The sequence below is a fragment of the Equus caballus genome, chromosome 18, assembly GCF_041296265.1.
Source record: "Equus caballus isolate H_3958 breed thoroughbred chromosome 18, TB-T2T, whole genome shotgun sequence".
Taxonomy (NCBI): domain Eukaryota; kingdom Metazoa; phylum Chordata; class Mammalia; order Perissodactyla; family Equidae; genus Equus; species Equus caballus.
This window is the reverse complement of record NC_091701.1, coordinates 28,948,083-29,092,261: the sequence shown is the minus strand read 5'-3', so window position 1 is coordinate 29,092,261 and position 144,179 is coordinate 28,948,083. Positions and strand designations below refer to the sequence as shown.

The window sequence follows — 144,179 nt, the reverse complement described above, 5'->3', positions numbered from 1 at the left end:
ATCACAAAATTCTTTTATAATTATTTGTAATTTTGTATAATTCTTTTGTAAATATAAATTATGTAACAAATTATTCATTTATAATTTGACCACGTGATTCCCAAGCACTTTTGTACTGCTTTTTCTGAGGATCTGATTGATTCTGATGAATCAGGTTGAAACTCAAGGAGTGTGAATTCTAACATGTCCCCAAAGTCCTACATTCACTTTCTTCTTGCACCAAATACTCGCATCCCTAAAATAGCATAGACAGGTGACTGGAGTAGTTCTTATTTTGGTTACATGGATCTGCTGTCAGATGTGTTGGTACATGGGGAATGATGGCTAAAAGGAGGTGCCCAGGTAATAACCACTACTGCCTTAGCTGAAAAAGGAGGGGAAAAAGTATAGTGGAGAAAAATGTACGGGGGTGGTGAAAGGAAGGCCCTTATTGGCGCTCATATTGTTTTTTTCTCTTCTGGAAATTTAATGGGAAGAATTTCCTTCCCCATACTCAAATAACTTGAGATGTTTTGGGGTTGGCAAGTATTTCTTGAACAAAAAGTTGTTTATGTTACATGTCTCTCTATAAATTTCTTTAATTAGAATATCTAAACTCTACAATTTGAAAGAACAGGAATTTTTACTGGAAATTTAGAGAGAAGAAATGGGGAAAACTGTAGAAATGTTACACATACATGAAGAAGGTTACCCTAGGTTAAACACTTCTTTATGTTCCAACTTGGGAGTAAATGAGTCAGAGTAAATAGAGACCATAAGATTGAGTATTCCAAATGTATGGTTGAAGGTCAACTGAGATGACCTAGAGACAGAAAAGAAAAATTAAAACGTTAAGTCAACACAGAAAATAAATGAAATGGTGGAACCATGAATAGCTCAGTTCTTGCCCTCTTACTTCTTACTCTGTCCTCTCACTCCATGAAATCACTTTTATGCCCATAAGTTTTTCAATCGACATGCCAATGTCGATTATATTTCTTAAACAGAAATCTCTTATAATCTCTGTGCCTGTTTATTGATTTGAATATGTCATTTTTAAATGTCACAAAAACATCACAAACTTACTGAATCATTAATTGAAATGCTGATCTTCACAGCCACGTTGGATTATCTTCCAGTTTTCTTTGTTGCTGGATGACTCTGGCATCTATGCAGTCCTGTGAGTCAGAAATCCAGGTGTTATTTGTGACACTTGGCTTTGCCTCACTCCAGATAGAATATTTTATTACAACCTATCAATTTCATTCCCTAAAACCTCTGAAACACATTCACTTCTCTCCATCTCCACCGCCATTTCCCTAGCCTAGCTACAATCATTTTGTCTGGATTACTTCCATGGCCTCCAACTTTTCTCTCCACGTCTACTCATATTGCTCTAATCCTCCCTCTCCACTGCAGCTGGAGCGATTTTGTAAAAACACAAATATGATCATTTTTTTGCTTAAAAATCTTCAACAGGTTTTCCTTTTTCTTTTTTTACCAAGACAAAAATGTTTATTATAGTCTGAACTCTGCCTCCTTCCCTAGCCTATTTGAACCCCTTGAATTCAGGTGTTAAAGTGATTCAGGCAAAGTGGAGGGTGAAATTAGCCCGCAATGTACTCAGTGATATCTTTGATTCTAGGTACGGGGCACTCCCCTTTCCTCATTGTTTTGCAAGTCTTCCTCGCTTTGCTTCCACCCATCCCCATTGCCCTCCCCGAGTTAATTCCTACTGATTTTTCAGATCTTAATGAGATGTGACTTCTGCAGGAAACCCTTCACTACCATCACATCCCAGGCTAGTAAGCTCCTTCTGCTTAAGTTTGTTGGTCATATTTCTTTTCCTTCAGAACAACTGTCATAATTTGCAATTATAAATTTTCTTAATTATTAGATTAATATCTTCCTAGATTTATGCTGACCAGTATGGTAGTCACTAGTCACACATGGCTATATAAATTTAATTTAACTAAAAATTTTGAAAGAAATAATTTCCTCAGTCACAGTGGCTATATTATAAGGGCTCAATAGTGTTGAGTGTATCACACCTGGACGGTAAAGCGGTAAGATTTTAATCAGGACTATTGTAATAATCAGGAAAAGAAATCTAAATATAGAACAGGGCTCAATTCTGAATACCGCATGGGCAAACGGGAATTTACAGCCAAGGAGTTGTCGGGGGGGATGGCGGCAGTGGATAGAAAATTTCTAAAGGAAACCTCAGGAGTGTGGGGGGATTCTGGCTAAACTGCCCTCGCAGGATTCTTGTGGAAAGCAGACCAGGGTGAGCAGACATCGCTCACCCTGATGATGAAGGGTCGGGGGAGTGATGAAGGATGAGGAACCTGATTAGATATTGAGACTGGTCAGATATGGAAGATGGGGGATTCTAGCTAAATCAATTTAGCAGAATTCTTGCTAAAATTGGACAATGCAGCGACGAACACAGAGGTTCAGAAGTTGAGGACTATTTGAAAATTTGAAGGAGCCTGAGTAGAGTTTGATCAAGGAGAGAATCTTTGTCAACAGCCACATATCGCCAGCTGCTACAGTACTGTATAGTGCAGTTAAAAAGTATTTCTGTCACTGTAGGAATTTCTATTGGACAACAGAAGTTTAGACTGTAAGCTCTGTGAGAGTATAGTTAACACCTATTTGCTCAACATTAAAATTTGGTCCCTAGTAGAAGCCCCGTAAATACTGGTTGCTTGTTATTGAATGAAAATCTTCCCCAGGATTCAAGTTTTTTTATTCTATCTTATGAAAAAATTCAATTAAAATTCTTCTTATTGGGTTGATTCAGTTCCTAAAAGATTAACGTATTTTCTCATACTTTCATGTCATCATGGTTTAGTATAACTCACATTGATAGTCTCATCTTCAATTTAGCATTGTCCTATAGTTCACAGCTAAAATTTTCTTAATTCTAACTCTAGGTGCTAATGATTTAGTAACATCTCAGGATTAAGAACCTCTGTGGTTTAAGGGCAAACAATTCTCTTCAAGGGTTCCTAAATCACATCTGCCTTTCCTTCTAAACTGCAGTATCACCTTTTTTCTTGTGTAGATTGATTGTGGGCCAGTTGGCTTTCATCCATAGCTTTAAATCAACCATGCACAGCTAAAGCTGGCAGGTTGCAGGAGGAATTAGAAACAAGGCCAATGAAGCTGTTCTTAAGTCATTCTACGTCTAACCTTGAGCAGATACCTTTCAGCCTGTGACCTCTGCAGGAGGGATTGGAGGGCTGGCTTCACCTGGAACTCTCATTTCTCTTTGATTTTACTTCTACTTTCACCACCATATCAAGAAGTTTTCAGCAAAATATGAAGGACTTAAAACAAAAATCTGAAAAGAAAGGCAATTATTTGTATGAGTGTGGGATCCGGATTCCTGATCACTTTGAGATAAACTGAACTGTCAAGGAGACTCTGGAGGGTTTATGGCTGATCCACCACCTAAGACTAAACATAGTCTGGCACCTTCCATGGATTGATGTTAGAGCCATGGTAAACATTCTGAAGGAAATCAAGATTTTTTGGGATGACACAGAAATCTAAACAATTAGAGTATATAAGATGCCAATAGAAAAAAGATGAACTTTAGCGTATAAAACCCTACATCTCAGTGCCAACAGAGGGGGAAAAAGTTCTCAAAGGAATGTTAGGAGCATCTGTTACTTCTGTGTAACGTAGAAGATCTTTTGGGATCAGCCACAAATAAGAGGTGTTTGTTCCCAGCACATGCTAAATTAGCTTGAAATTATCCTTCCATTATTGTCAGATGGCAAAACAACAAGATGAACCAGAAAATAGACAGGAGACTTAAGGAACTTTAGGGCCTCAAATAGAGAAAAGTCAGTCACATTGAATTAATAACTCTGAATGCGTATTTTTACCTAGTCTATTGGGAGGAAGAAATTTAGTACGTAGGAAATGAAGAACTTTAGACAATCACAATTTAAGAAATATCTAATTCTTTCCAACTAACACTGACTATTTTATTTAAGAAAATTAGTGTCGTGATAAGATCAGAGTGCTTACAAAGTGTAAAAGGAGCAAAATAGAGATCATTAAACTTTAGAATTCTGAGTCTAAATAGAGAAAATGGTCTGGGTTTTGTTTTTGTATGTTTGTTTTTTTGTTTTGGTACATCCTTAGTTAAAAGGATTAAAAGTTAATATCAAAAGCTGGCTCTCTGAAACTTTTGGATTGTTGTTCATAATTATACATAGTATAAATGTATAATTTTTCTATATAGATGTTATTCTATAGTCTTAGTTCATTCATTCTCAATTAGCTTTGTAAAGTCAAATTAACCAACATTGATAACAAAATAAATTTTAGATAAACATTAAATATTAACTATACTAAATATTGTCTAGATCAGGCAGAGACTGGAGAAAGAAAGAGGAGGTTGAACCAATGCACCATAGTCTAAAGTCTATTACTATCAGTTAATCACCACTCTGACAGTATGGCGTCCTAAGAAGCTGATTTATTTGTTAATGTCTTGCACAAACTTTCAAGGTAGTATAGAAAATCAAGAATATGGAATTTTGAATCAGCCAGTACCATATTTAAACTTTCATTCTGCACCTAACTAGACATATTACACAATCTTTATCACTGTTCATATCTATAAAATAAGTCTGCTCGTTTTCCAGCATAATTGTCAAGACTTAAGAAGATGTATGAAAAAGCACCTCTCACATGATTGGTTCATAATGGGCATGCACTAAATGAAAATATTATGTCTAAGAAACAGAATTATGTTTTCTTATTGGAAAATTTTTAGATAATATGAGTGTGACATGATAAGGTGACTACTGCAAAAGTGTCAACATACTTACATACTTTAAGATTGGAGGAAATGCACCAGATTCACCAGGCCCCTCATAGCCAACAAATTTGGTCACTGTTTGGATATTTCCAAAGGTATAGACCAAATATGTGCTTATTTAAAGTTGATTTTATTCTAATTGTTATCTAAGTATTTGAAATCATGGAGAAATAATTTAGTAGCATGGATATGATACATAAAATATGAATGGGAATTAGTACAATTTTAAGACTACGAAGGATTTTCCAATTTTGATGAAAATGATTCTGGACTCAGTTTACTTTTTTGAAACCTGAAATCATTGTTTCAGATTAAAATCTATGCATTTAGGAAGGGCTAGAGAGAAATGAAGTGAAGATTTTGTGCAGGGATATCTTCATTAGCTTTTTAAAATTACTGAAGAACAGGTGTCATATTTATCATTTTTCTGGACTGCCCAAATTTTTATATGTACTCAGAGTGATGACGATAATGAATATTCAGCAAAGAGTTGAGAACAGCTTCAAAGCAGATGAATTTTCATATACATGTCTAAATACTTTAAAAATATACATATTCTAAACGCAATTAGTCTTTGCACACTGTCCTGGTATATTGAGTAAATTAGTATTTTGGAAATTTCTTGATAGAGGCATATTATGTCTCCAATAGTTTAGAACCTACCATTCATACATTACATAAAAAGTGAATTACAATGGACCTTATCTGTGCTGGGAAAACCATCATGTCCCACTATCTGATTTCACAAAAGTGTACTGTGTGCTATATTGCTGAGAAAATAATTTTGCATGAAGCACACAAATTAATCTTGGTACCAAAAATGGCTCTTTAAGAACATTCCCCTCACCAAGGCCCCAACTCAAAGAGGACAAGGTTTTGACAGAACAATAATTTGTGTTTTCCAAATGAAGCTTCTTTGTGCCAATTAAGTTTTCCTTCTTTCTTCCTCTTTTCTTGATAAATAGTGATGGTCAGGTGCATTTTATGGTTTAAAAAGAAACACTGGTACTGGCTTGAGACTTAGCTCACCAGTATTGGCTTATATTTCCTTTGGTCAGTCATTAATATACCTAGAAAATGAGACAACTCTATGACAATTCTAATCTATCTGCCTCGACTATTTTCTTTTGTATCTATTAGCCTTTAAATGATCTAACTCTGTTTTCTTCTGGCTGTCAGTCTCCACATATTCACCTTTGCTGCCAATGCAGTGTCATCCATCTATGACTCCAGTTTTTTTGGTTCCTTGCTCTCAGTCTCTAATTTGTAGAGCCAATTTTCCACTTCTCCAAGACTCCCACACCCAGCACTCTGCCATTTACTGCTGATGTGGAACCCTGTCGAAATGCTTTCAGAATGCAAGTGTTTCATGGGAAATCGTGCAGTTTATTACAGAAACGTTTCTACATTTTATCAACAACGTAATTATTTTTTATGTCTTCACATACAGTTATAGGCCTTAAAGGAACAGAGTAAGTATGCATTCTATTTTAAAGATGAACAGAATAAATATAAAGTCTAGAAGTTAGATCCTAAAATAAAAAGAATAACAATTGTATTTCTTTATACTTGAGATGAATAAATAGCTAATATCATTAGAAAACATATTTTAAGGATTGTAACATTTCACAATTCATAAAATAATAGAACTGGAAAGGCTTGACATTTAATAAGTTTTTCTATGCAGAGGAAAAATATTGTATTACTTATTTTTTTAATGACACCAGGTAGAAATTTTCCATATGTTAAATGCTCAACCAACTTCAGAAACATAAGTTTAGGCTCTCAAGAATAAGTCCTCACTAAATATTTCATCTAAACACAAATTAAAGATATAGAAACTAAAATCATTTTGAATTGAACTGATCTAATGTTAAGCATGATAACATGCTGGATGTGGCAAGGCAGGATCCAAACAGGACAATGAAAACTATCATTTAGGGGCCTATATAATTAATAGTCAATATGTAATCTCTTTTTTGTTTTCCATTGGAACATTAGCTGGAACCAAAAGCCCTGAAAATTTAGTAAGGCAAACAAAATCATTAGACAAAGAATCAATTCAGTTGCAAGATTGATACGATATTTTAAAAAATCTTACATTTGATCTCACAGTTTAACTTCTGCTTTATCTATTACTATCTGAAAAAAATGTTCCACAAATTTTGTTCTACAGAGCACCCAAGAGTGCTACACAATAGAAAAAGTTACCACATTTAAGCATGTTTTGGAAATGTTGCATGTTATATCCCTGTCTTAGACACGCAGATTAGCATATTAGTATAAATATATTTAAGAGTGTTACGAGTGATATTCTTCACACACTTGAGCACAGAAGGCTTCTGATAGAGTTTCTTATAGCATTTGACCAGACCATCTTCTGAAGAATGCACACTGGGAAATATTGGCTGGTCCTAAGTCTCCACATATTAGGATGTAATTTGTCACTCATTTTAATTTTAAGAAAATTTTCTTTTCCTGTTTTGTGTGTGCCATATAACAACAGTTACCCAGAAATTTTTTGGTTTGAACAGGTAAAAACAGAGAATAGAAATGGCAGAGCATTAAACCATAGCTTATTTTTTCCCTAAAAGTTATATAGACTTTTTCTTTCCCTATTGCCTTTCCGTGGAAATTTTCTATACCAATTTTTTTTATAATTGTTTATAATGTATGAATAGATCATATTACAGAAAGACAAAGGAGGAATATTGAGCCTGTACAGGTGATTTACTATTTAAATAAAATAAAACTTACAACAAAGTTAATCTGAAATTTGAGTAATGCGTAATTATTCTTCTTCTACAGGGTTCAGCATAAATTACAAACAGTTAAACTAAATTATTGGAATTGAAATTAGTGTTATGTTGCATAATCACACAAATTTTGAAGTTTTCTTTTTCTTATCTGCTATATACAAAAATATTGCTAATACACTTTTCTAACCATTATTAAAATTTAACTGTTCGCATTTGTAAATTTACTCACATTTGTGGTAAGAAAGTAAAACAGTCTAATCAGTAATCAGAGTTTCCTAAGCGTTCATTTGTTATTTCCCCAGGATCCCCCATACTTAATGAGTGCTCAGCTCTACTTTACCTACTTGCTTCTGTATGAAAGATTTAGGACTCAGGAACAAAGCTATTGTTTGGGCAACAGCAAGGATGTAATTGGAAGAGATGGAGACTATTTTTTACTTTTAATAAGATGTCTGTCTTTATCTTTAATAGAGATGCTTAAACCCTCTGATATAATCCAATTCAACAACCCATAGAGAGTGCCTGTTCTGTGCAATACTTTTTGCTAAAAATTTACAACTCTGGTCAAACTGCTCCAAGAATCCTCCTTCTTCCCCATTTCCAGACTATGTCCATGTTTTGTCGATATCTTGGCAGGACTATAACTCACTCCACGTTACTTTTCTCTCATGATGTCGCTGGCATCTATTTCTATATGTGGACCTCTTGGGTGTCCACATCCAGTACATGACATGAAGCAACTCTGTTTTCTTTAATGGAGGGGTGAGAAATAAAGTAGAAAAGTATAGGGAAATGCATGACTAATGGAAACAGTGAAGAGATCCAGAATCTTCCTTATCTTCTGTCATAAAGTTACCCCCCATCAGGAAGAGGACAAAAGTCAAAAACAACATTTTGAAAGAAGATTTCATAAATCAAGCACCAAGTTTTATAAAGTGATTGCAAGACAGGGAAAGATCAAGAAGGAATGATTATGCAAAGCCAATCTATGAAATATTGATATTATCAATTCAAATAAAAGTGAATGAAATAAGTTCTTTCCCCTATTTTGTTACTTCCTAGCTAATTTTAAATCTGGTGAATCTCTTATAAACATGTTCTAAATTTAACATTTTATTTCTGCACCATTATTTGAATAAAGATTCCAAGACTTTAATCTTGCTGGCTTGAAAACAAAATTATTTTGTAGAAGCTTTTTAAGCAGGAGCACTGTAACTCTCTTTCATGAAAAACATGATGCAGCAGAAAAGATCAAAGATTTGCAGGGAAATTCTTTTTCTTCTTTTTGAAAGCTGATGCCCATGGCTTTCACTAATTGAAAATTTTCTTTACAAAAACAGACCTGTAGGCAGTCTATTTGCAGCCGGCAGCATTAACTGTACATCACTTTAACCTCCTGCTTTTAGAAAGTTACTAAGAGATCAATGGAACTGGATGCTGACAATTTAAGGTAGACTTCACTAATTTGTAATGACATGGGTGTGCAGAAAAACAAGTAATTATCTAGCCACTATCTTTCATAGTTTCAAGTGATACAACTGACACTATCATTATCCATGAATAAGGATGAGAAAAAAATTCAGTGGTCATTAACATTGGAAACACTTATGGTTCATTTTTACTGAAGCTTTTGAACACAGTAACTTTCACAAATTAACTATGTATGCATGTGTGCGCGTGTGTGTGTGTAAAATTATTGCTATTGACATTCCAATGCTAAACCTAGAAAGTGTCCTTGTTAGAAATATCAAAAACGTCATTAGATTAAATGTTTAATAATATCATCTCCAAATATTCTATCTATTATAGTCTTCCTGAGTCTGCCTAAGATACCAACAATACAATAAAAGGGCTGTGCTATTGTGCTTGTGCTTGGGGAAAGGATTTTTTTTTATTTTTACTTTTATTACCTGGATTAGAGCTTTAGGATTTGTGAATGACCAAGGTAAGGTAGAGTTAAATTTGTTCTCTGTTCAGGTCTATATAATTTTAAGCCTTGTATTACTGATAGATTTCAAAACCTTCAAAATAAAACTATATAACAACCGTTTCTTTGCTCATATAGGCAAATTGATTTTTTGTTGTTTTTAAGTCCAAATTGTCCTTTTTCATTATATTCAGGTGAATGGACTCTGAATTCCAGATCAAAGACCGGAGTGTGGCCTCTAGGAAAAAAGTGTGTATAAGGGAGGATGTCATTTCACTCTCTTCAGTTGGCTAAAGTAAAGGATAAACTTTGATAAAAAGTTACATTTTATTAGACTTACGTTTCATTGAATGGGAATTTGTTCTTTCATCATCCTTTTCTCTCTTTCTTTAGATCATATCACAAAGCTTATTTTTTAAAATAAAATTAAGTATTTTGTTTAAAATAGTAATGAATGTCAAGGTTAATTCAAAAAAGTAATATTAAAAAGAAAAACAAAATTTTCACCACTCAAAAATAGCCATAGAATGTTTTGGTGCAGTTCCTCCCAATCTGTTGTCTAGGAAGAAGGAGGTATCTCTATTCTCTCCGTGACAGCTGGAAAAATTCTTTATACCACATGGAAGAACATGAGTCACTCCCTCCTCCAAAATGCCCGCTGGCGGCCATTCACACTTGAAGCAAACTCCGATATTCTTTCCTCATCCCACAAGGCCCTGCCTGATTTAACTGTCTACTCACCCTCTGACCCCAAGACTACAGGGAGTTATGAGACTATCTGTTGATAGTCTCACAAACTAGCCCATCAGTTCTTCACACCGCGACCCCCAATACTCTACTTTACCATCATTTAGGATGACCACATTGCCCCAGTTTTCCTGGGATTGCCCCAGGTTTAAATCTGACAGTCCCACATTCTAGGAACACTCAGCTCTTGGCAAACAAGATGTTTCTAGAATAAGGGTATTAATTACGCTCTTAACATGTTAGCCATTTTAGACATATTAACCATTGAGTAATAATAGCTCTTAAGTCCATAAGTTTGTGCTTCACAGTACAATTTATCGATGTTATATATTCCCCACTGATTTGGACTACCATCTTTACTCACAAAATCAAAATGAGAAATTATTTACATTGGTTTTTGGCTATACATTCTCATCCATTAACCTATACTTCTATATTAGCAATAAGACCACACTTTTTAAGTAACTGTGGCTTTATGATATAATATGTAGAAATAGAAGTGTACCTCTCATTATTTTTATTTTCAGTATACTGTTTTTGTTCATTTTTCAGACAAATTTCAAAATAATTTTGTCAAGTTAAAAAAATATAAAAATATATTGGAATATAAATTTGAATTACTTAGAATGTGCAACTTAATTTGAGAAAAATGCCTATAGTTGTAATATTGAAATTCTCCATTCAGGAACACATGCATACCCATGTAATTTTTCAAATTACCTTTACGATTTTTAATAATGTGTTGAGGAACTTTTATGTACAGATTCAGAGAATTTTTACATTGAATTTAGTTTTAACTGATTTTCCCTTGATCATTTTGAGCTGTTTTAGTGGATAGTTATGTTAAATAAGATATTTTATTTTTACTTCCAATACTTTTTTTTCTTATCTTATTTCTTTGACTAGAATTCTGAAATCATTTTGTTACACAATGACTATAATAGTTTTTCTTATAAAGTGTCTCTTTATTATCATAAGTAATTTTAAATAAATTAAATCACATACTAAGACTAAGGAAGTCAAACAGTTGTGATTTTCCACTTAATGACTATAATTTTTTTGAACTATCTAATCGTTTCAAAAGATGTTCACTGTTTTTATGTATCCCTGCTTTTGTACAAACAAGGCACACATTTATTCAGCATATTAAGAAATGCTATGAGATGAGGCTTTTGCTACACTCAAGAAAGTCTCTGCTGATTTATGTTAAAAGCCCTGCTCATTGGTATAGCTGCCCACATCCTAGCCTCGCCACTTTCAAATCCATTTATTGTCCCCATGAATGCTTCTACTTGCTATGGCATGCAATAGTGTTGCTCCTTCAGGAAAAAGCTCCTTTTTTATTGTTCCCCTTTTCCTCATTTCCTTCATTGATTGTCCATTCATGACAGTGGATCCCGAACCATCTCATCTGCCTTTGAATTCCATTTGGTCTTTCTTCAGGAGAAGGAACCTCCCCCAAAACCTCCTTAATAAATTTCTGGACCTTCTAATCTCATCTTAGTGTCTGTTTCTTGGAGAACCCAAACTAATACAGGCAGTGCTGGGAGTAAGGACATCGTGATGGGGCTCTGCAATAGGCTTACCCACCACCCGGCTGGAAGGACGCTGTTCTGAGTGTATGTGGTACGTGGTAACAGTCTAATTGCTAAAGACTTTACTTGAGGTGACACGGGAAAACATCCTAGTGGAGGGGAAAGCTCTCCTAGATGTGATGATTCAAGTATTTTAAAATTATGACGAAACAATGCCTACCAAGACAGCATTGTTGGCTACTTTCTACTAAGTTCTATTGATGCCATTCAGAGGAATAATAAGAAACTGAGGGCTGTCAACGGCTAAAGACTAAGTAGAAGAGCAAACAGAAAATCCAATGTTTAAAAATAGAGAGCCCTAATGACGTTTGAATACTCAGTCAAAGCAGATCCGCTATGCTAAAGTCGGGTCCATGGTTGGTAAAACCTAGAAACATGAAAAATGGAATGGGTACAGCTAGATGGATGCCTTGATGATGTTGGCTTTTGAGACCTCCAAAAAGCCTCAGAATTTGCAGAAATTGTCCATAATTCCCTAGTCAGAGTTAGCACTTACCATTTGCTGGGAAATGTTCTGAAGCCCCTCCACTGCAAGGCATTGGGTGCTCCCCTCAGGAGCTAGCTCTGCCTCCTCTCCTGGCCACTAGGTAGAAACTAGGGCTAATTCCCATCTTTGGGAAGTCATAAACCTCACAAGGCAAGAAAGAAATAAACACTGAAGGAGCTGCAAAAATCAGCTAGCACATTCTGGGAGAAGCCAGAGAAAGAATACTGGGATTAGATTTTGAGGGTGCTTATTAAAGTAATGTAAGACTTCACAAGCATAACTTCAATAATTTAGGTGCACTGTCTCAGGACATGGGATTTAATACCCTGACAGGGACCTCAAAGGATGGCGGAAGCTCTGTGCTAGGATGTCTTTTAGAGGTCTGGAGACATTGATGGCCAATGATGAATGAAGTAGAAATGCCCAAGCTGCCCTAGCAGATGGTAGAGGAAGGAGGAAATAGGCCTGCTGGAATAAATGTATTTTATGGGGCCAGAAAACCAACCAGAGGATTATGTTCCATAGGAGGACAGATCATTAGCCAAAGCTGATGGGAATGCACTAGTGAGAGGGCCACCAGAATTTGTTTGGTGGCTCTGTTCCACAAGCCAGGGCTGGAGATAGGAGAGGCAGTCATGGAGCTAGGTTCATTAATATCCGTACTCTTGATGTGGCATCAGAGTGAGGGAGGCCAGGTGACTGTGCTTAACTTTCAGGAGTCAAGGGACCACAATTACCATAACAATTGACAAGGTAGGAAGTATGACCAAGGGCTGCAAGGAGTTTTGAAGATAGTTAATAGAGCTTGGTGTCCTTAGGACCAAAATTGCCAAGGGAGTAGCCAGCATGCTTGCTGCCTAACATCTATAACCAAACAATTAGAAGAGTAGGAGTCTGAGGACCATCGCCTGAATAAAAAGTCATGATTCCTGTTCAGTTTCCATATCTGAACCATTTTTCAGATCTAGAACCAATTAACTGAAGTGATAACCTTAGGACACCCACTGGTATGTATATATAATGATGATTCCCCCCAGTACTTTTCCAGAGGGTCCTAAAGCTGTTTATTCAGGTGACTGTACACTGGGGAAAGGGGATAACAGACATTAGGAGAACTATCAGACACAGTGTCTGAGTTGACATTAATACCTAGAGAAAAAAATGTCATCGTGGCTCTCCCTGTTAGAGTGGAGGCTCATTGGGGTCAGTAATATATCCTGGAGTCCTGGCTAAAATTCAGCTCATGGTGGGCCCCAGTGGTCTTTTCTCCAATAAACTCAGGATTATCATACTTGGCAACTGACAAAATTTCATCCTGGAGCCTTCCTGTGGAGAAGGCTAAGTGGAAACCTCTAAATTGCATCCCACTCCTGGCCAAGATAGTAATTCAAAACCAATATTGCATCCCCAGGGTCCAGGAGTAGGGGAGGACAGAGATTAGAAACAAAGTAAAGACAAAACGGATGCAGGGGTGGTGGTCCTACCATATTCCCACTTAATTTTCTATTCCAACTCCTGTAGAAACTAGAGAATATCTATAGACAACCTCAGGCTTAGCCAGGTAGGAGCCCCTCACATCTACCAGCTGGAGGTGTTATCATTGCTAGAGCAGATTAATAAAGCCTCAGGTTTCTGGCGTGAGGTCTTTGATCTGGTAAATACATTCTTTTCAATCCCAATCAAAAAGAAGGATCAGAAACAATTAACATTCACATGACGAAAGTATTCATTTACAGTTTTACCTCAGAGATGCATTCATTCTCTTCTCTCTCTCATAATATAGTCTGACGAGTTTGGGACACCCTGCTCATCCTTTCACGTATCACACTGATCCATTACGTTAATAGCATCAAGCCGATTGGACAAAGCAAGCAAAAGATGGCTGGTACAGTGGCAGACTTGATAAGACATATTCACTCCAGAGAGTTGGAGAGAAACCCTAGGGAGATTCAGGAATCTATGGGTTCAGTAAAGATTTTAAAGCCCTGGTGGCCAGAAGATGTACTGGGATAGCCTGTCCAGAGTAAAAGAAAAATTCCCGCACCTTGCATCCTCTACTACAAGGAGGCACAGTGCCTGGTAGGCCTTTCGACGTGCTGATGGCAGCACATTCTACCCTTTACTTATCACCAGATGAAATTATCTCCTGTATCTGATTATTTACTTGTTTATCATCTGAGTCTCCCACTTGACTGTAAGCTCCATGAAGGAAGGAAACTGCTGTGTCTCTAGTATCTAAAACTGTATCTGGCTTATTGGGGTCCAAGACAGCATATCCTGGGTGCAGGCAAGGAAAGACATTTAGTTCTAAAAACAAAAATATAACCAACTACAAGTTGCTTTGCTTTTCATTATACTTATGCATGAGCAATACTAAACAATATAAGTGATAAGATGCATCTCCCTTTAAAAAATATTTTGGTTTATGGTCTAAATGATTGCTGTGGTTCCGGTTAAGTATTGTGCGTATATATAAACTTATTTTATTACTTTAAGTATTTTTCCTTTAATAAACGTGGTATTCTACATGGAAGGCAATTCTAAGTTCTCCAGGGTACAGTTGGTCCATGACAAAAAAGAGAGGCCCAGCTGCCTGTGCTTCCCCAGGAGAGTAAGCTAGCAGATTTGGAATTATTTAAGCTTCCTTCAGGTTCAGTTTCTGGCTTCAACTCCAGCAGTACAACATTCCTGTTTGAACTGTGGTTACAAAAGACAATGAAATAGGACTTGAGTTGCTTTAATTCTACCATTGTATATGACCACTTGGAATTTTTATTTGTGTTCAAATTTAAGACAGTGAATCAGTGTGAACAGCAAAGTGAAATATTTTTGTTTGCTAAGTGCAAATTTTAATTTATCCATGAAATATATTATTGAATTTGAATAATATCATTGACGTGAAATTTCAACTTTTTCTTAATAAACTTTGTTTAGAACCGTTTTAGATTTAAAGAAAAATTCCCAAGATAGTGTAGAGTTCCTGAATCAGTTTCTCTTATTATTAATGTCTTAGTATAGTACATTTGTCACAATTAATTAATCAATATTCATATCTTATTATTAACTAAAGACCGTAGTTTATTCAGATTGCCTTACTTTTTACCTAATCTTCTTTTTGTTTCAGGATATCATCCAATTTCCTATGTTACATTAAATCATCTCTCTCCCTGCCTGTGACAACTAGGAAAAGTTACTTTTGAAAATTTTCACAAATGTGCCACATGGGTTAATTGTGGTCTGCTGACCAAGGAGTGTTTCAAACTATTTCCAAGGGTGTTGGGAAAACCTATCAGAAAATTATTTTTTAAAAATTCTTTTTAATATTGGAAATGTTAAACATATAAAAAGTTGACAAGAGTGTAATAAACTTCCATCCACTCATCATGTACAGAGTCTTTTTATTGCCCTTAAATTTAAAAATAAATATGTAAACTACAGCATATTCTGTAGAAAGTCTGTTGCAAAATCAAATTATAAGATTTTACAGCTCTCAAACAATCAAATTCCCCCACATTTTTTCCCTCCTGCCATGAGGAGGTTTAGATCTTTAGTTTACTTTTCTTTTCTAATTTACTTCCTTTGCTGTCATTCATATGTAGAGTTCTTCTACTGTACGTGAAAGGTGGACATTTTGATTTCCAAAAAAAGGGGTAGTTATGGTCTATCAACTTGACTGTTCAGCCATCAATAATAATAATTATGAAAACTATATAACAGGGAAAAGAGGTTATTGATTAATGTTAAACAAAGTAAACACAGTATGAAATTGTAGACGAGGATGGCAATTGAGTAATCATATACTGTATATACGCATATACAAACTAGAGGGAATGGGAAAAAATGAAATCGCTGTTCTTGTTACATGGTGTATTTGTAGTTGATTGATTGACTTTTTTAATTAAACAGTTTATTTTGAGATAATTACAGACTCACATACCATAATAAATAATATGGTGAGATCCCATGTACCTTCACCAAGTTCCCCCAAAGATAACATCTTACAAAACTACACTATCACAACCAAGATAAGGACGTTGGTACAATCAATATACATTTTCCTTTAAATGCCAACTGTTTCAAAACTAAAGATGAACAAAGGAAATGATGATTAGTACTGATTTTTCCATAAGTATTACTGAAGTCAATTTTGTTACAGAGAGGAAGGAGCTGTATCTCTCTGGGGGTATGAGGAATGCTAAGTATGCAATGATCTGGCCTTTTTAGACAGTTATAGACACCCAGGAAATAGGATATTATACTAATAAGTCGATCAGAATGCATATTTATTACTTTTCTCTTTTCAAATTGAGTTAACAGTTCTTAATTTCTCATGAAAAATAGTCACTTGATGTTCATGCTCTCAAGTGCTTTCCCTCTGGCTTTTTTTTTCTGAAGATTTTATTTTTCCTTTTTCTCCCCAAAGCCACCCAGTACATAGTTGTGTATTTTTAGTTGTGAGGTCTTTCTAGTTGCGGCATGTGGGATGTTGCCTCAGCATGGCCTGATGAGCCAGGACTCAAACTGGTGAAACCCTGGGCTGCTAAAGCAGAGCACACGAACTTAACCACTCAGCCATGGGGCCTGCCCCTGCCCTGGGTTTTTAACTCAGTGGTGAATGTTCCATGTCTGATCCATAGCATTCTGTGTTGGCAATGAAGACACTGGATATTTTCTCTGTCTCTTCATTCATGTCTCACTCTACTTCTCTTTCACTTGAAACAAGAAAGTGAAACAAATCAGTTCTCAAAATAAAACTCAAAGACAACTTGCTCCTTATATACATTTAAGGAATCATGTGAAGATTCAATTAATCTGATTCTTAGCAGTCTGAAAACAGATGGGCACTAAATAAAAACAGGATATTGCTATATTGTCAATCACATCAATGGAACTTGAAGTTGTTGATTTGCTTCCCACTTTAAAAAAAATGAATACAAATTAAAATGCAAATGAAATGACAAATGCAAGCCCATCTGTAAATTAAAATACTACCCATAGAAAAGTGAAATAAGACACTGAGCCTGTAGGGAAAGGTAAGACATCAGTAGCTGCTTACTTTGGCTCATTTGGTCCTCAAACTGTGATCAGGGTGATAAGGCTTGAGTTCCCCAGTTGGAGACTCTAAGATATTTTTAAAAATGATTCTCAGAAGAAATACAGCATAATAAAAAGTATCATCATCTTGCACATTGGGTGAGCTACATGCAAATTAGTCAACAATTATGGTTGACTAAGAATTATATTTAACAATTGAATGTCATTTCATACATGAATTATCATAAGGCAATTGAAAAGTAGTATCATGAGGCAATTGAAAAGCAGGACTTAAAGGAGTCATGTTTAGAGAGGTCAGTTCTAAAAATGCAAATGTGAAGTCAAAGTTGAATAGGAAGAGGGTCAAAATCTTTCCTTTTGGAAATGATTTGGAGAGATTGGAGTGACTACATCATAGATAGACTCTGGGGCTAGAGAGAAGAAATAAAAAATACCAGAACTTCAACAAATTTAACTACAGTTTCTTAAGAACTTAATAAATTTTTTTTTCTTCAAATAAAACTCTACAGAGTACAATTTGGATATTCAGTAGTATCTTGTCAGTCTCTTAGCCAAATGACCCAGAAGTAATTTCATATTTGTAATTTTTTATCTCTGCTTTTTTATGTCCATATACATTATTATTGTTCCCCCATCACCTTTAACTTCTTATATTTATAATCAAACCATACTTTTGAAAAGAAACACCTGTCATTGGAAACATCTGTCTGAAGCTTTTTACTTTTCATTAAGTGGAATTTGGAGATAGTGTTTTATTTTTCTTCTAGATCTATTTCATAGCTAATAACATCAGAAACATTTTAATTTTAAAGCTTCTATCTTTAAACGAAAAGTTCTTTCAAACCTTTTAACGCTATAGTTAATCCATGTTTGGACTGAAGGCTAATACTAGGTATTTTCAGAAATACGAGTCCTTAAAGATATCTAATTGTTAACAACACAGAAAACACATATTTTATATGATCAAGAATTTATCTGTACAAAATATAAATAACTAGGAAAAAGATTTAACCAATGAGGCAAAAGACCTGTATATTGAAAACTACAAGACATTAATGAAAGAAATTGAAGAAGACACAAATAATTGGACAGATATTCTGTGTTCATGGATTGGAAGAATCAATATTGTTAAAATGTTCATACCACCCAAAGCAATCGACGGATTCAATGCAAACCTATTAAAATTCCAATGGCATTTTTCAATGAAATAGAACAAATAATCCTAAAATTTGTATGGAACCACAAAAAGCCCTGAATAGCCAAAGCAATCTTGAGAAAGAACAAAGCTGAAGGCATCATGAGCCCTGACTTCAAACTGTATTACAAAGCTATAGTAATTAAAACAATGGTATTGGAATAAAAACAGATACATAGATCAATGGAACAGAATAGAGAGTGCAGAAATAAATCTATACATATATGGTTAATTAATTTATGACAAAGGAGCCAAAAATATACAATGAGGAAAGGGCAGTCTCTTCCATAAATAGTGCTGGGAAAACTGGACAGCCACATGCAAAAGAATAAACCTCAACCACTATCTTACACAAAACACAAAAATTAACTTGAAATAGATTGAAGACTTGAACTTAAGACCTGAAAGAGTAAAACTTCTAGAAGAAAACATAGGCTGTAATCTCCCTGACATAGGTCTTGACAAAGATTTTTTGAATTTGACACCAAAAGCAAAAGTAGCAAAAGCAAAAAAAAACAAATACATCAAACGAAAGAACTTCTGCACAGCAAAGGAAGCCATCAAAAAAATGAAATGGCAACATGCTGAATAGAAGAACATATTTGCAAATCGTACATCTGATATGGGGCTAATATCCAAAATATGTAAGTAACTCATACAACTCAATAAAAAAAATAAACAATCTGATTAAAAAAAAAGTAAGAAATTCTGAATAGACATTTTTCCAAAAAAGACATATAGATGGCCAACAGGTACATAAAAAGAGACTCAACAGCATTAATTACCAGGGAAATGCAAATTAAAAGCATAATGAAATATCACTTCACACCTGTTCAAATGGCTGTTATCAAAAAGGCAAGAAATGTCAAGTGTTGGAGAGGATGTGAAGAAAAGAGAACCCTTGTGCACTGTTGTTGGGAATTTAAATTGGTACAGCCACTATGGAAAATAGTGCGGGCTTTCTGCAAAAAATTAAAAATAAATCTACCACACAATTCAGCAATTCCACTTCCAGGTTTATGTGAAGAAAATGAAAACACTAACTCATAAAGATACGTGGCCCCCATGTTCATTGCAGCATTGTTTACAATAGCCAAGATGTGGAAACAACCTGAGTGTCCATTGATAGATGAATGGATAAAGAAATTGTGATACAGATAGATAGAAAGATACATAGATAGCAAAATATTACTCAGCCATGAAGAAGAACTAAATCTTGCAATTTGTGACAACATAGATAGACATTGAAGGCATTGTGCCAAGTGAAATAAATTAGACAGAGGAAGACAAATATCATTTGATTTCTCTTATATGTGGATTCTAAAAAAAGAACCCAACCTTATAGACAGAAAATAAATTGGTGATTGCCAGACATGAGGGATTTGGGGATGGGAGAAATATAATTTTTAAAAAGTGCAGTCTAAGTATATTTTTTGATGTGGTATATATCCATAGCTATATCTATAAAAATCCTGGATTCCTTCTTTTATTAATCATGACAATTTTTGAAGATCTACCTAGGATGTTCCCAACACTAAGCTAAGCACTATAAAGTATTGAAGGAGAATGACCAAGGCTGAATCTTACAGTATCAGGCTAGAAAAGATGCTAACCAAAAAAACCAAAAACAGAAACTGTAGGGAACCTGGAAGCCATTAGGGTGAATCAGTGTTTTAGGTATCAAGCAACTTTGAATCCTGGAAACAGCAGTGAACAAACAGGCAAATACAAAATATTTCTCAAAAAGACCCCTCCATTTTCTGAAAGAAGTTTCAATATCTAAATGCATAGCTTTAATTGTAATTGAAAAGAACTCAAAAATGTCTTAACAACTAGTCTATATATAAGCTTGTGTCCCTAACAATATTTGTTGTTCTGATTTACAGCATATTGACACGACGTAGGTTAAATAATATCCATTGATACATTCCCATGGGTTGGCTTGTCAGAGCAGCTGGTCTTTATCAGGTAAAGGTGAATGAGACCCAGGCCTGGAATCCTTTGCTACTGGAAGGAGTGCAGACTTATTAGGAACATGAGGACTTCCTGGAGATATCAAGTGAGCAGGCCGTGGGATACAAAGGAAATCATGAGGGCCTTGGAATGATAGGCTAGGGGTCAGGACAAAAAAGTTATTATAAAGTGGATATTGAAAGACTCTGAAACTTCACCTACTTCATGGATGTGTCCAAGGCCAGCACTAACCATTAACATGTTTCCCAAAAGAAAGGAAGTCTGCTGAGCCAGCAGTTAGAATGACTCCCCACTCCCCAAATAAGATTGGTCTGAATCAGGTAAGAAAAGTCCACCCCTTACACCAAGGCACTCCCTGGCATGAGATGTGAGAAAATCCTTCCACTTCATAAAACATTAACCTTCACAAAACTCTTCCTATTTCTTTCTTTAGAGAGAGAGAGAATATCTTCCATAAGTTTGGAACTTCTTTTGCACAGGGATTGCTTTTTATTTATATTTTATATTTCCAATATTTAGCAAACTTCCTGGCAAAGAGTAGACATTTGATCATAGTTGGTGGTGAATAAATAATGGACAAATGATAGCTTTATTCAATAAGGCCAAGAGTCAAAATCTTAAGACTGGATTAGGACTACAGAAGCTATCCTGAGTTTTCCCTTTGCGTTAATAATTACAGATACCCAATTTAGCATAGCCTAAATGAAAAGGTGATTTATCATAAGGATCTTGAGATATTTCTAAAAAATAAAATAAAATTTAGAGCAGGAATTCTGCTGGAATTCACTAACAACTGAAATCAGCCTTCTCTTACAGTATGTGGTCCTCTGGCTACTTTTTCAGTCCATGTGGACATGGACCAATTTTGCATAATAGATATATATTCAAGCATCAAAGAGATACTGCTCTTTTCTTCTCCAAAATTCCTTGGAAAGATATGTATTGGTCAGTCTTGAAGCAGGTATTCACCCTGTGTCCAAAAGGCAAGACTATAAGAACAGTGGAATCGTGTTCACAGAGGTGTTGAAGGGCAATTTATAGTAAATAAGGTGCTGGACAGACAAGACAAGGATGGTCACTACCCTATTATTTTTTAACCCTAATATTTCCTCAAGTAAAAAATAAAATCAACAAACAAACAGGAAAGTGTTTGGGATCGCTGAGTTGGGAATTTGAGGGGGATTTGAGGAATAACAAACTGAGAAACGGCTAGCAGAGGTGTCAGATTCTGGGAGCAGAGATGAATTTTCAAATCCATGGTCAGCCTCTTACTAATTGTGCAACTTGAGTGAGTAACTTGATCTCTCTGAGCCTTAGTTTCCTCACATGTTACATGTGGCAAAAATATGTACACATAGGTGTGACTTTAATAAAACGATTAACGTGCCAGACATAATAAACATCTTATAAATATTAGTTGTTATATTCACAATCATTATTATTATCATTGTAATATCCTGTGAAGAGGCTACAAGACACAGTTACCATGTTCTCACTCCTTTATCGAACAGCTACCCTCTTATGTCAGGGCCTGCCTGCTGTACTCAAACATTTCCTCTGAATACATTAGATCTCAGGAAGAAATGTTTGTTTATATTCTTGGTGCCATAAGATAGTTATTAAGAGGATAATAGTTTCTGTGCTTCTGATCAGTTAAATTTTTATATATATATATATATATATATCAAACTTAGAATACAGTATATATATATCTCACATTTGATATACATCACATGTGAGATATATATATATATATCACATTTAGAATACTTTGGCACACTATTGAGAAATGCATATTTTTATATTTTTGTATATACAAACACACATATGGAGGCAAAGTGAACTAATATGTAGGTTATTCCAAATATAAGAAAATGTATAACCTTTCTACTCCTTTCATTTTATGTGTCACTGTGCTTCAGATACCTTATTCCAAACCTGATTAATGGGAGGGGAGTGAAGAGAAGAAAGGAGAGAGCAGAGAAAATTCAATTCAGATTGCAATAAAGTTGCCAGATTGTACTCATAATATATGTTCAAAACGTAATTTGTAAAGTCATTTCAAACATACATCATAATCTAATTGTGATGGTCATATTGTATTAAATTGTAATTAATAAAATACCCCATTAACATTCATTAATTCAATTCATTCCTTGTTAAGCTTCTTAAAACACATCAGTTTTATTCTCCTTTATTTTTCTGTGACTGTTAAACTGATCTGTAAACAATTATAGATAAGGTGTAACTACAGTTGCTCAGCAATACCTGAGAGCTTGCCTCACAATGAATGAGTGTAGAGAAGTTACTAACCCTAATGGAAGGCACCACTAAAGTTAGTTAGAAGATCGAGTTGTCTTTGTTAGGAAGAAACACCAGAGAAGACACAGTACAGAAGTGAAGCGGTCACTCATACAATGGGGGTGGAAGAAGTGCCCTGGCGTAGCTCCACATTTTCTAGATTTTTAAAACTGAATAAATTAATTTATAACCCAAGGCATCCATTACTTTATCTCGAAAGAATAGGTTTGGCCCAAACAATCCCTTAGATTTCATCCATATTCAGTATACTGAGTGTCTGTATCCTTACTTTAGAAGAGTAGTTTCTTTATTTGAAGTATAACAGAAGTCCATTCACTCACTCAGTCATCCACTAAATTCTTACTGAGCACCTACTATACATGAGGTATCAGGAAAACAAAGAATACAATACAAGCCTTGAAAGTTCATAAAGTTCATAAGTGTGGTAGTTCAGTAATAGGTTATAGATAAATATTTGTGGCAGCAGCACAGGGAAGGCATGTTTAAGTTTCCTCTGTGAAAGTCAAGGAAGAATTCATGTAGGAAATAAAATTTAAGCTGGGCTTGAATAAAAGATACTACTACAGTGAATGGATCTACTAGCTACACAAGTCAGAAACTGGAGTTGTCCTTGATTCCATCCTCTTCCTCTTCCTGTCTATTTTTTCCTCAATTATCTGATGACTCTGCACACTTTTTTTCTATTTCCACTATCCTTATGCAAGTTCAACCTACTGTCCTCTCTCACCGGACTGGGGAAAGAACCTCCTAACGAATTGGCTTGCTTCCATTCTGACCCTTCTCCAGTTTTATCTGCAGCCCAAGTGATAAAGTACAAACTCAATTACACCACCTACCTGCCTTCCACAGACAATGACCCTACATGGGTATTTGCACAAGGCAAAAACGTCCTCACCAGAGTCTGCAATGCCTTGTATGGTCTAGTGCTTGTCTATCTCTACTCTTTATTTAAATCTTGCACTCCTTCCTTCCAGCTATCTCTGTTTTAGAAAAAAAGTAATTATCCCCCTTTGTTTCCTGTTCTTCTCAAACATGTCAACTTCTCTCCCACTACAAAGATTTTGCACATGCATTCTCTCTGTTTGGTATGTTTTTCTTTCTTCTTCCCATTTTAGCCAAGTACTCTCCTTCTCATCTTCACATCTCAGCTTAAGCATCACTTTCTCAGGAGAGATTTCTCTCATGGGCCCCTCTTCACTACCATCCCCAGTCAAAGGTAGATTGCCTTGTTAAGCATTTTCACAGAAATGTCTTGCTTTCCTTTGTAACAAAAGTTATCTTTGTTATTACACTTGTGAGTTTGTTGAATAAATATCTATTTCCATCACAAGACCGAACCTCATGCTGGCAAGAGATATCTGTTTCTGCTCACAACTGAATCTCCAGCTCCTAGCATATTACCTGACCCCAAGCAGAGGCTAACCCAATCATGACATCGGATGAATAAGTAAACTAATAGGGGATTAAGTGGATAAGTAGATAGATGGACGGAGGGATGGGTGGATGGATAGATGGACAGACGAATGGATAGATAAAGTTTGCCAAACAGATAAAGGAAAAAAAGAGACATCCAGGCACCTCATGAACAAAAGTAGAAGAAAATAGCACCCTGTGACTTTGCTTTCGATAAGCATAGAGTGCATAGGATGCAAAACTGGAAAAGATGAAGCTGGAAAAGTGGGTTGGAGCCAGACTGCAAATTTGTTCTTTGCCAAGTTAAGAAGCTTAGATTTTTCATCCAGTGGGCATTTGACAGACAGAGGAGGCTATTAGGAGGACAAACAGTATAATTATATTTGCTTTTTTATTAAGATAAGCCTGGCAGGAGTGGGGGAGACAGTACTAAATATAGGAAGACTATTTACAGGGAAACTAGTTGCAAGGCAGCTCTGATTATGCAGAATTGGCACTCAAGCTAGAGCAATCAGGGGCAGCAAAAGCACAGAATACACATCACATGGGCTCTGTACAGGAGGGAGCCCAGGCAGGCTGACACGTGGGATGAGTGACGAGCCTAAATGATGGAGGTGGAACCGAAGGCTGGGATGTGAGTGTGAAAAGTTGGGAATGGCAGGTTAAGACATCTCTAATTGTTCTTCATCTCTGCCTAAATTGATGATGGTTTCTCAGTAGCACTAGAAATGCCAGTACCTAGATCAAGGATATGGAAATATTTTAAAAGGTGATCAATGAAAAGGAAGTTCCAAGTTATTAGTTTTTCAAAAAGATAAAGAAATAACAAAAGGTATCCATATACATATTTTAACAGGTGAATAGGTTTAAAAATTACTTCTTGGGCTACATCAACGTAATTTGTACTTTTAAAACATACTTTTAGACATAAAACATCAAAGTATCTAGGAAAATTTTAAGTTAAACACTAAAGAAAACAAGTCATATAATATATAACCAGTTCATTTACTGGAAGAAGTAAAAAGTACCCTGTAAACTGGGAAGAATGCATATGAAAAAAGTTTATATTTTTTTTTATGTGCTTTGCCAAATGTTTGATGTGGACGTTGCCTTTCTTTGCAAGATGGATTACTTCCTAGAAATGGACCATGGCAGGCAAAGGCTGAGCTGCCATTTGAAAGCTGGGATATTCTCGCTATGCAGATAACCAATTGGTTGGTGTGTGTGCTTGTTTTTTGCCCCTGCAACCTACCCCATCCTTTATTCTCTGCCCCTCTTTGCCCTGTTCTGAGATCTGAAATGCTGACACCTAAAGACTGTATCACCCAGGCTCCCTTGTTGGCTGGCTTCTAGTAGGGTTCAGCCGACGGGGAGCACAGGCAGAAGATGGATCAGAGGGTAGAAAAATAGAGAAGTCTTGATGCCACATCTCTGTCTCTGGTGTGGATCATTCTGGATGTCTTTTGTCCTAGCCCTTTCCCTCACTATGTTCCAGTAACTATGCTTTTTGTCCCTCTTGCCAGGTCAGCCCTATGGATGCTGAAGACTTACAGTCTTGCTAATATCTGGGTCCCTCCATTTCTTTGTGGTGCCTTTAAATCTGGCCACATGTCTGTAGGTTGTCCTTTTGTTAAAGTCTCTTTCTGAGATGAATTCTGTTTCCTTATGAGACTCAGTATGTTCCAAAGTCAGACAGACTTGGCTCCAATAGTTGTTTTACTCTTATTACTTGTGGAACTACAGAAAGATATGATTTTGAGTGCCCTTGCCTATAAAATATGCATAAGAATAACATATACTTTATAGAGACCCTATGAAGACTAGCTAGACTAGATGAGCAAATGTCTGTAAAGTGCCTTGCAAGGGGCCCAGCACTTATTAATCATTGAAATACATGCTAGGAAGTAAATTGATATAAATTAAGGTATATTTCCATGAAGTCTGCCAAAGAAGATTCTTACATTCTCTTTTGGGTGTCTTGTGGGGAGGTGGAGATCCAGTGGTCACATTATTCTCCATCTGTAAATTAATGCTTTTCTTTTTTAGAGAAAAGAATGTTAGCCCAGGGTAGTTTAAGTCTAAAATTCCAGACGGGGTGTAGCCACCTTCTCTCATCACACAGGACGTACAAAACTAATTATTTCCACCAGAAATTTTGCAAATCAGGTTTTAAAAAATTACATCATTTAATATCTGTATTGGGTTATTTGCAGATTTTCAAATTAGTATTTTAAATAATAGCTTAAATTCTTAATTTTTATTGCTGTACTAGCATCTTGAGAGAAATACTGTACGTTCCTTTTTCTAAAATCATTAGGAAGACCCATTGGAAATATCACTTAACCTCAGTGCCTAGACTTGCTATGGCAAGTTGTAAAAGGGACTGAGAATAACCAACTCCTAAGTTAATAGACAAGTCATCTAAAGTGAAATGGAGCCAAACTACATGAGGACAAAGCTTACATGAAAACAATGATGTAAAAATGGAGTATATTCCAGAGGCCAGAATCAAAGCTTGTAAATGACAACAAACTCCAAGACAGACTACATTATATAGTGGCCAGGGAAGGCAAGGAAAAAAAAGAAAACGCTGTAAGGAATGTATCAGTTCCTCTTGAGCCGTCCATCTACGGCGGATCAATAGCTCTTCCAACCATGGGACATGCAAGCTTTCAACTTGAGAAATTGAAGTTCTCAAAATAAGTCAGGGTTGCAACACAAGTCCATCATGGTGTGTCAGAGAAATGAAATGAGTTGTCTCCTGCTCGATTGATGACTGACATCAAACCAGAAGGAAAAAAGAAGAAAATAAACGAGATGTGGGTTTTGAAAAGTTGTTTCAGAGACTTGTGTGGGAAAGTTTATACTAAGAGGTCTGTGCTCTGCTTGAAGCACGTGTGTAACTCCCATTGTAGTAATGAGAGCTCCACAGCATGCCCAAGAAGGGAGACGGGAGGGCGTCAGGAGAATCGTCTACCGCTATGATGTTTTTATACAAGCTCTAAATAAGAAAGCCAGAACTTCTCAGACTAGGGTGAGGAATAACCATAAAATGCTCAAGGATTGGCAGAAGATGAGAAAGGCGAGTGTGGGAACAGGTGATTTTTAAATACAAAGTGATGATATGGATCTTATATAATGACCAGAGCAACACATGCTGGCAATGGCTTCTCCTGTAAAACAAACTTGTAAGAAAAAAATCAAAGGCTGTTCAGCATATGTCTGTGTTGCACAGCTAAAAAGACCCCTGTAGTGCGTACAAACAGGCCAGCGAAATCAATGTTTGGTGCAACTGCTAACTGAGCTTCATGTTGATAAAAGGAGAAAGAACTTTGTTATCCGTGTTACGAGTGCTCCTGCTCCTCTGTTATCCAGGCTTTCAAAGTGATTGAACTGAAAATACTTTCCATTGCGTCTGCAGATGCCCCAAATACGTTAGAGACCTGTGAACTGCAATGCCTTACATGCATCGGCTCTTCTTTCCTTAGCCATTGCCTGGAGCAAAGAAAACAGAGTGGGAAGCAGTCAGCATCCCTGCCACTGAAGGTGAAGAATGTTGTCCTCAGAGGTGATACGGCTGTGTTGCCTCATGCAATCTCAGTCAATGCCTTCCAGTTAGTAGTCATTTTCTCTAGGAGATTCTATACCTTTGACACCTACCGAGAAGGCTGGGTTGAAGGTAGTGAAATCAATAGGCCATGATCTATCTTCTTTTCCTCTTTATGCTCTTGATTTGATGCTATCTTAATAAATAATATTTATTTATCCATACCTCAGTCAATTCATCTTGAAAATGGACCTTTCTCCCCCTACACATTATTGGAGATTCAGCGGCTTCTTCAATCAGTAGATGAAATGACTAACAGGGAATTCAAAGATTTGACTTCCAAATATTAATGTATACGAATTCCCCCCTTTCGTGTGCCTGCTGTGCAGAGATCATGCGGCACCACGGTGAATACAATGCAGCTATGCAATGTTCACTGAATCGGCAGTCACTGTGTTATCAAATATATAATTTTGTACAGAATTACTGACATATATACAGTATTTACTTCAGTGTAACAAGGCTAAGCTTGAAGTAGAGCTGTAAATTAGTATTCAGAAAATTGCAGTTGGAATATAATGGAACACACTTGGAAACATATACTAGTAACTCTATCCCCCTAATGTGTTCAAAGATGCGATTATATACCTGAAAACATGATTTTTTTAAAAAAAGCATATAACAAAATCTTCTGGTATTTTGCTTAACAATGGATATTAGAACTAGATGCTTTATGAATACCTTTGACTGACGTAAAATGGATGAGTAGCTATCTCTTCATTACATTTCTCTCTCTCTCTGCTTCTCTCTTCCCTCCTTCCTCTCTCTTCCTTCTAAGAGACAGAAACAAATTTTATTATCCTCACATTTCTTCACAAATCAGTACACTTTCAATGTTATAGAGAATTTGTAGTATTTCAGGTACTAAGTTTATACCCATAAGTTCATAAATTTGAGAATTTTACTTTAAAACAGTGATCTCTGCTGATATTTAAGCCCCTTCCATCTACTAGTTTTTACTTGATTTGTTGATTTACATCTTTTTTTTATTCATTTGCAAACTTCTGTGCCATTGAACATATTAGCTTATGATCTTCACAGTTTTTAAATTGTTTAATTGCTTGATTGGCTAAAATTCTGACCATGCCTTTTCCCCAAAGAAACAGTTGCAAATTGTCTGTAGGTTTTTGTTAATTGCAAAATACGTGTTCTATCTTTCAGTTCATGAGGGAAATCTAGGACTATGTTCTAACTTCAGTGTTTCTCTTCATTTTTCCCCATTTGAGCATTGCCAAGCAGCACCTAGGACAGAGCCCCGTAAGAATACACTTGGATATTTCTCATTTGTTGAGTTGGGGAAGGGTGGCCAGTTCTGGGAGGAGGCTCAAGCTCTGTGAGTGGCATATTAGACTTGTGCCCCCTTGGCCCAGAAACAGGGATAATTAGGCTAAAACTGAGAAGAGAAATCAGTTTTAGGCGAGTAAACTCTTGCTATTGTAGTCTATTTAACCAAAGTGGTCACTCTCTTCTAAAGGTAGCCTATGAAATGTTAGAGGTTTGTCATCACATTCAGTAAACAGCATATCTTTAGCTGAATCTGTACCATCTGAAGAGGAAATTCTGCACCTTCCTGGATACTCTTTAGATCCCCTCAGAATTTGGGTTTGCAAGACTTAGCGTATTCTTTGATCTGTTTTTCCAATTCCCTTGGCAGATCTGATTATATACAGGGGACCCTCAACACCTGATGATAATTAGTACCTGAAAAGTGTCACTTAGAATGAATTCATGCAACACGAGAAACAAGATTTCATAAGTAAAATTCACAATTATACTTTAAAACAGTCTGAAAAATTGTACTTCTCAAAACAGGTCTATTTAAACTTTACAGATAGGATCTTTTGGTTTTTGTCTTTGTATTTCTAATAGTTCCAGAAGAAACTACCTGAAAGTTGTCCAGCTCAAGGTGATTTTTTTCTATTAATCATCTCAATTACCACCATTTGTTGCTGTCTTAATCTTCCTTAGGGCAAGGAATCATCTCACTAACGTGTTATTAATAATTTTGTATAACTTCTACCTTGCCAGCTTCCAACAGGAATTTCAGTTTGTTGTACTGCTCCTTCACGTGCCCCCCCAACCACCCTTAGTAAGCGGTGTTTACTTTTGGTTCCAGGAAGCCACACCGAACTTTTTCTATGTCCCTGAATGAGCCCTGCATTCTTTACCTGTGCTGCTGCTGCTCTGAATGCTCTCCTCCGTACCCCGTCCTCCATCCTTTTTCCTTCTTAACTCTGCCAGGTCTTACTTTTGCGTACTATAATCTCTTCCAGAAAAACTTCCGCATTTTTTAATTGCTTATCTCTCTCAAACAAACTGTGATTTCCTTAAGGAAAGGAACAAAGTATTTAAGGCTGATATGCCATCATGTGCCATTGAGCCTTGCTTAGGGTATTTGTTCAATAAATGTTTGCTAACTAAATAAATGAAGACATTACTCAGGGACCCCCTACTCCATCCCCACTGAAATCTAGTCGGTTTTAATGAAGTGAAATAATCAGTTTGAAAGACACCTTTTGAAGACAGCAATTTTCTAAATAAACATATAAGAGCAGGCAGGCACATAGCAGAGGCTCAAAAATATTTGCTGAATTAATTCAAAATGGTGCTTGTGCAATAGGCTGATTTTCTACCCATGTATAAGTTTTCCAGATGTAATAATCACGACAATTACTTAATAGTGCTTGCTATACTCTTCAGACCTAAAAAAGATAATTAATGTAGTGGTTGTATAGAATCATAAGTTAAGTGAGGAGGAGTTATTTGTCTTTCAAAATTGCTTGTGTTAAAGTTAGAATTTGAGCTTTGCATAGGTATTCGCTTGTTCAATAGATTCTTTCAGACTGAAATGGTGTGAAGCAGAAAGTTACAGAGAGATAGGATAGTTAAAGGATAAAGGGTTAAAAAATTGGTTAGTGTGAATTACTTAATTTTTTTGCACTTGTCTCTTTTTCTGAAAGATCCTTGTCCAGTGGATCGATTTGTCATCAAGAAGGTAATCTATATTTACTTTGCGGCAGGTACTGTAGCTCGTAACTCTGCATTTAGCTGATTCAGCTCCTACCCAGACTACTTTGACCTCAGAAATATTCCCTGCTAACTGTCCTCCTGTTCACTCCAATTTGTACTGCCTAAACGCTTACTGCTGAGTGTCCCTCTGGCCATTTTGAAAGGTGTTTCATCACACTACAATAAACGTGAAATACTGATGCACTCAAAATGGCACACACACACTCACACACAAGAGGCAGCTGAATATCGACATGGGACTGGACAGGGGCATTTATTACACTTTACTCTTATACCATTGTCTACCTTTGGCAAAGGAAGATTGTAAGTGTCCCTGGTGGTCTATGTCGATCAATACTACATGGGAGTTAAATTAGACCTCAAGTCAAGCACACAACTACGTTGGCTGAGATACCTTCAACCTAAAATCCCTGGAAAATTTACATTTTTCCACTAAGTTAACCAGTAATAGAGTGAAATGAGTGAGAAAAAAGCAGCTGTCTAGTCTGTATCTTGCATCCCTTCAAAGAAACCTGGTCCAATTTTTAGCCCCTGTAGGTGTATTACAGTAACAAGCCTAAATCAACTTCTCAGCTTAGAAACATTGTTGATTTAATGACAACCTTCACTAAGGAAGATAAAACATCACAACATAAAATACTGAGAATTAGAGAAATTCTCTGATTTATTATGTCTTTTCCATACGTCCTAGCTCAAAAATATTTTCTGAATCCTGAAAGTGAACTGGAAAACAGATGTACTTTTTGATGACCTAAAAGCTATCATATGAATTAGTTGTTAACTCTGAGTTGCTGAATCAAAGGTAAATGTAGGTAAAGCAATCAGTTCAGCCCCTTCTAATTAATATTTCTTCAAATATTTTGTTTTTTTGTAGATTCCACACATAATCTGGAAAATATTTAGTTCTATCTATAGACTACACTATTTATCCTACAATGTGTCCCCCCTTTATACTTTGTGGGGTTTGATTAGAATATTTTTTTACTCCAATGTATCACTTTCACCTGCGTTTAGTATTACAAATATTTTCCACAGAGAACAGAAGAATTCCTAACTACAGATCAAGCCTCCACTTAAAATGAACATCACAAGAAGTGTTTCGCCTTAACTTTAGATAATCACAGGCACTTTCTGCTTCTGGTCATGATGACTAGGAATAACACAGGCCAAATTTCTCAGAATGGGAAAAAACAAGTGGGCCAAATCTCTTGGAATAGGGGAAAAAAGTTTATATTGGAATACCCGTGGTAACTGATCTAATAGGACTATTAATGAAGGATTCTTGAGAAGACTCAAAACATTTTTTCAGACCAAAACAACAAGTTGAACCTATTGCAAATTGGCTCAGTAGATTATTTTCAATGATGTGCTGGTATATGTTTGACAACCAGTTCTTGGGTTGGGGAAGGCAGATTTGTAGTGTTTTTCAACTTGCGGTTTGATTATTATACCCATCATAGCTGATTTCAGTCTAAACCAGTGATGTCACCAATGGAGAATCAGGAAGAGATGACCACAAATGGCTCTCATGAGCTGCTACATGCCAGTTTTAGCACACCACTAGTTATCTTACCAACTTAACTTCTCAACCCCTCCTTTACAACCGAGAAACGGGAAAACAGCACTATAAAATGCATGGGAAGCCATTAATTAAAAGTGCTACGAAATGCCAGTTGCTTTTTCTTTTAACCCATACTACTTAGCTAAGCCACAGCGACATTTTATTTTATAGTAAACTGTCCAACATTTTTACATTTATCTTAATTGCTCCTCTTTACGTTTGAGGATGGTGGCCTTGGTTTTTCTCACTGAATCAGGATCCAGCAATATTTGGCTAAATCTAGAATAAGCATAATCTGTACAAGTTGAGTGTTTACTATACATGAAGTACTCTGTTATGTATGTATTAGTCCCCAGAAATCTGCATAGCCGTCTCCTTCCTCTCATTGACATCTGTGTTCAAATATCACTTTCTGAAATAGACTTACCCTAAACACCTCATTTAAAATTGCCACTAACCCTTTGGTACTTTTACCCCTCTTATACTGCTTCTATGATTTTCCATAGCACTTTTTCTTCTAATATTACTGGAAATTTTGCTTACTTATTTTGCTAATTGTATGTTGCTTATCTCTGTAAGTATGGCGTGCTCTGTCTGTCTTATTCACTGATACTCCTCCAGTTCCTAGAACAATGCCTAGTTTGTAGCAGATGCTCAATGAATATTTGCAGAATGAATGAGATGATCCCCAATGTCTGATCAAAATACAAATCTACAATGCTAAGGATGAATTTTCTGGCAGTGTCGATTACTTCATTAATTAGCAAGAGATTATGGCAGCTCACTCAGCAAGAGATTTCAAAAATAGCCTAGATTCTCTTTCTTTGGAAATCATTTAGATATAGTCCCATGTAAATACTGAACTTTGGGCAGTCTGGTGATTTGTAGGGCTTCTTAGAGGCGTCTCAAAGACCTCACGAAAAGAAGAGAAGAGAGGGGGCCTAACGGATGGGACTCGGGTCTCCACTTTGGCTTCATGCAGAGGATCCTGCTTTTATCAGCTCTGCTTGTGCGTAGGGAGGGCAGCGGGCAGGTGCAGGAAGTGGATGCCCTGTCACAACGTTCCATTTCAGCAAAAGATTTCTACTGCTAAAGTTTGGAAAACACTATTTTAGATTACCCACAACTTAAAATCTTATGTTTTTTTTCCTGCATTTTTAATTATTTAAGTTCCTCTAATTACTTAACAAACAGGAAAAAATATCCATCTTTCCTTTAAAGTAAATAACGAAACTTTCATTTATAAATATCACTTAGCAGCCAGGAGCCATAATCTTTAAGGAAACTCTTCTTCATTTTTCTAAAATATAAAATGTGTCTATAATACACTTGTCCACAGTATTGACAAAATGGTTTTGAAGAAAATCATACACAAGATTTAAGAGGAGGCATTTTAAAAGACGGTTTTTAAAAAAGACTGAGCAATCTACTACCAAACTAGTATTAAAGAACATCATTTTGAAATATGACTCAGGTAGAGCCAGATGCCTTCCCTTCTATGCAATTTGAATTCAATTTGTGGCAGAAAGGGCAAGCTCTCCTGGATCAATAGGGTGCATTCAGCACAGCTGACATACTACACCTGATCCACAGCCAACCTTTCTGGGGACCTATTAGTCATACCTGAGGGACTTTCCCCAGCTTTTATCTCGAGGTACATCTCCTAGGATTACAGGTACTTAAGGCTAATTAGGTCTGCTCTATTACCTGCCATGGAGGCCCTCTGTTTCTACAACACCCCGTTTACCTTCCAATTGCAATGAGATAATCAGGGTGCTACAGTTCACTAAAGGTAAAATGATAGCCTTGCATACACCCTTGACTGCCTTTATCTGTTAATACCACGAGCCGGCGTGTGATCGTATGCACGCACACCCACACACAGGCTAGAGGGCTAAAGAGATAATGGCTGGACTGACCTGTTACAATTTTACCTTGTTTGCTTTGTTGCTTTGCCTCGGAAGTCAGTCCCCCTTCCAATGTAATTATGTAATTAGAGCTAAAGACTGAAAGCAAACAGAGATTTGTCCCCTCCCTCAGACCGCGGAAGTCAAGCCTTTTCAGGGCTGAGCCTTAGAAAGCCTGCACATCGCTGTTGCATGGAGGCAGACCTGAGGCGTCCGAACCATGAAGGGTTCCTGGCTTACCTGCTCTTCCTCTTGGACTCAGGAAGCAGAGGGAGCACAAATAGATGGCAGGGACCAGGCTTTTATATTGTTCAAGTTTTAGAAGGCAATCAATTTTTTTCCCCTCAAATTAAAGCACTTTATTTCATTGTATGGCATATTTATAATGTAACAAATTAGGACTGTGGATCAAGATGAACCTTTTGAAAATATTACCTCTCCTCTATAACCATCCTTCATTGATTGGACAATCTCCTTGCTTAATATGTTTGCTAATTACAGAGCAATTATATTTGAGTCGAAGGTAGGATAGCTAAGGAGTATATTCTAACATGACACAGTTTTCTGTGGCCAAATCAGATTTTATCATGAAAGTTATTACCCCAGCTCACATGGGAGACAAGAACCAGCTGAGAATGTGCAGGCCCACTGTACTCTTTGCAAATAAATGTACTTGCAAACATAACGCTTAGCAATATTGTTGTGTGCTCTGGCTTTGCTAACCCTTTTGTCATTAGGAAACATGAAAGACACATCAGGTCCTCTTTTTCGTGCTCACTTTCGACCACTGTTTTGTGCCTCCTTTGATTCTGCACTGTTTCCAGCTTCAAATCTACATTGTCCCCTTTGAAGGGATCCATTCTGTGCTGTAGGAGTGGCAGTGTAAGTCAGGAGCTACACCCTCAAAATCCTGCAAAGACCAGGCAGGTGACATGGGTGGGTAAAATGGGCATGTTGTGGGCTAATTATGTAACTCTCCACAGTTTGTTTCTCCCGCTTTTTTTTTAATTGAAACTTTTTGAGATATTTGTTGATCCACATGCAGATGTGTGAACTAATCCAGAGAGATCCCATGTGCACTTTACTCAGTTTCCCCCAGTAGTAACATCTTGCAAAGCTACAGTATAATATCGCAACCGGGAAGTTGACATTGAAATGCTCTATCATTCTTATTCAAATTTCCCCAGTTTATATGTACCTGGGTGTGCATGTGTATTTAGTTCTATGCAATTTTATCACATGTGTAGGTTTGTGTATCACCACCACAATCAAGTCAAGAACCAAACTGTTATGTCATCATAGGATGATGCCTATATTGCCTTTTTTTTTTTTTAAAAGATTTTATTTTTTTCCTTTTTCTCCCCAAAGCCCCCCGGTACTTAGTTGTATATTCTTCGTTGTGGGTTTTTCTAGTTGTGGCATGTGGGACGCTGCCTCAGCGTGGTTTGATGAGCAGTGCCATGTCCGCGCCAAGGATTCGAACCAACGAAACACTGGGCCGCCTGCAGCGGAGCGCACGAACTTAACCACTCAGCCACGGGGCCAGCCCCTATATTGCCTTTTTATAGCCACACTCACCTCGGTCCTGCACCACCCTTGCTCTTCTCATTCCTAGCTCCCGGAACCACTAATCTGTTTTCTATCTCTATAATTTTGTGATTTCAAGAATGTCATACAAATGGAATCATGCAGTATGTAGCCTTGTGGTCACATACATTGAGCTTTTCTTACTCTGTATAAATCCTTTGAAATTCATATAAGTTGTTGTGTATATGAAAAGCTCACTCCCTTTTGTTGCTGAGTAGTACTCCATGGTGAGGGTGTACCACAGCTTGTTTATTTATTCACTGAAGTACTTCTGGGTTGTTCCTAGTTTGGGCTATTACAGATGAAGCTGTTATGAACATTTGTATACAGGTTTTTGTGTGACCATAAGTTTTCACTTCTCCTTTTCTCACCTTTGGCAGACGTAGACTGAGAGAACTATTTCTCTACTGTAAGAAAAATGACCACCCAAGTGCCCCCCAAAATTGGCAAGAGCCCCTGAGCCTCAGTGTGATGGAACAGCAGGTAATTGTAGGTACTCTGCCTGACCAAAAAGCATGTCTCAGGGAGAAGTCACTCCCCAGATCCAGCAAACAGTGCTATGCAGGAATGAGGGCCCAATGATGTCAGATCTATCTGTTTTGAAGAAAATTCTAAAATTTGTAAATTTATATGAAACTTTCTGGTATATACATTTTACATATAGACCTGTATGTTTTGAAATATTGTGAAAGCCAAATGAAATAAGACTACAAGCTACATTTTTTAACCGTAGGTCACCTTTTTTTTTTTTTTTTTAGCCTCAGATAAGCAAAGAACTCTGGTACTAAACCTTATAAAAGCCCATGACTTCACTGAATGTACCTGTGTACTGTTATTTTCTACCATTATACTGGTCTCATTTTTGAATTCATGTTAAGCATACTGTTAGGAGAAATGGAATGCGTTTAATCGGCTACTGAAACTGTTCTTTCCTTCCATAACCGTGGTCCACCACGGGTCAGTCAACCTGCGATCTGCACGGTGGAGACACAGCGACCCGGAGATGAAGCTCCGCTCTCTCTCCTCTCATGGAGTGTGAGCCTTGTGTGATGTTTACAGACTGGTAGCTGAGAGTGAGTCTGGCCCTGCTGTGGTGGTTTTTCTGACTACAAACTCAATTAATAATTACTATTTAACTTCATACATTTATATATAAGATATTTGATTTTTTTAAAAATCTAGATTGTTGGCTTTTGTTGAAAACCTGGAGACTCAGATGTCAATGAGCTCCCATGCTAGCTTGGGCAAGTCAGTTGGAGACGAGGGCAGGTACCCTCGTGTCAGCCAGAGTGCCCTCAGCCAACCTCACCCATTTATGTGATCTGCCTGGCTTCTATGAACGTGTCAGTTTGCTACCTCTGGTTTAGTGAGACATAAAACATTAAGCAAACAATAAATATACTAAATCCTGACTTCTCCTAATGGCCACTCGCTCCTTCCAAGGAAGTTACCACTGAACTTGAATTGTTACAACCATTACGGACGGATGCATAAAGACAAAGGCTGTTAAGAATATTTTGTCTGTTTGGGTCGTTGCATTTACATACTGCAATATTTAACCCCTAATTCCTTAGTAAAAATTTAGTCTTAATTTATGATTCACAATGATTAAAATCTGAACATACACAAAACCAACAGACTTGTATAATTTTTACTTTTAATCCATTTATCTTGTAATGTCAACGAGTAACCCCAGACTGTGCTAGATTAGATCTTAGAGAAGGCTTCTTGGGCAAAGATCTTAAATCAAAGTTCTATATTCCAGACATCAAAACGATCAAGACAGCATGCAACAGCTATCTCTTTAGATTTACCAGGAGTATACCCTGTGCTTTAGGTTAGTATTTGGGGCAAGGGCACAAACTAATATACCAAAGTGGCTGTGCCTATGGGAAAAAAAAATCACATAACTTCTTCCAAAGATAGGAAATATTAAGACACTGTTGGCTCTGTAAAGTGATGCTTTTGGAAGAGATGTCATAATGCCAATATTAGCACACACTTTTATTTTTGAATTGGTGCACTGCCTTCTCAGACCATCATAAAAGGGTACCAAATGATCAAGTCCCAGGATATCATCAATGAACTTTGCTCCAGATTCTGTGGCTGAATTTCCCATGTTTCATAACATTCTGAAGTTTATAAACCACATGAGAGTATATTAAGGGTCTTGGTTTTTCTTTAATATAAGATACCTAGAAACAAAAATGGTTTTTATTTTTTTTTTCCAACAAAAAGGCTACTTGAAATACACTGCTTGATTCACACATGAACTAATCTTGTAAGGAATATTTGTTCTCTTTTGTTCATAACCTGGCCTTATGACAAGGGTGAGGAAGAAGAAAAAGTTGCCTAAGGCATTTACAAGCCCTACAAAGACTTTATTAAAAAGAAAAATACCCGCAAATTTACTACTGATCCATCTAGATCTTTTACCGTGTTGTGTCAGCTCTCATGAGGGACCTGTAACTTGAGAAATTTAAGAGTAAAAAAGGCACAAAAGCAAACTTTACAATGCACAGAGTGAACCATTTAAAGTTATAATTTTTCCTCATACATACTTGAGAGAAAAATCAGAAGCTTCAGAAAAACTGAATTTGCCTTTACCAAGATTAGTGAATGTGCAGTCCAGCCAGTCCACTAAATATTTACTAAAATCACAATTGTATAATATATATTTTGCTATTATGAACTATATTTATGACATCAGAAAGACTTCCAAACAAACGAAACAATTTGCCAATCCTGCTCTAGGTTATTGCCAGTGACTTTAGATAAGAGTTGACAACATTGTCTCAATATTTTTAAACCCACTGCACTCCTTCACTTAAAATGCTGTGCTGAGTACATAAAGTCCACCAAAATGGCTTGAGGACCTGAGACATTTATTGTCCTTGATTTTTTTCCTCCAAATTTACAGTTCTAAAATTGTTTCATGATTGATTTCTGTGATTAGGCTGATCTACTAACTGTTTCCAACACACTAAGTAAACCCACCTTATGCCACATTGCTACTATTCCTGTGGTAGGGAGAATTCTAAGCTGGTTCCTGAGATTTCTCCCTCCTTGTGGCTATGCTCTGTGCAATCTCATCCCATTGAATGCGGGTAAGATTTGTGAATATGATTGGATTTCATTCCCACTACTAATCAGGGTGACAAATCTGCTGAATTTGAATTAATTAAAAGGGAGATGAACTTGGATGGACTGATTTAGTCGGGTGAGCCATTAAAACGGAGACTTGGCCCTTCTTGAACAGGGAGATTGGAAGCATCAGACATTCTCCTGCTGACCTTGAAGAAGGAAACTACCATTGTTAAGAGGGCCTCTGGAGGGGGCCACGTGGCAAGGATCTGAGAGAGGCCTCTAGATTACAGCTGGCAAGACAATGGGGACCTCAATCACATAACTGCAAGGAACTGAATTCTGCCAATAACCACGAGTTTGGAAGAGGACCCTGGGCTACAAATATTAATGCCTCCTGAATAATGCCTTGCTTACAGACATGGGAAACATGGAGCAGAGATCTCAGTAAAGCCACGCTGGACACCTGACCTACAAAACTGGGAGGTAATCAATAGTTGTTGTTTTAAGTGGCTGAGTTTGCAAGGATTAGTGATGGAACAATAGAAAACAGAAACAGTCGCTATACCCAAATGCCCTTGATTGTCCTTGTTTTTACTTTCTTAATTCCTATTTATGTTTCTAGTCCCAACTTCTTCATGGTTTTTTTTTTTTAAAGATTGCCACCTGAGCGAACAACTGTTGCCAATCTTCTTTTTTTTCCTCCCCAAATCCCCCCAGTATTAGTTGTATATTTTAGTTGTGGGTCCTTCTAGTTGTGGCATGTGGGACACTGCCTAAACATGGCCTAATGAGCGGTGCCATGTCTGCGCCTAGGATCCGAGTCCTGGGCTGCCGAAGCGGAGCGAGCAAACTTAACCACTCGGCCATGAGGCCGGCCCCCTTCATGAAGTTTTAAATGTAACCAGTCTCTTCACATAGTAATCTCCCTTGTTTTACCAGCTTTAGCAAGTATTGTCTGTGCCAGGGATAGAGCACGTAATGCAAACAGTTTTTTAGTCTTTTTGTCATACTTATCTCCTCAGTTAAGAAGAAAACTCCTTCGGTAAAGGGATGATCTCCTATACTTGTTTATATTCCCCACAGACCCTAACACAGTCCCTATCTATAAGAGATACTCAATACATTTCTGACCAATTGCTAATAGCCTCACTCTCACAATGTACCATTGCCATTATACCACCACTCAAACCATCCCTTATGGATTCTGAATTAAAAGGGAAGGAAAAAATAAGAATCTATAGTCAGAGAGTCCACTGCTAGGACGATATTTTGGATTTCATATCATGGCATCAGCAAAGCGCAATCTATATCAATTCAATGGAAGATTCAGCAGGAAAAGCGGAGCAAAACTTCTGGACCCATAGCCCATAGAATCTCCCTTAAAGCTTTCTGGCCATTATGTTTGCAAATGGAAAGGGAGATTCATAGATTACAAGTTGTATGTGTGCAGATTTAGAAGACAGTGCGGAAGGGGCTAGGGCAGAGCACATGTGAGCCGTTGATGAGCAGGCACATGCCACACCACCCACTGCCCAGGTGGCCATGTCTCCTTTCAGGCTGCAATGGCGAGTCAAGTAACCTGTTTAAAAACCCCACAATCTCCTAACCACAGCCACCTGGCTTATAATTATAGACTTTATCATAAATAGATATAAGCTTTGAGTGATTAGTTATTGTGTACAAAGTATTCAACCGTGGACCACCTGATTTTCGCATACTGCTGTACCTTCTCCTTCTTTTGATGCATCCTAGTTATTAATAGAAAAACACCTGTTTCCTGATAGTCCTCCAAGCTATAGAGACGTACGTTTATATAGAAACAGCTGGGAGAAAGGTTCTTGTGAAGGACAACCAAATCCAATTCTTACCATCACAGAGCTTTCTCCTGTAGCTGCTGATGGAAGCAGTTAAGCCTGTCTTGCATCACTCCTGCACAAGCTACAACAAACAAAGTGAAGCTAGGGATAGTCTTTAACTACCGTGGGAGGATTAAGAAAATCCTGCAGCAATAAGGCTAGGATTTCCATTTGATCCTAGAAACAAAAAAAATGTTTCTAAAACCACAGGTGAATGACATAAACTGCAAGCCAGGAGCTGGGTCTCAAGCATTTACTGCCTCCCTCTCACATCTTTTTCCAGCACCCACACACACCTACAGTCTTCCCTTCCTGATGCACAGACGCATGGAGCGTCCAGTTCCGATGATAAACTGGGGGCAGTTAAAGAAAATGAATGATGACAGGAAATGAAAGTGACAGTGACAGTTTGTGGTTGTTTGATTACTTAAATGCAATGAATGGTGGCCACAGAGTTTCCTGTCAACAAGTGCCTGTATAGAAAAACAAGAGGGCAATCAAACAGTAACTGACATTTCAGGGCATTTCAGAGAAGCCCAGGCTTTCATGCTCGACAACACCATCTGTTTAATATTCTTAATAGGAACTACCACTGATCCTGAAAGGAATTATCAGGATAAAGTTGAGGTGGGTGGCTGCAATGCTAGCTCAGGACTTTGACCTCCAAGGGAAGGTGGGTCAGATGATGGAAGAATAGGCTAAATGACCTCTGTGGTCACATCCAGTGCAACAATTCTAGACATGATGCAGGGTGAGGGGTTAGGACATTGGCCCTAATGTATATCCTATTAGTCATTTAATTATGTGACCTTAAATCAATCAGTTCATTTACTTCTCTATGCCTTAATTTCTCCCGATGTAAAAATGCTACTTTTCCTTCTTGCCCTTCCTTAAACTAGAATTCTGCTAGATTTCTGAGGTATAGCAAAATGATCCACAATGTTAGAGGCATTGGGAATCAATATCCCATCCCATGCATATATGTATCTGGGAAAAGAGAGAAGAGAATACTGAATGCAATATTGAGCTGATTTTCTTGATCGAATGAACATATTTGCATCCCACCAGTTTCTTTTCATCTTTCCCCTGACACTTCCCTCATTTTCAAGCTAGAGTTCTTAGCATTTTCTCCTTTGAATCTGGATCTACCCTGCCTCTTAACCTGTCCCCGTCCAATTTCCACTTTACCTGGTCCAGCTAACCGCCTAGTTCCCTCTTCCCCAGCAGGCAGCCCTGCCAGCTGCCTTCATCTCTGTGAGTTCCATGTGAACTTATATTGCATGGTTCAGCCTTTCTTCTTGAAATGCTTCTTTCTTTTTTTTTTCTCCTTAAAAAAAAAGAAAATGCTTTAGAGAAATATGACTATAATTAACAACTGACAAAAATATCTGGGCTTGAGCTGAAGTGGGAAATCACAGAGGTTAGTTACTTATTTTCTCATGCATTTACCATTTGTTCTCTTTTCTCAGGGAAGTTGAAAGACCTGAGGTTCAAACTTAATAAGGCCCCATACTGTTTCTAAGAGTATTTACAACATGCAAAGTATAAGCCAGTACATTGCTTATATTTAAATTTGTTTTCACTCATCTGAGCTATTACACAGTATGCCATCCCTAAACCTCTTATAATAAGGAACACACGTTTCTCAGCCACAAAGGGAATGGAATGTTCAGCAATTTGAGCTCTATGGTACGGTGAAGGTGACAAAACATTTATACGTACCCAATCCATTCTACTGATCTGGCTCCAGCATTAGGAGAGACTGCCTCAGGCAGAGACCTTTTGCTATAGACACGTTCTTGGGAATTAGCAGGTGAACCAAATGGCCCATAGTGATGACAGCAACATCTTTCAGAAGACTCAACTTTCTAAATGGATTCCCCAAATACATTTTCTCTTTCAGAAAAGAACAAAGTCTTTTAAAGTTTAATTGATAGTACAAATACTTGTTGCCTTGAAAAAAACATCCAAGAACCCAAAGATTAAGCTATAAACAATCATTTTCACTTATATAAGGCTGAGCAATCCACTTTCTATGAGGTATCTTCACATTTTTCATTGATCTTTGAAAATCCCAAGTCCATAGCAAAATGTTCTCAAAAAGTATCATGTTAGAGGAGTCATGGTCTGAAACTTAATATTTACAAGTCTAGTCCTTGAAGATACCAAATAAGTAAAAATATTTTCACTCTCTAGGTTGTTTTCACTTCTTGAATTGGGAGGAAATACATCTCTGGATTCTAGTCAACCTTGTAAAGAAACAGTTGTGATAGCTAGAGTAAATCACTTAATTTTTCTGACTTAATTTTCCTTCTTTGTATAATGAAGAGATTATTAGATAATCCTTAAGGTCTCTTCACAAATTTTATGATTACCTTCCTTAAAAATAATTTCAGTGTATACACTGAAAAAATATACTTCCACAATTTAACAGAAAGTATTTTACTTTTAAGTTATACTTGTAATACTCCTTGTAATTCTCATATGCTTGTAATACTATAAGCACCATTACTCACATAAGAATATCGTCTTTAACCTTAATAAAAAATAGAAATAATATTTCAAATTCAAATAATATATTTTGATTTTTTGAAAGTATTTTGCATCTATTATTGCACAGAATAGTTTTATATGGTCAATGGGTCAGGAATAATTATTCCAATTTTAAGGGTCATTTGTGTCCAAAGACATACAAGATGGCAGCCACAAAACCTAGAAATAGGAGCTTTTGACTTTGAGATTCACATTCTCAATATAATTTGTATAGCAATGCATCTTTCAGAGAGCAACACTAGCAAAGGAAATTTCAGAAGCCATCATCCAGAGCAGTCCATTTACTTTCTGCCATTATCTAGAGCTGGCCGAGAGGTGTCCTTGTGCCATTTGCTGCCCACTACATTTCTTGTGAGTCATGAGTATGTTTTTCCAAGTTTCCAAGGTGAACATCTGTGTATGTAGCCATTGGAAATTTCCTGGGGGAGGGTAGAACTTCTCTTAACACAGACATGTCATTTACTTCAAATAAACTTAGAAACTGAAGTAAAGTGTTGAATTTTTAAATTTTAGTTTGTATGGGAGTGCCAAAAAATAACAAAAGACAGTATTAAGAAATGTCTCCCATGTGATTGTTGCCCAGCCACCACCCTGCCCTTCTCTGTTGCCACCCACAGTTCAGCATTGTGATCTCCTGAACTGAGTATCTGGCTTAAGTATATTAGGATCAAGAAGATACTCTCCTTTTTGTCTATATTACACTCCATAAGAAAGTGCCTCGGGGCCCGCCCCATGGCCCAGTGGTTAAGTTCACGCTCTCTGCTTTGGTGGCCCAGGGTTTCACTGGTTTGGATCCTGGGTGCAGACATGGCACCGCTCGTCAGGCCACACTGAGGCGGCATCCCACATGCCACAACTAGAAGGACCCACAACTAAAATATATACAACTATGTACTGGGGGAACTTGGGGAGAAAAAGCAGGAAAAAAAAAAAAAAGATTGGCAACAGATGTTAGCTCAGGTGCCAATCTTTTAAAAAAAAAGACAGTGCCAGGCACTGTTCTGTGGTCCTTGGGTAGCTATCCATAACCCTGGATGGAGATCTGCTCATAAGCAGTTCAGATGGTGAGAGATTACACTAGAATGTGTGCTACATCTTCCTCAATGAGCATCTCTAGAATCTTGGATGTGGCTGAACATTATTCAGCTTTGGTCTTAGTGAACCCATAAAATTGAAATAGATATTGGAACTGGCCAGAATGTCTGGTTTACTCTATGAATTGTTGAGAATCAGACTCATCCATTCTTTTATTCATTCCATAAATATTTATTTAGTTATTAATATGGTCAAGGTACTATTTTAGGTGGTGGTGATACACTGTGAACAAGACATAGACATTACCTGTTCCTGTGGAGTTTATAATATGGTTGAGTAGAATGAAAAATCCCCAAAAAAGCATAAGTAAACAAGAAAATTTCAAAGTGGAAAGATGCTATAAAATGTGATAATATGATAAAGACTTTGTTGGGTTAAGGAGAGCACTGTATTATTTAGGAAGGTAAGAAAGTTCTCTATAAGGATGCTTATCCTTTCAGAGAAAATGAAAAACAAATAAAAATCCAAGACATGTAGATAACCCAATTAGCAAATAGAGGAATGGTGGTAAGAGTGGTCTCAGGAATCTCCCCTGCTCTCATAATAGTCTAACCCAGAGTCTAGCAAATACCTGAAAATCTACTATTAAAAGGATTTTTTTTCTGGATCATTGATCTATTAAGATTCAAATGCTTTTGAGGGGAGAACCATATTAAGTCTATCCTCTTAATTTTAGTCTAAATTGACTTAACAGATTTTTTTCTACCAGCAGCCATTTTTATTTTTGGCAACCATATTTTTAATGCGTTGAGGTATAACTTACATGTTTGTTATAGATCTTTAGTGTATAATTGGCTGTGTTTTAACACATGTACACCCATGTTACTTCAATCCAAACTAAGGTATAGGACACTTGCATTTCCTGAGAACATTCTCCCATTTTCCTTTCCAAGTTCCCTTTCCCCATCTTCAGCGACAACCACTGTTCTGATTTAGATCACCTTGGGTTAGTTTCGCCTGTTCTTGAACTTTATATATAAATTGAATCATACAGTATGTACATATTTGTGTCTGTTCTCTTAGCTCAGCATAACGTTTTTGAGGTTTGCTAATATTGTTGAACGTATAAGTAGTTTATTAAAGTTTTTAAAATGTTGGATAGTCAGATAGCATTTGATGTGGCAAGGGAAAACCCAGAGACTGGAAAAGAAATTTTAAAACAGGAGGCACAGTGTTTCTCCAAATGGGCTCTCTGGATCTGTAGCATCAGCATCAACATCAATGGGAATTTGTTATAAATATAAATTCTTTGGTCTCACCTGGGACCTGTTGAATTAGAAACTCTGGGGATTAGTCCCAGCATCTATATTTTAACAAGCCCTCCAGGGCATTCTGAAGCACATTAAAGCACCTAAAATCTCGGAAGCAATGAGTAGGAGAAGGCATAGAGAGGGAGTAGAATTTACTTAAAATGATTTAGGAACCATGGAAGACAAAATGTGTTTGCTTTGTTTGTGTATTTTACCTAGCTCTCCTAAGGTTCCAAGAAGCAGGGAGCAGTGTTCATGAAAATAACCTTTGCAAAATCATTGTTGGTATTAGTCCATTCCTTTGCTTCATTCGAGTAGTTCAGTGATGTGTTCTGATTTAGTCTCTGAAGCACCCTTCGATAATTCAGTCATACAAGATAAGCGGGCAACTTGTAGTAGTTCACGACAGCATCCAGTACAGGTACTAATCTAGTTCTCACACACGAAGGAAAATTCCAAACTGTGAAAATGAACAAACCAACCCATCTGGACTTTGAAAATATTTTATATTTCCTATAAGTTAATACAAAAAAAAAGAAACCCTGTAAGACTTTTTTGAAAGTTATTTAATAATGCAGGAATGTCTTTGCAGGAAATTCATTTTCCAAATCTGTGTCCAAAAAAGGGGGGGGTGGAATTAACCATAAGGAGAAAGTCTTGCAGGAAGATTAATCATTGGCTTGAAATTAGAGGAAAAGACCAGCAATCTTCATGAGGGTGTGAAAGAAAATATCACTCAATTCACATCAGAATCAAAACCAAGTGCAAGGAAGTTCCAGGAGGACTAAAGTTTCTGTGGCAAAGCCTTCTCTATTCTAGGGAGACCTTGACTAAAGTTATCTGACACCTTAGCTGTTATTTAATTTAATTTAATTAGAGTGGGGTGTTTTATTTCCAGATAGTCCCAAGAATAAAGATGTTGAAGTGGTGAAAGCATAGTATTTTAATGAGGAAAGATAAAAAGAAAAAAAATATATATATATATGGATGTCTACAAAATCCATTGTCTACATAAGGGGCATAGCTGTCAAAAGCACAACTGGTGTACCCCTTGAGGGCACCCAAAGTAAAAAGACAAGGCAACAAAGCAGAACTGGAAGAGATCATGGGTGTGATCAATGAACTTTAAAAACACTCCTTTAATGCTCATCATTAACCTTGAGCTACCAATTCTATACTGGTCATAAGACTCATTTTTTCTTCAAATGAAAACATACAATAGACTAATCTATTGACTAATTTTACACTATATGTCACCCAAAAACATGTCACATAAACCTTTCCCTGGAAGATGCCTCCCAAGCCCCCTTAAAAATCCATTCATGCATCTGAACTGAGGACATGAAGAGTAGATGATCCATTTGAGAGTCCTTGAGGTCAACACTGAGAGTTTGAGTAGAGAAGCTTTGGTTAAGGAGTAAGAGCTACAGGCATCTCCAAATCTGGAAATAGCAATGGTCATCAAATCGAAGGATATTTGTATGTTCATGAGGATTAAAAGAGATATCTTTTCTGTCCCTTCTGCAGATAACAATTGCAAAAATAAATAAATAAGTAAAGAGAATGGGCAGAGCGCATTTGCTCTTATGTAAACCACTAAATCTTCAAAAGCCCCATTTTTCCAAAAGACCTCAGTTACGCATGTGAAATGCTCTCGTTTCTGGGTGCTCTGAATGGGCTACATGGTCCATGGGAAATCAGCATCACCTGGGAGCTTGCTTGAAATGCAGAATCTTGGGCCCTAACTCAGAACTAATGGACCAAAATCTGCATTTTAACAACCTCTCCATTGATTTATATGTACTTAAAGTTTGAGATGCAGTAAGCTATAGGATTTAAGCCATTGCTTTCCCTCCAAGCTATTGTTTTCTCAGGATTACCTGATTATTATATTTACCTAGGAACATGTTAAAACTCTATCAAGCCCCAGCCCAGAAGGACTGAATCAGAATCTATTTTTCAAATGTCCTAGTTTCTAGTTTCTTATAACCAAGTAAATTTGGGAATAGTTGTTTTAGGTGGTCGTGAAAGGGGTGATTCCCTATGTTTGTAGTCTCAAACAAAGCCAGTTGACATCGAATTTAGACTTTTTTTGTTTACATTTATATAAATATTTAGTATATTTGGTTTTAGCAAAATAAATAAAATGCCAAGAATAAGGGAATAGGAAGGAAGAAGGAAATGGCAACATTGGTAAGATGGACAAAGCATGAGACAGATTGTGTGTGCCTGTACCTGGGTGTGTCTTTGATGCATTGCCTGCAAAACAAACACCTGGTCAAATCAGTGAACCAAATTCATTTCCAAATGGCTGGGTACCTTCCAAGGTGTTCCAAACAAAGAAGGTGAAGACATACTTCTTACTTTCAATCCATTGTATTGCCCTTTTAAACACACAGCCTAAGCTTTTGTTTTTCTTTTTAGTCTGAATGTCTGTCCTAGGTTGGGTTCTCTAGGAAACAGATTCTGAGTCTGACTTGTGTGCAGGACACTCACTGGAGATACTCTCTGGACCAGCCCTGTGGTGGATGAAGGACATAGGATTGGGCACAGGGAAGAGGTGAATTTGATTCAGTCACAACAAAAGCCACTCCAGAAAAGGGACTCATGGGAGAGCAGTCAGCCACCAGTGCTTTGCAGCTGGAGGAATAAATGCCTCAATCCTCAAGGGGAATCTGGGCAACACCTCATAGCATCCATTACAATGGAAGCCATTACAATGGAAACTAAATTTTTCATTTTTAAATCTCCATGAGGCTGTCAGAAGTGCCTTACATCTGCTTTTATCTCAGAATCTCACTTAAAGAGTAGTCAGGGCAATTTTGTTTGTATTCTCTAGTTTCTTCTGCTGGTTGACAGCTTTTAAATAAATTCTTCCACACACTGATTGTTTGGGGAACTCCAAAGTAAAGAACTTCCTTTAAAAAAATCTACTTTATTAACAGATGAAGATTTGGTTTTATATAGTTTGAAAAATATCGTCAAAGGTGTCAAAAATTAACTAGGTTATTATCCAAAATCCAATCATTTTCCTTAACCAATTTTTTGTAAGATTATATGATTTATGTCATAATTTTATGAAGGTGCTCACATTCCTGATTGGATTATTAATTTGTGTTTATTATAGAAACCATGGTATAATGTTTTATCTTAATTAGTATTTTTATGCTTATGATTTTAAATATGTATATAGCCAGTTTTTATGCTGTTTTCCTTTCTAACATAACTAAGGTTAAGTGTTTTCTTTCAACAAAGGGGATTTATATTCAAATTAAAAGTAATTACAGATGCTTTATCAAAAATAAAGCAACTGGCAGTTGTGAGAATAGGCATCTTCTCTACAGTAATAAAATGCAGACCTGGCAACGTCTGAGTTTATGATTCTGATGATGTTTCTTCTACAGAAAAAAAAAATTAGTAAGTTTTATGTGTAGAATATATTTGCAAACAGGGAAATATTTATCTTTAATTTCTAGTGATATCTCTCTTTTTTCTTTATTTCAAGAAAGTTGATTGGCCTTCATAATCATAGTATATCCAGAAAGTAGATCTGAATTATACAAGCAGATTGTAAAATGAGGGATGTAATTTTTCTTTTTTACTCATTGCTTTAACAATGAATTGAGCAGCTTTAAAACTATCCACACACCTAACATGTATTAACTACCTTCTTTTTGCTAGATACTATGACAAGTGCCAGAGCTACAAAAACAAATAAAACAGACTCCTGGTCCACCAGGGGTTCAAATTCTAGTGGACAAATTGTGTTGAGGTTCAGTGATTAAGAAAATCAACAGAATTGAACAAATGCTCCATTTTCCATTTATTTCAGTTGTCAAGAAGCAGCTACGACAGCAACTATAACCTCAGCGATATTTGTTTCAAAGAACGGATGAACAGTTCATTTAGATATCAAAATATTCACCAGAAAGATAAATTTTTAAATACATATTTATTTCACTAACAGAGAAAACTCATTCAATGACATTTTTTTTTAAAGATTTTATTTGTTTCCTTTTTCTCCCCAAAGCCCCCCAGTACATAGTTGTATATTCTTCATTGTGGGTCCTTCTAGTTGTGGCATGTGGGACGCCGCCTCAGCGTGGTCTGATGAGCAGTGCCATGTCTGCACCCAGGAGTTGAACCAAAGAAACACTGGGCCGTCTGCAGCGGAGCGTGCCAACTTAACCACTCGGCCACGGGGCCAGCCCCAATGACATTTCTTTTTTTAAAGTAAGAATATTCTTTTTCTTCTGACTCTGAATCTGATTCAAAGTATTAGGAATCTGGGAGACAGATGAAGGAATAGGACCCTGATCCCACACTGTCCTCAGAATTTAGCAATGCCTATACTCCAATGTGCCTAAGTGCAAAGCTTCACATTCAAATACAACTCCAGTCAAATGAGGCTTCAAACCACTGGCTGGGGAAGAACACACAGAAGTCTATGTAATGTGGTGTCCTTCAGTTTCCTCTTAGGGCCTTAATGTTCTCATTGGAAAAAATGAGAGGACCATTCATTTATTTATTCAAAAATATTCATTCTGTACGTGCCAGGTACAAAGTTATACTCTAAACGAAGTAACGCATTGTCTATTCTCCAAAACTTGCAGACTTGTGGAATCTATCAATGAGAAGATGGGAAATTGCAATGTGGTGTGTAAGTACCATCCTGAGTGATAATCAGTACGTTAGAAGATAGCACATGATGGCAACCTGGACTTTACAGTTTAAGGCAAGATTCCTGGAAGAAGTAAAGTTTAATCTGAGGCCAGAGATGTAACCAGAATAGCTATGGTGGGTGGATAAGTGGGTAGGGGAAACAGGATTGTAAGTGTTATACATGGGAGGACAAATATGTGTGAAGCGTCTGTGAGCATGGTGGGTAATAGGGATGTAGAAGATGAAGCTGCAGAGGAAAGCAGGATCTTGAAAGGAAGAGTCACTAATGAAACAGTTCCTAATTGAGGGAATTGCATGAACATATTTAAATTTTAGAAATAGAATTTAGCAATGTAGGGAACAGCTTGTAGCTCCTATATAAGAAAAAGATAATTGCTCTCTAAACTGGGGATGGGAAGAAGTTTAGAGATTTAAAGATAATCCAAATGTACAACTAGCAGCCTAGTCAATATTCAGATGTGTAGGATAAAGGAAAGAAAAGAGTCAAAATGATACCCGAGTTTCTGACTTTAGCAATTGAGAGGATGGTTTTCCCATTTACGTAACAAAACGGGATAATAAGTACTTTTAGTAATCAAGAAAATGCATTTTCTTTTAGACAGGTTGTTTTGGGCATATCTGTGGGTAGTCCATAGGTATATAGATTATAGGTCTAGCTCTCATGAGAAATATGCGGGATGGAAATAGAAATTTTGAAATCATGGGCTCACATGCGGTCATCTAGGGAGAATATGTAATGTGATGTAGGTCCTCTTGTCTTTAGTAGAACTGAGAATGATAGCAATTCAGGAACAGGAAAAAGAAGAAGAGATAGCAAAGTGGATTTGGAAGGAGCAGTCGGAGAGGTGGGAAGAAAATTTGGAGAAAAAGTAACAGTAGCCAAAGGGAACAGAACATTTCAGAAAAGAGTAGTGGTCAACAAAATCAAGTGCTGTAGAGAAATCAATTTAAATAAGGGATGGTGGATATGCAGTGGATATAGTAAGAGGGGAAGATGTAGTTGCCCCAGGACAATCAATTTCAGTAGTGGTGAGGGCATGAAGCTAGACCAGAGTGGTTGTGAAGTGAATGGGAAGGTAGCAGAGTGGAAGCAGTGCCTCTAAGAGTGTTCTCAGGAAGCTTGGATATTAAAGACAGCTGGGAAGAAGCAAGACTGCAGGATAATGTGGAATCGAAGTTCCTCATTTTTCTAACATGGGAAATGTTTAACTGTAGTTAAATACTATTTGAAAGAACACAGTTAAGAAGAAGTTGAAGATGAAGGCCAGAGGGAAGGGAAACACAGAATAACTAGCAGCATGATGGAGTTATTCTGTCGGGGGGCTTCTCTATTTGCTGTGAACTGGGAAGTAAGTTCATCTGCTGAGAGAGGAATTAGGTTTCTTGGCCAAAGGACTGAGAATAGAGGAGTAGGCTAAAAACACTGTGTAAAATAAGAGAGATAAGATACAGAAATACTGGATGTCTGAGCAGGATGCAAGACCAGCTGAGGGTGGAAACCATGGGATTATAGCTGTGATCAGAAACATGAGGGTAGACAGGGTACAGGCAGACAGGTGAGCTGGTCCATGGTAAACATTTTGTCTGGAGCAGTCAGAAAAGGTCAGTGAGTCTCGGAGACAAGAATATTAGCAAGAATGGAAGTAATGGAATAGGCCACTTAAAGCTAGGTGCATAACCAAGTGTTCTGGTTTTATTGATTGCTGTGTAAAAGACCACCCCAAAAACTGGTGGCATTAAACAAGAACAGTCATTTATTTTGTTAAAAAATCCAACAGTTTTCACAGGTCATTATCTGGCGGGCTCTACTGGAGTTAAGGAATCAACTTGCCAGATGCCTCACTTACAGGTTGTTGCCGGGAAGTCAGCGCTGGCTGTTACGTGGGAGCTTAGCCAAGGCTGACGACTCGAGGTCTCCTTTATCTCCACATGGGCTCTACAAGGGGCTGCTTTGGGCTTCCTCACAGCATACCCGCTGGGTTCCAAGAGCAACTATTCCAGGAGACAGGAAGTGAAAACTGACGGTCTCTTGAGGGCTGGTCCTAGAAACTGGCATAGTGTCATTTTTGCCTTATTCTCTTGGTCAAGCAGTCACCCAGGCTGCTGTGACTCAAATGAGGAAGACACAGACTCCTCTTTCTGGAAAGAGTGTCAAAGAAGTGTGCCACCTTCTCTAACCCGCCTCAGCGAGGAAAGGCAGAAGGAGGCTGACAGAAGGAAGATGTGAAAGAGATGAGAAGTTGTAGCGCATAACATGGGCGCCCTGTCCAGGTCCCCTGGGTAGGAAACTCTTTGCCAATTTTGTTTACCCTGTCCCCTATTTATGCTCTGAAGGTAGTATTGGGAGGAGAACACCACATGGAAGTACATGGGGTACAGAAGAATGTGAAATTTCTACTCCATAGAAGTAGAGACTGTCCTTAGGGGGGAACCAGAACGAGATTTCAGAGAAAAAAGCAAATACAGGAAGCTATTCCTTGGAGAGGCTGAGGGTGGAACTGTGCTTTTTGATTCTTTTTTTTTTTTATTGAGGTAACTTTGATTTATAACATTATGTCAATTTCAAATGTACATCATTATATTTCGATTTCTGTGTAGACTGCATCATGTTTATAACCCAAAGACTAATTACCATCTCTCAGTGTGCACATGTGCCTGATCATCCCTTTCGCCCTCCTCTCTCCCCGCCTCCCCTCTGGTAACCACCAATCCAATCTTCGTATCTATGTGTTTGGTGGTGGTGGTGGTGGTTGTTTTTAGTCTACTTATGAGTGAGATCATGTGGTATTTGACTTTCTCCATCTGACTTATTTCACTTAGCATAATACCCTCAAGGTCCATCCATGTCTCAAATGGCAAGATTTCATCTTTTCCTATAGCTGAGTAGTATTCCATTGTAGCTATATGCCACAGCTTCTTTATCCATCCATCCATTGATAGGCACGATTCAACGCAATCCTATCAAAGTCCCAATGACATTTTTCACAGAAATAGAACAAAGAATCCTAAAATTTATATGGAACAACAAAAGACCCTGGTTAGCCAAAGGAATCCTAAAGAAAAGGACCAAAGCTGGAGGTATCACATTCCCTGATTTCAAAATATACTACACAGCTATAGTAACTAAAACAGCATGGTACTGGCACAAAAAGAGACACACAGATCAATGGAAGAGAACTGAGAACCCAGAAATAAGCCCACACATCTATGTGCTTGTTAATTCTTAAATGGGGGATCTGAGGACATAAAGGAAAGGTTTGAGAGGAAGAATAGGGTGACATTGCGTGACTGGAGAGTAGAGAACTGTGGCATAGATTATGATTATCAGAGGGGACAGCTGGATGCAGGATAATGAGTTTAAACTGAGAGCTTTCTTGCCCAAAAAGGAGCCCCTAGTGGACGTGAATAAACTTTTTCAGAGTCCACCAGAACCTGGAAGGAGTTAGTTGAGTCTGGATGGATTGTCTAGATTTCTAGGGGGTGTCTGTTGACATTGAATGCTGATATTCAATGACACTCATGTATGTATGTGTGTGTGTGTGTGTACACACACTTGCCTTCCTGTGCAGGGGCTGACTGCCAGGCTCAGAGGGTGGAGGTGGCGTCTGCTCTCTGGGACATTGGCAACACACTGTCCATTGCAGGTGCTTGTGAGTGCAATCATCACTAATCGTGAGCACCTTTTTTGCAGCTGCCCTGGGTAGAAGGATCTGGAGAACATGTGGTACCGGGATGTAGATTTCAAGAACAAAGACATAAACCACATGATTCTTACATCCATTTCAGTTTGAAAGCATAATGAATGAATTCATCTCTTATTGAAAAATGAACTCAAGGAATTTTAGACTTCCATCTTTAACTCACAATAGAATCCTTGTTTGTTCTACACTCCAGGTAAGTTCTCTGCTTTCTATGGGGTTCTGAAGCATCCCAAACTAGAAGCTCATATTCCCCTTAATTCTCCTGCCTTTCTCCCCTGTTCTGTCATTGCTCCTGTCTACAGATGCCTTAGGTTATTCCTGTTAAAAGAAGGTTGATAACTTCTAGGAGGGGAGCTCTTCCTTAACCCAGCAGTTCAAGGAGAGGTAAGGGTACCCTCAGGTCAAGAGAAAATATTTAAGTGGCATATAGGTGTAGATCGTTTTAGGGGATCAATTTCTAGATGTTCGAGTTCCATATAAAGTTTCCTCCAGAAAATTCATTTGCCTGAGAATAACTCTACCTTCAAAATAGTCCTTTTAGCTATTTTACAGAAGAAATACACATCTCTCATCCATCCTAAATCTTAAGATGGTGAATTGCCCTGAGGTGTAAAAATCTTCCAGTGCTAGTCAAAGGAAAAATCAAAACACTGGGTTCGAGGCAGCTTCCTTTACAGATTAATCAAAGCTCCCTTTCTTATGCATATTTCTATTAAAGATGAAGAGTGGTTGGCATTAAAAACAACTTCTTTGGCCACTGTTGGAAGGTCCCAAATGCAAACTGCCCGAGTAATGTAAGTTATTGACACCGATTATTTTAAATGTAACTGGAGTGTTTTCCCAAATAGGTAAATTTTCCCAGATAACATTTTATAAAGCCAAAGACATAAGAGTTATCTGATTTCTTTCAGATTTAGTGTACTTTATCCAATAAGGTAGTTAAAACCTATTGTGTCAACATACAGAATTTTTATTTCAATTATAGTCAAACATCATATTTTATTTCTCAAAACGTACAATATTTTAACTTTCTTTTATTAAAAATAATTTTATTTAAATGTATAACAAAAACTTTTACATGTCAACTTATGAATATGCAAAGAAGAGCACATAAATTTAAAACATTTTATGAGCTACCTAAGTACAAACGTTTGAAGATAACAGTTTTTATTTGTTGTAACTCTCTTTATTTCTTGGAGGCTTAGACCCAAGGGCTCCTGGGAGGTTCCCAATGCTTCTTTTTTTTGTTTTCTGTTTAAGTATCTGTGTTCTGTTGAATATAGCTACGTGAGCATGGTAGTCTGTTCTGTTCTGGGATTTTCCTTAGTGTTCCTTTTAGCAATGGAAATTAGTTTTCTACTGTTCCTCGGTGTAGAGATATGTAGACAGCATTATTTTTCAGGGTGCTCTTGAGCCCTTTAAGTTTATCCTAGACAAGAATTGTGTGTGAGAGCCCACAGCGTCATCCTCTAGCCCCTTTTGTTTCTACTGCCAGTGAAGGAAGGATGGGCGCAGGCCAGCAGATAGCATGATGGCTCAATCTGCCCATTCTTAATGCCCCTAAATGCCTATCTACTGAGGGAGAGAGTCAGTTAACCACTGGAATTGTACCCTCAATTCTGCTAATATTTCTATTCTCCAAGACACAAAGTTTATGACATCACACAGCAGGTCTTTGAGAGAAGATTCTGACTTACTAAGTCTTTGTCACAAACAGGAAAAATTCATTTATGCTAGCTTTTCTCTCAATATTATCTAGGAAGAATATCTTTCTTTCTTTATGGTGAGGAAGATTGGCCCTGAGCCAACATCTGTTGCCGATCTTTTTCTTTTTGCTTGAGGAAGATGGTCACTGAACTAACATCCATGCCAATGCTCCTCCATTTTGTATGTGCGATGCTGCCATAGCATGGCCACCAGCTGGCCCCTGGAAGGAATTTCTAAATGCTTATTTCTGTATGGTAAGATTCCAGTAGATTTGGGTGTGCAGTAATGCAAAATAACTGTAAATAGACTTGGGCTGGGACGAAGCTTAACTTTTTAGAAGCTTGTGTAAGAACAAACACAGTATATAAGATTGCATTAGAATCCTTTTGAGAAGGTTTTTTAGTATGGATTTTTATGCACATACAGTGATAATAAGAAATGGTTTGTTTCTGTTTGTTTTTTAAAGACCCTAGAGAACTTCCCTTTGCAAGCATTTGGATTTTATCTTACGCTCTGAGTGTAATTGTCCAATATGTGGCCTTGTGACCCTAGTTCCTAAAATAAATAAAATAAAATGAACCAACAAAATACTTTAAAATTAAGAATTTTTGTAACTTCCTCCTCCTAAATACCAAATAAAATTGAAATATTAATGAATGAGGACAGTTGCAGCCTATAATATATAATAGCTTGCCTATTGCTTTTATGAGAGGCAAAATGATATAATGATTGAAAGCAAGGACTTTGAAAATCAGACTTATGAGGTACAAATCCTGGTCCCACTGCTTATCAGCTGAGAATACATGAAAATAGCAATAAATTTTAGAAAAAAAACATGGTGGTATATACCACAAAATATATCTACTTTTTCTTCATATTCAGATGGTCTTTCTCCCCTTTGAGCACATAAATGTGTCTAGCATGGCTGATTTTGTGCTGTTTATAAAAAGCCATATCTTACCTGGACGCATTCTTCCCCATCCCTCAGGCCCTGTTCTTCCTTTCTCTAATTTAAGAATGGATTTTTATTCTAGTGATTCCATAATCCTTTCACACATTCATCTTGGTGTCCACAGTTTCATCAGAGATGCAGGTATACATCTGGGCCTCAAAAATTGGAAATGTTTGGGGCTGGCCCCGTGGCCGAGTGGTTAAGTTCGTGCGCTCCGCTGCAAGCGGCCCAGTGTTTCATTGGTTCGTATCCTGGGCGTGGACATGGCACTGCTCATCAGACCACGCTGAGGCAGCGTCCCACGTGCCACAACTAGAAGGACCCACAACGAAGAATATACAACTATGTACTGGGGGGCTTTGGGGAGAAAAAGGAAAAAATAAAATCTTTAAAAAAAAAAAAAAAAAAAAAAAATTTGGAAATGTTTTCATTGATTTCTTAGGAGACTTCTCAACTCCCTCTTAAACAGCCAATGTCAATAGAGTGAGGAAGAGGAAGAGCTGAAGGGCAGGGGGAGTAGAAGGAGTGGTTTCTGGGCTCAAAACCATAATCCTAGTTCATTCACAGAAAAGGAACTGAACAAATAGTCCAAAGAAAGAAGGGGAGTTGTTTCTGTATTAAGAGACTATTAGAAATTAGCCATTTTTATATTTCCCAAGCTTTCTACAACAATCATATATTTTACTATTAGTTTAGTTTTTTGCAATGAATTATGAAATACTTAATATTTCTAGTCCATCCTCTAACTGACAGCTGCCTCCTGCGTCCCTCTTCTCCTTTTTACTCCTCTTGGTCACTTCTGACAAGAAGTGAGCAGATCAAAACTGACCTAAGGTGCTGTCCCTGTGGCCAAGTGGTTAAGTTCACACGTTCCACTTTGGCGACCCAGGGCCCGCCAATTTGGATCCTGGGTGTAGACCTACACATCTCTCATCAAGCCATGCTGGAGTGGCATCCCACATAGAAGAACTAGAATCACCTACAACTAGGATATACAACTATGTACTGGGGCTTTGGGGAGAAAAAAAGAGGAAGATTGGCAAAAGATCTTAGCTCAGGGCCAATCTTCCTCACCAAAAAGCATAAAAACAGCTAACTAAATAAATAGGGGCCAGCCCCGTGGCTGAGTGGTTAAGTTTGGGTGCTCTACTTCGGCGGCCCAGGGTTTCACCAGTTCGGATCCTGGGCAAGGACATGGCACCATTCATCAGGCCGTGTTGAGGCGGCGTCCCACATGCCACAACTATAAAGAACCACAACTAAAAAAATATACAACTATATACTTGAGGGATTTTGGGAGAAAAAGCAGAAAAAAAAAAAAGAAGATTGGCAACAGTTGTTAGCTCAGGTGCCAATCTTTAAAAACAAATAAATAAAACTGATCTGAAATGACCAAACATACTTATATATTTATATTTATATATTTATATCATATATGTATATTATATATTTCTATCTGAATAGGTTATCAAAAGGCTCCAAATTTAGAGCATGGTCAAACTTTATTTTGGTAAAAAAAATTTTTACCAAAGAACTGGTAAAATAATTCTTTTCTAACACCACAAAATTGGTATTTTAATAGAAAAAAAGTTTATATATTTATATTTGGTTGGTCTTAAACTGAGCAATGTGATGAGAAGAAAGAGTTAATAAGAATAAAACCCCAAAGATGGTATTATAAAGGCTTTCCGCAGTTATCAGACAAATGGAGAACAAGAGAAAAAGAGGACAAGCATGGAGAAAAATGTTCCCTCTCCCAAAAGCTCTTTTTGAAAATTACTTGGAGACTTAGAGACTCTGTTGACTTTAATTAAGTGCTCATTAGATTGACAAACTTTTTAAAAAAGTGATCCGGCTTGCCATGTGGGTTTTCATATGCTCTCCAGGCTTTCCCTCTAAATTACTTTAGAACCCTTTCAGAATAACTTGTTTATGCAAGGGAAATTACTCATAACTCTTTAAAGAATTCAGAGAGATTTTTATGTCCTGTGGTTACTGCTTTATTATTTTTACACAGTTTTATAATTTTCACTGAAATCTCTTAACTCCTCCATGCAACGTCAAAGTCTTCCTAAATAGGACTTAATTCCTCCGGTACCGGTGGGGAAATAACTTATAATCTTTGGAATCTCCAGAGTCAGATGTCAGCCCAGAGGTAATTGCATAGGTAAAGTCCTGGAGGCTGTGGCTTTATCAAAATAAACAAGTGAACAATTATCCCAACCATTCATTTCAACAGGAAAAATAAAAAGTTAAATTGGTTATTTGTTACTGTGTGGACACATTAATACCACCTTCTGATTGTGTATTTTACTTTCGGAATAAATTCGATAGATTTGTCTTAGTCTCAGTCTACCAAGGTACTGAGACAGCCTAACGTTAAAGAAACTGTCCATGGAAAGATTAACACTAGGACATGACTCCCAGTCTGACACAAAAAGGACTACATGAAGACAATAGTACTTTAAAAATATCAACATTAATTATCACAGTTATTGCCTGTTTACTGGATCTTATTTTCTTGTTTTATACTTCTCTTCATTCTCTATAGTATTAAAATGTGGTGTAACCATTAATATTAAAAGAGTATTACTTAAAAGCACAGGGTTTAGAAACCAGACTGTATATTGACCATTGCCTATTTCATACCCATTGTCTTTAGATCTTTTGACTAATCTCACTATCAATGTGTTATTGAATGAAGTGTTTCAATGGGCTGAAAGTTATGCCCAGTTTCATATGGTTTGTTATAGTATCACTAGTGGCATAATGTTTTTGCCTGAATGTATGGTTACAATTGTTTTTATTCTTGAGAATTTATTACTTAATTCAGAACTATGCAATTCCTAAAGAAAGGAAATGTTAAGTTGAAATAAAAAATAATGAGAAGAATAAATATTCCAATAATTCTTAAAACATGCATAAAATGTTCTATTCCATCTCTGCTACTTATGTTATTCTGATCAAAATTCCTCTAGCACATGTGAAGCTATCTTTAGCACTTCAACAAAAAAGTGCTAATGAAACTAGAATGAGTTACCATTTCACACCAACTAGAATAGCTAAAATATAAAAGACTGACAACTCCAAAGGTTGACAAGGATGTTGGACAAATAAATCTTTCATTATTATTGATAGAAGTATGAAATGGTACAACCACTTGGGAAAAGTGTGTGTGGTTTCTCATAGCTATATACGCATCTACTCTGTAAACCAGCAGTTCCACACCTAGGTATTTACTAAGAGAAATGAAAGCATATGTCTTCAAATAGATCTGTACACGAATGGTTTATAGCAGATTTATTCATAGTAACTCCAAACTGGGGACAACAAAAATGTCCATCAGGAGAATAAAGTGGGATGAATTCATGCAGCGGAATAGTATTCAGCAAGAAAAAAATAATAGATTCGTGATATGAACAATAACATGGTTGAATTTCAAAGATATTATGTCAAGAACCAAAGACAAGATTACGTACTACATGATTCCATTTATATGAGGTTCAAGAACAAGCACAGCTGATTTGTGGTGCTAGCAATCAGAATCATTGTTGCCTAGCAACCTGAGAATCGACTGGAAGGGGCATGAAGAAACACCCTGGGATGTTGGAAATGTTGTCTATCTTGATTGGGGTGTTAACGACATGGGTATACAAATTAACCCACTAACCCATTGAATTGTACACAGGTACATTAACTAAGTACATTAACTCGTTGAAGTGTATACTTATGATCTGTAAAATTATTTGAATATATATTTTACCTCAATTTAAAAATATATTAAAAAGAAAATAAAGTATAATATCCAACCTGACTTTTCATTTATTAGAAATAAAGACTCTGGTGGACATTGATTCTGCTGATATATACTTTTAAACAGCAATCTCAAATAGATATTCTTATTTTTTTATTAATAAGTTAAAATATTTATAATTAGATAGTTTTAAAGAAGAAATATGTAAGAATTCTAAACATCAGATCATGGAAGTTTTTTTTTTTTTTGATGATGCTATAATACAGAATTAAATTTCAATCTATATTTTATTCTACTACTCAGTCCTAAAACCAAGATACGTCATTTTAAAATAGTTTTCAGAAATCACACATCTTGTTATATGATTGATGTAAAATTAATTTAATTGTATATGGCACATATTTGTGGCATAATTTAAAATGTCTTTATATATTATAAATACAATTAAAATTGGCCTTTAAATTATGTTTAAAACACTTAAAACATATTGTTCTAAAATAAAAGTATATCAATACAAAATTAGTTATTATATCCTATCTTAAAATAAGCACATGATTAAAAAAATTGTTTGGCTATTTGTTGCTATGAGACTAAATAACTTGAATAACTGTGATTTAGTAGATGGAATTAATTACTTTTTTGATTTTGTTCGTTTTCTCTGCTCAATCCCCATGCCTTGGATTTCCGTTCTCAGAAAGGTCCCTTGGTGATTTAGTGAGCAATAATTGTGATACTCTACAGCTGTGGTCAGAAAACTCGGCACCAGTTGCCTAACTTCAGATTCCTCATTCCTCATCAAAGATATAGAAATTTAAGCGTCCTGATCTCATGCCTCTGAAACCCGGCTTCCAATCACTAGATCAGATTAAAAGTTCATGGTGAAGAATGGCTTTGGGTCTTGCCCCTCCTCCAACACATTTTTATCTTGACAGAGGCTAAAGTTGCCTTGGCCAAAGCATGCAAATTTTGGAAATGTTGTTGGAGGAATTTTCCTTGGTAGGAGATTCTCAAAACATGCTATGTAGATAATGGTATTCTATCTACTTCATGATGTAAGAAATACCACCTAAATATTACTTTAAACAAACATATCAGCCATTAGATTATTCTGTGGTTCTCCAATGTCCTTGGTGGCAGCACCAAGATAACCTTTCCAAAGACCAGCCATCACCCACCCATGTTCCTGCTTACATAGTTTACTGTTGCCAACTCAGTTAAGGGTTTCTCAGCTTCCCAGTTCACTTAGTTCCTTAAAGCTTAAGTTTTGAAGCTTCAGATGAGTCTGCACATATGTGCATTTAGATATTCTTACGTAAAACTGTAAGGATGTCAGAAACTCAGAAAATAAAATATCCAAATAAAATGTGAAACCATCAAATAATTTGCTTTTCTACAATGAACTCACCTTAGTTTAAGGTAGTTCATGCATATTTAGTTTATATTTAGCTTTTGCACACATTTTGCTATCAAATAATTGATTTGGCTTTTTGTTTATCTGGTTTAGAAACTAATTATTACTGAGTTTCCAGGCTTTATAATTCAATGCCTCAAGTCAGCTATTAAGATGGCAAAAATATCCAGATCGACCATTTTGTAGGCTGTTATGTACAACACACAGCCACAGTCTGAAGGAAATGCCAAGTTTGTATGTGTGCCTTGCCTTCGGTACAAACTGATAAAAAGTTTCGATGAGATTTCCATACTGACAGCTACCACTGTAGGGAACGGGGTAGAAGGTGGGTAATAGCTTATACTAACATGCCTGGTAGACAAAAAAGGGCCCGTTTTCCATAATTCGCTCAAACTCCAAACAGCAACTTAATTTTCTTTCAGTTTTCAGTTTGAGATGCACGGCAGGGATCTCCTCCCCAAGCAAAAGGCAATATGAGGTGAGAAGAAGAGCATGCTGCCAGCACAGGTATAGGCCTGCATAATGGAGCTGTGGCACTCAGAGAGAGGCTTTTCATTTTAACAGCTGTGATAGTGAGGAAGGACGCATAATGAAGACGGTATAATTGAAGGGGGAGAAGGAAACATTAACTGTGCATCAAAAGGAAGACTTTGGGGCTCGTTCAATTTGGGTTTCCTTGTTTGATCAAGCATTGAAACTGGCTGAGGGGTGAAGAAAATTAGAAAGGTTAGCATCTAAACCATGACAAACCCCAAATTCTGGAAAGTTTGCTTGCTTTCTTTTTTTTTAATATGAAGCCAAATTGTTCTGTTCTGTACTTTTGCGTGGTTTCTCATTTTTGTATGCACGTGGACTCTGGGATACAGACAGCCATGACAAGGATTTAAGTTATACATGGGTCTGATGATGCCCCAGCGTATCTCTTTTTGATGAATAGGTCTCTTTGCCACCAAAGAGATCCCATATCCTGCACAGAGAAACATAAGAATGAAAAATTTGAAAATATAAAACAGAGCACAGGAAAACTAAGGACATGAAGGATGAAAGAAAGAAGAAAATAAACCAGCTTCCAAAGAAGGCAAGACAAGCAAATAATAGGCATACAGTTCCAAGGGAGATTAAATTCAAAGAGATTATAGAATCTTACTATTGGGTTTACAAATGATACACAAAGTTAAAATCATGGAAAGCTAGATTTAATTGCTGTGGTCAAATAATTCCTCATTCAGACAAAAGTCATGTGATCATGAATGTTACTATGGTTGAAAGTTTACTTACAAAACAAAATTACATTTTAAAAGTGCTATATTCTTGGTAAAAAGAAATGCACATAAAAATAAATCTGATATTTTCCATCAAGGAGTTATAGCTAATTGTTTAGATTTCTTAACCAGTGGGTTTTCTGAACCTGCCAAACCTTCAACAATCCTTAGGACAAACAACCCACACAATCGAAGGCACTTTGGACTTTACTCGTGGTTGAGAACCCCTGAGGCGTGTTTAATAGGAATAAACAAAATATCTCTAAAGGAAAATCATATTTGTGTTCTTACCTACAGGAAGCTCATGAAGAACCCATTGAGGATAAAAAAGTCACTGTTGATTTCAGTTAGATTCTTGTGTCTTTGACTCTATTGATCAATATCACCCCTGAATAGGTTACTATGGGATTGAGGCTTTGCTTGATTCAATAAACCACAAATTTCTTAACCCCTCCTATTGTTTTTAAAGAAAGGTGAGCAAAATACATTTAAAAGAAGGCTTTGTTTTTTTCTTTTTATGCCTTGAGAGATTCTTCAGCCGTCTCTTTAAAGGTACATGGATGCTTTTGAAATGCTTCTTATTCTGGTCTAGCCATAGGCTAGAAAGAACTTAAAATCATTTGTTTATCCTTAAAAATCAATGTAGAAAAAAATATGGCACTCATGTAGGTAGCAGTAAATAAATATTATCTTATGCTACGACACATATTTAGAAACCAATATTTTAAATGAGAAACAGAGTACATGCATACTAACTGAGATCCTGCCCACCTGCAAATTTGCTAATATCCCTATCTGCGTGCATTTATTTATTTGTTAATTCACTCAATCACCTTTTGAGCAACTGTTGCATCAGGTCCTATGTTAAGTACCAGAAATATGTATTTTTCATATGAGATCAAGTCCTAATATTCTTGGCGTTTTATTATTCAATACGTCTCAGGAGATATAATACCTGAGGATTGAGGATGAGATGATTTTACTTAAAACCGAAAGTAACGAACATGTAATTTTTATTTTAAATTACGAAATTAATTAATCAAACTGTTAATTATAATGTTAAGCATTTTTTATTGTATTCTAGTCCTGGGAATTTGGTAAGCCATATAGGTTCTTTAGAATAACACGAATATTTAGTGAGACATCCTTTTCCAAATTATTAAGGGTTAAAAGTGATATAATAATTTCTACCATTTGCTGAGTACTCACTATGTATCAATGAATATAATATATCTTACATACTTTTGTACAACATTTCACATTAGCATGTCCAGGACAGTAGAGAAATCATGCCTACTATTCTGAACATTCATAGTTTTTTCATGTGTTATAGTTTTTATTGCATATAAATCATTCATTGATTGTAGAGAATGCCTATCTGTAAAGTAAGGTTGTCCTCAGTCATCCGGTTTGATAGAAATGGCACTACATCACAGCTGGGCATTGCACTTATCATATCATTGCACCTTTCTTTGAGTTCTTAATAACATTCAGATTTGGTTCATATATATGACAGTCTGATCAGACACCCCCGACTCTACAGTACAAGCTGTCTCAATAGCAGTCAAACGGGTGGAACTTACTGTTCAAACTCTCAATAATTTCTAAGTAATTGGGATGTTTTGTATATTTCTATTGCAAACAATCAAATTCTGCATTGTGTATCTGACACCAAAGACTGGCATAATTAAGATAATTAGTTTTCTGCAAACAAATTCCATGATGAAAATGACTCATGTCATACACTTTTGATGAGAAAAGTATGAGATTATCTGATATGTAAGTCACAGGACATATCTACACACCCAATAATGAACCTTTGTAAAGGTTTCTCTCCCCAAGTCTTGCAATATTTTCCCAGAGTTAACTAGAGAGTGCTCTTCAGCTTCCCTCTCAAAACACTTTTCATCTCATATTTTGTTTGTTTTGTTTGAATCCTGAGACCATAATCCCTGCAAGTCATCTCTGATGTTTTTGCTCTCCTTTTCTGTCCTTTTGCCTTGTTGCCAAGTTTTTTTTCTCATTAGATGTTCTGTAGCCCTTGTATCCCACCCCTGCCCACCTCCAATCCCAAGATATTAGCCTGTGTCAGCATCACGTTGCCTCTACCTGAAATACAGCATTAGCCTACTGTTAGCTATTCCTAGCATCTCTTCCCCCATATTCAATCCATTGTGCGCACTGCTATTTGTTCAGTACTCCTGAAGCCTGCTTCAATGCATTTAACTTCCCTGCAAGTTTAAAAGCCTTGTTTAGGCAATGAAGACCCTTCCTAAACTAAAATTTTGCACAAACTATTCATTTAACAAATATTGATTATGTCTCATGCTAGCAGCTGTTTAAGGAATGTGTTTGCATCATTAAACACAACAGGCAACAGTGCCCCTCTTCCTGGGCATCTCATTCTGTTGAAGACGGTTGGTACTATGCAGCTCTGCCCCGGTATCCTGGTCAGAGCAGACACACCCCCACCAACTTAGCCAGTTGACTTCTCCTACATGTGTCCTGGCTGGCAATTGTGCTCTACTGCAAGAAATTCCCTTGGGCAAGGTCTCACCCCCTTTTAGGAATATGCTTGCAGCCAATGGCCATCAGATGTGGAAATACAAAGGCCTGGTGGCGTAGCTTCAATTTGAGACAATCTTGAAGGGCGTGCCAAGCTCCAGAGCTCTCTGTGAGGTAGACTGAGGCTTCAGTTGCAACCATATCAGAGGTCACATCTTCCTCTGCCCAATCCATCCGTCCTCACTTCCACACAGTTGTATTTCCAAAGCACATTCCCTTTCTGAACACAGTCTCCAACTAAGAGTATGTTTCGAGGAAATCTTATCTAAGATATGAAGTGAGACAGGTAATAAGCAAGCAAACAACATATACAATGGCACATAATGTGGTGGGTTACATAACTGGTTGCCAAATATTCCAATGCTGTGCCCCACCCTGTGGTACTTGAGAGTTATATTTCATCACCTTATTGATATCAGGTTCAACTGTATTTCTTGCTTTGAACACTATCAAATGGATGTAGAAGAGAGATGTGTCACTTCCAGGAAAAAGCTTTAAGAGTCAGCTTGTGGTTCACCAAATTTTTCATTTCCCTCTGTCAAAATGAGCAGCAGTGTTCCATATAGAAGTTATTCATTATCCTGTGTCCCAGGGAGAAAATTATAAACAGTGGAGCCACAAGTGACCCATATGGACTTGCAGCACATTCTAGTAAGAGACTGAGGTTTGAGGGTTCTAGTTGCCACAGCAGGACCAAGTCTAGCTAGCGGAAGGAGCTATAAAGTAAAGAAAAGCAGGGAAGAGGAATAAAGAAGTATGGAGTTGGGATGGGGGCCAGAACCACTGATTTAAATAGGGTTGTCAAAGATGACCTCACTGAAATAGTTCTATACTAGATACGAGAGCAAGCTATGGAGAAACCTGGAGGAAGAGTGTCCTAAGAAGAGAGAGCTATAATGTAAAGGACCTGTGGCCACAGCCTGGGTGACATAAAGAGGACAGCGTGGCTAGAATCCAAGAGAAGTGGAGATTTGACAAAGATGAGCTGGAGCAATAACAGAATCCAGATCATGCAGAGCCTTATTGGTCATTAAAAAGTCTTGAGCTTTTTCTCTGAGTGAAAAGGGAAGGTTTTGGGGTTGTAAGCCAGTAGAGAGATACTGAAAAAAGTTGGATTTTGGGTATATTTTGAAGTTAGAGTGGACATATTTTCTGACAGGCTGGATGTGGGTTATATGAAAAAGAAAGTCAAGCACGACTCCTTTCTTTTGACCCGAGCAACTGGAAGGAAAGAGTTGCCATTTCCTGAGAGACCAAGACTGCTAAAGAGAATTTTTCAAATTCTCAAACTCTTCCAGTGCACCTGCCAAATTTCTTTTTTTTGCTTATATTTCCTACATCCTTTCCAAATTTCATACTTTTTTGTTTTTACCCTTACCCTTCACCAATCTCCATTATGTCTAAATTCTACCTACTCTTTCAAATTCAACTCACATGCTTGGTATGAACATCTCCACTTGAAATAAGTTGTCTTTTTCTAGCACCATAATCCTTTATTTATGCCTCTTTAACCACATAAATAGCTTTCCTTTTTGTTTTATACCATTTTTATAGTTTATGGTCTTCAGTCAAATAGATACGAAATTGCTATCTAGATTACTAATTAAAGCTGATTTTAGAGCACTATCCTGGTGAGATTATTATTTCATCTCTGTATTAAATTCACCCTATCACATTGACAAGTGCACTCCCACACACACACACACACACACCCACTCCTTCTCACAGTAGGTGCTTTCGCCTGTGAAATTCCTGAATCCTAAAGTAAATAAAGAGAAATTGGATGTAAAGTATGTTTTTAACTTCCTTCCAATTTCCAATTCACTATTTAAATAAATCAATCCTCTTCACCTAGGGAGTTGTCTTAGTTCATTCGGGCTACTACAACAAAATACCATAGATTTAGTGACTTAAACAACAGACGTGTATTTCTCACTGTTCTGGAGGCTGGGAAGTCCCAGGTCAAGGTGCTAGCAGATTTGGTGTCTGGTAAGAGCCTACTTCCTGGTTGATAGATAGCTGTCTTTTCTCTGTGTCCTCACATGGCGGAAGGGGCAAGGAAGATCTCTGGGGTCTCACGATAAGGGCACTAGTCCCATTAGCACCTCCCAAAACACCTTCCAAAGGCCCTGCCTCCAAATAATATAACACTCGGGATTGGGTTCCAATATATGAATCTGGAGGGATCACAAACATTTAGTCTACGGCAGGAGTAGTGAGGACACAAGTCAAGAGACCAAGACTCTTTTCTATTGAAGGATAAATATCTGCCTTCCACACACACAACACTTACCCTATCTGTCTTATTGGTCTTAATTGAATATATATACATATTTCAATTGCATATCCCAGTATGATACCTTGTGCACATGAGGTATCCTAAATGTTTCTAAATGAATGCCTCCCTTGACATCCTCAAGAATAAATGGAATAAAAGTAATGGTGGTGATGGGATCATGAAATATCATGAAAACAGATTTTTGGAACTTTAAATATAAACAATTCAGCTCCTATTTTTACTAGTAGATATTTATATTCCAACATGAAAACTTAAATATAATTTACATACTTACCATGCACATGACCTTGTGCTAATTATAAATTTCTACTAAAGTCATCATAAATATATTATTAGTTTTTAAAGTCATGAAATGTTTATATAATATGTTATTTTAAAATTATGGTTGCATTTCCAACCATCTTTATTGGATGTTTGCCTTTGAACTGAAGATATAAACTATGCCTTTGACATTTTCAGAAATGAACGAGGAGACTTTATTGGCCATACATCCTCTCTCTGTAGATCGCTCATTCACTATAGTATCAGTTGCATTTAGCCAGCCTGCTTCATGAACGTGTATGAAGAAAGGAGGGCAGTGGAGAAATAATAACATAAATGAGAAAAAAACAGCAGGCAAGAGAAAGTCTTTCAGAATTAATTGAAATAAGAGAGAACGACATAATTCATACCCAGGAAGCTATTGGTAGTGCTGGGAACTTGGCTTATAGTCTAAATAAGCAGACTCTATGCTTCATTTTAAAAGATATCTCTTTTACCCCTATTTTCAAATCCTGCCTAATACAAACTTTCAGGTTAATCAACTTCAGGAAACCCAGAAATTCCACCAGTGCTAAAAAATTAATAGGAAAAATTAACAAAAGGAAGCGATCCCTCACATAAAGAAGGCTTAGCTAAAACTCTATTACGCTCCTACGTGAAGATCAGCAGTTAAAGTCCACTTTCATTTTTAGCTTGTTTAAATGCAATGAAAGGAAAGAACACTTAGCCAGGACTTCGGAGCCCCATGCCCTTTCTTCACTCTGCCAGCATCATATGAATTTGGAGAAGATCCTCAGTGTTTCTGAGTCTCAATGTCCTCAAATAAACAAGAGAGTTGCATTGAATGATCTTCTTGGGTTCCTCAATGGTTATTGTCGGATTTCCTGATCTCATTTCCATAGTCTGGTCTGTTACAAATTTTATCTTTACATGTATCATGTTTATCAAAGTGTTTATCACTGATATATTTCAATGACATTTTTATTACATTATTTGAGACTAGAAGAATGTGCTCCCTACCAGTTAAAGACTATGTTTAGTGCACGCTGTATCTAATTCTATCTTGCTAAATCTGTTTAATGCCATTAGCAGTTCTCTCTCCACCTAAGGACAAGCAAATATGACCAACTGAGGCTGCCTTACTCTGCAAATCTCTGTTCTTGCACTTGAATCCCCTTATTCTACCTTGATTCAGGGATAAATATGATTCTCATTTTTGTAACAAGTTATTTGTTTCCATTTGTACCTTTTAGACTGCAAGATTTAGAGTCTTTTTGTTTCTTGAATCTACTTCAAATGTGTGCCATTTAAAGTGAACTGAAGTCACCTCTTGTGTGTGCTTGTATTTATGCCCCCTTGTTCCATATGGCACAGCCATGCCCACACTCAGTTCATGTCACTGAACCCATGTGCTACATTTAAAAAAGTATTTTCCATCATCCAACTTATTTCATGCCAGATTGTTTTTTAGAAAAATAAAAGTTTGTCCTGATAAAACTACTTTGAGTTTTGTATACAGCACAAAATTTTAAGCAATTTTTTCTTCCATAAAAGAGAATACTTATTAAAGTTGTGAAATAAGCTATGAGGTTATAGCTTACGTTTTAAAGAGAAATCATTTCTTAAATCAAAGAAGCAAAATTCTTATGATTGGTTAGATTAGAAGCCAACAGATTTATTGGAAAACATCTCTAATCCTAGATTTCAAAATGCAGCCAGATTGGAATCTGAGCATCTTTGGAATTTGTGATGACTCATGTAGGGCACTTGTGTATGATGCAGTCTTGACATGGTGCCAAAACAACTGGTCACATCAATCAAAAACATTAGTTGAGCAATTCTTCCGTGCCATGTAGACAATGGCCCAGTTGGTTATATTTTTCATTCTTCTACTAAACACTTTGGCAGCATGTCGACATGATGGCAATTTGGCTGTGCTTCTGATGAGAGTGATGCTGTGTGTGTGATATATATGACCCAAGGCTCAATTCTTTGAGGAAGCCTTTCCAAGGCAGCTCTGAGCACTCCCAGGTATTCAAACTTTCTGCCCCTTGGAACTCTAAGATTTTTGTATATTCCTCTAGAAAGCTATGGTTCAACAAATCAGGGATCATATAGCACAAAGAGGCCCTTGAGAGAGCCTTTGGTCCAGCAGTTGATTCTGTATATTTATTTCTTGGAGTCACTTGTGTTTATATCCATATATTTATGTTGGTGCTGTCTTTCCATTATATTAGAAGGTCTTTAAGGACTTGCCTTGTTTCTTTCTTCTTCTTCTTTTTTTTTTTTTGGAACTCTCCACAGTCCAACAGAGTACTCTAAAATGGTCTTGGACTACTTTCTCAGAACAGTCTGTGAAAAATTCCTATCATGCCAGATAGCTAGGCAGAATTTACAAGGGCAGCAGAAACCCTGGTCCTCTCCTCTCCAATAAATATATATCCAAAGTACAGGCACCTCACAAGACACTAGATATGTTTTCAAAGGTCTCGAGATGTTCTGATTTTACTTTTGACACAGGTTTCACAATTATTATTGGACAATTCATAGAGCTACAAAATATGTGCTTATTCAAATAGTAATAGAGGCATGGGTGGGAGCTCATAGCTTGACTTCTTTAGGACAACAGTTAAAGGTGGACAGAAGGTCTGGATCAGATCTACCTCGCCAACTGTATCCCCAGTGCCTGACATATGATAAGTGTTGAGGTAATGTTTGTTAAATAATTACAAAAGTGAAAGAAAGAAATGAAAATAAATTTACTATTATTTCTTTCACTAGAATTAATTATTCCTTTGATTAAAACAAATTATGAATATTGGCCCACTTTAAGAAATAGAAGCTGCTTTTTTTTTACTTTTAGATGTGTTTTATAGTTGACTTTCAAGGTTTCTTCAAATTCCTATTTTATCTGAAAAGTAATCTTAAATAATTATCACTGCTTCTAGGAAATGGTTTTATTTACTATACAGTTAGATACTGAGTAACTATCTGTCCCTCATTGAATGTTGTTTACTTTTTATAGATTCAAAAAGTCTATACTCAAAGAGTTGCTATAATTTCATAATGCTATAAACAATATTGTATATGTGCTTCAAAAAGATTCATTTTAATTTGAGATATTTAGAGTTTGCTAAAGTGCAAAAAATCCACCAAAAAAGAAAAAGGAAACAATCCTATTCAAAGTTGTTCAAGATGCCTGCCTAATCTAAAACTAACACAATGTCTTTCTATTAATATAGTCTGCTCCTTATGATTAAATCAAAATGATGTTCAAACCAGCATTTTAGATAAAGAAATACACCTGATAAAGACTGAAGATATTGTATCTCCTAACATTTGTCTATAATATTTTTTTTGTCCTCTGGCCAATGCCTTGCTAAGGATAAATAAAAATTCTAATTCACAAGAAAGGATCTTTTATGATTGTTTAGAAACCACCAGCTTGTTGAACTCACCTTTACTGGACAGATGGCAGTTGACAAACTGATCTCAGCCAATATAATCTGTCAAAACAATCTGCCAGGAGCAGGTGTCAGATAATTATCTAAATGAACAGATATGTAAAGTAATAAACAAACTAGAAATAGGTACTGAATGGGGAACTCAAGCACCTAAACTTCCAACCTCACCTTAAGTCGTACGTATGACACACACATTAGCTAGTGCTTAGGGCAAAGTATAACCAGGAACAGCAGTTTCTGTTTTCTTTACCTCTGTTTGCTTTGTGAAAATGAGTTTTTTGTTTTTTTTTGAGGAAGATTAGCCCTGAGCTAATATCTACTGCCAAGCCTCCTCTTTTTGCTGAGGAAGAGCGGCCCTGAGCTAACATCCGTGCCCATCTTCCTCTACTTTATATGTGGGACTCCTGCCACAGTATGGCTTGCAAAGCAGTGCCATGTCTGCACCCAGGATCCTGACCGGTGAATCCCAGGCTGCCAAAGTAGAAAGTGTGAAGTTAACTGCTGTACCACCAGGCCGGCCCCTGTGAAAACCAGTTTTAAGATTTTCATTCACACAGAACTTTGGTTACATCATTGTGATATGTCAATAAAATAGCAATTTTTTTGTTTGGCAAGTATTTTTAATGCCATATCTTAAGTCCAAGAAATAAAATAAATGTTTGTTATATTCAGAGTTATTATTGTAAACATTATATGTATATATAAACATGTAAAACATTAAGTACACATAACTTAAAGCAATTAGAGAAAAAATATATAATCAGATACACAAAGATTCTTTAATTTCCTAATAAGTGAATAGTTCTCCAAATTATGAGTGATATGCATATACATTGAATTATAGATATATTTGAAAAAACGGAAATTACCTGGTTTACTTTAGTTAAAAGCTAACAATTGATCAGTATGTATTTTGGAATTTATTATTTGCCTACATAGACATTAACGCTGTCAGTCTTAACTTTGATTATATGAATTATATCTCTCAACACATCATATTAGTTATAAAAACGAAGACTTTTAAAAGTATTTATTAATCAATTTAAAATAATAATATATACCTGTTACCATACATTGCATATTTTATTAAAAACTATATTTTTCAAAATAAAGTTTTGAGTCTCTCTCTAATACCAGCTAAGTTTTTAGCCTGATTAATACATTCCCTCTTTTCTTTCTAAATGTGCTAAGAAAAATATGCTTAGGAAACATCTGTACGTATTGTTATTAAAGGAATCCTCTTTGTCATGAGCTTATTTATCCCCGTGGCAAAGATGGGGCAAATTTATCAACACTGATATATTACTGATGAAAACACATCAGTTCAAAACTAGACCAGTCTGTATGGCTGTTTCTTTCATTTAGGTGTGTCCCCATAGATAACTAGCTATATATGCTGATGTTAACTCTTTTCAATAAATTTTTATTGAGTAGGATGGGTGTAAGTGAAGAAAGAATGATAAAAATAACTTTAGGAGTTTTATATTATTTTCCACCCCCCTCCAAATAAGCTTGTATTTAAAAGGATTGATCGCCCATATGCAGATCTATGATCTGCATAATTTGATACAGAAGAAAATATTAAAACCTTAAAAACTCAGGACAGCATACAATGCTTTATTTCTAAAGCAAAGTTCACCAAAGGCAGTAAATTAATCTTTCTGAGATGGGTTAGATACTGAAATGCAAGGCTATATACTACATCAGATTGTCAGCATGAAGTATGGAGAGTTTTTCCCTGCTCCCTTATTCAGCAGTTAGTTTTTCTCAGCTTATTAACTGGCTCCACAGCCAGCTGGTTCAAGTCTAAGGGCACTTCAACCTGAATGAGCAAACTGACAGTCTGTAAACATTTAGGAGAAGATTGAGATAGGAGTGCTCATTTCTGCATCCAACAGAAAGATCTGGTGGCATCATGGAAGACTATATTATGTCTGGTGACATAACATTGTAAATTAAAATAGATTTTACAAATGATTTTGCTCAACTATATGCTTGGGATTTTTTACCAGAACTCAAAATGATACTTTATTTTTTCAATAAATAGTAAGAAGAATCTCATCATAAATTGATGGCCTACTGTGTTTTAGGTGATTTTATAGACAGGATCTCATTTAATCACTGTCATTCTATGAGGTAAGTATAATTCCCGTTATACAGGTAAGTAAAATGAGAACTGGGTTATGTGACTTACCAAAATCATGTTGGTAAGATGAGAAGCCAGAATAGTGCCCCAGAAATGTATGGTAATTTCTACACTAACTAACTCCCAGTTGTTAATAACAAAATCAGCTCTTTCTTAAGAATACATCAATCATCCTGTAAGCTGCTTTCTAGTCTATCATGTCGATTTTCAGTTACTAAAAGAATTTACATTTAACAAGTTTCCTGAGATGTTCTCTGTGCTAAGGCTCTGCATTTCCATCAATCTGATCCACTCAGTGCGCTCACATCTTCTGGCCCTCCTCCCACCATTCATTTTCAATACCACTTCACTGCAGATCAAACTTCTAAAACTCCCACATTCATCTCTTTGACCATGAACTCTATCAGATTCTCTCTCACTTTCATTTCTCCAGTAATTGCTCTTCTACCAAAGAGAGACTTAGGGTCTCTTGATTCTGTCATTTCATTGGTTGATTTTTCCTCTCTTCCATTCACTTCTTCTGTGGCCTCTATGGTTTCAAACTGGAAAGACTCTCTCACCAATTCTCAATGTCTTCGCTAGGTATTCTTCTATAGAGCCCATGGAACAAATCTCAGACATGGATTTGTTCTAAATAAGAATTTTTCTCTTTCTATACTTGGATGATGAGTCCTGTACAGGAAACCCCAAAATTCTATAAATTGGTCCCAAATAAATAATTGATCTTGATCTTAGCTGATCTCTCAGCACTTTCAAGACCTTTTGCTTGTTCTTGGTCTTGGTCAACTTCTATTTTTCTGAGCAGATATTCCAAATCTTCATATCTTTCCTCAGCCCTCTGGTCAATACTTTCTTCATAACTCTCAGAGTGACACATTTGATAAATTTGATGCCATCAAATGTGAACTACTTCAACTTTATGCACCCACCATTTACAAAAATGTTCCTATTTTTGTACTGTGGCAGGCCACTCCTGAAATGGTTCCTAATGATGCCTGCCTCATGGTATTCAGACCCTTGCATCTGGGATGGACCTAATGACTTGCCTCTAAGGAACAGAATGTGGCAAAGTGACATAATATAACTTCTTAGATCATAGAAAATTAAGAATTCTCTCTCTCTCTCTCTTTCCTTGACTTGCTCACTATGATGAAGCAAATTGCCATGTTGTAAACTGTCCTTTAGAGAGGCCCCCAGGGCAAGGAACTAAAGGGAACCCCTAGCCAACTGACAAGGTACTGACATCTTCAGTCTAAGAGCTCACAAGGAGCCCCATCCTGCCAACAACCATATGAGTGAGCTTGAAAGCACACACTTCCCCAGTGGAGCCTTGATGACGGCAGCCCCAGCCCACACCTTGTCTGTAGCCCATGAGAGAACCTGAAGCAGAGGACCCAGCTAAGGGGCACCTGGATTCTAGTGTAGAAAAACCGAGAGAGAATCAGTACTCTTATTTTAAGCCATTAAGGTTTTCAGTAATTTGTTATGAAGCCAAAGATAACTCATACATGAACCCTCCTTTTATTTAGCCTTGAAGGATCAGGTGCTCAAGGTCAACCTCTCCACCTAAGGGCTTGATCTTATGCCCTTCCAGGCTTCTCTCTCTCAGTTTTCTTTTTTTTTCTTCTTTACCCTCAGCTTCTCTATCCTCTCTCCTACTGAAGTGAATTGTACTCTGTCCTTGTTTCCTCCCTGACAGGTGCCTTACTTCTCCATCTCAGCTAAACTTCGTAAAAGATTGTTTTGCTTCCCCTAATTTCTCCCTTTTAATTCAAGCATTCCATTAACCTATTATAAACTGGCTTCCACATCCATCTGAACTTACTCTGGCAAATCCCATCACAGACATTCATATCATCATATCTAATGAATGATTTTCAGTATCCAGGTTTTAACTTTTCTGCCTGAAAAAACCAATTGAGGGGCCGGCCTAGTGGCATAGCAGTTAAGCTCATGTGCTCCACTTCTGCGGCCCAGGGTTTGTTGGTTTGGCTCCTAGGCATGGATCTATGGACCGCTCATCAAGCCATGCTGTGGCAGGCGTCCCACATATAAAACAGAGGAAGATGGGCAGAGATGTTAGCTCAGGGCCAATCTTCCTCAGCAAAAAAGAGGAAGATTGGTGGCTGATGTTAGTTCAGGGTTAATCTTCCTCAAAAAATAAAATAAAATAAATTAAAACCCATTGAGTGAATGAACATTCTCACTGTTTTGAAAGTATTGACTCCTTTAGTTTTCATGAAACATTTAAATACTGGTTCTCTTTCCACCATAGTGAAAGTCTTTCCTTAGTCTATTGCATAGTTTCTCTTCTATTTCAGTGGTTCTAAACAGGAGGTGATTTGTCCCCCAGGGGACATCTGGTGACGTGTGTAGGCATTTTTGTCACAACCAGAGGAGGCAGAGAGTGTTACTGGAGTCTAATGGGTAGAGGCCAGGGATATGATCAAATATGCTGCACTGCACAGGACAGACTCACACAACAAAAAAGTTATTCAGTGCAAGATGTCAGTAGTGCTGAGGTTGATAAACTCTGCTCTATCTGATATCTAAAGCTGTTTTTTGCCCAACATTTCACCTCTCATCCACTCCTTTTACATGAGAAATCTCATCTGCTCTTGTGGTTTCAATTACTGCTTATATTCTGAAGATTTTCAAATTTACTGTTCCAGTACTGACTTCTGATATCTTGAATCTAAATGCCCATTAGATACATTTAACTGCATGTGTCATTAGCTGACCTAAATTAACGTGTCCAAAACTGTGGGTGCATTTATCTTCCCCATCAGAATTCTCCAGAAACCCTACATCTAGCAATATCAAGAGCATCACCACATGATTGGCCAATCTGTAATCTGAGACTCTCTTACACTCCCCATCCAATCCTCAAGTCCTGGAAATTTACCTCATATGCCCTTTTATGTTCCAAAATCCCCTACCTGCCTCACTAATGCCTATTTTTCCTTTAATTTCAGAGGAGGTGTCATAGCCTCTAGGGACCCTGCCCTGGCCTGACACAGGGTCCGGTGTGAGTCTTCTAAGCTCCCAAAGATGTAGGTCCTGCTCTAGCATTGAACATGTTGTACTGAAAGGATTTGTGTATGTTCTGTGTCCCCTGATAGATTTTAAATTTCTCTAAATAGAAGTCCATGTCTTATTTTTTGTGTGTATCCTCAGAAATCAAGTACAATGTATGAGAACGAAGATAATAATAATGGCAGCTAACAGTATTTGGGAGATTATTATATGCCAAGCACTGTATCATTTTCTATTTAATCCTTCTAACAAAGCTTTGATGTAGGTACTTTTATGATACCTATTTACAAATAAGTCAAACAAAGCAACAGAGAAGTTAAATCACTTAAGTCACATTGCAAATAAGTAAGGGACTAAGATTTAAAATTCATATTTCTAGCTCCAGAACTCACCTTCTTAACCACCATGCCACACTGATCCCCAAGGAATATACCTGTTTGTCTCCTACTCAGCTCATGATGCAAATTACTTTACTATTAATAAAATTGATGAAATATTATTAAAACTAATAAATCAACAGATAATATATGTTGAATTATAAATAATAATGTTATATTATTGCATATTAATATATCACATAAATGTATCCTTATATAACATGTTGTTATTAATATAAATGAAATTTAATAAAATATATCCACTTTAATACTCTATGAAGTATGAGAACTGCAAAAGTAAAATGTTTTTAGAAAGTGTAGTTTTTCTTTTCAATGTGCAAGATACTGAAATCAGCGTGTCAAATGTTGCCTTGGTCTAAGTTTGTGGCACTGCGGTGGAAGGATGTAAGAATTCAGACAAGTTAGTGATGGGTCAGTGAAAACAGCAGGACAATTTGCAGATTTAGAGAGAGTTTAGATTTTGTTATCAGAAATGAAGCTCAGAAGTGCTCTAAGAGGACACTAGACCAATAGAATGTGTTCTTGCTGATGCTGGTGGGCAGAAGGAGGACCAGCTGCAGCATTCAAGGATGAGAATGGGCCCACAGCAATGGTCTGCGGAGTGCTGAAGGCAATGATTGAAGCTACTCAGTCTCAGGTCTCAGGAAGGCCTGTGTTGGACCCATTTCAACTCTTCCAATACCACTTTTCAAGGGTGATTTTTTACCACATTAAAATAGATAATACATGCCAGCTCTTTTATTATGTGGCAAGGAAAAAATTGGTTCCATATTGTTTGTTGAGAAGCATTTGGAGGCAGGAGGAAGAATACGCTCTGGTTCCTTGAGCTACTGCTACACACCCGTTTCCTTATAATCTGGAGCAGGAATACTGGCCCTTTAACATTTTCCGTGACCTCCTTAACCTCTTTTAAATAACCTGGATGCCATCTAAGGATTTGTCTTCTCACTTACAGTTTGTTCCCGTTTGTTTACTAGTTCTCTAAAGTGGATGAGAAGTTTAATAAATGACTGAGGCTCACAGAACACATCGGCCATTTTCCCCTGGGGACATCCACAGCCACAAAACAGACCTGAGATAACTCAATTAATGCCTGCTCCCTACTCATGCTCCAGACGGAGGACCTTTAAGCTTAGAAATTGGGACAGACTGTCCCAGAAGCTATGGAGACCAACCACCTGGCTGCAAATCCATAACATGTAATAGTATAGGATGATTATCTTTTTTTTCTTGCTCATTCTTGGTTATTAACTAAAAACCCTGAAGAAATGAAATATAACATAAAGGAAAAGATTACGGCTATAGCCCTAGTCAGACTGAGTTCTCCCCTCTATGATTTTGACGATCTCAATTGCTAAATCTGTAAAATGAGAGACAATAATACCCATTTTGAAAAGGATTTATGAATATTATATATAATGTATGCAAAGTGACCATTATATGTTATGTCCTCTTTTAATCAAAGCTATTTATATCTTGACACAACTGTACTTTTAGATAGGCAAAGTAAAAAAATCTCAAAGTGGAAATGTGTCCTTTACTGTAAAAGGGAAAATTTTTTATTATCTAAGTATGTGTAGTTTGTCACTCTAACTCATTAGGATATTCTTACAAACAAATGTATTAACAGAGTGCGAGATACATCATAGATGCTTAATAATGGCTTGCAAGTGACGAATGAAAACTGAAGAAGAATCTGGACTCTGCCTTTCCCCTTGGAGTTCCTTTTGCATTATTTAGGGGTCAGGAGAGAGGCTACCAGGACACAGGATGCTCTGGGCCTTCTGTGATCTGGGTTTTGTCAGGACTAAAATTGTTATGGCATGAAAAACACATTCCTTATGAACTCACAGTCCTTTATAAAAAAAAATTACCATCATCTCTTTGATGATTATAAAAATAATGCATTTTGTTGCAGAAAACTTGGATATATTGAAGGGTATAAAGAATAAAATAAACATCACCTGTAATCCTCCAACCAGAGAAAAATATTTGTTAAAATCTGTTTTTTCTTAATGTTTTCTTCCTCGATGTGGATATGTATATGTTTGTATTTATCTACAGTCTATCTATCCATCCACACATATGCATAATTACATTACCTGTATTATATACATACATGTATATATACATTTAATAGAATTTGATAATTCCACACTTAAAAATAAACTATGAGAATTCCCTATAATATTAAATACTCCTTTAAACCATCACTCAATCTTTTCATAGTATTTCATAGTATATATTTTTTAGCTCATTTCTGATTAATTTTATTTTCTATTCTTTAATAGTATAATTTATATTGTGATTAATATCTATATGAAAACATCCCTCTGCATATCTCTGAATATTTTCCTAAAATAAGTAGAATTACTGGGTCAAAAGATAGAAGCCTTTAAAAATCAATTTACTAAGGATGTTAGGCTTTGCAAATATATCCATAGTTTATTATTTGCCTTTTAATTATTTTAACATAAAAAGGCTTTACATGTACCTTGTCAAATACATCAATTTTTTTTCCCTTTAGAGTTCTGCATCTGTTTTATACTTAAAATGATCCTCCTTGTTCTGAGTTTATACTTATTTAACAGTTTTATAACTTGACTTATTTTATAATATTGAATTTTACACAAAATTTCTCAATACACCTGGCACTGACTTTGGCATTAGTCTGAGATAGTAAAGCAATTTTCTTTGCATCAAAGACCTAATAGATTTCCTCAACGACACCAAAATTCTTTCCTCATTGATTTAAACATCCTCCTTTATCATTTCCCGCATTCTTATTATATTAGGGCCTCTTTCTTCTCTTTGCATTCAGTTCTATTGATCTATTGTTATATGGAATTATCTTTTCAATTATTAATTTTTTATTCACTTGTACACACCTTGCTACACAAAGAGTGATCTGCTGACCAGCAGCAGCGCCATCAAGGGAGCTTGTTAGAAATGCAGCATCACAGACTACTGAATCAGAATCTCTACCTTATTTATATGCACATGAAAGTTTAAGAAGTGGGGACAACAGTTTCTTCTAGCCATTGAGCCAGTTCTTGTTCTGCTGCTGAATGAGAGGAGAGCGTGCTGAGGTCAGGAGGATCTGATGGGCTAAATTTTCTCAGTGGGTCACCACATTTTGCAAAAGGTGCTCACAAAAGCAAGGGCTGCCTTTGCAGATCCCTGCTGTCATTTCAGCAAGCTCTCCTACTGTAAGACCACTGTTTACAATAAAACCTCCACCTTTATGAGGCTTTTGCTCTGTTTTCTTCACTTAAAGCCAACTCAAACAGAAAAGACTAAAAGAAAATCATCATTCAAGAAATCAAAAGCGTTGCAACCCAGGTACTTAAATTTATAAAATGTCAGCTTTTGATAAACTAAAATAAAATAGTAAAATAAAATAAAATGGAAATTCCAATCCAGTCCGTGGAATCAAAGTGCTTAAGACTCTGCAGAATTTAATAGTTTCTTAGTGAACCATTTTGTCTGTTACATTTGAAATGTAAGCATTAAAGCAATGTAAAACTAACTAAGCCCTTGTAAAAAAGAAAAGAAAAAACCCTCCCTTCTTGTCTTACCAACACTGCTATTATCACATAGTGTGTTTCACATGATAAGCCATTCATTAAAGCATCACCTACTGTTTTTTTCCTCCTCAGAACCAGCTAGAACATGATCTGTCTCTGCATGAAGACGTTGGACCTCTGACCTTTTCTGTAGCTATTCCAGGCAAGTATAATAAACAGAGTTCACTGGGTTTCTGTAAATCTCTGATTATGTTTACTGTGGAATCCAAGTGTTCATCTCAGGCAGAAAAATTAAGGCTGATTTTCAAATATTATGTACAAACTCTAGCTACTAAGCGTTCCATAATGAGCACTTTGGCAATTTAAAGCAAATTAGGGTTCCCACTAGGCAAGGATGACATGTGCTGCAGTCAAAGAAAGATGGTATGCTCTTAATGGAGAATATTCACCAAGAATTTAAGATAAATCCAGAGAACTCTACTCATTGTAATTTGGGGGGTAAAAATCTTACTGCACTTCATTCCTGGGACTTTGTGTCAGTCTTAAATGCCCCTTTCCTGGTTTTTAAATCTAACCTTGTTGAAGAAGGCTAATGAGTCACAGCCCAGCATCCTTAGGTGGTTCTTTAGACACACGCCGATGGTGGGAAAAGGATTCCCTTCCCCAGGATCATCCGCGGCAGGACAGTTCAACATACCTAACTATTGCCACAGATGAACACGACAGTTGATTAAAATGAGGAATAAACTTGTATTTTCACCCAAGCACAAAATCAAATCAGAATTGCACTGATCATGTAATGTCAAAGAACCAAGATGTGGGGCCGGCCCTGTGGCTGAGTGGTTAAGTTTGTGCCCTCCACTTTCACTGGTTTAGATGCTGGGCACAAACATGGTACCACTCACCAGGCCACACTGTGGTGGTGTCCCACATACCACAACCAGACACACTCACAACTAGAATACACAACTGTGTACCAGGGGCTTTGGGGAGAAAAAGAAGAAGAAAAAAAGGGAGATTGGCAAAAGTTGTTAGCTCAGGTGCTAATCTTTAAGAAAAAAAAAACCCAAGATGTTAGTTACTAACTTATGATAGGCAAATTATTTGCATTATTCATTTAATTACATAGCAATATACATACTATAGAAAAGTTTAAAGATAGAGATAAGCATAAAGAAGAAATAAAAATCATCATTATTCCTACCACACAGAGATGATCATGGTTAACTATTGTCTATATCATTTGAAAATATGCATACACATATATACAGATAAATAAATATATATGACATGTGTATGTATGACAAATAAAAGACTATATACAGTGATAGTATGTATGTATATACATATACATATGTATATATGTATACAATTGAATTATACATATATATGTATATGTATATATATATTAATTCAATTGTCTGTGTGAGGTTGAAACATGTCTTATGGGTGGATATATGTATGTGTGTATGCAAGTGCACATATATGTATGTGTATGTGTGTATATATTCTCTGTGTGTCTGTGTGTATATACATAATTTTTGTAAGTTATTTTTTAAAGTAATATACCACACACACACATTTTCATGTCAAAAGATCAATATCATAGTGATATTCAATTGTATATATTTTACTACCATTTGTTTCACTACTGTTGGACGTTTAGGTTATTTCTAAGTTTTTTAATATCATAAACAACATTGTAATGAAAATTGTTTATATAACTGTCTGATTATTTCCTCAAAAATAATGGAATTACTGGGTCAATGACTATGTTTTTCTCTGCTTTATGAAATATATTACTACATTATCCTCTAGAAAGTTTGCATTAATTTACCTTGCTCCTGGCAATGTATTAGAGTAACCTCTTTTATCCTAAACCAAAATAGATGTTATCATTAAAAATTGTTAATTTGATAAACCAAAATCCAATATATTCTTTACTAAGAAAGTTAAAGTTTTTTTCACATCCTTTTTCCTGCTTTTTTTAATTGTATTCATTTTCTTTATTTGATTATAGGACTTCTTTATACATTAGAGGGATTACTCATGATACATTACACATGTAACAAATATTTCTACATTTTGTCATTTGCCTTTCACTTTATGGTGGGAGTTTTGTGTGCTTTGCCAATCAGAAAAAAATTAAATTTTATATGGTCAAATATACCAATCTATTAATTTGTGATATCATACTATTAAACAATCATTTTATCTTACAATTTGGAAAACACTGGCCTGTTTTTGTTGCTTCTCCTGGGCATCATTTTTTGATATTTAACTCTCATGTCCACCTCAAAATTACTATGATGCCAGGGATAAAGTAAGGATAATTTTTGTTTTCAGAGGTAATCACTATGTCACCACTATCTGTTAAATCTCTCTTTATACCATTGCTTTGAAATGATATTCTCATTATGATACAGATGTATTTATACACATACACACATACATAACTGAGTTTGTTCTTGGCTTTCTTCTCTATTCCATGGGCATCCCTTTCTGATTCTGGAATAAGTTCCTCACTCTGATAACTTTTGTTATCACTTAGTGTATTTCAATAGTTTATAGTGAGATTCCCCCACTCATTATCTTTCATTTTCAGAATTTCATTGCTTTTATTACTTAGTTATTTTTCAAGTAATACATAGGACATTTTCCCAAATGGACACAAATGATTTCTAATTTGAATGGAATTTCATTAAATTAGGAAGATTTGATAACACTGTCTTTCCATACAAGAGCATAGACTTCTTTTTCATTTATTTAATTTTCAATCTCTCAATAAAAGTGCAGAGTTTTCTTCACATGAGCCCTGCATCCTTTATTAGTTTTATCCCTAGGTATAATATATATTTATGTTAACTAACATTAACAGGAGTCTTTTGTTTTTACTTAGTATATAGAAATAATATTGTCTTTTGCAAATAAATTTTATAATATGTCATGTACAAAACTCTCATCTTTAACGATTTTATTTTTTCCTTTTTCTCCCCAAAGCCACCCGATACATAGTTGTATATTCTCCGTTGTGGGTCCTTCTAGTTGTGGCATGTGGGACGCTGCCTCAGTGTGGCTTGATGAGCAGTGCCATGTCCGTGCCCAGGATTCGAACCAACCAAACACTGGGCCGCTTGCAGCGGAGCGTGGGAACTTAACCACTCGGCCATGGGGCCAGCCCCAACTCTCATCTTTAGATATAATTGTTTCAAACTTGATTTACTCAGATTTTCTAATGACACTATGATAGGTATAATTTTCAAGTGATTTATAACCAGACACATCAAGAATATAACTTTTATCCCATGCAACTTGATGAGCGATTATTTAACCTAATCAGTTTCTTATAAGTTCAATCATTTCAGTGTTTTCTCTTCATTTAAGTTTAAACTCATCCAACTCAAGTTTTGCTTCCTCCTCCACTTTAGCGTCTACTGTTGAGAGGGTCCAAAATGGAATCAAGTAGAGGGGCAGCCCCTGGTCTGTGACATCTGTTCTCTGCTGACACCTTCTGAAACTCCCATTCCCCATGCACGGGCACTCTAGTTTTCCCTTAAATGTTCCACATTCCCTTCGTCCTCGATCACCTGGTGCATCCTGCAAATCTGTGTGTGTATTCCATCATAATAAATGCGGTATGACTTTGGGCAATAGCTCTTTTTCTCTCCCTCTCTTCTCTCTCTCTCTCTTTTCTTCCCTCTCACCCCATTAACACCCCTCAGCCGCCCCCCCCCCCCCCACACACACACTTTCCTCAATTTCTATGCCTGCACAGAGACGTGGAGCAGGTTGCCCTATTCTCTGTGGCTATCTGTCGTCAGACGCTTTTACCCCCAATGCTCCACCCAGACATCCCCTCTCTGCTGCCCTGATACTTTTGGGCGTGTGCTAAATCTGTAAGTCTAGTGCCACTAGGTACAACTGGGCAAGTTTCATTTCATAATTAATGTCTATTAATTTGTATTTAGGGAAAATTAATCTAATTGCTTAAATGTTTTATGATCATGAAAATGACTATAAAATAATTATTTAAATAAAATCTGAGTTTACAAAAAAGTAGTATATTACCATTGAGAACTTGCTCTTAAAGGACTATGTTTTGAAAGACTAGTAGCCATATTTTGTTCAACTACCAAAAAATGTATTTGCTAATATTTTATTTAGACTCTGTAACGACATCATAAACATTTGTTTTACCTTTGGCGGTAAAGACAAGATCTTATAGATAAGAAGGGCATTAATCTCTCCCCACATTTTTTTGTAAAAGTAAATGATCTTTTTATTTGTAAATCATTCAGCTAGGTGCCAACCAATTGCTATGGGTATTAACAACCATATGAACACTGCTAATAAACCATAATGGTAGCAATAGCTCACCCCCATTCTTGAGCACGTAGATCCATAGAGACTGCTACATGCTTTCTATATGTTAACTCACTTAATATTTATTACCAACCTATGAACTTGATTTTATTATCTTCATGGAACAAACTTGGACATAGAAAAGTTAAGGAGTTTGTCAAAAGCACACACTTTGAGAAAGGCAGAACATGGATTTATCATCGTGATAAGTCATTGTCCCCTGCCCTAAGATTTTCCATCTAATTGAGCACAGGCTGTGGAGCCATATTGACTAGGTTCAAATCCCAACTCTGCCACCTCCTAACTGTGTGATCTCAAAGAAGTTACTTAACCTCTCTCTGCCTCAATTTTCCCTTCTTGAAAATGCAAATAATAGTTTCAAACTCCTAGGGTTGGTTGAGGATTGAATCAGTTAATACATGTAAAGTATTTACTGGCACACAGTAAGCACTCAATAAATGTTAGCTATTAGAAATACAATAGAAAGTATAACTGTATAATAATTATGCAAGTTACTGTTGTGAGCATATAATTATATTTATTTATAAGCTGCTAATTCCACAATTTTGTCATAACAATTTTGTTATAGGTTCAATCATTTCCCCCATGCGATGGGATATTTACTGATCCTTTCTCTTGCAATTCATTTTAAATCTGTAAGATAGATATTAACCATGGAAGTCACCACAAGATCCAGCTGTATTCTAGGAACGTGAAGGATTTTTAAATAGGGCTTTACAGTTTACAACACATTTTCACATTCCTGCAGCTATTTACCTATATATTCCCACAAGAAAATGTTGCAATAAAATGCTTCATGAGTGTGCTCATTTAAAGTGAAAATGTACTTGAGACTTTGGGGCTTGAGAATTGCCTTTTATTTATTGGTCCAATAAAAAATATCATATTATCTACTTCATCTACTTTTTCCGCAAGGTGCAATATTGTTATGAATATATTCTGCATGCATTTATGGATTTTATCTTCATCAAATTCAACTTAAATAGTAATTTAATCCAAGAAATCTGGTCAAATAGGAAAAAAATAACGTGATCATTTTATATTTCTAAAAATCTGCTTTATTTTATTTAGAAGTGGTATTGTGGCAGTTTTAAGTCTATGCTATTTGCTTGAGATTATTCTGTCTAGATTTTGATGTGGTGCATTTAAAATTCATTTTACTAAGATATTTTCTTTGTTTACATCTCACCCTTTCTAATAGTTTCCCATTTCTTATGTCTAAATGATCCTTTTTCTTACTACTAAGTGCTGATTTAATTTTAACTTGATTTTGTTTTAGTCCTTTTAGTCAATAAAAACAGTCTTACATTAAGTAACCTGGGTTAACTATCTCATTTCTACTTAAGGAATAACTCCGTTGATATGATGAAAATATCAAGTCACCTTTTTGATAGGGGTGCGGACTACAATTGATACATGAAATTTTGCTCTTATCACTGCAAAAAAAACCTCCACTGAGCCCTCATTATATTCGACAAGTATTAACATGACAACATGAGGTTTGAAGTCAAATTTTGTCAAAGGTGGTCAGGACCCCATTAAGGGCAGAGTTTCAAACCCAGTTGTCAACAGGTGCCAGTCTGTGAATTTAAATGAGTGACAGCAGCATGTTATAAGACCAACAGGAGTGAGGAAGATCTCAGGGATCTGGACAACGGACATCTCATTGAAAGGACAGTTCCTATGAAACCCACTTACTTGCTACCAAGTAACAGTGTGTGTTCACTGTTGCCAGTTCTTAAGATTTTTTTTCTGGAAATTTATATTTTTTTGAAAAATGTGAAATCTCTCAATTTTTAAATGTTTGTAATCAATTCAATACTTTTTTGAGATGTTATGGTTAACAAACGTGCCATTGCTATGGCCATGTCTGGCATACAGGTGTCTAGTCAGTAAATTTTGGTTGGGGGCAATCTCATTTATAAGGTAGGGCTACAGCAGAGGGTCTAGCAAAAGTTCCACGTGTTTGTAATTGAAAATTCCTTCTGCTTCTGGGTTTCCCTCCCCTGACATCAAATAACAGCAATTCCTCTGAAGATTTCACACAGGAAAATAAATGTCTTTAAAAACCGTGTGTGCCTATGATTTCAAACTTAAATCTTTTCTTTTATGACTCCCTCTAAACATAATTTCCTAATGAGAACCAACCTCCCTAAAGATTTTGCTTGCTATGTGTCTCGTCTTATCTATATTAAATATTTTATTTAGTTCAGAAAATAAAGCATTATTCCTTCTTTCTCGCTTTACCTCTTACTATTTTCTAATGTATACCCATATCAAAGATTAATTAAAAGACTTTACACTGAAAATGCAATATGCCAGACACATAACCAAGGACTTCACTCAAATATATGTCACCCATCTCCAGACATCTCTAAACAACCAGACCACAGGTTCAAAACTATAGTTGATCACAGCTCTTTCAGCGAGCGAGCACACAAAAACTTAGCCTGCAATTACCACACATAACATCCTCATGATGAGTCTAGTGACAGAAGTTACACTGGCAAACTGGGTGCTTTTCCGATTACTGTATTTCGGTTTTGACCTTGCAGGCCAAGAGTCCTGAATGAATTTAATTGGGTGATTATCTCATTTATCTCCCCTTCTTTCCTATCAATTCTCCCACTTCAGAGAAATTCGCTCTGCACTTCCCGTCCCTGGCTTTCTTTCTGGTTTAGGTTTTGCTTAGGTTATTTCATCCCTATGTAGTGACCTAATTCCTTTTAAAGCCTAAACTCTCCCTTGTTTTTTTTTTGTTTTTTTTTGTTTTTTTTGTTTTTTTTTTTAAAGATTTTTATTTTTTTTTTATTTTTTCCTTTTTCTCCCCAAAGCCCCCCGGTACATAGTTGTGTATTCTTCGTTGTGGGTTCCTCTAGTTGTGGCTAAACTCTGCCTTGTTTGAGAAAAGCTTTCAGTATGTTGTTAGCTTACTGTTTCGTATACCATAAAAAAAAAAACTATGACTGATATCGTGGGAACATTCCAGTCATTTGTGCTGTTGCCAGATCTTCCATAGTTATTCAATATCTTAAGCTTAAAGTTATTCATTTCCCCTCTGAGTGCATTTTTTTGGGACTAAAGTAAAAGATTTGACGTAAATATTTACTTTGCCCATTAAATTAGTGATCATTTATAAAGGATAAAGCCAATGCATGCCTAACTTTCCATTTCTCACAACACAACTAGTATTTCAGATTGTTTTTCTCTTTTCAGACAATTAATAATGCCTTGTATTTACCTAGCGCTTTCACAGACATTCAAATCCATGACCTGACTTATGTTCTCTCACATTTGCAGGTAGAACAAAACATCATCACCACAACTTTTCTGAAGGGAAACTGAGGAACAGTGGACGGGAGGCACTGTAGTAAAAGAAACTGAATTGAATGTTGCCAGGGCAATGGACAATCAGCCACACACATGCTGAAGGACAAGGTATCTGGATGCTAAAACAACCCTGGAAAAACTCAGAAATCCCATCGAATGGGGGGATAAGAGCAACTTACAATGGCAATAGCTACAAGGATGCCTGGTTTGTTTATGGTTACTAGGCCAGAGATATGGTTCTCCACTAACTTCCCAGGTCTGTCTTAGTTTTCATTAGAATTGATACTCTCCCCCTCTTCCCTCTTAGCTACTATGACACAATCTTCTCAAAACAGAACTGCCATAGTTTTACCTTATATTTTATATTTTCTTTTTTGGATTAGAACTATATCTACCATATTAAGTTCAAATTCCTCCATTTTCTACCGAAGATGTAAGGACATATGGCACCACTGTATGTTTCCATTTCAGTTTGTTTGTTTGTTCATGTATCCATTCATAAAAATACCTACTGATAATTATAATCCAGGAATTATTTGAGTCACAGGAATTAAAAAATGTGAATAATATCCATTCTATAGTTTTAAAAGTTACCATTTCTAAGGATTCAGACATATTAATAGTTGAGTACAATACAAAGTCAGTGTCCTAAAAAATATTAACCAGATACAATAAGAATAAAGGAAGAAAAATTATCTGTGCCTTGAAAAAAAAATGAGGAAAAACTTTACAAAGCAGTGAATTCACTTTGGGCTTTCCAGGATGAGTAGCAGGTAGAAGCAAAGAGAAAAATATGGCAAAAGAATATGTTTGAAAGAACATGCCGTAATTGGGTAATGAGGAGAATGGACTAGGCCATAGGGAAGTGAGGTGCAAACTGATGCTGGAGTTTAACATCATGCTGAGACATTTATACTTTCTCCTAAGGACAATGGGTAGCCCTTCAAGTCTACTAAGAAAAAGAGAGGAATGAACAAGTCTGCACTGTGTAGTACAGATAAGTTGTGGCAGCATCTAGGATAGAAAGGAAGAGGAGAAAGCAACCAAGGCTATCTCTTAGGAAGATGTTGCAAGAGATCACACCGGTCCATACTAGCTTGATTTCCAAGGTCAAGCCATGCAATCATTCCCTGGCTTACAATCCCAACTGCATTGCCTCTCTTGCTGTGTTATTGCACTCTCTGGAAAACCACAATAGTGGGTCAATTCAACTCTCTCCCTGCTCTTTGCTTGCCCATGGCTGGAGAAAAACACACAACCTGCTACTTATTCTTGCCTTAAATTCAGAAACAATGACTTGATTTCGTGAGACAAACATACTGTGTTATTCTCATCCCACTCTCCTAGATTATTGCATCCTTCTCCCTACCCCAAACTCTAACACCTCTCCCACCGTCCTACATTTAACTGATTACTAGGCTTCTAACACCATTGAGAAACTTGAAGCAGTGAGAAGAGAATTTCCACAAACTCCAAAATACTTCATCTACCTACCTACCAGCACATATGAGACCACATAGTTTCATCATTAATAATATATGTGTGATCAACGTTCATACATAGATAGAGTGATATAGATATAGATGGACATAGACATAGCTGTAGTTATGACTGATGTTCCTATCTAAAGTCAACCCATCCATTTGCATACTAGACCCAATCCTCTCTCACTCCACTATATCATGCCATCAATTCTCTCCTATAAACATCAGCTTTCCCTCTCAACATACTTCCATCGTCATGTAAACATGCTGTTATTCCATCTTAATCTCTCTGAACTCTACTTTCCTTCCAGTTACTACTCCAGCTCTCAGCTCCCCTTTAAAGGAAATTTCCTCATACCTGTTGCTCAAACTTGCTGGAGTTTCTCTACTTCATCAATTTCTCTACTCCCATTCTCTCTGAAACCCATTGGAATAAGGTGTTTTATCAGAAACACTGTAAACACTGCTTTGTCAAGGTCATTTGTTATCTCTACATTGCTATTTCCAATGCCCAATCCTCCGATTCTACAATGCTTGGTCTGGAAGCACATTCCTCATTTGGCTTCCAGGACACCACATTCCCTTGATTTTCCTCCCACTTCACTGGTTGCTTCTTCTCAGACTCTCTTACTAGCTTCCCTTCCTCTCCTCAATCTCATAATGCTGGACACCTTAGGATTTGAGCATAGTATCTATTCTGTTTTTGACCTATACTCACTTCCTTGCAGGCTTCATTAGGCTCATGGCTTTAAATATCATCTATGTGTCTATGACTCTCAAATGTTCCTTTTAAAACAGAGATTCCACATTTCAAAAATTTAATTCCAGTCTTCTGCACCTACAGATATTTGTGTAAATAAAATGTGGAGGCTGTTTGAGATGAATATAAACTCAAATGCCTACTAAATATTCTCAATACCTATTAATTAATTTGTATTAAAGCAAATTTTCACACCAAACCTGTTATTCTATATTTTTCTCTCTTCCAGATTCCAGCTATGAAGGAGAGAAGAGGTAGGAAAAAAGAAAGGATTAACATTCAGGGGGGAGAAAATAATTCCTTTCATATGATCCACTACTTTCCCCTTCCCAAAAGACTTCTACAGGAAATCGAGTTAGAGTTCTATACAAACTAACTTAGAAAAAAAGAACCATTCTCACGAGATACTCATCTGCTGACAATCAGGAAAAATAAATAAATAGAATTAATTGATTGGTCGAGAATTCTTTGGTGAAACATTTATAAAGCATGAGAAATTTGCATAGTCTCTATTTAAACAGGCTAGATAATAACACTTTCTAAGGAAATAAATGGGGAAGAAAAAGCCTTTTTAACCCTACGGCTGTGTATAGTTATATAATCTCCAAACTGCAAATCAACTATGAATTACTCATTATTTCAGTATCTATATATTCCAACAGATAGTTTCTATTGCCAAAATGTCCTTTTCATACAGTTGAAGTTCAAGTGTATTTGTATTTCATACAGTTTTGCTGTCCACATAGATACCCATTGAAAAGTGATGACTATTTAGAAATTTTAAAGAATTTTTTTCTAATTTGGCTGACCAAGTTTAACAGATGTCTCATATAAGACTTTTTAGACTGATTCTTCCTGACGTTAGCAAGATTTCAAGTTAAAGACAAAATTACCCTCTGCCACCTCTCAGCTTGCTAGAACTGCTAATCTCTTCTTACTCAGTTTCTGCATTTGAGATTTTTAAAATCTTTATAATCTTCCCTGTTCCCTTATTGTGAAATGCCTGATCTGTTGTCGATTTTAAGTAGCTCATTCATAAATTGTTGACTTGATTCACACTTTAATGGGGAAGAGTCAAATTCAGAACTTAAGCTGCTGATCTTGGTATTAAGTGTAATTTCTAATAAATTAACTGTGGGAATGTGAATGAAGAGAATTGGAAGCTTCTCGACTGTTTAGATGTTGTTTTCCCAGTTTGTAGGCAATCAGACCTAATAAGGTCCTCTTGCCCCTCCTTTTATTCCCACTTTCTGCTCACTTTTTATTAATTTCACTAATATAACTAATCAAAGAAAAAAATATGTATAACAAAGTTATCATTTCCTTGGGGGTATTTAGCAGCCACTGATGTAAAAGTTTTGCAGTGGGAAAAAGGAGAAAATTATTTATTAAAATGAAATGTTAGGGCTATATGACATTTTAATTACACACACTTAAAAATTCCAATTTAGAATTATCTGAAGGCTTCTGCCCCTCTTGAATTTAGTTCTGCTCTGTGCTTTCACAGAATTCCCTCCTTTCTTTCAGATCACATTTCAACAATAACAAACCAAGAGATAAGCTGTTAAATACTTGATCAACCAAGTGTTTTAATTTGGGCATAGTGCCAAGTTATCAATTTCTTACCCTTATCCCCACTTAATTGACTGATGGAGCCTACATGGAATAGTTGATCCAGTCTCAATTAAATATTATTTGGGGTAAGAAAGTCACAATAATGTCCATGTTTTCAATAAAATGAGCCAATAATGTAGGAAATATTGTGGTCTAATCCTACCAAAAGCACTGCAGTCTTCAGCTAGGAAATTCAAAGAGCATCCATCCCTCTCTACTAGAGAAATAGTTAATTGGGTTTTTGGAAGCCTATCTATGATTTTCAGAACTTTTGGACAAAAACAAGCAAGACAAACAAAAAACAAACGAACACTAGGTGATCAGTAAATGAAGGCAAACCCATAAAGCATAACCTCAGTGTCAGGAAGGAAAGATAAAAGCAAATCCTGGAAGAGATACTCCAGTGGATCTATCCACATCAAGTCTCTCTGCTAAGAGGTTCTCAGTACAGGTTCCTGTGGGATTCCACTCTTGCCAGTATGGGACGTACCTCAGAATGGAACTTTGACTCAGCCATTTCCATAGGAACCTCATCATGGAGGGGGAAAGTAAATTTAGTAAGATTATGAAAGATTAATGACCCAAGTTGATAGGGAGTGGGGCATAGCTACCAGCAGGGCCTCTGAAGTTGGACTGTTAGGTTAAGATCCTGGGCCTTCATTTCCTAGCTGTGTGACCTTGGGAAAATTCCACATCACAAATTTGAAATGATAACAGTAAAATATACATCCAATTTTTCTGAATATTAAATGATGTCTAATCTATAAGGCATATATCACAGAGCTTGGCATATAGGACACTATCAATAAGTATTGTTAATATCCTTATTATTGAACCAAAGTTAAACAAATTTTTGAGCTTCAACTCTATGCCAATCAACTCTATCTTTTAATCATGGGTATAGAATTTCAAATAAGACTCAGTTCTTGACTCAAAAAAGACAAGCAAACAGACAATTATAATGCAACAAGTTAATGGCTATGTTAGAGTTTAGCATGAAATCTTTTGGAAGCAGAAGCATATAAGGAAACTTTTTCTGGATAAAAATAAAACTATATCCCAAACACAGTATTAGATTCTGTGGATAGACATCAAAAATATGGCTCTGCCTCTTACGGACATGGTGGAGTCTAGGTCAACTCAAGTCTCAACTCAGACCTTTTGGTTCCAAGGTCACTGGTGTTTGCATAAAATATGCCTCAATCACACTCACCCCCTTTGGTTCTTCCAATCTCTTCCCAATCATTTATTCCCTTGTTTCTCTCTAAATCCTAATAGCCATAAAACTGTATCCTATGGAGAAAAAAAATCAAAGTAATCAGCAATCAAAATAAAAGTAGTTATGTGAACTCCTCATTTCTCAGTAAGATCTCCTTCATGTACACACGAATAATAGTTAAAATGTAGACCCAGTAACACCTGGAAGGAAATTCCAGTGTGGCATATAATTTACACTCTGACTCTACAACTATTTCCTCTATATTACTGATATCATTAATTTATTAACCATGATTGAATTCTTATGAATGTGGAATAGGTGAAGACACCTTGGTGCCTCTCAAAACTCTATTTGATGAATAATGTGAAAAATATATCCCCAACACCTGCTGAGCTCTGACTATAAAGTGAAAGCAGTAGTAGCAATTTTAGATTAGCATTCAACAATTACCTTACATTTATTAGTTCTTTTAAATGTTTTATTAGAATTGAAGCAACCAATATTTGCTCATGTTTCATTAAATCCCATTTTCAATGTTGGGCACAAACCTAGTGATAAAGGAGGGTCCTTTGAGCTTAGTGGTAATATCATCTAAGCCTGAAAATAACAGAAAAGACTTCAGAGTCAACATCTCTTTGGTCTAAGGTAACAAGAATACCTGAATAATTACTCAAAATTATAATACTAATAAAACATGAATAAAGAACCACTTATAGTTCATCCGGTATGAATTATTTTAAGCATGTCTAATAAAAGAAAGCTTTAAAAGAGCATTAGCAGAATTTATTTAATTGCAATGTGTGCAGGGCAGTGTTATATTATGTACCTGTGGCTTTTCAGAATCACACACAGTCTTGTGCTTAATGTGTATAATCAAACAAGAAAATAATAAAACTGGAAACCATTCTTCAATGGTAAATTTTTGCCCACTGAGCTGTCAATTGTGGATGGATTCATGATTGATCAGAATAATACACAATGGCACGGTGTAATTCTTTAGTGTGATGTTGTAAAATGGAGTATTGCTTCTGTTATTTTATCCAGTTTGCTTTTATATGACAGGGTTTATTGTGCGTTATGTTGTAGCTCATTCCTCTGTTCACAATGCCTACTGATGTGTAATTATGACTTGTCTGAACTGTAAGAAGGAGCAGTAAGTGAAAGGAAATCTACAAGCACGCTTGATTTATGAGTCCTGATACTATATTACAGTCCTAATCTGCCTGCTTAACTTAGCTCCGGGCTAACTTACTGTATAACACGCTTACGATTAGCACTGTACCAAGTTGTGGAAGATTTACTCTGAAGGAGCTACTGGACTTTTTCTTTAATGATTTAGTCATTATTTCAGTTACAGGTAAAGCAATAAATTATTTCTTTTATAAAGACCTCGTGTCAAGGAATGACCATTAAGAAGGCATTTTTATGTGGTAAAGTAAGAGCAGCGTGTGGAATGTGTTCTCCGTGTTAAATATCATAACGCTATTGGTCATGTTTTATGATAAAATGGCCATATTCCTCTTCTTCTTTTTTTTTTTCTTATACACTAGCTTTTGCCTGGTGCTACAATTGCACTATGAAAATATCTATTTTGATCCAGGGCATCTGATTTTTTGCAAGAGTAGCCAAAAATAGAAATTACTATGGATGTGCAAATGAAAGCAAACCCATAAAGCAATGACCTCAGTGGCAGCAAGGAAAGATGTAAGCAAATTTGCCTTTTTTAATCACCATTCACAAAGACAGATACAGCTGGAGTTAAGCATCACAGTCCCGTTATTGAATCCTAGCATATTCAATTCGCATGCTTTTAGTAAATTAAAGTTATAAATTACCCTTTGTTTCCTCAGATCCAATCTCAATCACCAATAAGAAAAATACTCCTCTCCAAAGCTAATTTGTGACCAGGTTTGTTAAATGTCTAGGAGAAAAAAAAAACTTGAAAAATCATCTGTAGCTCATACTTTGGTATGAAATAAACAGCTTTGATTGTGCATAAGGACATGCAAGCATCTCTGAGTCATTACAGAAATATCTTTAAACAATATCAATGAGATGGATATTCCAGAATTTTTAAAAATCCTGTTATTTTTATCATCTTATTTTTAATTGGCTTTTGTTCAGCTTGAATTCTATTTCCCCATCTTCTGTTTCTCCTGAAAATTGCTTCTATAATCAGCAAAACATGGATTTTAGGATCCAATGAACTGAAATATAAAGTATTAACTGATTACTTCATGATAAAAAACAAAGTTCCAGAAGAGTAGCATGGAATTAAACTCATGGTGGACAACAGAAGGGCTGTGATTGTGAACACAAGTACCCTCAAGCTTACACAACTTTGGAAGTTAGTCTGAACAATGATCTTTTATAATGAACAATACACTCTATTAAATTCTGGATTTGCAAGAAATGCTTTTGCAATATTTTTGGTCATTCCATGCTGAATAATTAGTTCATTTTCTATTTCTCGGCACAAAACATCAGCCTTATTTTGGGCTTCTTAAGGTGAATTCATGCTATGAACCCTTCATTTACCATAGTTTCATTTAGTAAATGTGTGACTGACTAGGGGGATTTTCCTCATTTGGGCATTGTTGCAGACAACGTCTGCCAGAATGTGCAGATGATATTTACTGAACTAAAGGTCTAAGTAGTGGGAGATAGGCCTAAATATGCACTTCCTCTACCAATTATCAAATTAAACTTGATTCTTAGCCGTTTGAATGGGTTGTAGTTGGAAACCAAAATGGTTTATATGCACTGTGGATTCAAGTGGACTTTTAATTTGGTACTTGTGAACTGTTTCTTTAATGGTTTAACTAGCAATGGAAAATGAGGGATGGAACTGCATACCATTAGAATGAGCCCATAAACCATGTACTGTTCTCGCTACACCAAATATTTCAAGGCTGGCATAGCTCATACTCAGAATAGACAACAACAAATCTCCTCTATGCAACCATCCTAATCAGTAAGAACATCATTCTCTAGAATGGATAGGTCTAAAAGCAAAGTTATCAGTTATTCTGATGGTAGAATCATGAACTAAAAATAAAAGTAAGAGTGTTCTGCATAGGAACTGTTGGTTAGCATATTTTCAATGACAATCTCTCCTCTCTTACACCCAGTGAAGCCATATATTTAACTATAACCCAAGGCATACCTTATTAATTTACTTGAAATGGTGATATATTGAGAACTCTGAAACCATCGATATTTTCCTGCCTTTCATGAGCTAAAATCTCCAATTATAGCCTCTGTACTCAAGAGCTTAGGTCTAATTCTCCAGTCTTCACTCAGGCAAACTTCCCACTGGCACCAATGCTTAACACAATTACGTTGCCATTATACTTTTTAGGAGACTTAGCTTAGTGAAAATTCATACAATGTGCATATTTGCAATAGTCCTTATACTGATAGGCAAAAACAACTTCATGAAGTGAAAAATTTGATGATTGCCCCGAGTTTTTCTTCCAGTGGATAATTAAGATATCCCTAGTTTTATTCTTGTCAGATTTCTAAGTAGACAAATTTAAAGTATCAAGAAGCCTAAAAGACAGCAAGGCATCCTCTGGCTGATAATCACATTATAGAGAAATAAATGAATTGCCAACCTTAGAAAAGTCACCTTACCCAGCTGCTTCATGAGCAAGCATTACTATTTTCTCCTCAAAAGAGACTTGGATCAAATATCAGAAAATCTGGATTCAGTTCCCTTCTCGCTCCCATATTTCTGAATCTTTGACGTAAGTCATGTCGTATTTATTTATTTTTTAAAAGGTCTTAGCAATTGCACTAAACACAGGATTTTGTGAATATTTAAAGCAAAAAAAGTGGAAGAATTTTATAAACTGAGATTCACATATGCATAAATAATGTGTGTATGTGTTATCAACATCATCACCATGATCATTACCACAGCTCTCGCCCATTTTATCGTCATCTCACTGGGCTTTCCATCTCAAATTTCTCCCCTTAAATAATGTTGCCATCAGAGAAGCCACCTAGCTTCCCAGACTCTAACCTAATCCATCTCTGGTCACAGTATGTACACAGTAATCTTTCTTATAGGCTCCAGGGTCTCCCATTAAACTCCCAAAGTGCATTTCCTCTCAAAAACACCTAAGTTTTTCTTACTCCTTGATAGAAACAAGCTACTATACCTGGAAGAGTCTCTCTCCAACATTCTTACTCAACTCCTTTAGAGGGGAATTTAAAATCTACATCCTTTGAGAAATCTTTCCCAATTAATAGAGACTTGTTGTGCTATTTGCATCATCCCGTGCCACCTGACCAAGTCTAAGCCCTCTGTATAAACAAGGATAGTGGTGCAGCTTATGAATCCAATATTATTTATGTTTCTTCTTACTCAACTTGTTATTTCAACGGGTATTACAGTCATGCCTGCATTTTTGTTAAGTCTCAAAGACTAAACAAAGGGCTAAGACTAACCAAGCTCGGGGAGCATGCCATCTTACAGTGGAGCTGTGCACTTCCAGCAGATGCTGGTTTTCCTTTTCCTGATAATTACTCAGTGGTGAGATATATTTATTAGAAAATAATTAGTTAACAAACATGTATTGACCACCTACTTGGGTTGACCTCTGCAAATAAAAAATATTAATAAATTCTTGACATCAGAAACCTATAATTTAAGCAATAAGTTGTACAGGTGAACATCTTTATAAAACTATGCACTGTGGACTTTTAAATTTCATTTTTCAATAAACAAGTGAACGTAACATATTAGAAAGTGAAAGCTTAAGTTTTAGCAACACAAAGTAAAAACCAGGCTATTCCAGGAAGAAGGTGAATAAAATAAAATAAATCCAGTCACATACAAATCAAACACTTGTCATATCATAATGGAATACATTTATCATTTGTTTTTTACAGAAATAAAAGAATCATGGCTTTACACTCAGAAAACATAAAACATTTATGGTGAAGCGTGTCTTTGTCATATGGTCTTTATTAAGGATAATGATCATTAGCTTTAGTGTCTATCTGAAAGTAATACTGTGCTAAGTACTTACCTTAGTAGCTTGCAATAAAATAGGCATTTGTATACCTGTCATTCTGATTCTGAGTGCCTGCCCTTGGGATGGGCTCTCTGTCTTCTGCACCTGTTCCTGTGCACCTGAGCGTCTTACCTGTCTCCTGGACTCCGTTGCTGTTAAGAAAAAGGGATACACAATTATAGTCCTAAAAGGAAAGGAAAAAGGGTTTTTGCAGCATTGCTGTTTTGTTTTTACCTTTTCATTTCCAAAGAACTGTGTTCTCATTCTGGTCACCACCTTATGCCTGAACTGTAAGAAAATCTTTGCTAAATGTTGTGTATGTCTGCATGTGTGTATGTGTGTGTGTGAGTGTTCGTATGTGTGTAATAAAAATTCTTTGAAGATAAGAATTGAGTCTTAGTTATAAATCAACAAGGCCAAACACAAAGACATTGCACCTAGTAGGAACATAAAACATTTTTATTGAATAAATGAAGTAATTTAATTAATCTTAAAATTTCTTTCTATTCCATATTTTGCTGACTCTGTTTCATATTAACAGCATAAGAAATCAATGGCTGGTAGAATTTTTCATCAGTTTCATACTAGTGGTATTAAATGCTTTCACGGTTCCTCTGTATACTTTGAAGATGAAAATTACAACAGAATATCTTCTGTTTGCCCATTTTAATTCATTTAAGGAAATTTGTGAATAAGAAACTTCAGGAAAGATTTAGAGTGAACTAAAAATCCATATACTTTAAAAATAATATGCCTACTCAGTTATAAGTAAAGTATATGCACCATGGCTATGTGAAAACTCTAATTTATTTACACATCTTTTATCATATGTCTCACTATTATCTTTAACCAAGAAGGGCATGTTTTTCAATAGCATCTCTTTGGTCAATTGGTTTCAATAATAAACATGCTGAAAGAATCTTTATATGTTATGCCATCCAAAATCTTCCCAAAGTCTCCCTTGATCAAAATATAATGCTGCTTAAATATGTTAGGCAACATGTGCTCTACCTATTTGCATTATGTCAAATGAACTGGATCATTCCAATATGGTGTCACATGTGCATGGAAGCCTGTAGCATTTTATAACAGGTGTTGAGGAAATGTACTTGACAGAGATATTGACAGTAAGGTCATTTGTAAGCATAAACACTGAAAATATCAAGAAAAGTATATAACCATTGGTGGCAAAAGAGGAAAAAAATGCAATATATAGGAAGAATGAGCTGTGGTTTCCCCAAAAATGAAAACAACAATGAAACACGCACACATACACACATATATATATATATATATACACATTTAAAGACATTTCTTTTGCCTCACGATGCACGCTCTCTCTCTCCTTCATTCTCAAATATGGAGAAAGAGAGAGGTCTGAGACAGAGGTCATTACATGGCAAAAAATAAAACTTACAAGGATGAAGAAAATACAAAAAGCAATGTAAACTAGTTGTTTTCTTAATGTTGTCAGCGTGCATTTACCACCACTAGAACACTTAGAACATTCTGCTTGGTATTTTGGTTATTGATATATATGTGTCCCTCACTAGATAGTATACTTCCTCTAATTTATTTCTGAATTTTTCATAAGAGCTAAAATAATTCCATTGAACATACTATGTGTTTAATAAATATATTTTCCAACTGAATCTTAAATTGTAATTCTTAGTCTTCCAAAAAAACACCAATTGCCTAATGGTTTATTGATGACTTAGTAAGGATATGTTCATAGGAAAGATCTTAATTGTGACATAATTTTGTGACAGTTAGCCTAGAATATCAATAAAACAATTGTATTATATTAGTGAAGAACTGGTGGAAATAGAAGTAGTAATAAATTCCAGCATTTATGTCCTAAAAATTTTGCCTTTATACAAAACTTTAAATATATAGTCATAAAATGCATATCAAAGTTTGAAATTTAAAAAAATCTTAGATCTATTGATTATAAATGAATTTGAAAATATAGTTGCAAAGTATAACAATATAATGTCATATAATGATTATATCTATGTATATACAAACGTCTTTTTGGTTGTTCTAAATAAACTTCAGAAATGTTTTTCAATTCTCAGTGAGGCAAGCATTCCAATTTTCTGCAATATTAGCAGGGGTAACTAATGATGGCTAATTTTTGCCTGTAGTATTTCCTTCAATCTGCTTGTGCACTTTGAGTTTCTCTGGCAGCAGCGGCATTTGTAAATTTTCTGGTCACTAAGCACTCAAGTACAATTGTAAGTGATCAGTTTGCAACTGGCCAACAAGGAGAAAGCATAGGAAAAAAGAATGCTTGCATATACTTATAAATAAATGTCCATAAAAATATGGCAAATTCTATGTGCATAATATTCTTCTCTGTCTACTACATTATTTTATTTTGAAAAACTAGATGTTTATATGAAATAATATGTTTGTTTAGTTCAGAAGGATAAAACCACATATTCTGAAGGAGCTTTATTATGTTCTGTATTTGAGGAACATTTTACTGCCAATGATTACACCATCTCCCATTTATATGTATTTATTTATTTTTAATAAAAAGTGCTACTTAAATTGCAGTAAAATACAAAATGGCATCTTCTCATTACCTACTTTACGAGTCAAATATTTCAAATAATACATATCAGAGATTAAAATGAGCTTTCCAAAACTTGATATTTTTAATAGTACATTTATCAAGACATCACAAAGATGATATGAAAGTGTAATTTTAATGAGAATGTGGCCAACATTTAGAACTTCAAGAAATTAAATGTGTACACAGAAAATATTTAGTGAAAGCCAAACTGTGCTATATTTTAAATTCAAGGAAAGCTGATATTGACCAATTTTAATCATCAGTCATCCAAATTAAATCATTGCCCAGTAACCTTCACAGTACCTTTTGGTTAGACCCTGTGGGAAAACATTCAGCTCCACCGAGAGAGCCACGTTACAGGGCAACTTCATGGAAATAAGCCCCTGCTTCCCAGAGAACGGCTGCCCTCCTTCCATGCCCTGAAGACCCAGTGCAGGAGAAACTAGATTCCTCTGAAAGGCTCAAAGACTCAGGAACATCAAAGCACAGGATACCCTAAGATAGTCAAAGAGATCATGCTGTGAATGAATGAATGAGTGAGGAAATGAGAGATTTTCAGTTTCCAGAAAATCCACAGATCAGCGTTTATCCAAACTCCTTAACACTTTTCAAAGATGACATTCTATGTATATGCTTAGATTGTGTATGTGTTTGTCACTTGTATTTGAATTTTGTTCAACTGATAAATTGTGAGGGTGCGTTATTCAGCTGAGAGGAACTCTAAACACATAGGGCTTTGGTGAAACTGAGGTGCCAAATTAGCTTTAAAAATATCTTACATTATGGCTTAATTTCATGTTTTCATTGAAGCCCAATCGTGTTGGCCGCCATTCAATAGACTACGGAAATCTGATAGATGATGAATACAAGGATATTACAAATGAAGGAAAACTTGCCAACTAAAGGGAAACACGATGGTTATTTATACCTAAGCAGAGTACAAATGCCCTCTTTAGCTTCCTGTTACTAAAAACCACACACTCTGATCCAAAAACTCTTCCAATTTATTTGAAGGGATTCCGTCCTAGTGCATATTTTTGGGATATTATAAATGATAATCCTAATGTGACAGAGATGAAACAGAGCCTTGGAGAACATAAAATGCCCTTGTATTATTTAGAAAGAGGGGCCCTCCGGGAGCACAACTTAGCCAGCACCAGGTGCTTTTAGAAGAAAATAATTGTGCCACGTTCTTGAGTCAGAGGGTGCCCTGCTCCGAGGTTTGGCAGGTGAGCATAGTCTAGTCTGGATTTCAACCATCATTTGCTCCCTCTGCCTGGAGAATTTCCTGCCACATAAAAACTGCACAACTTTAAAAGAGGACCTGGGGGGCTGGCTCCGTGGCCAAGTGGTTAAGTTCGGAGTTCTTCTGCAGCAGCCCAGGGTTCGGATCCTGGGCGCGGACACGGCACCGCTCGTCAGGCCACGTTGAGGCGGCGTCCCACGTCCCACAACTAGAAGGACTTGCAACTAAGATATACAACTATGTATGGGGGCAGGGGGTGGTTTGGGAAATAAAGCAGGAAAAAAAAACAGATTGGCAACAGTTGTTAGCCCAGGTGCCAATCTTTAAAAGAAAAAAGAGGACCTGGAACAAAATAATATCTTCACAACTGCTTGCCAATTTATGCTTCCTAAGTAATACTCTTTGTGGTGCTCAGGTCTGAACCCCAAAAGAAAATTGGAGAAGTTAAATTGATTAACTTTAGAAAGAATGTCAAGGTAAAGCCAAGAAAGGGGAAAAAAAGAGAAGGAAAGGGTTCAAAAGTGTGTGAGAGAAGAGAAAGGGAAGTAAGATGGAAAAACCATTGAGTCTCATCAAGTAGCAGATGACATTGTCAAAGCGGGATAATTTGCCAGAGACTATTTACAGAAATGTCATGGGGATCTAGAGGAACCACAAGGGATAGTACAAGAACTCAGTGCTAACAGCATCAGAGACATTATATACTCCTGGATCTGAGGGGAGCAGAACAGAAGAGGGAGAGCCCAGAGTCCAGGACCCCCAGCTGCTTTAAGAAGAGTAGAGCATTCTGTTAATGGATACTGGCCGAATAGCCTGTTCTAGGTGACCTTACAGGGAGGGAGCCAGGAAGTATAAACCTAACTTCACTCTCCTCCTTCCCTCCAGTCTTCTGAGACCACTTCTCATTGCTCCAACCCAAAAAAGCCAGAGAGCAGGGGATCCACAGCTGTCAGTCTTACAGGCTAAGAACAGGGTGGATCAGGGTTGGAGTGGATGTAGACAGACAGATAGCCCATGGGGCTGAAGTCTGTTGGTTTCCTTGTTTTAGTAGAGGGGGTTACAGGGAGGAGGGAGAATGGGGGCCCTGCCAGCCCGTGAGACACTATGAAGAGCTAAATGAAGACAATTTTTAGGATGTATCATTGTCAGTGTGAGATTCTTCCCTTAGTTACCTATTGCTACCTAACAAATTACCCCAAAATTCAGCAGACTAAAACAGTAAGTGTTTACTATCTCACAGTTTTTATGGTCATGAATGCTGGCTTGACTTATCTAGTGCCTCTGCCCAGGGTGTCTCCCAAGGGTGCATTTAAGGTACGGGCATGGGCTTCAGTCATCTCAAGGGTTGACCGGAGAGCATCTGCTGTTGGCTCACTCATATGGCTGCTGGAAGCCTGAAGATCCATTTCTAAGGTGACTCACATAGCTGTTTACGGGAGTCACTCCTGTTAGCTATTGACTGGAAATATCAATTCTTGATGTATGGGCTATTCATAACACAGCAGCTGATGTCCCCCAGAGCGAGGGCCACAAGAGAGATGGAGACAGAAAGAGACAGCAAGAAATAGAGAGATCAGATCCTTTTATAAGCTAATCTCAAAAGTGACATTCCATCAGTTCTTTATTAAAATTTTTATTGAGATAATTATAGTGTCATATGCAGTTAGTTGTAAGAAATTATACAGACAGAGCCTACGTCCCCTTTATCCAGTTTCTCCCAATGGTAACTTCTTGCAAATCTGTAGTCAAATATCACATCCAGGATATTGACATTGATATAATCCATGAATTTTATTATATATCTCCAATTTCACTTGTACTTTGTTGCATGTGTATTTAATTCCTTACCACTTTATCACCTGTGTAAGTTTCTGTGTCTTCCACCATAGTCGAGATACTGAACAGTTCTTTCAGCACGATTCTCCTTCATGTATGTTGCCCTTTTATAATCATACCCTCCTCTTTCTCCCCATCCTACTCTGCCTCTAACCCCCAGCACCCACCAATCTGTACTCCAATACCGTAATTTTAGTTCAAAATTATTATATAAATGGAATCATATAGTATGCAGTCTCTTGGGCTTGACTTTTGTCACTCATCATAATTCTCTGGAGATTCATCCAAGTTATGTGTATCAATAGTCTGTTCCTGTTTATTGCTGACTTGCAGTCCAAGGTAGCTATGTGACACTTTTTGTTTAATCATCCACCTATCCAAGGACACTGGAGTTGATGCCAGTTTTTTACTTTTATGAACAAAACTGCTATGAACATTTGTGTACAAGTTTTTGTGTGATCGTGAATTCTGATTTCTCTGGGACAAATACCCAGTGGTGCAATTGCTGGCTAATTGCATGTTTAGTCTTATAGAAAAAAATCCCAACATTTTTGCAATATTCCTTTTGTTAGAAGTGAGTCAGTAGGTCTACCCACACTCCAAGGGAGTTTGTTACAGAAAGGCACGCACAGCAGGAGGCAGGGATTGGTGGGGGTCATTTCAGAGGCTGCCTAACACCTCTCCCTGCTACCACATCAAGGTGTTTGGAGTTGTGTCTATGTTTCTCTCAGAGATGAAAACTTCTATAAAATAGCTTTACGCTAAAACCACACAGGCCCAGATTGATTCATGTTTGTGAAAATGACTTGGTGAATTCTCCAATATTCCTAAATTTGGGATCTGAGCTCACTCTTCAGCCTTTTGATTAGGAAAAGACTTGTCTGGTCTATTCAAATACGGGATAGGTCTGTACCAGGCTAAAAAGATGGCATATATCAAATTACCATGAAGTCTTCAAGATGAGAGCTGGGCTTGGGCAGAGGCAAACTTACTTCTTCTCCTTACTATGACTCCTCTTCTGACCTACACCAGCTCTTTGGGTCCATATTAACAATTTGAACCACACCATGCTGGACAGCTCCCATCTGCCCCAAGCAGCGTCCTCTGTCCCCCGCTGGGTAATCCTGCAGAGGGCTTAAAACAGCAGTTCCACACTTGCCTCCCACCTAGTCCTCCGGTCATTTGGAGAACATAAGTGCATAAGCAGAGTGACAGTGTGGCATTTATTTGTGCCTGATTCTGAGCAAGAAAATCTAGTGAAAATTGAGTCAAATTGTCACCCATAGTGTGCACAATATTAATATTAATTTAAATGTCACAATCAAAAGTGTCCAAATAATATTATGTGATGGAGCCCAACATCTTAATAACATTCTTAACATTTTTAAAAAATGTGACAGTAAGAATAAATTTAGAAACAAATATTAAACTTAAATGTGAACATTCTATTCCAAATGAAGATGCGTTTGGAAATAGTTATTTTGTCTATTCATTGCTCTGATTGCTTCAGCTGGATGGGGCTTAACCTCACTAACGGTGGTTCTCTTAAACACTCATCATTCCCCACTCTGTCCCTCAGAGCGAGGGTCCACGGTTAAATCTTCCATAGAAATATTCCACAGCACACCTCATCCATCGATCTAACCCCAACTCAGGACATCTGACTTAGTCTCTCACCACACTCTGCTTTTGACCCCTCTTTCTCTGCTGATTATCCTCAAAGTTAACTTATATTCAGATCACAGCTTCAGACACCAAGGCAATAGGAAACAGCAGAGTGGGCATAACTGGAAATAAGGCAGGGCAGGTAATCATGGTAAGTCCTGGGAAATAAGAAAGAATTCAGACAGGTACAACCCTATTTATAGCCCAGACGTTATGATTTTTATTTTCTATAACCCACCAACCTTTTTATGGGGCTAGGTCTTCACATATGTGTTTCCTTCTTCTTAAACGTTCTCCTGCCCATGTTCACTTGGCTAATTCCTTCTTCTGGTCTCTGTTCAAACATCCTTTAACCAGAAGCCATTCCTGGATCATCCAGACCATGCTGGCTATCTGGACATACACTGCTATAGCCCTTTGTCATAGTCCTTTGCAACATCCATCTCTATTCTGATCACATGTTTAATGCCAGCCTTCTCACTAGCTCATAACCCCCAGGGAGATAGATAAAACAGTATGTTTTATTCACTACTGTATCCCCACATTTAGCACAGTTCCTGGAACCTACTGAGTATTCAGTAAATAAATTTTAGGAGGTTAGTCATGTCTGAGGGATTCAGTGATAAAAGCCAGTGAATTTCTCATGAAATAGGCACAGTTCCAAGCAGGGACCTTGTCAGGATCAGTAGATCAAAGAATGAGTAGCAGGAATCCAGTCACAAGGACTAAGATTCCAAAACACGTCTCTAAACACTAACAGAATTGCATCAGAAAGATTCTTGTCACAGAGGGAATATGGCACTGGGTACACTTGTGTGACAAGTGCTGAGGTCCTAAAAAGTGGGATATAAGACATGGATTTAATTTCCAGGAATTCTTAAGCCTAGTCATGGGAGCTAAATATTCTGAAAATTTATTTGATGCTGAGATACCATATTTTTCCACCTAAGAGCCAGATATTTTCCAGAGACCAGGCTAGTGTTGTGACTGAAGTTGGGAGCTTAGTGAGCCAACCCTGGGGATTGAAATATTGTGTACGAAGGCATCTAAGCTCACCAGGATCTTTTTTCGTTAATCAGTCATTCTTTAAGTCTCTCTTATTGCACAAAGGGATGACTAAGGAATAACCTCTTAGGGAAACCTCAAAACTCACCCTCCCTTGGCAGTCGACTTTTACAGTTCATTTTTCACTATATCACCAAAATTTTTTAACTATGTATGCATCATCCATAACCTTTAATTAATGCATTCAATTTTCATTTCAGAGAATAAATGTTCATCAAAGTTATTTATTTTTAGCTTGTCAACCTCTCAAATAGGTATATACAACCACCCCTGTGTGAGACAGTGGTGCTATATGAATATGCTATTGTATACAGAAGGATAGCTTGCTGGAGATGTTAAAGATAATATGAAACAAATACTATTTCCCTGTCTTTGGACAAGGATACCCGCATTGCAACTGACATGAAGCATCTAAGCCCTCCATGGAAGCCTCATTGACATTTCCCAACTAATCTACTTTAACTTCAAAGTTTTCTTCTTGTTAGAATCAACTACAACATTATCTTGATAACTTTAATTTCCTTTCCAAAACATCTTAAGTTAAAAGAACAAAAAGGGGAAGTAATTTTCCATCTACATGGCTAGACCAATAGAGAGTAGATAGGAGTTCAATAAAACCATTATAGTTTTTGTAATAAGATTAAATCAGCTCTTGATTGAAGTACACAAGGCACTTTTTGCCAAATTATATTAGGCCCTTGGCAATTGCCACCATTTTAAGGGAAGGGTTGTTATTGAAGGCTATTTTCCCATACTACAATTGCTACACTTTGATGAATCCTAAGTGCTACAAAATATCTCAATGGATGTCTTCAAGAAAGGAATCACTTTTCTCCTGGTGGGAGAGTCAGTTGTAAATTTTCCTGTAAGTTTTGTACAGGACTGTTAATTTTTTAAACTGAAACACTAATAAACTAACCCTGTGCTACTTCCAATAATTTTCTAAATATTAAGCAAGCCCTTCTCCCTCAGAGTCCTCCATTAGCCAGACGTTACTCTTTTTTCCAAGCATTGTGTGTATGTTCTATGGAATCTAGATTTTTCCCCAAACCAAGCAAAATTTAATATGTTACTATTTATTAAGCAATATAATATAAATCTTGTTATATAAGGAGCACTATAATTTATCTTTTAGCGTCTATTCTTATTCCTATAAATGGAATCCAAGACTTTTAAAATTGTTAACCATTACATTCCCATCATCTGGTACATAATAAATATAAAATAAAATCTAAGTTCATTGAAAATTTCATATATGTCAATAGCATTATGACTTTAACTAGGTAGTATTGTAATTTAAAAAAAAATCCTCACTTTTATCACTGTTATTTCTGGGGAAAAATAAATGAAGTCATTATTAGTATTGAGTAGTTACTTCACAAGCAACAATCCTTCATTACCTGTTAATTACAATTGGCATACGGAATCAAACTTGTCAATGACAAAAATGGTATCTAATTTTAAGAGAAAAGATTTTGAAAAATTGGCTATCATGAAAATCTTATTTTTGTTCAAATGTACCATTTGCTCTGTGTACCAAAATCTCGAGATAAAACAATTAAACTAAAAATATGCTGGTATGAATGGCTTTTAAAGCAATCTTATATTTTTAATGTTTCAGTTATTTTTTTTTTTTAATTTGAGACTTACTAACAGCCTTTTTTTTTTTTTAAAGATTTTATTTTTTTTTCCTTTTTCTCCCCAAAGCCCCCCCGGTACATAGTTGTGTATTCTTCATTGTGGGTTCTTCTAGTTGTGGCATGTGGGATGCTGCCTCAGTGTGGTCTGATGAGCAGTGCCATGTCCGCGCCCAGGATTCCAACTAACGAAACACTGGGCCGCCTGCAGCGGAGCGTGCGAACTTAACCACTCGGCCACCGGGCCAGCCCCAATGTTTCAGTTATTTTAATCAGAGTTCTTTGTTAGAAATTTAGACCGCAATCCCCACTTGAGAGAGAACATGGAACACAGCTAGCCATGGTGCTGAAGAACAGCTTTGATTTTTGACATAAGTTGAGCGTCTAGAGCTTTCTGATGGATCTTGCACTGTTCCCTAGCCTGGTTTTTCTCCTTCTCTGTGTCGAAGATCTCATCTTCTTGGTGGCTGGGCCTATGCAGCTTTTTCTTGAAGTAGGCATCCAGGAGATGTTTGGAGATTTTCACATCAGTTTCGGTGGAGGTGGCAATGATAAATTTCAGAAACTAAATTGAGGACCAAAGGTTCAATCATAAGTAGCAACCTGCTTTGGCTGCTTCCGGAAAACCACCTTTTTGCCTCTGTGGGTGACCAGTGGGGATAAACAGAATGGTCCTGGAAGTGACACGGCCTCTCAGGTTTTTGCATGCTGATGAAAGGGTTTTTGCAGTTGCTCAATAGCTTTTGAGACACATCTTCCATAGGATAATGACTAGGCATATTGCCAAGTTTAAACACATGGGTACCATCATTCTTGTTACTACCAACTGGCCTGTGTCACTAGCAAGAACCATCTCCTTTTTCTTTTCAATCCTGAATTTAACTGCTGAACATTTCCCCTTGCACATGGCTTTCCTTGGATCTGGAATAACTGCTGCTCCCCCTACGACAAAGTTTCGGCTGGAGAGGGACTTCCTTTTCTTGGGCATTTTGGCCCTGAGGTTTTTCTTCTTAGCCTTGCCACTGGCATCAGCCTTTCTTGGTTTAGGTTTCTCCTCCTTAGTGTTTGTTTTTTTCACCTTTTTTACCAGCATCTTGCAAGACAGGAAAGCGAATTACAATTTTTGACAACCCTTTTTCTTTCTTTTTACAATGCTTAATAATTAGAATTTTTAAATAGTATAATATTAGTAACATGATTTACATTTAGTTTTCTTATATTTTATTTAGTTAAATCTTGATGCTTAGATCTATTCACTTTATTTTGGGTTGATGCTACCCAATCAATCTCACATTTTCCCTTCAGGCTATACCTATCCATGTGACAAAATCCAATGCAAGCAAAGGAAACAGTAAAAACATAATGGGGCAGGGGTGGAGTTTGCAAATTAGAACCAGAGATTTTTTCACCGCCTTTAGTTAACGTTAATGCATTTCTTACAATTTAGATCATTAAAATTCTTCACAATGTTTTTGGAACCAACACTTGTGAGCATACTGTCAGTATTGCCAGCAAACATTCAATGTAAGTTTCTATTTTAATAAAAATCTTGATATGTTTTTTATCATATATATGCTACATAAAGTAAATGGGCTTTGCTAGGGTTCCTTTTTTCTCTCTATTCTAAGGAACAGGATTACCAATGAATGATGGAGTAGAATACACTGTTATTTATCTCACATGGGAGTTTGCAGAAAACAGAAAGGGCATCAAAAATAACTAGTGTTTATAGTACTTTGGAAAGTTTGTGATGAAATTACAGACTGTAGAATTAGTTAATTGGCAAAGTTGTTATAACACTAAGTTTGCATTTTTTTAAATACACACACAAAAAAGAAACTATGTATATGAGATAATCATGAGATTGATATTTGTACCTGCTATTCAATATACCTAAATGTGAGTCTTTTTCCTCCACATGTGCTATTTTTAATGCTCTATACCACCATGTATCCAGAAGGTTTTAGTAAGAGAAGTATACGATTAATGGAGAATTTTATTTTAGTTAACTAAGAAATATTACACAGGTATTTTATTAATCATTATAAGCAACCTGAGGAGAGGACATTTGTATTCATTGTTGTATGTATACTATCCCTTCACACACACTTGTTAAATGAATAACTAGTTTTCAAAGAATTAATCTTAATACTGAAAATACTCAACCCTAAAAATATAAAAAACAAAAGTTAGTATTTAGCTTATGATTCAGAAGATTCTACTAAATTTCAACTTTAGGCAACTGTAGTACATGCAATCTGAGTAGGTTCATTAGGACACATTGTGCTCCACCTTAAATTTATTCTGTTAAAAAACACCATACATCCAGCACACCTAGTTTAATGTTTGAGCTCTGTAGTGAATATTTGAAACAGAAAGAGCCAAAGTCCTTACATAGTTTTCATCACTAAAAAGGGACATATTCAGGAAAATTATGATGGTAGCAGTAGTTTTACTGTTCTCTGCCAGGTAAACACCAATAACGTTTCCAAAGCAATCTCCTGAAGATAATTCTAATCCATGACGGCTTATATGGCAAATATTTCTTTGAATGAAATTAAAGTTTTGGGTATAGAGGTAGAACTAAGAAAAAATAACGCCATAGTATGAAGTTATACAGACTTGACATCTCAGAAAGAGTGGCTGACGGCAGCATTGGGTATTGCCATGTGCATTCTTTTTTCTGAATGATTCAAACAAGGCAAACAGCTTTTATCAGTAAAATGCAGCAGACACCAAAAGTTTCGATTAAGTTCTTGATTTCATTCATTGGGAGGCTGAAGGAGTAGTCAAATATGACGACTTACAAAAAATGTTCTAGGATTAGTTCAAATTCTTATATGTGAGCTTAGCCCAGAAGTTAAGTCTAATCACAATTAAATTGGCATAGATTTTCCATCTTGAAAATGATCTAGCAAGTTGAAACCAATAAAAATGCACGTTGGGTCTGCAGTTGGATTCTGCTCATGATGGAGTTATAAGACGGAGTTATATTTTCAAACCATTAATAACATGACTATCAATAAGGAAATCACTATATTGAACTCAAAGCATTGTCATACTAAGCAAAAACATTTTCTTAAATCTTAGATGCATTATTTTTCAGGTCATTTGGTCCCTTTTGGAAAACTTCAATTTATCACCAGTCAGCATATTTAACAATCGAGTGAATTGTCACATTTATAAATAATTTACATATTGTAGGTGTATTTGATAAAGCCATTTTACTTGGGAAGAGAGTTACTATTTTTCATTCATCGCAGTTTGCTTCTGAGGGTCATTTCAATTTCTCTTAATTGTACTTAAGAATTTCTCCTCTACCACCCTCCTTGGTGTTTATTGTTGCTTTTAATGTGATTTCAGAATTTTAAATGCCTCAGTGTATTGGTAAGTAAATTTTTGAGGCTTTTCCATCTAGATCAGTGAAGTAAACAGGAGAAGTAGAGAGTGAAATTTCTTCCTAACAGGTTTTCTTTCAAGGGGGTACTGAGTTAATGCAAATTTTTCCTGAGAGCATAGTTTAGAGAATACGTATTTTATCAATACTATTAACTTGTTTGTGCTTTAACTAATATTTTCTTATGATTCATGTAGCTTTATCAGCATGATGCTTTTACTTCTATTATTTGCACTGCTATTAGGAGCAGGGAATGCTGGCTAAAGATTTTCATTACCATTTTATGGGTGGCAAACTCAAATGTTAACAGGGGCTAGGCAGGTAATATAAGGGGTGAAAATGGCCCATTGTAAAAGAATCAGAGATAATAGGGACTGAGAGAGAAAGTCTCATCCAAAGGGCTCAGCTGTCACTCAGTCTTGACCCATAATAGTCACCTATTGGGTTGAACGAAATATGTCTCTGGGTCAACTTCAGCCTGCAGGCTATCAGTCTGCAGCCCTTGTTTTAGAGATCAATTTGTCGAGGGTTGATTAAGTAACATAAACCAAACTAGGCTAGAGTCTGTGGCAAGGTGGAAGCATAGGAAGATAAACTACCCCACCGAGGGCTGGCTACATGGATGTAATACCTATGTAGCCGCAAGAGGCCCCACACTTGGACGGGCCCTGCACTGGGTTTAATGTTCTGCTGTTGTGGTCTTCAAATTCTTAGCTATTTTTTAACAAGGAGCACCACAGATTCATTTAACACAGGGTACCACAAATTACGTAGCTGGGCCTGATCTTGTTCAAGGTAACATTTGAGGCATTTGTCTCCCGTATGAGTTAATATACCTCTCTGTGAACTTAATTAACAACTGCGGAGTGTTAGAAGTGGAAGGATTAGTATGTTGTCGATTTGCTCAGTTTGGTTTCTTTTGGAAATTTGAAAGTACCTGTTTCCTCTCTCCTCCAATACTCTGTATTACCTGTCTGCAAAGAGAAGGAAACTGGCCTGAGTCATCAAACAAAGAGATGAAGGTAGAAAACCAGTAGTTCCAGCTTCAAAATTAGCTGCTTAATTTGCTAAAATACTTAAGGATTTCCCAAAGATAGACCAGAGACTTTCTTTCTTTCTTGGAATTAAATACAAAAACGAAAAAGATTTTTTTGAAAAAGTACAAAGATCAATGATATTGACAAACATGGTTGTTCCCCCCTTGGTTATCTCTTATTTGTATGTGAAATAAATTATCATTTAAATTTGTCATTAGAATTGGCCATAACACATGATTTACACTCAATGTCTGGTTTTAGAGTCATGTCCCTGCAGTGTTGGAGTAAAGTACAGTGCAGACTTCTCTGGTGTTCACTAAAAAGCCATCTAATCTTTTTGTAGATCCCTAGAGACCTGTAATCCACCAATTTCCAGCTTGTAGAAAAAGTATGAGCATTTAACTTTGAATCTGGGGAGCAGAACTCTTAGCTGGATTAATTTATTTTTCTTGCCCATCATTGTTTTAGATTTATATCCACTTTCCTGTTACATCCGCATTCCTTCGCTGTTGTACAGGTATGACTAAGTATTGTCTCCTTCCACTGAATAGGGCATAATTTGTCTTGGGTTCTACAGGCTGGCTGCATACATGACAGCACACAGTGACAGTAATTTGCACTGATCTGCCCCCACTGCTAGTCCTGCTGCTACAAATAGCAATTGATTATTATGCTGTAGTGTTATTGACTGTCACTATGAACACAAGCTTTATTTCATTTTCAAAGTAACATGCTACAGATTTGTTTAGTATAAGAGTAAAACAGGGAAATATTCATTTCTAAGAATTATTTGCAGTCACAAATGTAACTTTAAATCCTGGTCATAAAACATTTACTTTACTTTAAATCATAGGAAACAAAAACTTTATTGTGGTATTTATTTTAGTATAATGTAAATAAATAAATTCCAAGGGCCATAAGAAAATCAGTATAAAACTGAAATATTCTCCGTATTTCCAATTTCAGGAGCAATATGCACAGAAAATGACTAGATATCTTTTCATCTTTTTCTTTTTCCTCATCTGTAAATACTTCTGCTGTTCAAAAAAAAGTTGGAATTCTGTTTCATACAAATGTATTTCTTGACCTATCTGGTATTCTAAAAGTCTCAGTTCTTCCAGGATCCTAAAGTATCTCACACTTTTTACTTTTTTCCCCCACAAACTGACCAGAAAGGGTTCTTATGTTCAGAGATAAAATTATGCAGATTTGTAGAGTTAATATTTATTAATATTACATTGGTGGCAAATATATCTTAACTTATAAATCTGTGCCTTCCTAAACCACAAATTGAACTTTCTAAATCCTTTAAAGCACAACATTACTAAGTAGCAAAACTTATGTGTTTTATTATGCTATGCCATCATGAGTCTTACATGCTTGACTATTCCAGCAAGTATACTATTTCTGTCTCAAACTAAAAATTTGAATTTGTGGGGACCTGGAATTGGCCACCCCAAGATATGTCTCTTTGGCATCAGGATTATTTGAGGCTGATTGCTTTTGATAAACTGGGACAGACAAGGAGGCTCTGAGGAATGGAACTTGCCCTTTCTTAGGACATATTTACATTTGTAAGGTAAATCTCTATCTGTAAAAGGTGCCTCCCTGGCTGTACCAGGAAGAAGAAAGGAGATGACCTTCTCTCTAGAAACTCTTAATCAATACCAAAGGCAAGGACTTAAATCTGCATTTTATTGTGCTTGTCTGGTAACCTCCTGTAACTGACTTCCCTCCCCCTCCCAAAGTTGGCATTTCTTTAAGGATTAAGCATCTTTCCTTAGGCTAGGAACTGATTGCTGTGCTCACCTGTGACCGCCCAGCTCCAGACTATAGACTTGCCTCCTGCTACGCCCACCGAGACAGCAGACCATTACCTGCTGTGTCCATCAAGCACTGTGCCGACAGGGCAATCTTGTGACTATTGTTGGAGGGACATTTCAATCACATGTGAAACACCCTGTTTGGGGGTATATAACCACTATGTGCACCCCACTTCTTCGGTGCCCTTTCTTCCTTCGGGAAGAAAGGCCCCGGGCCATGGTTCCTCATAAAGCTTTGTTTAATTTTCTCTTGCTATTCTGTCTCATGTGAATTTAATTCATTCTCCGGCCAGACAAACCCACATTTGGGAAGAGGAAATGTCTACCTCCCCTACAAATTATATACAACAAGGAGTTTATAAAACAAAAATAAAAACAAAACCTCAAAGGCCTTATCTGCCTAGTGCCTTTGAACAGCTCTCTGCCTTCTGAAGATGATGCTGGAGCAAGTACAGATCATGATGGAATGGGCCACTGAATTCTTCAACATCCCTCCTGCCTGGAACAACCAGTGGGTGGGTTCTTATAGTCTGGGACAATAGAAGATTCTTAGAGATCCTGCCTTGCCATTTAATTTGGATTTATTTGGTACATTTTTCCTTAAATCTTTTATTTCTTTAAAAAATAAATAGGATGTCAGCAACATGGTGGTGTGAGCTGTTCCCTTTGTCTCTCCCTCTTTGAACTACAACTAAATGGACATTCATTGATCAGTAGAGGATACCAATATAGCACATCAGGATGCTAGAGACACACACAGCTATACATCTGAAGGTGGATGGACTAACCCCTGGGGAGCTGGTGGAGACAAGTGAGTACTCTCCAGACCCCAGCAGGTCTGTGTACACATGCAACTGCTCTCCCGGCTAGAGAGCTCATAGCACCACCACTGTCGCTCCGAGGGTGGGAGCGTCCCTTGGCGCAACTGCGGGAACAGGCGACAGCAGACCTGAACTTGAGTGTGATTGCTTACCCATTCAGTGGGAGATCTCACAGTGCCGTATGGTCCACAAGGAGCAGCTCCAGCTCGGACCAGTGGAGAGATACTACCCACCAAGCAAAATGGCTGGTGCAAACTTGGAGCAGATGGCAGCAGAACTGCACAGCCAGAAAAATGAGCTCCCAGTTACTGCAAATGCCCATAGTACTGCTGCAGCCCTGGAGGGCAGAGTGTGTCTTGGCAAGACTGTGGGAGGAGGTGGCATCAGCCCTGATCCCTGACATGATTACTCTCTAGATCAGTGGGAGAGCACATAGTCCCACCACAGTCTCAAGGAGTGGCTCTGGCTTGGAACCAGTGGGGAGGCCCTACCCACCAAGCACAACAAATGGTGTGACCTAGGAGGAGACATCAGCAGATCTGTGCACCCAGGCAAAAGAGTTTCTGGCTCCAAGAACACCCATAGTACCTATGCAGCCCTGAAGGGGAGAGCACATCTTGGCAGAACTGTGGGAGCAGGCATTGGCAGCTCTGAGCCCCCAGGTGATTTCTTTACCACTTGGTGGGAGAGGCCACAGGACCACTGTGGTCCCAAGGAGTGACCCAGGCTTGGACAGTCACTACTGACAGGGATTGCAGTGGGCTCAGAATATACAGCACCTGGCCTGCTCCATTGGCAGCAGGTGGAATCTGAGACCAGATACTATCACTATGTGATGGCACAAACCACTCCATCAAGTAGTATGAAGAAATATATTAATACTCCGGACCAGAAGGAAAAAGACAAACACCCAGAAATCAATCCTGAAGGCACAGAAAACTGCAATCCTCTGTAAATGACAGAGAACTCAAAATATCTATCATAAAAAAACTCAATGAGTTACAAGAGAACTCAGAAAACAGTTCAATGAAATCAGGAACAAAATTAATGGACAGAAGTAATTCTTCACAAAAGAGATTGATGCTATAAAGAAAAACCAATCAGAAATGCTAGAGATGAAAAACACAATGGAAGAGAAGAAGGAAAATCTGAAGTCCTTAAATAACAGAGCTGATATTATGGAAGATAGGATTAGCAATTTAGAGGGTAGGAGTATAGAAAGGCTTCAGCTGGAGGAGGACAGAGAAATAAGACTAAAAAGAAATGAAGAAATTCCATGAGAAATATCCAACTCAATTAGGAAATGCAACATAAAGATTAGAGGTCTTCCAGAGAGAGAAGAGAGGGTGAAAGGAGCAGAGAGTTTGTTCACAGAAATAATAGATGAGAACTTCCCAAACCTGGAGAAGAGCTGGAATTACATGTAAATGAAGCCAATAGAACTCCTAACTACATCAAGGTAAAGACTTTCCCCAAGGCATATATTAATAAAACCAGCAAAAGTCAATGACAAAGAAAAAATATTAAGGGTAGCAAGGCTAAATAAAATAACACACAAAGGATCCCCTATCAGGCATTCAGCAAATTTCTCAGTAGAAACCTTACAGTATAGGGAGAGTGGAATGATATATTCAAAATTCTGAATGACAAAACCTTTCAGCCAAGAATACTCTATCCAGAGAAAATATCCTTCAGATATGACGGAGAAATAAAATCTTTCCCAGATACCCAAAAGTTGAAGTAGTTCATTGCCATAAGACTCCCTTGTCCAACAAGATATGACAAAGAAGGCCCTCATACCTGAAAAAAAAAATGAGGAAGAAAGGAGTTACAGAGCCTTGAGCAAGAATATAAATAGGCAGACAAAATTATAAAATTCCAATTCTCTATAAGAGCAGATTAACAAACACTTAATTATAACTCTAAAGATAAAAGGAAGGAAAACATCAAAAATAAATATAATCACTTTATTTTAACCACAGACTCACAACAGAAAATGGAATAAGTTGTGACAACAACAACTTAGAAGGGGAAAAGAAAAGGGATGGAAACTTCTTAGACTAAGGGAATAAGAGGCTATCAGAAAATGGATTATCTCATTTATGAGATATTTTATACAAAACCTCACAATAACCACTAAACGAAAAATCAGAACAGAGACACAAATGATAAATAAAGAGAAAACTGTCATAGAAAAACACCAAACTGAATTAGCAGTCAGAAAGACATGGGATGAGGAACAAGAGAAATACAAGACCTAGAAAGCAAGCAACAAAATGGCAGTAGTAAGCCTTCATATATCAATAATCATTCTAAATGTAAATAGATTGAATTCCCCAATCAAAATACACAGAGTGGCTTGGTGGATTCAAAAACAAGATCCAACAATATGCTGCCTCCAGGAAACACATCTCAGCTCTAAAAACAAACACAGGCTTAGACTGAAGGCATGGAAGACAATATTCCAAGCTAATAGCAAACAAAACAAAGTAGGTGTTGCAATACGTATATGAGAAAAAGTAGACTTCAAGACAAAACAGGTGATGAGAGACAAAGAGGGGCAGTATATAATGATAAAAAGGACACTCCACCAAGAGAACATAACACTTATAAATATAAATACAACTAACACAGGAACACCAAAGTACATAAAGCCACCACTAATTATCCTAAAAGGAGACATTAACAAAAAGACAATAATAGTAGGGGACGTTAACACCCTACTTGCATCAATGGATAGATCAACCAGACAGAAAATCATCAAGGAAATAGTGGAACTAAATGAAAAACTACACCAGATGGACTTAATAGATATATAGATAATTCTCCATCCAAAATCAGCAGCATATGTATTCTTCTCAACTGCACATGGAACATTCACAAAGATAGACCATATGTTGGGAAATGAGGCTAGCCTCAATAAATTTAAGAAGATTGAAATCACACCAAGCATCTTTTCCAACCATAATGCTATGAAACTAGGAATCAACTACAAGAAAAAAGCTGGGAAGGTGACAAACATGTAGGGACTAAACAACGTGCTACTGAACAACCTATGGGTCATTGAAGAAATTAAAGGAGAAAGCAAAGAATATCTGGAGACAAATGAAAATGAAAATACATCATACCAACTCATGTAGGATGCAGCAAAAGTGGCCTAGCAATACAGGCACACGTTAACAAACAAGAAAAAGCTCAAATAAGTGATCTTAAACTACACCTAAAAGAACTAGAAAAAAAGGAACAAACAAAGCCCAAAGTCAGCAGAAAGAAGGAGATAATAAAAATTAGAGCATAAATAGATGAGATTGAAACCAAGAAAACAGTAGAAAGGACCAATGAAACTAAGAGCTGGTTCTTTGAGAAGATAAACAGAATTGACAAACTCTTAGCCAGACTCACCAAGAAAAAGAGAGAGAAGGATCAAATAAATAAAATTAGAAATGAAAGAGGAGAAATTACAACAAATACTGCAGAAATACAAAGGGTTATGAGAGAATACTATAAAAAAGTATATACCAACAAATTGGACAATCTAGAAGAAATGGATAAATTCTTAGACTCATACAACCTCCCAAAACTGAACCAAGAATAAATAGAGAATATGAACAGACCAGTCACAAGAAAAGGAGTTGAAAAAGTAATCAAAAACCTCCCCGTGGCCAAGTGGTTGGGTTCGTGCGCTCTGCTGCAGGCGGCCCAGTGTTTCGTTGGTTCAAGTCCTGGGCGCAGACATGGCACTGCTCATTGAGCCACACTGAGGCAGCATCCCACATGCCACAACTAGAAGGACCCACAACGAAGAATATACAGCTATGTACTGGGGGGCTTTGGGGAGAAAAAGGAAAAAAATTAAAAAATCTTTAAAACAACCTCCCAAAAAATAAAAGTCAAGGACCAGATGGCTTCTCTGGAGAATTCTACCAAACATTCAAAGAAGATTTAGTACTTATCCTTCTCAAACTATTCCAAAAAATTGAAGAAGACATAATACTTCCTAACACTTTTTATGAGGCCAACATCACCCTGATCCCAAAGCCAGACAAGGGCAACATAAAGAAGGAAAGCTACAGGCCAGTATCACTGATAAACATAGATGCAAAAATCCTCAACAAAATATTGGCAAACTTAATACAGCAATACATCAAAGGATCATACACCATGATCAAGTGAGATTTATACTAGGGACACAGGGATGGTTCAACATCTGCAAATCAATCAACGTGATACACCACATTAACAAAATGAGGAATAAAAACCACATGGTCATCTCAAGAGATGCTGAGAAAGCATTTGACAAGATCCAACATCCGTTTATGATAAAAACTCTCAAATAAATGAGCATAGAAGGAAAGTACCTCAACATAAGAAAGGCCATATATGACAAACCCCAAGGCAAATCATAGTCAGTGGGGAAAAACTGAAAGCCATCCCTCTGAGAACAGGAACAAGACAAGGGTGCCCACGCTTGCCACTCTTATTCCACATAGTACTGGTGGTTTTGGTGAGAGAAATTAGGCAAGAAAAAGAAATAAAAGGTATTCAAATTGGCAACGAAGAAGTGAAACTCTTGCTGTTTGCAGATGAAATTACTTTATATATAGAAAACCCTAAAGAATCCATTGGAAAACTATTAGAAATAATCAACAACTACAGCAAAGTTGCAGGGTACAAAATCAACTTACAAACATCAGTTGTATTTCTATACTCTAATGAAGAGCTAAGAGAAAGAGAACTCAATAATACAATTCCATTTACAACTGCAACAAAAAGAGTAAGACATCTAGGAATAAATTTAACCAAGGAGGTGAAAGACCTATACAATGAAAGCTATAAGAATTATTGGAAGAAATCAATGATGACATAAAGAAATGGGAAGATAATCCATGCACATGGATTGGAAGAATAAACATAGTTAAAATGTCCATACTACCTAAAGCAATTTACAAATTCAATGAAACCCCAATCAAAATCTCAATGACATTCTTCATGGAAATAGAATCTTAAAATTGGGGCACAAAAGACCCCGAATAGCTAAAGCAATCCTGAAAAAAAAGAACAAAGCTGGAGGCACCACAATCCTTGACTTCAAAATATACTACAAAGCTATAGTAATGAACACAGCATGGTACATGGGGCCAGCCTGGTGGCGTAGTGGTTAAATTTGTGAGCTCCACTTCGGCAGCTCATGGTTCTCAGGTTTGGATCCCAGGTGCAGACTTAGCACAGCTCGTCAGGCCACACTATGGTGGCATCCCACCTCAAATAGAGGAAGATAGAGCTAACAGATGTTAGCTCAGCAACAATCTTCCTCACAAAACAAACACAAAAAACTCAGCATGGTACTGGTACAAAAACAGACACATAGATTAAACAGACACACAGAATTGAAAGCCCAAAAGTAAAACCACACATCTCCAGACAACTAATTTTTGACAAAGGAGCTAAGAACATACAATGGAGAAAGGAAAGCCTCTTAAATAATTCATTCAATAAATACCTCATTCAATAAATGATGATGGGACATCATGCAAAAGAATTAAAGTAGACCATTATCTTTTGCCATACACAAAAATTAACTCAAAATGGATTAAAGACTTGCAGGTAAAATGTAAAACCATAAAACTCCTAGGAGAAAGTATAGAATTCTCTTTAACATTGGTCTTAGAAGTATCTTTTCGAATACCATCTCGACTTGGACAAGGGAAATAAAAGAAAAAATAAACAAACGGGACTTCATCAGAATAAAGAGCTTCTGCAAGGCAAAGGAAACAAGGAACAGAACAAAAAGACAACCCACCAACTGGGAGAAAATATGTGCAAATCATACATCCAACAAGGGGTTAGTCTCCAAAATATTTAAAGAACTTACACAACTCAACAACAAAAAACCAAGCAACCCAATCAAAAAATGGGCAAAGGACATGAACAGACATTTTTCCAAAGAAGATGTACAGATGGCTAATAGGCACAAGAAAAGATGTTCAACATCACTAATCATAAGGGAAAGGCAAATCAAAACTACAATGAGATATCACCTTACACCTGTTAGAATGGCTATTATCACCAAGACAAAAAATAACAAACGTTAGAGAGGATGTGGAGAAAAGGGACCCCTCATATGCTGTTGGTGGGAATGCAAACTGGTGCAGCCACTGTGGAAAAGAGTATGGAAATTTCCCCCAAAATTAAAAGTAGTTATACCATACAACCCAGCTATTCCACTACTGGGGATTTAACCAAATAACTTGAAGTCAACAATTCAAAGAGACTTATGCACCCCTATGTGCACTGTAGCATTATTCACAATAGCCAAGACATGGAAGCAACCCAAGTGCCCATCGACTGATGAATGGATAAAGAAGTTGTGTATGTACACAATGGAATACTACTCAGCCATAATAAATGACAAAAGCATCCCATTTGCAACAACATAGGTCGAACTTGAGGGTATTATGTTAAGTGAGATAAGCCAGACAGCGAAAGACAAACATCGTATGATTTCACTCATATGTAGAAGATAAACAAATACCTGGACAAAGAAATCAGACTAGTGGTTACCGAGGGGTAAGCGGTGCTAGGTGGGCATAAGGGGTAAAGGGGCACATATATATGGTAACAGACAAATACTAATGTACAACTGAAATTTCACAATGTTGTAAACTATTATGAACTCAATTATAAAAAATAAATAGAAATCTTTTGGGGCCGGCCTGGTGGTGCAGCGGTTAAGTTCGCACGTTCCACTTCTCAGCGGCCCAGGGTTCCCCCGTTCAGACCCGGGTGTGGACATAGCACCACTTGGCACGCCATGCTGTGGTAGGTGTCCCACGTATAAAGTAGAGGAAGATGGGCACAGATGTTAGCTCAGAGCCAGTCTTCCTTAGCAAAAAGAGGAGGATTGGCAGTAGTTAGCTCAGGGCTAATCTTCCACCCCCCAAAAAAGAACTCTTTCATCTGATCAGAGGTAACTTGAAAAAAACTATTTTAATTCAGCATCCTTTTGAAAGGCAATCTATTCCCTGGTCTGAACTATCTTGTTGAAAGGATGACTCAACGATGTGTGGTTAGAAAGTGATTTCACCTTTTTTTCCTTCCCCTTCAAGACCACCCAGCATCTAAAATTTGCCAAATGCAATTTTTAAAGCATATTTGTGCTAAAATTGCAGTTTTCTAGAGATAACTTTTCTCTGCACTAACAAGGAGGAAAAGTATGTAGAGGAATTATAAAACAGAAACAAGGACAGTCAGTCCTAGGCTGTTTTAAAATTTAGCATTTGTCCATGTGAAATAATACTCAAAACTTGTTTAGATGTAGGTAAGTGTAAGCCATAAATAAGTAATACAAGTCGTCATGTATTTGGGGTAAACTAAGGCTGTCAGATACTAGTAAAGGGAATTTCCACCAATATTTTAAAAATTAGAAACATCAATGGTCTAAAGAAAGTGGGCAGCTTTTCAAGATAACCACTGAGACAATGCAAAATCCAGAATAGTTATCTTTCAAAAGATATATATATTCACGTGTGAAAAGAAAATGACAGGTATTAGTCATTTCACAGCCATGACATAATTCAAATTAATGCTAAACAGCTACGTATTTATCAATGAGCATTATTTTTCCATCACTTTCTGACTCTCTGTGTTGTTGTAATTCCATCAAATAGTCATTTGCTTTTTTATGGTAATAATCCCTTCACATTCCTTCCTTTCATCTGTATCCTTATGTGCTATTAGTTGTTCTGCTAAATCCCTATTATAGAGGCCTATGAGTTCCAAGAGCTTGATGAATAATTGGAAATGTTTTATCCCTGATCTTCAAAAAAGTGCTAGAAATAATTATAAGCAAACATCTTCTGTAGTGTCCCATATCAATCCAATCCCTGCTTTAGGCTGTTTGTACTTTAGCTAGAGAAGGAAACAGCGAGACCTTGGTTACCAGCTCTCGCAGTATCAAGAGGACAGATGCTTCGTTTTCCATCGCTTTTACTTCTGTCTTCTCTGTTCTTTCTGGAAGCCTGGGCTATTCGCTACAATACGTTCCACAGTTAGTCAAGCCTGTAATTTCACAAGGTACAGTTAATTATTGATCAATCAAAATGAACTTTATAATCCTTTTGGCAACTCGTGCTGTACTTGAACTTCTCTCTTGCCCATAAAATAGCTTAATGGTCTACAGTATAATGAACATGAAGGATGTGAACTAATGTTCAAAGAAGCAGGCAAATCCTACCTTTCCTGCTCATGCCAATTCAGGATTATTCTTCATAACATACTACATACTGCTTACTTTTCTTCTGCAAATCAGTTAAAGACTCAAGCCTCCCCTCTCTCCCCATCCTGACCCCAGATGCAGAGCTTTCATATCTTCTCCAAGAATTTGATTCAATTTAAGACATTCATTTAATATTTGGATATATATTTTCTATTCTTTAGTTTCTTCTACAAAAAACAATTTAGTCAGATAATACAGTAGCTCTCATGAGCCATAGAGTTGTCTTTTCAGTACAACTTTGTTTTGTTTTTTTTTAATAGGCAATTTACCTATATAAAAAATGAAGAGCATCATGCATCAGAGATTAATGACTCCCTTCCTTCCCTTAGGGACAATATAGACCAAAGGGGAAAAAAATCCCAAACCTTGGTAGCTTGTATATGATGTGTATGCAGAAGGGTATTACAGCTGGTTTCTAGCTACCTATGCATTCTACACTTATTGAGAGCCTACTGTGTGCAAAGGGTCTTACTCTGAGGGACACACAGAGAGTGAGATGGAAATCAGAGTATGATAGTCTAGAAACTAAGCATTGTCATAGTACATAATGACAAAGTTTTCAATGGAAGAATTTTGGCTCTGGTGAGTAGAGGAGCTGAGGGGGAAAGTGTAACTGTTAATAGATAGGTAGCCAAGTTCATTCAGTTTGCTACCAGAATGGCATCTTCCTCTAAGAAACACGTTCACTGAACAACTAGGCAAACTTCAATCCATCTCTGTGCCACGTGCTTAATGGCCCCCTCCGCCCTGTATCTGGGGCATGAGGCCTCCTCAAGATGAACGAGCTGAGATTCCTTTCTGCAGAGTTTATACGGTGTGTGGCTTGGACGGTCAATGAAGACGACTGCCATACCCGCAGTTGCATGGGTTCCTTTAGTTTCCCAACTTAGTTTCGCTCTGGGGATCTCAGTTCTAGGGCTTCCCTGGCTTCCCATGAGATGTTAGTGTGTAGTTTTGCCTTTCATAAATACTATTGAGCAAGTAGAAACCCAAAAGATTTAGGATAACCTGAGTCACTTTCCAATCCCATAAACAAAAGAATCCAGTCCAGATGTGCACAAAAGTAACCACACTTCTAGGTGACAGTGTGAAGAGCCACAGAGAGAAATAAAGACAAAATGCTTCCAAAAGAAAGCCTATTTGTGATTGGAGAAATGAGAGAAGGATTTCAGAGTTTATGGCCTGTTGAGGTTGACCCTATGGGACAGGTTGGTTTCATCAAATGTAGATAGATTGGGGAAGAGTAGATGGTAAGCAAGAAGGAAGGAACTCGGGAGCAAAGGCTCAGTGATAGGAAACGTAGGGATAGATACTTAGTGTTCATTTGCTTTGAGTGTATATATACCAGGTAACACCAATCTTTTCCTAAAAATTTTCATGTATTTGATAAGTACACAAATTAGGATGAGTTTGAGATCCAATATGTCCAAACAGAAACTTATTTCTCCCTCAAAATGTTCCCCAGTTATTTTCTGCAAGGTACCATCTCCTCTCCACTCAGGGTTACATCCCTCATGTACTTTGACTCTGGCCAAAGTGTCCTGGTCCTGCCTCTGCTGCCCTTGGACCTAGAAAGGTGCTGCCATCACTATGACCTGGGGAGATGCGCAGCACTTCCCTTTACCATGCACTCTAAGTGCTGAGCAGGCTCTCCTCTGAATTCTTCACAGAGGAGTAGAAGTTAAGTCGCTACTGTTCCCAACTTTCCTTGAGGTTTGAAGATAATGACAGGGAAGATTAGCACCTGGTCACCACTGCCTCCTTTTGTGGTCGCTTTCAGAACTGCAGGCTGGGATTCATCCTTAGGGGTCCTTACATGTCCCTAGCCCCCTTGGATCCCAGTCTTTCTCCTGGTTGAAAACTCAGCCCAATTCCATAACCAGGAGAGCTCTAGTATGTCTGAGCCTTGGAGTCTAGACCAGCCTCCAGTGACCTGAGAGAGAAGACAAACTTCCCCCTTCAAACAGTCTAGGGCACAACTTCAGGTCTACTTGTTTCCAGGCTGTCTGCCAGGCTCCTGGAGATACTCTTCATCTAGCTACAGTGCTACTTGGTCCCAACAGAAAAATTAGGTTATAATGTAAATGTCCAACTAGAGGTAGATTTACTATGAAACTAAAGAAACCTAAGATTTTAAGGCCTTTTCTAAGACTCTGTACTTAATTTTGTGTTTGTAGTTTCGTACCTTTTTTTCTTAAAGAAGGCCTCCCAAACTGTACGAGTTCAGGCTCCACAAAACCTGGATCTGACTCTCCTTCCACTCCCAGGACGTTTTAGATTTTTTTTGACTTAACTGACACCACCCAGGAGACCTACCCTGTCCTGGGGTAGAGCAAACTCCCAACTCCAGCCCAGCACCTTCTCTAGGTCCCACCTCCATCCTGGGGTCAGGCTCTTTTCCCATATCCTTCCTGCTGTACTGTGTCTTCAGGCTCTCATCACCGGCGGGATGAGATCCACAACAACATAGACGCAGACACACTACACACTCATCTGTACGATCGCTTTGATTTATAGCAAAGACTGTTTAAACACAGAGAGAAAATACTCTGTGGAAAAAAATATAACCTGAAGTGAAGTCATTCTGCCTACCCACCTCTATTATTATCATCCAGGTCTTTGTGAAGAGTGAGACTGTTTTACCTCAACATAAAGAAAGGATTCCTTCCGACAGCTATCTAAAAAAGACCACAAACCACAATTGCTGATAGCTTTTAGCTTTGAGGTGACAATTTCTGCCATCACACTTCAAATCTGTTGACTTTCAGGCAACACTCCTCTCCCTCTTTTAAAAGGAAGAAATGTTGTGAAAGATGTAGCTGAGGAGGCGCTTGCCTGAGGGCACTCTGCATCTTAACTTTATTCCTTGTTTTTGGGAGGTTGGTGAGCAGGGAAACGACCTGGTCAGGAAAACGTTTTAGCAAAATTAACCATCAGCATACCTTATGTCAGGAGGGCAGATCAAGAATGTATGCCCCATGTTTTCAGCTCAGCTCCCTCTGAGCCCAAGAACAAGCTTCCACGACTTGGACTCACTGAAACTCTATAAAATATAGCAGCAAGATCTTCACTGCCGACTTCAGCCCTGGGCCGGAGAAGGGTTAGCACTCTGAATATGTGCACAGATTCTGAAAATAAAAGCTTAACTTGGGGTCCTTCTGCCCTCTCATGAATTGCAGTGGACATCTTTCCCCCAAGGTTCCACATGCTGATGGACCTAAGGCAAGCAAAATGACAACTCAAACCAATTTGTCCTAACTAGCTTTTCAGTGGAATAATCAAAGCTCCTGGGGCCATTCTGAAAGAGTGTGGGTCTCTCTGTCCCCGGATCCCTAGGGAAACTGGTCTACAAGAGGCATTCAAATTCTGCATGCCGCAAGGATCCGTCTTCTATTAGAAGCACCCTGTGGTGTGGAAGGCTTTGAGCTACAGACTCAACACACCCCCCTATGACTCTCCTGTTGACTGAATTCTGAGCTTTTCTTGATCTCCAGCTCTCCTCACAGAGTTGTCAGAGAGATTAACTGAAATGTTATATGTAAAACACTTGCTACATAATGAATACTCAAAATCGTTGGTTACTTCTGCGAAGTTCTAAAACAGTTTAGGAAAGATCATGCCTGAGAATCTTTGCTTTAGTTAAACTGAGTTATGATGTCTTGCCTGTGGCTCATTGATTCTAAATGTGGAAAAATTTAAATAACTATTTATGAGAAAATTACTGTGTTACGAACTGATTTTTACATGATGTCGTATCTTGCTAAATGTACATAAAGTCTATACTTGATATAATATATTGACCAGGGTCTGGAATAAACTCTGAGAAAGATTAATTTTAAAATATGTATTAAAACAAATTTATTTGTGCACTTAATTATAAAAAACAACATTCAAATCACTAAAAACATAAATATATATAAATATATACATTCTCTCTCTTCAGAGGTAAACATTTTAACAATTTCATGGGGGTGGAGGAATCAGGAGGAAAATTTTTAAGGATTAATTCATGATGACATCATGGGAGATACAATAGCAAAATGTACAGACCTAGGATTTCAGCACCTTAATATTTCCTGACATTGAGAACAGTATATGAAAATGTAAATATAAATGACAATCCCATACTTATAATTTTAGAAATAGGATACAGAAAATACAATTATTACCAGAGAATAGGATGGTATTTAGAGGAGGAATTGAATTTCCCTCCAACTTGTTCACATAAAACTTATCTTTCACAATGAAAACTTGTTCTAATGTAGGGGTCTACAAACTTTTTCTGCAAAGGACCAGATAGCAAATGTTTTCGACTTTGCTGGCCAGATGGTCCCTGTTGCAACTATTCATCTCTGCCACCATAATGGGAAAGCAGCCACAGACAAGACTTAAACAAATGGATGTGTCTGTGTTCCCATGAAATTTTATTTACACGACAAGCAGCCGCATTTGGCTCACAGTTATTAGTTTGCCAAGCACTGTTCTAAAGTAACATATGACAAAAGGAAGAACACAACACAAAGATAAAAGAACCTGCAGGAGGACATGATGAAATTACAGAAAATGAAAGGTGTTGCAAAAAAAGGGTAAGTCGTAGGAAAGAATGGAGTTTCCTTTCTTTACCCATTCGTCGCTACCGCTCTATGGCAGAAAACTTCCATCTCAGGATATAACACTGGGTGTCTTGATCCCAGGTAACTTGTTTTATTGGGAATTCCCATTTTACATGATATAAAATGTTATTTCCAAACCCTGGGGTTTTGATATTTAAAATAGTCTGAAATTGTGGAAATTACCTCATTTACTTCCCGGAGTTTCAGTTCAACCCTGATCACCAAGATCCCAGCAACTGACTTCTGAGAAAATTCCCTGTTTCAGAGGAGAGATAAATAAGCATTTTATTCCAGCCCCTTCCCAGTCAGCGTTCAGACACCAGCACAAACTCCATGAACCTAGTATAAAGAGATGCGTTTGCTGCTTAACGCTACTTAGTTTGTGTTATTTAAATCTGGAGTCAGAGCTCTGTGAATCTGTGGTGAAACAACTTTGGAAAATAGAAAAATAAACTTTGCCTCAGTGAAAGATTAGTCCGGGAGGCTCAGTGGACGTTTCACAGCAGTATAATCCATGCAAAATGAATTTGGAGAAGAGTAGTCTGTCTAAGATATCAATTTGCCCAAATAATATATTTATAGACTATTATTACATCTAGGGAAAAAAAGCACTAGATTGAAACTGTAAAATTTCGCTGATAAAAAATGATCCCTTCTCAAATGTCAACCAACATTAAAAGGGAGAATTTGACACTTTTAAATAAAAAATGATGCGCAAATTACACAAGATATCTATGGAGACTCCTTCAGTTCTTTTTTCTCCCTCTATCCTGCTCTAAAACATGCAATAAACCTTTTTCGCTTGGAGAGGTCTAATCTATGTCTATAAGGAAACTTCGAGGCAGGGCCTTCTCTTTTCCTGGAGGCCTGTGTGCAGGGCTTTTTTCAAATATTGATTGTGAAAGTGATATCACACGAGAAGGTACATTGATATGGTGTTGGGTAAAAGAAAACGGCAAAGAATCCTTACAGTCTAATCAAAGCTCTGTCCGAGCCCCACACTCTGATGAAATCCAATCAATAGAGACGATTAAATGACACATACAGAGTCATCAATATTAAATACACTCCATTTCCTGTACAAGAGCTGGATAACACAAAGTGGACAAGATAAAACTTGACTCCGCAGGTTTATTTACAGGATCTGTGCTATATTTAAATATGAGTATGAAAGTTAGACTCAGTCACCATTTGCCTGACAAATTAAGGTGCCAACTGTGTGTTTACGAGCCACCTTATGTAGAACAGAGTTTGAGGGTTATCAAATGGGGTAGGGTATGATTTGACAATAATCACTTAAGGGAGACCAGTATTTACTTTAACATCTGGTATTTGGTTTTATGATGGAAGACATACTGAAGAAAAGGAAGTAGTAAGAGTAATAATAAAAATAGGTATCATTAATTGAGAATTTGCTACATGCCAGCCAAAGTGCTAATTGCTTTACAATTATTATCTCATCTACAAATACTATCTCATTATCTTTGTCAGATTTGGAGAAACTGACATCAAGATATGTTCAGTGGTTGGAAGTGGGAGAGCTGGAAATTGAACTCAGCACTGCCTGACTCCCGAAGACACTCTCTCAACCAGTACGGCCCAAATCCATTGCTAATTGACTATGATGCTGGGGGTTCTATCTACATCTGTTTCATCAAAGTTTCTTTCCTCTTCTGTAAAGTGAAAGGTTTGAACTAAATAACCTAACATTCCTCTCTTGATCTAAAGTTCTGAGAATCAGTGCTAGTACCATGCCTAACTGCCAGGTATTTATAAAATGTGAATAATATCATTAAACTTCCTGATTTATTTCTGAGAAAGGGTATGTTTTCAAGCGTTGGGAATTTTTCGCTCCTTATTTTAACAAGTATGACAGTCTAAGAAAATAAGCAAAGGTTTCTGAAGGCAAGGCTTAGTCAGCTAGATTCATTAAGCTAGCTGAAACCTTTTCTAGTTCAGTGGGGTGCAGATTACACAAGAAGCTGACTAGTTTCAACTACTAACTACTCCTTGGACTCAGGGATTGGCTTCAAAATTTTTCCTCATCAAAAGTTTTTTGCTTTTTTAAAATAAAATCCTTGTGCCATCAATTTAATCAAGCTCTAAAAATAAATATATACACTTCATCTTTTAAAAATATTTTGCAAAATACATATAGTGCTTATCACATGCCAGGTACTTTTGAAATGTTTTATGAATATTAATATATTTAATGCTCATAGCAACCCATGGAGGTAGATACCATTATATTATCCCCATTTCATAGATGCAGAAACTAAGACAGAGAAAAGTAAGTAACCTGCCTAAAGTCATCCAGCTGAATGCACGGACAGAGCCAGGATTTCAACAGCGGCACCTGGCTCTAGACAACTTGCCCACAACCACTAGAGTGTGCTGGCCCTTTCTGTGTACCGTGCCGTGCTTGCGAAGAAACTTTATAAAGAAGGTAGACATTTTTAAAGATGTTTACAAGAAATAAAATCAAAAGTCATTTACGCTATGGAAAAGTATGGTAGGAAGGCAATAAAGATATAGAAAATATTTCTCTTGAAGAAAGTCAGGCTAAATTCACTCTTGGAGAAAGGACTGGAATGGGTATGGCCATGAATTCAATTCACATGAGTCCCCAAACAGCTGGCAGGCAATTATTAGCTTTGACTATTATTCGCCACTGTTGACACTTTGGACACAAAAGTGAGCAACAGGAAATTCTTTGCCAGAATTCAAAGTATCAGGCAATACTTCTAGACAGTGCCTTCCTTTAAGAAAAATCTGATTCACTGATCATTCTCCGAGTAATGTATTTTTTATACTTTTCAGAGCAAGACTAAGAATGAAAAATATCCGGTTGTTTAAATTAGTATTATAATTCTATCAATAGTTAATTAAAGCTCTTTCCTGACCTTTGCTTAAGAAAAGGCATCCTTGTCAACAGCCTCACCTATGTCATAGTTACTTTCTTTGTCTGCTCTTTTTGTTTTTTTTTTTTTTTTTGGTCTCTTTTCCTCCTGGTAGGTAATCTCACTGATTTCCTTTGTCTAGTTATGCAAAATAACAAATGTCAAAGCTTGGAAACTGGTAATTTGGCAATTTTAGACAATCGCCTCATAACCACATTTTAGTACACCTTTGAAGCAGTAAAAGTTCAAAGGCTTTGAAAAGACGACTATTGCTTCGCCTGTTACTATGAGTCATTTGAAGTAATTGGTCTTGTCTGATGTATGTTTTGAACTGAGGAAGTAGAGCTTTATTACCACAATCAGATACAGGTTTTTAGCTGAGGAAGTGGAGTTTTCCTTGCAGATGTAGATGCATGCTTGATAAGGCAGAAAACAGACAGATGTGCCTCTATGCACCAGGGAAGAGGTGTGGAGAAGGAGCAAATAAAACAGTTGAGAAAATTCCATGAAGCTACAGTGAAGTACTTTTGGAAGGAGTCCCAGTTAGGAAATTTCTCACAAGCAAGCCACTCATAATTTAGACGCAGCCTTCAGACTTTAATTTTGATACCAACCAAAAGCTACCTATTATCCTCATCATGTTCAAAGTGGGCCAGTGATTTGCACACAAATAAACTGGGTAAAGGAAAATCATCTTCTTAAAAGAACATTAACTAGTCTTTCTACTTTGCTTTTACAAATAGGGTTCCTGAGGTAAAGCCAGTTTTTAGTTCATTAATTTCTTACAATGAGGACTGTTGTTTAAGATCTATCTCATGAAAAGTATGTTCAACTCCACCGAAAACACCCAGACACGTTCCTTCCGTTGGCACCTTCCCGTAGAAACATTTGTTAATGGTTTTCCACGTGTGTCTATGTGTGTAGACAAAAGAATAAGACCAAAAATAAAACAAAACAATATGAAGCAAACACATGCACATTCACATACACACAAACACATTTCAAACAAATAGAAAAAGTTTATCTTTTAAAATGTTTCTCATGAAACATTCAGTCAACAAATATTTACTGAATGCTTACAATGAGTCAGGCACTCGGCTAGAAATTAGACTACATAGATTATTATTATCTCTTTCTCAAGGGACTACTTTTGCCTGTATTTGAATCTTTTATCCATTGTATCATATAGTATGTAGATTTTTATATCTGGATTCTTTCATTCAACCAATAACTTTTGAATCTTTCAGTGCTCTTGCTCATCATCCGGTGGTTTATTCTTTTATTATGCTCAACAGTATTCCATCATATGAATATATCACAATTTATCTGTTTTTCTCTTAAGGATATTTGTTTTTTCCCAAGTGGGGCTACTATGAATAAGTTGCTATAAACAATTGCTACACTGCTTTTTGTGGGCAATGATTCATTTCTCTTGTAAATACCTAAGAATGGAATTTCTGGTCAATAGTTTGAGGGACTGTGTTTAACTTTGTAAGAAACAGCCAAATAGTCTTGCAAAGGGGTGTACTATTTTGCACCCCCTACCAGTAATGGATGAAAGTTTTAGTTCCTCCATATTTTCACAAGCATTTAGTGTTATTAGTTTTTAATTTAGTTCTTCAAATGGGCATCAAGTGGTTTTTATTTTCTCCTAAGTGGAGAACGGTTTAATGGGCTTACTGGCTTGCTATATTTTTGGATAAGTGGCTGTTTAATTATTTTGCCTGTTTGTGTTGGCTAGTTAACTTTTTATTAATGATTTGTAGAAATTACTTATGTATTCTGGATATAAATCCTTTGTCAAATATGTGTATTATGATTATTTTCTCTAGCCTGTGGCTTGACTTTTTAATTCTGTAATGGTATCTTTTGATGGACGCTTTTAAAAATCACCTCATACTTGTTGCTTTTTGTTTCCTTGCCAAGAAATGTTTGCATACCCCAAGGTCACAAAGGTATTCTCTCTCTTTTTTTCAAAGTTTATTGTTTTAGATTTTACTTTCAAGTCTACGATCCATTTCAAATTTTGGGGTATATTGTGAGGTAGGGGTTAAGGTTAATTTCATTCCACGTGCTTATGCAGTTGCTATAGACCATTTAGTGAGAAAGAATTTCCTTTCCCCATTAAATTGCCTTGGCACCATTGTCTAAAATCAATTGACTATTTATGTATAGATTTATTTCTGGACTCTATTCTTTTCAATTGATTTATGTGTCTATCTTTATGCAAATTCCACCCAATAGTGATTAGGTTGGCTTTAAAATAAGTCTTAAAGTATGATAATATAAATTTTACCATTTTATTCTTCATTTTCACGGTTTTTTAACTAATCTAGATAGGTCTTTTGTATTTCCATACAAAATTTAGAATTATCTTTTTAATTTCTACAAAATAGCCTGCTGTGATTTTGTTTGGGATCACATTGAATCTACAAATCACTTGGGAAAAAGTGACAGCTTAACAACATTGACTTTTCCAATCCAGAATCACAGTACCACTCTCCATTTTGTAGGTCCCTTTAAATTTATGTTGGCAACATCTTGCAGATTTCAGTGTAGAGGTTTTGTATATCTTTGGCTGATTTTATTTCAAAGTTTTTTATGATTATTAGCACAAATTATGTTTAATTTTCCAAATGTTTGCTACCATCTTTTTCAACTGTACTTATTATAAAAATACCAGTGATTTATTTTAGTGACATGGTATCTGTGGCCTTGCTAAAATCACTTATTTCTAGTCGTATTTTATAGACTTCATTGGATTTTCTACAACTAAATCATATCATCTGCAAAGAAAGATAGTTTTACTGAAATCATCACACTTTCTATTATATTCTTGCTTTACTACACTTGTTAAGATCTCTAATAAAATGCTGAATAGAATAGCTAAAGTAAGGTGGTTGCCTTCTTTCTAATCTTAGCGGAAGATCATTGGATATTTTACCAATAAAAAAGATCTTGATTTTTGTGTAGAAGCTCTTTATCAAAATGAAGATTTTTTTTTTCCATTCCTAGTCTCTGGAAACTTGTTTTTCATCATGAATGAGTATTGAACTTGGTCAAATGCTTTTTCTGCATCTATTGAGAGGGTCATATGTTTTTGTTTTTGCTGTCTGTTAATATGGTGAAATGACTTGGCTGATTTTTGTCTATTAAACGAAACTTGCATTCCTGAAATAAAGTCTATTCGGTCTTGATGGATGGACATATATGTAATCATTGCCGATGGGAAGTTCAAATGGTGCAGCCCCTATTTTAGAAAGTAGTGGGAGCTACCTTAGACTGAGTGGTGAGGAAAAGTCCCAATCTTGCTCTGTTTCTGAGCAAGGAGACTGAAAGATGCAGGTGGAAGGCACCAGAGAGAGGCAGGTGTCAGTGCGAGAACTATGAAGCAGGGGGCAAGCTCAGCATGTTTGGAGGACATTATGGCGGTTTTTCAAAAAAATTAAACATAGAATTACTATATGATCCTGCAATTCCACTTCTAGGTATATATCCAAAATAATTGAAAGCAAAAATTAGAACATACATCTGTACATCAATATTCGCAGCAGCATTATTCACAATAATCAAAAGGTGGAAAGAACTTATATGTCCATGGATAGATGAATGGATACACAAAACATGATACATATATGCAATGGAATATTTTTCAGTATGAAAAAGGAATTAAATTCTCATACAATATGGATGAACATTGAAAAGATTATGCTAAGTGAAATAAGCCAGACACAAAGGAAAAAATATTGTATGAGCTACCTAGAATAGTCAAATTCACAGAGACAGAGAACAGAATAGTGGTCACCAGGGGCTGAGAGAAGGTGGTATTGGAGAATGATGGTTTAATGGAACAGAGTTTTGGTTTGGATGATGAAAAGTTCTAGAAATGAATAGAACTAATATTTGCACCACAATGTCAATGTACTTAATGCTACTGAGCTGTACACTTGGAAATGGTTAAATTTTATGTTGAATACATTTTACCACAGGAAGAAAAAGTAAAGAAATAATAGAAATTATAAAATAAGTTAAAAGATGGTGGCATCCCTAATAAAATGGCTTCCTGAATGCACGACTGTGAGAACAGATACCCACCCCACCTCCACCGCCTCCCGACTTGCGTGGGCCTCGTAGGGCAGTTACCGTAGCATCCACCAGCGGTGAAAACTTGCTGGAGGAAAAGTCACGCACAGGCACAGGATTCTTTGATAAGGGTGTTCACATCCCCTCAGCTGGGCCCTCGATCCTTAATCATCTTTATATTTCCTCTTTCGTTGTCATTTTCCAGAACCTATGCTCAAATTTTATGACTTTCTCTAAATTTCAGACCCAATGCCTGCCTTCCTCATTGTCAAAGAGAACTTCTCCTCTTATTTATGGAGAAAGTAGAGGGTTTCAGGTAAGAATTTTCTCAAATTCTTTCCTCTGTCTTTCACAACTATTATTCCTTTGCCTAACTTGCCCCTCAATCTCAAAGAAAACGTTATCTTTCTCCTTTTACAACAACATCTATTCTATCGCACTCACTCTGTGCTTGGGACCCACTTTAGGCGTAATATATTACCACAACCATCTGAGGCAGGTCCTGCTATTATCCCAATTTTACAGATGTGGAAACTGAGGCATTAGCAACATGCCCATGGCTACTGCTAGGAAATGCTGGAGATAAGATACAAGCCTGGGCAGCAAGCTTTAACTGCCTCTCTTATACTGAGTCTATTACATCTTTGTTCAGAAATTTTATTCTACTCTATATATCTTTAATTTTAGATTTATACAGTCTCTTTCCATTGCATTATAATCCCACATTACAAACATATTCTTATTCTCCCAATATATTTTGGGTGCACATACACACACACACATTCACATAATTCGAGCCTCCTTTTAAAGCTCTCACTTCCTCTCTCTCCTTCCCTTTTCTTTTTAGAAAAGTTGTTTATAATTCTTCATCTCATATTCAGGTTTTAACACTGCCTACAAACCAATTTCTTGTCCCAGGTGTACCCCAAGACTAACTGAACAAAAGTCAGCATTGTCCTAATGGTACAATCAATGGTGATCTGTTTGCACCCCTCATTCTGCTGACCTCTGTACATTTACCACTGTTGGCCCATTATCCCTTGTTACTCTAACCCTGCTTTCACCTATTCTTCATCTTTTTAGAAACTTCTTTCTGGTGGTCTATTCTCACTGTTGCCCCTCCCTTCCTTGTCTTAAATGTTGATGTTTTCCAGAATCCTGTTTTGTTTTTCTTCACTTTCTTTCAAGTAGATCTCCCAATATCTGCCACCACATTGACCTACAAACACTTCATGAATACACACATATTGGAAAAGGAGTGTTTATCTTCGTGCCCACTCACAAAGGGATGGATAAAACAAGCCTTCCTGGACTATCTCTAAGAGTTAGCCTAATCCTTGCTCTAATGTGACGATTTTAGAACGCTTAACACTTATTAGGTCATTACTATGTTCCAGGCGCTGTTCCAAGTGCTATATAAGTTTTAATTCATTTACTCCTCTCAATAATCACATGAGGTAGATACTGTTACTATCTCCATGTGAGAGGTGAGAAACTCAGACACATAGAAATTAAGTAACTCATCCAAGGATTCCTAGCTAGTAATACGCAGAGCCAGGATTCAAAATAAATCAGTGTGGTTCCAGAACCATTCTCTTACCAACTATGCTACGTAATGTTTTAATCAATAACAAATGTTATTGGCAGGACCATGGCGCTAAACAATGCCAAGGGCTCTTTCCCATAGGAAAGGTGATTATTGTTTATTCACTGTCATACAGATAAGAGAGAGACAGTGGCATTTTGAACTAAATCTTGTAATCTCAAATGTCATAAAACTGGTACTTATCCACTGTCACATGGATAAGAGGAAAGCAATGCCATTCAAATTAAGTAATAGAGCTAGAATAAGCACAGAAAATAAAACTTGTAATCTGCCTCCATCTTCTCAGATGTCATAACTTGGAGCTGTAAGCTACATGTCCTCTTCCTAGAGGACTAGACGGAGAGATGCATTCAACAACCAGAGAGATTTTCTTTGAATGTAAACCATATCATATAACTCCTCTGTATCAAACCCTTCGATGGCTTTCCACTACACTTAGAATAAATATTAAATGTATTAAGGTGCACATACACTTTAGCATCATCAGACTCTTGCCAATTTTTCCAGTCTCTTTGTGTACACCTCTCTCCCTTGTTTACTATGTTCCTTCCACCCTGGTCTTCTTTTCTCTCTGTCTGGGACACTCATCTTCCAACCTTTGGCAAGGCTGCCTCCGTTTTACTCTTCAGGTCTCAGCATAAATGTTATTTCCTTAGAGAGGCCTTCCTCGGCCCCCTTATGTAAGTAGGTTTCCCTCCCCTCCAAATTACTGTCTAGCATCTCACCTTGTTTACTTCCTGTAAGTACATTTCTATAATGATCTGTAATTGATTAATTAGTTGTTAATTAATTGAATTATTATTTAATTATCCATTCTTTGCCTAACCCTACTATAATGTAAGCTCCTACATTCAAGATTACATCGATGATGTTTAGGACAGAAGCTGGTATATAGCAGAAGTTAAGATATTTATTACACTAAGAAATAAGAAATGATATATTTCTTGGAACTTCTCAATAATATCCCCTTGTCTGAAACTCTTATTAGTCTCATCTTCCTGTGTATATTTACCTGAAAAAGCATGGACTTCCGAGTTGGATAGACTTACATTTGTGGCTACCTCAGCTACTCATCAACTACATGATCTTGAGCACATTAGTAATTTTAAAACTTTTCTCTCATTTGATAAAGAGAAAGATAATATTTACCTCACAGAGTCAGTATGATCACTAAGTGCAATAATGTCTATAGAAATGTGAGCTCTAGGGGCCGGCCTGGTGGCTCAGTGGTTAAGCGCACACGTTCTGCTTTGGTGGCCTGGGGTTTGTCAGTTCGGATACCAGGTGCAGACATGGCACCACTTGACAAGCCATGCTGTAGTAGGCATCCCGCATATAAAGTAGAGGAAGATGGGCACGGATGTTAGTTTAGGGCCAGTCTTCCTCAGCAAAAAGAGGAGGATTGGCAGCAGATGTTAGCTCAGGGCTAATCTTCCTCAAAAAAAAAAAGAAAAGAAAGAAAGAAATGATGAGCTCTATTCCTGGCACTTAGCCAACAGTTAATAAAAGTGTGTTCTCTCTCTTTGTTCCCTGCCTACCTACAAGTGACACTCCCAAACCCCTGGGTCCCATCAAACATCTTAGAAAATATGTCAAAAAGCTGTCTTTTCCAAGTTTCAAATCTCTAAGCCACACTGAGCCTCACCTTTTCCTAGAAAATTTAATGAAAAGGAGAAGGATTAGACAGAGGAAGAAGAGGAAAAGCAGGAAGCACAGGAGGAAAAGGTGAAGAAGAAAAAGAAGAAAAGAAAAAAATAAAAGGGTTTGCCTCTTGAGAGGATACTGACAGACCACTCCAGTCCTGGCCTGTTATTCACAGAAGACACACACAGCACGCAGAGGCAGCTCTGAAAATCCGTAAGCCTTTGACGTAGGTTCTTTTGATTGCCTTGGGACAGTACCTGCTGCCAGGCCAAGCGCTCTTGCAACTTGACATTCTTCAGAAATCAGCAACTCTTCAAGTGTTTTGGCCCATGTGACCATTTCACAGATGTTATATGTTAAGGAACATCTAGTCTATTAAGTTTTTGTTCCTTTGAGGTGGTAGTAAATGTGGACAGTTAAAGGCAAAACTAACTAAATATTTAGCATTTTACAACTTGGTTATATTCCAGCATTTGTTTATTTATTAAAACAATTTAATGTTATCTTGGGAAGAAGACTTTTCCTATAGAAAGAGGCTCTGAGGTTTTACTGGAGGCATATTTCAGATCCTTAAGGAGAGCTTAGTAGGAAATGTTTTTATGCTACAATGCTTGACAGAAGTCCAGGCTCTTCCTGGAACTTTCTTTATATAGCAGCAACATGCAGAGATATCTTTAGAGGTTACCAATAGGTTTGAAATGAATCTTAAATGTTCCCATTCCAAAGGGGCAGGGCTTCTAGTCTTAGGGCGGTGCACCAGCCATTTTATTTCTCCTCAGTGTCTCTACTCTGCCCCCATCCACATGTTTATAAGAGGAGGAGTAGCCCTTGTGTCCTACAAGATGAGAACCTTGGGTAATAACGGCCAGGTCGTGGGGTGGAATCAGGATAGATGACGCTACAGGTAAAAATAAGGATTCTGGATGCATAATGAGATCACATAACAATCTATCTTCCATTTAAATGAGCTTTAGGGGACCTACTAGCATAGTGGTTTGGAAAATAAGTAATAACTCTTACCAAATTGCTCAACAATACTATCTTAAAATACCTCTAAGAGTGGCACTTTTGAACTGGAAGAGTTTTTGAAAATCATCCTGGGGTCAGCCTGTGGCCAAGTGGTTAAGTTTGCACACTCTGCTTCAGTGGCCCAGGGTTTTGCCACTTCGAATCCTGGGCACGGACCTAGCACTGCTCCTCAGGCCATGCTGAGGTGGTGTCCCATATGGCAGAGCTAGAAGGACCTACAACTATGTACTGGGAGGTTTGGGGAGAAGGAAAAGAAAAAAGAAGAAGAAGATTAGCAGCAGATGTTAGCTCACGGCCAACTTAAAAAAAGAAAAAATGGGGGAAAGAATTAAAAAAACAAAAAAGAATCATCCTATGAGTTCAAGTCAGATTCAGTGAGGAACAATGTAAAAAAGTCCTGAATCTTCAGAAGTGTGCATCTGTTCTGAAGTTCAGGAACCACAGATCTAAAGTACAGCTGAATGGAGCAGCTTCAGCAGCAATTGGAGGAATTTCAGTTTGTCACTCCAAAGTTGGGTTTCACAAACGGGGACTCACCTTATCCAGTGGGCTTTTAGCACAGGTTCTTCCTGCAGTGCTTCTGGTGGGCATCCTACATGACCCACCCAGGGCTCTCTCCTTCTTCTGTCTGCTTTATTTCTTGTGGGACTTCATCTCTTCCCATGATGCTCCCTCCAACATCATCTTACTTCTCCTCAACTTCACTTCAACTTTAAAGAGACTGGCTGTGATACATTTTCAGAACTAGCCCCAACGTCCAAATTGTGGAAAGATGGGATAATATTCTCCATTTTATTAAAAATTTAGGCAATTTATCACCATTTTTCTTTCCTTCTCTGGGAAAGTTTGTAACAAAAATGTTCACGCATTAGTGCTTTAAGAGAAGCCCAACAGATGCCTTTTACTATTAAGTGTGGGGCCAGCATGTTCATAAGCTTGTGCTAATTCTTTTAACTGAGGGCTGTAGAAGCCTGTGGCTTGGCTATCAAGATGTGGAGCAACAAGGAAAGCCCAAGTAGGAATGCCAAAATCCTATTTGCACAGGAATTTAGTGGGGAATTCATGGTCTATTTCATTTCTACCCAGCCATGGACCTCACAAAGCCTGCTACTGCCTGACCAAATCAGGTCTGCTTCTAAGGTTGGCTCTTTTAACTTGAACCCCTACTGGTTTTCCTATTTTATTTATTTATTTACTTTTGTGGAGGGGATCCTTCATTTTTTTTCCCACACATTTAGCTGGACTCAAGTTTGAGACCAAACAAGACCGCCCCTAGCAGATTCCACTGTTCTCTTCCTCAGCTGGCTGGGTCCTGTTGTGATGGCATTCCCAAGGACCCACTGGCCGGGATCCATAGCATTCCATTATCAGGACTGCTAACAAAGGTTTATTTTTTAATGCATTTTAATCTAACGCTTAAGGAAGGGAAGGATGTTTACTTGTATGAACCTGAGTTAGTGGTGGGCTTACGTAAGATTCCCAGGGCATTCTGAAAGCATGGGATTTTATGCTCTGCATTCTCTGAAGGTAAAACAAAACAATATACTTGTTTCCCTTTTGTATCTTCCCTTCCAACTTTTTTTTCCCCTTTGGGAAAACATCACTCTTTCCAAATTGAAGCCTCCCTTCAGAAAAGGAGAAATCAAGTGACTAACATTCTTTCTTTTGCAAGAGAAATAAAAATAACACACACGCACACAAAGAAAGAACATTAAGTGATTTCCTTTCCAGTGATCTTTGACATGTTTTTATGAACCTTTCTCCAGACTTCCCTTCTCCCAAGATACAGCTTCCCACATCAGAGTTGCATTAAAAAAATAATAAAATTAATTAATGAGTTAATAAAAATAAGTCAGAAAATGTACATTGTTAAGCTTTCTTTAAAAAGTAGAACCTTTAACATTTTTCCAAAAAAGAATGGCTTTCAGTTTTATCCAGCACAAGATGGTATTCACAATAGGACACAGTATAACACAGATAAAATGGAACTTGACCAATTGGTAGACCTGTTAAGAATACTAATACCATTTTCATACTAGTATTACCAAAAATAGTAACAAATGACATTTATTGAGCCCTTTGCATATGCCTGGCTTCCTTCCTAGCTCTTTACATGCATTATCTCATTTAATCTTTAAAATAACTCTATGGGAAACTCACCTATAAAAGGCCAGATACTGATTATTTTAGGCTTTTCAATCATATAGGATTTGTTGTTACATAGTCTTTACTAATTTTGTTGTTGTTTTCTTTCATTTTGTTTTTACAACCCATCACAAATAAAAACACCATTCATAGCTCCTAGTCTGGCCCCAAATAGGCTGAAAATCAGATTTGGCCGATGCACTATAGTTTCTTGACCCCTGATTTGATCAACACAGAGCTTGAGTCATTTCCATTTAAAGAGGAAGAAGTTGAGACTTAGGGAAGTTAAGTAAATCTGCCAAAATTATATACCTAGTAAGTGGAAAAGGACTTCAGTTAACCACGTAGACACTAGCAACAGTAAACTAATTGCAGTTAAATCTGAGAATCCACATAAACAGGAGATAAATATAGAGCGTTTCTAATGAACCCTATATAGTTAACTATAATTAGAAATGTCATTGTAGCGTCAGCTAGTTTATAAATGGCTTATGAGATATACATATTGATATAAGCTATTTCTACCATACTACTGGCACATATCAAATGAAGACTATTTCATGGTCACAAGAAAATAGAAGGATTTTACTTTATTTTCTTTTTAGAACACTATGATATTTTCTAGCCTTAACTAACTTAGTTTTGGTTTTAATTTTTCTTGTTCCTTACCATATATTCAAAATTTCAAAAGTACAACTTAACTTCGCTTAAAAGGAAAAAACAGAATGGGCCTAAGATTATTCACTTATTATCAAATTAATGAACAGAAACCTCATTAAATTGGAGTCTAGGGGCCAAAAAGGGGTGTTCTCACATCCTACGTCAATAGGGGAGCCCAACAGGAAGAAGAAAGACTTACTCTTCTTGACCAGCAAGAAGCTCAGCCAATGAGAAACTGGCACAGCTCAGCCAACGAAAAGCCACTACACGTGAAACTCTCAACTTTTCCAGCAAATTCTTTGTTTACACTAGCCCTCCCAACTTCCTCTTCACCTCTGTAAAAGAGTTTCTCCTCCCTTGCTGCTGGGGGACTTGCACATGACACCATTGTTGCAGACCCTGAATTACAGTTCTTTGCTGATCCTGAATAAACCCATTTTTGCTGGAGAAATAGCAGGCTGTCTATTTGTTTAAAGTCAACAATTTTAATTCTTGAATCAAGAACTTGAATGTCAATCATTCTAAATTTTTTACTGATTATTTAAATTGTCAAAAAGGAAAAAATAATGAAATATGTACTAAGTGTAAGATTTTTCTTAATCAAATTTGATAGGTCAATTCTGTGGTTTGAAGATATGCAGTAATTTTCAATTAAAGCAATTGAAATCAATGTATTTGAAGTTAAAAATTACTAATAGGGCACATGTATGTGTGGTGCTTATTGGTACTAAGGCTTCTGTTCTTCTCAGAAGTAAAATTATCTTGACTATTAAAGAATTGACCCAAAGTCTCTTTAAATACTCATTGTTCATTACTGGGTATTTTATTGCAGATTTTTTTTTCTAGATGATAATGTTAACTGCAAACATAACAGCAGGGATCAGCGGAGTAATCTGAGGAATTCGTAAATGATAGGCATGTCTAAAATTAGGGGAAAAAAAGAACATACCCACCAGATAACGATCCTATTTACCTATATATTTTTTAACGTGTATTTTTAAAACATCTAAATTCAGACTCAATTGACCAGTAAAACCGATACAGTAACATATTTTGAAAAGTTCCCTAAACATAATTTCCCCACTTGACCGAAACAATTCCTTTTATTCTCTTGGGCATTAATATATGTTTTTAAAAACTGCTTGCCTGTATGTTTATCTAATATCTAGAATACTATCAATAAATAACTAACATTATATAATCCTTTTGGTTGATTTTTTAAAAATTATTTTTTTGTATTAAAACTAATCAAAAGGAAACTTACAAGCGTACCTACACAAACTGGCTGCAACCAACCAAATACAGGA

At 36.9% G+C, this 144,179-nt stretch overlaps 1 long non-coding RNA gene and 1 pseudogene across 1 annotated transcript; one reads left to right on the top strand and one right to left on the bottom strand.

The window, feature by feature from the left end:
* The first annotated feature begins 54,434 nt into the window (after positions 1-54,434).
* LOC111768833 (uncharacterized) lies at positions 54,435-91,411 on the top strand. The gene is made up of 6 exons (XR_002801420.2): positions 54,435-54,597; positions 73,936-74,024; positions 77,010-77,087; positions 81,128-81,197; positions 88,679-88,816; positions 91,182-91,411. It is a non-coding gene; the product is annotated as an uncharacterized lncRNA (long non-coding RNA).
* Positions 91,412-109,107: 17,696 nt separating this feature from the next.
* On the bottom strand, positions 109,108-109,618 carry LOC111768825 (large ribosomal subunit protein eL6 pseudogene; annotated as a pseudogene).
* Positions 109,619-144,179: the final 34,561 nt, after the last annotated feature.